The 144179-nt window shown below is 43.6% G+C and overlaps 2 protein-coding genes across 2 annotated transcripts in view; both read left to right on the top strand.

Moving 5' to 3' along the window:
* Positions 1 to 42760, top strand: part of WDFY1 (WD repeat and FYVE domain containing 1) — a 53488-nt gene extending 10728 nt beyond the window's left edge. Inside the window, exons 2-12 of the mRNA XM_034655268.1 lie at positions 4466 to 4533; positions 9339 to 9412; positions 15123 to 15177; positions 17194 to 17344; positions 18994 to 19106; positions 23739 to 23865; positions 29626 to 29731; positions 35161 to 35262; positions 36760 to 36890; positions 37951 to 38059; positions 38867 to 42760. Coding sequence (XP_034511159.1) covers positions 4466 to 4533; positions 9339 to 9412; positions 15123 to 15177; positions 17194 to 17344; positions 18994 to 19106; positions 23739 to 23865; positions 29626 to 29731; positions 35161 to 35262; positions 36760 to 36890; positions 37951 to 38059; positions 38867 to 38926 — 1096 coding nt within the window. The 3' untranslated portion in view covers positions 38927 to 42760. The remainder of the gene's footprint in view (positions 1 to 4465; positions 4534 to 9338; positions 9413 to 15122; positions 15178 to 17193; positions 17345 to 18993; positions 19107 to 23738; positions 23866 to 29625; positions 29732 to 35160; positions 35263 to 36759; positions 36891 to 37950; positions 38060 to 38866) is intronic.
* A 22978-nt stretch (positions 42761 to 65738) lies between these two features.
* AP1S3 (adaptor related protein complex 1 subunit sigma 3) lies at positions 65739 to 118315 on the top strand. The gene is made up of 5 exons (XM_034655267.1): positions 65739 to 65926; positions 101202 to 101380; positions 103450 to 103558; positions 110607 to 110744; positions 116258 to 118315. The coding sequence occupies exons 1-5, from the start codon at positions 65924 to 65926 to the stop codon at positions 116291 to 116293; spliced, it is 465 nt and encodes a 154-aa protein (XP_034511158.1). The 5' UTR covers positions 65739 to 65923; the 3' UTR covers positions 116294 to 118315.
* The last annotated feature ends 25864 nt before the right edge of the window (positions 118316 to 144179 follow it).

The following is a 144179-nucleotide window of genomic DNA, read 5'->3' as shown; positions in this document are numbered from 1 at the left end:
TGAGTGGGGTGAGGGGCAGAGGGAGAAGTAAACTCCCTGCTGAGCAGGGAGCCCAATGCAGGGCTCGATCCGATCCCAGAACCTGGAGGTCATGACCTGAGCCGAAGGAAGCCACTTAATGAGCCACCCAGGTGCCCCCAGTCTTGACATTTAGATAGCTGCCTTGAAGTTGAACACATACATCCTTGAGTGCCTCAGGGCTCGGGAGGAGTTGTTTAATTGTTGGCTTGTTCTGCTTACTGAGTGGAGGTTGGGGACCCTGCGGTTCTCTGAGTCTCAGGGCTCCAGGACCCCCCGCCCCAAAGGAGCTGAAGGCCTCGACTGCTTTACGGGTGTGTTCCTTCACTCCTATGTGCCCTATCCAGCCTGGCTCAGCCCAATTACAGTAGTTAGATATACCATTTTACATTATGCTTTTTATTTTTTACAAAAAAATTAACATTTCATAGACATTTTCTCATGGGTTCATGGTCTTCGCAACTATTTTTAATGACCGCGTAAGCATACGACCTCAATAGCTTATCTGAACCCATGATTTTCAGAACTATTTGTAATGACTACATAAGCTATTGAATTAATATGCCTTTAGCCCATTTCATTATTTAACATTTCCCCCCAGTTTTTACTCCTTTGAATAATGCTCATAGGAACTTTTTTGTAATGTGTAATTCTTTTTTCCTATGAAATAATTTCTGCAGAATCAGTTGCCAAGCATGGAATTCCTAAATCATTTGTTGTTGTCATTACTATTAGTAGTAGTGGCAGCGGCAGTATTAGGCAGGAAACATTTTTCTCAGTATTTGGAACAAATCCCCACCGGAGTTAGTTCTGATTTACAGTGCTGGTCGAAAATTGCGAGAACCCTAGAAATGACATTTTATTGTTGCTTTCAGTTGTTCGTTTGCTTAGCCCTGCACAGCGATATATTTTAAACACATTTCAGTCTGAGATATTTAAAATAAAAAAATACAGTCCAGCTTTGGCTTCTCCTTTATCCGGAAAATAAACGGATCATCCACCTAGCTGAAGAACGATAGACAAATAAAGTGATGGTGGTGGGCACCCAGCGTGGTGATGCATATAGAACATTACCATCTAATATAGAAATACCTTTTCTCACCTACCCGTGGAAAATACCGCAGCTATATGTAAGCCCAAGCTTCTCTAACTAGGAGGGCAAAGGAGATTGGCATGGGTAATAGTAGCATGGAGAACTCTGAAAAAATGTTATGTAGGCTCTGAAAGAAATGACACATTTCCTTTCTAAGTACCTTTTGGAAAAATATCAGACTATTGTTTTAAAATACTTAAAAATAGAGCCTGGCAAAGGTAAACATGTTTCTAAGGTTTTGGTTTTAAGGGAAGACTTTTTTTTTCAGATTGGCATGATCTTGGAATCTCAAAGAAAACCAATCCACTAAAAAAATGGCTAGAATAAGCAGCAAGCAAAGCATGAAATGAGTTTAGGTGAGTGGGTGTAAACTTGTCAAAATATTAAAGGAAAAGTTAAGCTGTTATATTTTAATTTAACTCAGAGAGAGTGGCTTCAGCATTCAGCTAGGCAGAATATATCGTGGTTTTTGTAGAAATGAAACAATCTGATCTTGACACTCGGTGATTTTATGGTCTATTAATAACATGCTAGAGTTTTTAGTTTTGTCCTGTAAATGTTACTAAACTGTATTATTGTGTTGCTTTCAACTTAAATAGATTTTACTTCCAGTTTACTGAATAGTAAATTCTTTTGGTCTCTCGAGTTTGTTGATTTTTTTTTAATAAGCAGCCCAACTTAAGCCTATTTTTACAACCATTTATTACCCAGTCGAGACATATTCTAAACACAATACACAACAAATTCTTATATTACTTAGTAGAAATTATACGGCTTTGTTTAATACATAGGTTCTTGGTAGTAGTGGAATGTTTGGAGTTAAAATTAACATTGTTTTGATTTAATCTTGGATATGGGAGATTTTAGCATTGTTGTGGAAGGAAGGGAAAGGGCATGGCTTGAAAAGAGATGGGACAGAATTCCAGATAGAAGATGGGAATACAGAGAGAGAGAGCTGACTATCAAGGTCAAGTGCATATTTGGAACTTGATTCTCAAGCAAGGATGGTCTTCTCTCAGCCTGGGTGTAATCGATTTTCAAACGAAACATCATGTGAGGTAATTTAAGTCTTGCCAGTTTCAGCTGGTATGTCAGCTAGTGTGCGGTATGTCAGCTGGGTGCAGACCAAATTGTAATACTCACGTTGGTGGTCCAAAGGAAATAATACTGTGTTCCCAGAATGCTGAGGTCTGGGTAGTTTCCATGTTGACCTTGGGCTATTTTAAATATCATTCTGAACTTAATGAAATAAAAATTAGGCTTTTCTAGGTTAGATTTCTGGATGGCAGAGGTAACCTTTAGGGTTTCCCACTCACGGCCAATTGCTCTTCTTCCACGAGGGAAGAGCGTGTGCCACTGAGTCCTTCTTTGAGCTGCCTGTGCGTCCATGAGGATGTGGAATTGCAGACTATAAAAATTAAAGGTCCCTTCCTACACGCTTTATTCTGATCTCCCTCTCTTAATTTTGGATGTGAACTTAGACTTCTAGAATTTACTGGTATACTACAGGTACCTGGAAAGAAAATCTGCCTGATTATCTTGCCTGGTGACCCTCGTCATGTGGGAGGTAGTTTAATAGGGCTCAACAGAAGAAACCGTGTTTGGTATTCTTGGTGTCATCAGACGTCCTGTATTAGTACCGGCTTGATTGCCAACAACAGAAATAGCTCAGGCTGACTTAAGCTACTGAGACTGTTTCTGGTAAGGATGCTGGGGTGTCTGCCTTGCGGGACCCAGACTAGGGAAACAGCTCGGTCTTGGTCACGGGGGACCCTCTTCAACTTGCTTCTGCTTCTTTTAATAGGTTGACTTCATTCTTTCCCTTTTTTTGATGTGCAACATTCTGCAGTCCAAATTGGAAAACATGACCAGAAACAGCCTTTTCAACTATTGGAGATACTGATCTATTTTTCTCTCTCCCTGTTTCTGTTTTCCCAAGGGAGGAGCTGATTGATCCATCTAGGATCAGACGCCCATTTCTGGTCTAGCCAGTTGTGATCAGGGCTGGGATGTGGAGAAAGTTGGCAAAGGTTCCACTGTGACCAATGAGCAGTGGCTGGAAGATGGCGTGTTGTACACATGGCTTCTCCTACGCTGAGGCCTGTGTCCAGTTCATAAACAAAGTAGTAACTTGCCCACTGTGCTGCTAGGTCCTCTTATTTATTTGGATGAATGAGGGTCAACATCTAGTCTTTCTTTCTTGCGATCTGGTTATATACAGTAATCTGTATAGATCTGAATTGTAGTTGGGCAAGTCCTGACAAATGCATGTACTCATGAAACCAACTCCCCAGAGCCTTGCCATTACCCCGAAAGTTCCTGCCTATCCCTTTACATTCTGTCTTCCTCCCCCAGGAGCAACACCATTCTGATTTTTATCCTCATAGACTAGTCACACTTGTCTTGAATGTCAAACAAAATGGAAACATGTAGTGTCAACACTTAGTCTTACGTGTTTCAGTTTAAGGTGCAGACATTTAATCAGTGCCAACTGTGTGCCAGAATCTGCGTGGCTGTTCGAAATCCTAGCGCGATGGTGACAGAGCTAACAGTAAGGGGCAGTGGGACCAGTGAGACTCAGCACAGAAGGAGAGTGGGTCTGTGCGGGGAGAGGCCGTGAGGGTCCTAGGCATTGTGCGGAGGAAGGGACCTGGAGCTTTGAGGAGCTTCTGCGAGTGGAGGGGGAAGAGCCCTAGTGTTCCTTATTGTTCTCCTGACATGATAAGCCGGAATATTAAACTTTGGCTATTTTGGTCATTTGTAATTTTCCTGCCTGTGTGCAGGATTTCCTCATCTCCCCGTGAGGGTTCTGATGAAAGGAGAGGCCCAGAGACCTGGCGTGGGATGATTTCCTCCCGGGGGGCAGGAAGACCGGGAATTATCGGGAACGAGCAGCGGTGTGGGCACAGCTCTACCGGTTCTCCAGAAGCATTGTCTTTCCGTTTATGTCTTCTGTTCCCCTCATTTGGCTCAGATGGCAGGCGGCCAAGTTTGCATAGTTTGTTTTTTACTAAGAAAAGCAGCAGTTTTCTTGGTGTATTCTTATAAGATTTTCCATATTATTAAAATTATTTGAAATCCTGACTCGTAGCTACCACATAACTTGCCATATATGGTCATAGATATGTAGCTGGATATGGAGTGCGTGTGGATGCACGTGCACACGTGCAAACTCTGTATAACGTACTATGTGCTGTACTTATGGGCGCTGCTATATTTCTCCAATTTGTCCAATTGATTAATGTTGTAAGGTCAATTGGTATAGGATTGAAAATAAATCATTACATTTCCCGGGAGCACAAATAAGATGAAAGTGCTGAAGACTCCTCTCCCATTCTTTTCTTCTCTCCGCAGAACCATCCGAGTATGGCTGAAAAGAGACAGTGGTCAGTATTGGCCCAGCATTTACCACACCATGGCCTGTGAGTAGCTGGACTGTTCCACTTGAGGGGAGTATGTCTAATGCCTTTGGAGATTCAAATTTCAAAATGCCCGGTTAAAAAGGACTACTGGAGGGTGACTGTCAGTTGAGCGTCTGACTCTTGATTTCTGCCCAGGTCATGATCTCAGGGTCGTGAGACCCAGCCCCCCATGGGGCTTCGTGCTCAGCAGGGAGTCTGCTTGAGGTTCTCCCTCCCTCTCCCTCTGCCCTCCACCACCTCAAATAAATAAATTAATAAAATCTTTCTTTAAAAAAGTGCTACTAGATTTCAAAATGGATTTCTTAGTTGCCTAGTACTCCAACAGGCTGTGCTAAACTGCAGGAAAACTCTTTTTCTCTTGCAAAGGAAGTCAGATCTGCTGGCTTAACTGAAGCTGACTTGAGCAAAACTGAAAAAAAAAGGAGAGGCAGGAGGAGGGGTATGCCTCACAGCCCCCAGGTTTTCCTTCCTTTTATTTTGCCAACCTGTATTCATAATGACTGTGTACTTGGCAGTGGCTGACGTAAGAAAGAGCCGTGTACTTCCGTGCTCCCATAACCGGCCTTGTGCCCAACCTTTTCACAAACTTCCTCATACTACTGAGAGATTGGGTCCAAAGTATGACCCATTCTACATAGAGAATTTTCTCAATGGTTAAATATGCTCACAAAATAAATCTAGAAGATAAAGCTTTTGCAATGAGATTTTAAAAGAGCCCCGAGAGGCAGTGACATGAAATTACACCTAAATTCCAGGCTTTCATGTGGATGTGAGCAACCCTGCCATCCGTCCCTGCCACTCCTTTTCTTCCTCCTTTCTTGAAAAGAAAGCCCTGGGCGGAGGTCTGGATGCCACCCGGGCCCATGCTGGGGTTAGGTCCTGCTATCCCGAAGGCCACACAGAGGGCATCCGTAGCTGCTCACTCCAGTATTCAGAGGACCCCCGAGGAAGAGAAAAAAGGTTTTGTGGCCTGCCTGATGCTTTGTTCCTTCTGAAGACTATGGTCAGTCCTCTGAGGAAGAGCTCTCGCCAGTCGTTGCAGGCACTGTTGATAGTGTTCCCAGCTTTCTCAAGAGTATTCCAGAAGCAGTGGAGTGTGTTACAAACAGAGCAGCCAGTTTTTCAGCAAATCCCCGCTAATCAGTCTGGGTCATCCTTCTGAGTGCCTCCTTTCTCAGCTGGCGCTTTCTCCTTCGTACATCTGTTCCGGTGTGCGTGCACTGTTTGGCTCCTGTAATCACGTTCAGAGAAAATCAGAAGTCCATCAGGAGTGGGATTTTTCCTGCCTTCCCTGGACAGCTTGGGCAGGCTGCTCACCTCTGTCTTGGTAATTAAGCAATGAACATGAAGACTTTGTGGAACGCTGGTGTTAAGATAACTATTACAAAAGGAGCCAGAAAATCCTATAGTATGTACCCTCTGAGAAGACTGCCTGACAGCCTAATCGTAATTTATTGTGCCAAGCAGTAGCAGCTCCTGCCCACGTCCGCACGGACTGTGGGTGTGTAACCTTGCTTACTCACTCTCGATGACGGCGACCCCGTGTCTTAGTACGTGTACTCACAGAGCCCGTTGGATAAATTTTCAAATCAGATTTTGATTGTTTTGGAGCAGGGCAGAGGCATCTCTCAGACTGATACCTCCTTACTTCCGGTGGCCCAGGGGTGGGTCTCACAGCTGGAAATAGCAACGGCCCGAGGAAGTCCTGCCAGTGCTGGGGAATGTTCTGTCATCTTTGTGGACAGGCTTGTTAACGCTACTGCTCCTGTTTCTCCTTCCCCCCCATGCCTCCACACTTCACATTTTCGCCATAGCTTCATGTCCTTGCGCCCTCAACCTTGGAGTTCATGCTCCCTGGAATAGAGACTGAGGCGGATTTTGTCCTACATTCAGTTCACTTCCTCCTCCGTTTGTATTTATCCCATAAAGTTAGTACAGCTTTGTATTTTCTCTCCCCAAATTTAGCGGTAGACGTGTACACACTTCCTGGGCTTTTAGATCTTGGGCTCATGGCTTTGGCTCTCTCAGTTGCCGTCCCTTGCTAACTTGGGTTAAACGTACCCCCCAGAAGCAGCTCCCAGAATGCTGTGTCTGGAAGGACTGGCAACAACTGGAAAGAACAGGCATAGTGTCGTGTTGGGTGGCTGACACCCACGTTTGCACCTAAATATATTCAGCTTGTTGCTTCCAGATGCTTCCTTACTGTGCTTTACAGTTCCATCTGGAACCGCATCACTGATGAGACTGTAAGAACCACTGCCAGCAGAGAACAGAATGAACGAATGATGAGAAATGACTGCTTTACAGTGACTTTTAATTGACGACTCAATTCAAAATATGAGAAGTGCCATGTTGGCTCTGAAAACTGTCTGCAGATTATCCAGTTGAGGACATTTTAGTGACCGTCCAGTTTGAACTTTTTCTCGTGACCTAGCAGAGTGATCAGTAACCCAGACCTTAGTGTATTTCTGTATGAGATCCAGTTTCATAACTTTGCCTCACATAACAAAAATAACTTTCAGAATCTGTTTTAGCTGAAGAAAAATAGTAACTCCTACTTTCTATACCCACTGTGTGACTCATGCCTATTTTTTTGTAATACCATTTTATGAAATCACACAGCTGTACAAGATAGATGATTTTTTTCACCATTTGGTAAGTGAGGAAACTGACGCCAGAGGGGTCGAGTCAGTTGCTTGTGGTTGGAATTCAGTCCACACCCATCGGACTCCAGAACTGTGCTGCCCACCGCAGTTATGGGTGGGCACTAACTTTTTCTGCAAAGGGCCAGGCTGTAAATATCTAGACGTTGTGGGCCAAACAGTCTCTGTGGCAACCACTCAACTCTGCCCTCAGTAGCATGAAAGCAACCATAAACAGTACGTAAATGAAGGGGCCTGGCTGTATCCCAAAAAAACAAAAATGCTTTTATTTACAAAACTCGAGTTTCAAGCGTATGATTTTGGATCTTGATGATGGCTTTTTAAAAGGCCACAGATTTGAAAGATGATTTGTGTTTTACGTGTTTATAAAACTATGAATATCCATTTTTTTTTTCATCAATACTGCTTATCTCATTAGAGGCTTCCCTTCTAGGAAAAAAGCCAGGACATCTTTAGATACCGAACAAATAAATTAGGGAAGCTTTTCTTTTTTCTTTTTTAAATATGAGAATTCTCTAGCCTCATAAAACTACTCAGCACATTGTAAACTTTACACAAGAGGATGTTACATATTTCTATATAGTTTGTTACAGGGTTGGACATAAAAAGAATTGAAAAGAAGCTTAAAACTAAAGCATTAAGATTTTTGTACCAACTTAAAAGTAAGCAAAAACGGTGACAATGAATCAGAAATCACCAACACATGTTTGATTTGCCAAAGATAATTTTATGATGGTTATTGAAGAGTGCTTTATATGAAGAAGATACATCTATCTTTGTGGTTATATTCTTAAACTCGGTCATTCATTTTTAGAGAGAGAGAGAGAGAGGCAGAGGGAGAGGGAGAATCTTAAGCAGGCTCCACACTCAGTGCAGAGCGTGACACGGGGCTCAGGCTCACGACCCTGAGATCACGACCTGAGCCGACATCGAGAGTTGGATGCTTCACCGACTGAGCCACCCAGACGCCCCTCAATCATCCTTCATAGTCTCCCACTTCAGTGCGGTGGGTGAGGGGTACCGGCGTCAGTCAGGTGTAATTGTTCTGGGAGCAGACAGCTGCAGCACCTACCACCGCCGGGTAGTGCTCTGAATGCACCTGAAAAAACCCTCTTTCCATGATCTGATCATGCGGCTCGCTGTGTCTTTAACTCCAGGTGCAGTCCAGTGTTAGTAGTTTACTTTCATCCTTCAGTGGAAAATATCAGCCCTTTGTAGAGAGAAAACTTTAAACTGTTTTCAAATGGTAACATCATTTGTAAGTTTTTTTTTTCTTTTACTTTTTTTTATAAGAAGTGTTACCTCAAAGTAAACTCAAGTTTGTTTGTTTCACGGTATGTATTCCCTCACTGTGGTTCTCCCATGGTCAGTTAAACTTCTTTAGGCTGAAATGCACCCAAACATTTTTTTTCCCTACATGTTCCATTTCCCAAATCACTTTAATTCTCATTTTTAGCAGAAGGAGATGATTTAGAGTTTCTCCTTTCTGAAACTCTGGCCCAAGAGAGACAGGTAGAACCTGGAAGGGGATATGGACCTGAGAAGAAGCAGGTGCCATCCCAGGCACGTAACACTGCTGTGGACAAACAAACATGTAGACACCTCACAGCTCCCGTTACTACAAACTGAGGTTGTGGGTGTCACGGGAAAGGGAGCCTTTCTTGACCATTGGAAGAGAACACGTAATCCCAAAGTGGCTTTCCTAGCTTGCTCACATGTGCAGTGGGGAAGGGGAATTCTGGTGCGAGGAACCCCTTTTCCACAGATTCTAGCTATTCTGTTACCGGTGACAGGGAAGGGGTTGGGGCAGGCTGGCCTGCTGAGTTTGGGGAACAGATGACTCTAAGCACTGGCCCCCACGCTCTGCAGCCTACAGGTAGGGGTCTCAACCAGATGAAACTTCATGCTGGCTGGCTTCCCTCAAAGTCATAAAAGCAATGTAGAAGATGTTTTGAATTGGAATTTTAAACTTAAACAACAGAAAGACCGTCAATAACATATTCCATTTACATCGTTATTACCCATAAAACATTCTTGCCCTCTTTTTTAAACCTAAATTGTATAACTTTTTAATAATGTATTTTGAACAATGACGTAGAATGCTTAGCTTTGCTTGTAATATGGTCTTTGTCTTTCTGGCAGCTCCTTGCTCTGCTATGGCTTACCATCATGACAGCAGACGAATATTTGTGGGCCAGGATAACGGAGCCGTGATGGTAGGTAGCTTTCAGAGTGTGCTCGTTATATTGACCACCATGTGTTTGTGTCTGTTGGACAGTTTAAATAAGGAACAATGAATGACTGATTGGCATAAAAAATGTTTAATTCAGTATAGATAGTAGGCCTAAAAATGGATTAATTTTAACTTGTGCTTATTCAATTAATTAATTTTAATTTCTGCTTATTTTTAAACCAGTCATAGAGCTCAGAATGCTTTCATGATTGCTGGTTTGGTGCTCAGCCTTCATACAGTGAACATATGGTCTGCAGCAGCCCTGTCCTTGAACCGTGGCGGGGGGTAGCTGGGGCAGAGAGGGCACGGTGAAGAGCTGTGGGTGCTCGCATACGTGCGTGCACGTGTGTGTGTGTGTGTGTAAGTTAGTGTAAGGAACTGTGGAGGGAGAAGGAGAGCAAGGTCAGTGACTAGTCATTCAGCCAACAACTCCTGTAACTGTTGAAGGCAGTGCTTCTTACCCTAACTCTGGGGAAGGACCGGATATTTAAAAGTTAAGTTTATTATAGATTGGTAGGTATTTTTGTGGGTCTAATTGTGTGTGTGTGTGTATATGTATATTTTCTTAATGGAGATGTAATTCACATAAAATTCACCGTTTTAAGATAATGCAATTCACTGGTTTTGCAATATATTCACAAGGTTATACAACCATTAACATTCTCTAATTCCAGAACATTATCATCACCACCAGCCCCCCCCGCCAAGAAACCTATACTCATTAGCAATCAGCCCTCACTCCCCCTTCTCCCAACTCCTGGCAATCACGAGTCTACTTTCCGAGTCCACAGATTTGCCTATTTTAGACATTTTGGGTGAACAGAATCACGTAATATGTGTTGCCTTTTCTGCCTGCCTGCTTTCACTTGGCATGACGTTTCCAAGGTTCATCTACGTTGTAGCTTGAATTAGCACCTCGTTCCTTTCTGCGGTGGAAGGTATTAGCCCTTCACAGCCCTTTGTGTTTCTGTAAGGTCATTGCTGAAGTTAGTGGTTTGACTTCTCTCTCTGTTTCTTCGTCACTCCAGCTAAACGTATGTCCATTTTATCATCTTTTCAAAAAACCAGTTTTGGTTTCATTGATTTTTTTTCCTTTGTTTTTCCTATTCTGTGCTTATTTATTTCAACTCTAGTTTTATTATTTTCTTCCTTCTGTTTGCTTTGGGTTTAGCTTGCTGGATTGGTATTTTCGATATTACATTGTTGAACGAGAAAGTCCACGGACTTCATCCTCCGGTATCATAACGATATGAAATTGCTGTCAGGGTTTCTGAACACTCACTGCTCGTTTCTCCACTTCTCATCAGGACCAGCCATCTGCAGACCACACCGCGTAGCACGGCTTTATAGAATAGAAACTGTAAGAATGAGACCCAGCTAGTAGGGGTCCAGGAAGTGTAGAATGACATGGTAGGGACTGCCATACAGAGTGCAGAAACTGCTGTGAGTGTGCCCACCGTCCTCCAGGCAGAGAGAGCATCTGGAGAGGGTTAACGCAGGCTTACTAACGTGCCAAGACCTAGAGGATGGCGAGGAGCTCCCTGGGCGGGGCGGGGCAGGTGGAGAAGGACCCCCAGACGCCGAGGAGGCGGGGGGAGGGTGTGTGTGCAGGAAACAGCAGTGAGGTGCGTGACGGCATCACAGACCTACAGCTGAAGAGGAGTTGGAGCGGGCCGCGGACGCCTCGCATTTGAGTCTGTCTTCAGCACTCGCTGTTGAGCAGAGTGCTAATGACGGAGAACATACACGCGATCCCGCTGGGCTGGTGCTTATGGTCTAGTGAGAGGTTCAGATAATGCACAAGTAAATAAGCATCAAGTGGCAGGTTGTAAGTGCCGTGGAGACGTGAGCAGGTGCAGTGAGCAAGAGGACGCAGAGCGGTGTGCGGCCCCACTGAACAGGATGATTGGGAAGGTGGCTCCAAGGACGTGACATTTCAGCTAGGACCTGAAGGGTGGGAAGGCGCCAGCCAAGCAGAGCCCGAGTACGTTTTCCAGGAATGAATGTCCATGTGAAGACTCGAGGTGGGAAGATCTCTGTGTGTTTGAGGCCTTGATGGAGGTTGTGCTAGATGGTGCTGAAGGCCAGGGAGGGGCTGAGGGGCGGTGGGAGAAGTGGGCTGAGGCCAGGTCATGCTGGGCCTGGAAGGTCTGGGTAATGTTTTAGGGTTAGTTGTAGATGCTGTGGGAACCTCTTATGGGCTTTTCAACAGGCGAGTGACATGCTAGAATTTACAGCTTTAAAAGATCCTTCTGGCCAGTGCTCGGTGGAGAATGGATCATTAGGGGGGTGGGGGCAGCAGGAGCAGAAACTGGATGATCAGGCTGTTGTGGCGGCCTGGATGGAAGGGTGGTGACAGGGAGAGTGGACAAAAGCCGATCGATTTGAGGTGCATCGGGGAAAGGTTGGGCGTGAGGAGGGGAGGAAGAAGAGGAAATTGGGGATGGCCAGGTTTCTGGCTCGAGTGACGGGGTCACCACTGGGTGCGCAGTGGTGTCATTTCCTGAGAGGAGAGGACTTGGGGATGTGTGGGGGAGGGGCGTTTGGAGGAAAAAGGGACAAGAAACCAAACAACCAACCGTTCAGTTGAGAGACCGGGGGCTAACCAGTGGCCGTGGGAAGTCAGCATTGGATACACAAGTCCAGAGCCCAGTAGGAGCCTGGGCAGGGGGATCATGCATGTGGAGCGTTTGTTAAGCTGTAAGAATGGCTGTGTTCACCTGAGGAGAGAATGGGAGGAGACAGGGCCCAGGCCTGTGTCGTGAATAATAGCATTTAGGAGTGGGGTTGGTGGGGAAGCCCACCAGGGCAGAAGGGGAAATCATGATCCTTCAGTGTGTGTTAAGGACCTCACACTGTATCCTGTAAACAAGTTACCCCAACTTACATAGTCCTACGCATCATTTAGAGAACTAAATGGGATACATGTTCTCTGGTTCCACACCAGACCTACAGCTTCAGAATCCCTCACTGGGGGAGTCTGGGAGTCAGTATTTGAGCAAGTCCTCCAGGTGAATGTTGGCTCACAACCTTGGGAACTTCCCAGGTGAAATCTGAAACCAGCCCCCCTACTAGGAGGGCAGGGAGAGACTAAAGAAAGAGGCGGGCCACTCCAGATGGCTGGGTGGCAGCTTTAATGAGCAAGGGAGCTTACATACAAGGCTTGTGTTGAGTGGCTGCAAGATGAGTAAATCTCTGCCCCCATCCACCAGAGTCTTAAAAGTTTATGTAGAGAACTCAGCTGGGTTCAGTCATGTATATCGTCCAGATGGCCCCAACACCACATCACTATCAAGGCTGTGTGCTTGGGACAGCCTCTGCAATGGGGAAGGCAAGTGGGACACACATACCAAAGACAGGGAAGGAGTGACGAGCCCCTGACGGCTGACTGCCAGGGTCCAGCTCATGGGTCAGCTGGTGGTCATGTCCTCTCAGTGCTCTTTCAGCAGTGAACCTTAGGGTCAAATGCATTAGGGAATCACTGCACGAAGGGGAGCCATTGAAGAGCATTAATCGGGGGAGGATAGAATGGTCGGGTTTCTGTTTTTGTGAGCTTAGTGTGCCAGTGTGTGGAGTTTGGGGAGACAGGGCTGAAACTGAGGCATCCCAGTTAAGAGTCCGTTTCAGGACCCCAGCATGGCACTGTGAAAAGCTGGGTTAGTGCTGGAGAAGAGATGTGGGCTTTGAGAGCTCTCTGGGTAGCAGACGTGATGGGTGTTTTATAGAGAACAGTGTTAAGATGGCTTCCAGATTTTTAGCCAGGATAGTGGTGGGGAGTGGTCAGCTACCCTCTAAGACAGAAAAGATGTAGAGGGGAAGGTGACGAGGTCAGTATTACAGTTGGGTACATGGGCCTCAACCTCAGGGTGTGGTCTGGAATCGGGGTTGGGAGTTCTTGAACATAGGTCTCAGTGGAAACCACAGCAGTGGCTGAAGGGAGAGCAGGTAGACAGAAGAGCAGAGAGCCAAGGTCACATTCCCTGGGAATACCAGTATTTAAAGGAAAGTCAGAGGACTGGGAGCCCAAGGGGGAGACAGAGGCAGAACGGGCAAAGTGGGAGGAGAGCCAGCCAGGACACTGTGGCTGTGGAAGCCAGAGAGGCAGTGAGTTTCATGCGGGGGTGAGTCACAGTGTCAGGTGCAGAGAGGGAGGGTGAGGTCAGGCCTGGAAAACGACCTTGGGAGCGGCAGTTAGCAGCTGGTGCTCAGCAAGGGAAGCCCTTTCCGGGCCATGGTGGTGGTGGCAGGCGTGTGGTGGGTCACCAGTGTGGGCTGATCTTTAGAGAAGGCGCTGAAGAAAGTCGTAGAACTGCTAAAAGAGTTTTATTGTTTTCTTCTTGTTTTGTTTCTGAAATTAAAGGCTAAGAAGCCTTGAGTGTGTTGAAGGGCCAGGAAGGAAAAAGCCGGTGGAAAGGACAGGCTCTGCGCCCAAGCAGTTCACTCAGCAGTAGGCGGATGGGGAGGGCTGCAGGGTTGGGCTCGCCCAGCTCTTTGCCATCAGCCCGGGACTGCTATAAATACCCCAGTAGTAGTAGACGCAAGTGTGCTCGTTTCTCTCCTTCTGAAAATTTAATGGGAATATCATGGTGATGTGCGTACACATCTATAAACAGAAGCCATGAAGCACTAACGGCTTCTCCAATGGTTGCACATTTTATTTCTCTAGGGACCCTTCTTGTGGCTCCCAGTTCAAGGGTAGACTCTGTGGTTATAGGACATTGTATAAAAACTCATGGCTCTTCAGTGCACAGGGGCAATGTAAATCCAGTTTATCATTCTTTAGCAGTTCTGATTTTACATACAATGATACATATACTAATACATTTATTATACTGTCCCCAGTGTGTATATGTATATATATGTACACACAGCATACTATGTATATTAATACATATATATATATACACATACTAATATATACTGGTACATTTTTGTACTTTGCAATACTAAGATGGAGAGCAAGGCATCAGTATTCCTGTGTGTGTGTGTGTGTGTGTGTGTAACAATTCATAATGTCCATGTTACTTAGAGCCTTAAGAACTTCTCAGTTAGCATTGATCAATAGAATTCTTAGTGCTTTTTCTTCAGAGTTTTGTCTTGGTTTTATGCTGAAGCTGATTTTTTCATTAAAAAGCATATACTTTTATTTTTTCCGACTTATAAAGTATTACATAGTCTATAAAAAATTTGGAAAATACAAGAATATTAAAAGAAGCAAACCACTCACAATCTCTAAATTTCCCTTTTGTGTCTGTGTCCTATATGACGTATGTCTAATCTCCCCCTACATTGCTGAGATTCCCAGTGCCTTATTTTCACTGTAGCTGAGAACTGTTTGTAACGGGTCTTCGCAGTTCTGCTGTATGTGTATCATCTTGAGGAATATTCAGTGTAGCCAAGAGAGCACATTAACAACATGTCTCCTTTGCAGTAGCTTCAAAGCTTGCACTTGGGGAGGAAGAATGAACAAAAGTGCTGTGTTGGTCAGCAGCACCTTTATTCAGTCTGGTCCCCAAAAGAAATAGTGGCCTCAGGACAAGCCTGATGAAAGAAGCAATTCCGTATTATTCTTTTACAGCTAATCTCGAGTCCCTAGTCTGGTGGTAGCTAGTCTGGGATTTTACTTTGTTTTGATAGTTAAGTTCCTGTTTTTAAAACCGTAACTGTTTTCTTATTTCATGTGTTTACTTTAGGAATTTCACGTTTCTGAAGATTTTAATAAGATGAACTTTATCAAGACCTACCCAGGTAATTATAATACACACACATACTTGCATGCACATGCACGTAGATAGACACACACAAAACGCCAGCACTCTTAATGATCAAAATTAGGTTTTCACGGTAACTTCGTAAATGTGTTGCCCCCAGTTATATAGGATGCTGTCAACTCTTCAGAGTTATTTACCATCCTTTTCCTGCTTATCAGTGTTTAAATTTTTGTGTACTATTCCATTGGGTGCATAATCAGATTTAACTTAACCATTTTTCTATTTTTGAGCATATGTACTGCTTCCATGTTTTGATAACACACTAACATACATGACAACATATATATGTATGTGTGCATATGTATCTGTATTTATATTTTGTATACATATACATATGTGCGTGCACATCCTTGATTCTTATCCTGACTCTAATCCTGTAACCCTGGATGCTTCTATTTAAGACAAATTCCTAAAAATGGAGTAACTGGGTCAAACATTAAAAAGTTTTTCAGTGCTCTAGATTCATTTTGCAAACTTCTCCTCAGCATTAGTGTAAATTTTTACAGTCCCAAGAGTGGTGGTTAAGAGTATTTGCTCATCTAGTCTGTCCAGCATTGCTCTTACAAATGTTTTTTGCCAGTTTGATAGTCAAAATAGTTCACAATTTATAAATTATTTAAGCTTTACTTACGGCCAGTCATTTGTTATCTTTGATGAATGTCTGTTCCTGATTTTACCCATGTACCTACAGAGTTGTAGTATTTTCTGATTAATTTATAAGAAAATGTCCCTCAGGGGCGCCTGGGTGGCTCAGTCATTAAGCGTCTGCCTTCGGCTCAGAGCCTGATCCCGGGGTCCTGGGATCAAGCCCTGCATCAAGCTCCCTGCTCTGCTGGGAGCCTGCTTCTTCCTCTCCCGCTCCCCCTGCTTGTGTTCCCTCTCTAGCTGGCTGTCTCTCTCTCTCTGTCAAATAAATATATAAAATCTTTAAAAAAAAAAAAAAGTGCCCCTCAGTTCTTCCGAAGCAACCTATACAGCTGAGAGCAAGGTCAGAAGCTTCTCTGCCTAGCTTCTGACTTAATTCATCAGACGGGGCATTTATTAAGCACCTGCTGCATGCCAGGTCCTGTACTAGATGAAGTAGACTAGACAGGTCACTGTCCCAGTGTGGCTTACAGTCAACCCGGGAATGCAGACATTTCAGGAGTTAGGTAATAGAATAGCTTCCTCATTCTCAGCTATTATGTTGGAGTACGGAACTGTACAGATACTTTGTCTTTATAAATAGTAGAAAGTTATACACAAACAGAAATTATTCCAGAAACAGAATGCTTACATTATTTTTTTTAATTTCAGAAAATTGAAGTTCTCTTGTTTACAATGCCAGTGTTTTCTTTTTCTTTCTTTCTTTTTTTTTTTTTTAAGATTTATTTATTTATTTTAGAGAGAGTGATGTGCAAGTGGGGTGGGAGGAGGCAGAGGGAAAGAAGCAGACTTCTCACTTCCCCAACCCGGGCTCCATCTCATGACCCTGAGATCATGACCTGAGCCAAGACCAAGAGTCAGTTGCTTAACCGACTGAGCCACCCGAGCACCTCTGCAATGCCGGTGTTTTCTAAAAGGTCAAAGTACTAAAGTGATAGACTATTAAAACACAAAACAAAACATTGCTCCTTTAAGAAAAGACTACCACTTTCCATATGGAACTTATTGATAGTAAGAGCAAAGTAATAATGTTCTCTTGAGTATAGCAAAAAAAAAAAGAAAGAAAGGTCTGGATCAGTTATTGGCATCCCTCTTGAGCATCAGTCTTTGCAGCTTCTGGTCGCCTGCCAGGGAGGGAGACAGGACGGCTGGGCCGTGGGAAGCCCGTGGTGGTGACTGGGGTTAGGGCAGGTCATCTGAAAGCTGCTCACAGCACAGGCGTTTCCGTGGTTCGACTGTTCAGACCGTGACTCTCCAGGCCAAGCAGCTGGAGAAGGTGAGCCTGGTTCTGATCCGGAAGGTCCCATTTCTTCGTGAAGGGCGCAGACTTCCCTTTCTGTCCCCGCAGCTCATCAGAACCGGGTGTCTGCGATCATCTTCAGCCTGGCCGCAGAGTGGGTGATCAGTACCGGCCACGACAAGTGTGTGAGCTGGATGTGCACCCGCAGCGGGAACATGCTGGGGAGGCACTTCTTCACTGCCTGGGCTTCGTGTTTACAGTATCCTTCCAAGGGCTGGGCCTCCTCCTGCCCGGCACCNCGCCCGGCACCCCCTCGGCGCACTCGTTGGCTTTGAGTATGATCCGAAATGCCTACTGAGATCCAAAGACTGAGTGATTCCTGTGTATTTCATGTGAAATGCAAGACTGCCTGTATCCGCTTTTCTTTGGTATAAAATTGGTGGATATTAAAAATCATAATTAGATGAATTACTGTTCTTGTTGGGAGGTACTGTCCATTTTTTAATACTTAATACAAAATCTCAGAAACCTAAACCTCATTAACGCAAACCCCCACCCCCTCATTCCTTTGCATTTTAAGGTGAAAGAAAAGACTCTTTGTTGAATAAAGATAGAAAGGAATTGATCTTTTATTTGGTTATTGGCAGACCCTGACAGAGAGTATAATAAGGATTTGTGACCCTGGAGTTCATAAATGGGCTTACAGGAGTTTTATAGTTTGTGTGAATGTGTATGGAGACGGTTCATCGTCCTTTCCATTTTCTCAAAGGTGCCTCAGGATCCCCAGAATGTTAATAAATTGCTGCTTTCACAACTTTCTGCCACTGCATGGAATTTGTTTCATGTAGAATTTGCCCTTGCTTAGGGCCGCCCGCGGTAGCTGCGTGCCTTGGTGACAGCAAGATCAAGGCTGTCAGCAACAGGCAAATACCCTGCAGTAGTTTCTTTTTCAGAGTTGGGTGTTTGGCGGAGTAAATTCTTTTTTTTTTTTTTCCATTGAAAGCCTCTATAAACAAATGTTTGCCACAAATGAATGCACGGCATGAGATACTTAAAATGAGCATTAAAGCAGTACCATACGTTTCAGAATCAAATAAGGGGGAAATACTCAGATATATCACTTGCTAAATAAGTGTTTCTGTTACGTGTTGGGCTTCTCATGTGGATTGATGGAAAATGGCACAGAATCAGAGTCGCGGCCCAGCCGGTGATGCTTCTTTTGACCTGTGTTTTGGAATTAAAGCAATGGTTATCCTGACGTATTTAAACTGTGGGTTGGCCACAATTGTCTGTGGCCATTAAGTGACTAAGGAAGTAATGAGTTGTTATCAACAGTATATTTTTAAAATTTACATTTACTCCTACCCCAGATAATGGCCTTTTGGGTGATTTAACTCCCCACGGCAATTTAAAATAAACCACGTTTTTCACTTAAAGCTGCAGCATCCAGGCCAAAGAAAGATGGGTGTTCACGTCTGTATTTGCTATCAGTTTTACATTATTTCCAGAGATAGTTCGTAAATAGTCATTTTGTCCCAGTTCTTGCTGTTATCATTATCGAGTATTTTTCTCTTCTGTGCTTTATTATAACTTGATTATAACGACTTGTTTACATGTCCGACTTCTCTGTCAGCTCTTACCCGTTTTTACTGCTAATCCCTAGGGCGTTGATTAGAATAGTCCTACGTACTCCATGAATTCTTGTTGAATGAATGAATGTTCATTTTCCCAAGAAAATTTCCAGCTTGAATGCTTGTTTTCTTAAATATTTACCTGTTGCCCAAATTTCAGTTGGGTGCTTCCTGTCTCATAGTTTTAGGTTTGTGCTTATGTCTTTAAAATGCACATCTTTCTGTTTTATAACTTTAAGCTGGATTGTGTTATGTATCCTTGACTGCTTCTCCACAGATATGATTTTGACACTCAGTATGCTTTTGTTGGTGATTACTCTGGACAGATCACCCTGCTGAAGCTGGGACAGAACTCCTGTTCAGTCATTACCACCCTCAAAGGCCATGAAGGTAGGCTGTGTGATCACCCACAGGTTTCTCACCTAATTTGGGCATCTAGACTCAGTTCTCAGCTCTGCGGCTTCATGAATGATCAGCTCCTCTGACCTGTCAGTTTCAGGTTGATTGGCCGGACGTGGGATTGAGATCTAAAGACTGACAGAGAGCTGAAGATAGGGTGTTGGGCTGGGTTTCATGTCGTCAAAATCCCTTCCAGATTGCTCATATGGATACTACTTTCTATTTTGTTTGCCTGTTTAAATTAAATTATTTTCAGAAGATCTTTGAAAATTTCTTGTAAATGGTGAGACTTTTAGAAGAATTTTTTCTTTTTTTTAAATTTGTCAGTTTCTAGGATACTGAACAAGACCTGCATTACAATTAGGAGAAATGTCTGGGCTGGTTCTGCCTCTCCTCGGTTGGGGATGGAGGGGGAAGAATGAGTGGAATTGGATTATTTTTACAGTGCAGTGAGCTGGCTAAGTTCCATGGAAGGGTTTTATTTTATTTTTATTTTTTAAAGATTTTATTTATTTATTTGACAGAAAGAGACAGCCAGCGAGAGAGGGAGCACAAGCAGGGGGAGTGGGAGAGGAAGAAGCAGGCTCCCAGCAGAGCAGGGAGCCCGATGCGGGGCTTGATCCCAGGACCCTGGGCCGAAGGCAGACGCTTAACGACTGAGCCATCCAGGCGCCCCCATGGAAGGGTTTTAAAACTCAGTTGGCTGTGTTGGGTAACAAATTGAAGCTTTGACACCGTTTGGCTTAGATTGAAGAATTGGGGATCTGTTCGAAGAATGCATGACGCTCTTGTTTATGAAAACAGTGTTTTAAGTATAACAAGTGAAATGTACTCTGCGCTTCCCAGATGATCTATTTGGGTGAAATCAAGGGTGTCAGATCACGGACCTCGTAGAGCAAAGGGGAGAGAGGAGAAGAACAGTAAGTCAGAATGTATCTGGGCAGGAAAGCACAGCCCCCAAGGAAACCACTTGTGTTTATGACTAATGGTCTCATGATCCCCAGGCTCCCAAGTATTCTGTGTGTTGCTAAGGACAGACCGGCTTCTGGTAACTGCTTCATAGTGTTTCTAGCGAAGGCCCGTGTTTATCTGCTGTCAGGCCTCTCGCTGAAGCGTATGGGGCAAGCGTATGGGATTAAATTTATGCAGAGTCGTTCCCTGAGGCCAGTTTTGCAGAACACTTCTTTTTTCACTTATGTGAAGTTTCTGTGAGAAACTAGTTTCTGTTGTTTGCTTTTGAATATGATTTCATCAGTTTTCTCTATAACCACCAAAAAATATTACTGACTTGTGTGACTGGTTCTGTTTTATTAAGTTTATTAATAATTTTTTCTAGGCAAGCAGTAGTCGATAGGACAATGAAGAGAGAAATCTGTTGAGAGAGAAATCTGTAGAAAATCTCAAAGGCTATTGAATTTGATAAGTTCAGCCAATAGACAATGTGAAATGTGAGGTTTGGATTTTTTACCTAAATTCTCTGGCATAATTGTGTGGTACGCCTACAGACCATTTTTTTTTTTTTTCTGAGACCCTTAATTTACTTTTCTTAAACATGCATCTTGAGGTAAAATCACCTGCAAGGTCCCAGAGACCTGGAATAATCTAGATTTTTAGATTACCTAAATTGGCCACGATAATCTTCACTGCCTTTTCTCATTAAATAGTGTTAGCTTTTTTTTTTTTTCCCTCAAAAGCTTTTTCTGAACTAACCCCGTCATATATAGCTATTGTGTCATTTTTGGATACAGAATGAAGAAGAATTTCTTTAAGCATCCTCGTATCCAAAGTAGTTTGATGTGCAGCCGACGATGATTGTCTTACAAGTCTGGGGCATAGACGCACCCTGTCTCCTCAGTGACTCGTGATAAAGTGTTGAATGACCTTTTGCACAACAAAGATACGTTTTTACTTCGGGGCTCAGCTGGTCCTCGTTCAGTCCAGCTGTCCAGGCGTAGGGCTGTACCTAACCTCGCCCTCTCTCTGCCCTGTAGGGAGCATCGCCTGCCTCTGGTGGGATCCTATTCAGCGGTTACTCTTCTCAGGAGCCTCTGACAGCAGCATCATCATGTGGGACATCGGTGGACGGAAAGGCCGNCTTATTTCCAGAGATAGTTCGTAAGTAGTCATTTTGTCCCAGTTCTTGCTGTTATCATTATCGAGTATTTTTCTCTTCTGTGCTTTATCATAACTTGATTATAACGACTTGTTTACATGTCCGACTTCTCTGTCAGCTCTTATCCGTTTTTACTGCTAATCCCTAGGGCGTTGATTAGAATAGTCCTACGTACTCCATGAATTCTTGTTGAATGAATGAATGTTCATTTTCCCAAGAAAATTTCCAGCTTGAATGCTTGTTTTCTTAAATATTTACCTGTTGCCCAAATTTCAGTTGGGTGCTTCCTGTCTCATAGTTTTAGGTTTGTGCTTATGTCTTTAAAATGCACATCTTTCTGTTTTATAACTTTAAGCTGGATTGTGTTACGTATCCTTGACTGCTTCTCCACAGATATGATTTTGACACTCAGTATGCTTTTGTTGGTGATTACTCTGGACAGATCACCCTGCTGAAGCTGGGACAGAACTCCTGTTCAGTCATTACCACCCTCAAAGGCCATGAAGGTAGGCTGTGTGATCACCCACAGGTTTCTCACCTAATTTGGGCATCTAGACTCAGTTCTCAGCTCTGCGGCTTCATGAATGATCAGCTCCTCTGACCTGTCAGTTTCAGGTTGATTGGCCGGACGTGGGATTGAGATCTAAAGACTGACAGAGAGCTGAAGATAGGGTGTTGGGCTGGGTTTCATGTCGTCAAAATCCCTTCCAGATTGCTCATATGGATACTACTTTCTATTTTGTTTGCCTGTTTAAATTAAATTATTTTCAGAAGATCTTTGAAAATTTCTTGTAAATGGTGAGACTTTTAGAAGAATTTTTTCTTTTTTTTAAATTTGTCAGTTTCTAGGATACTGAACAAGACCTGGTAGAGCATTACAATTAGGAGAAATGTCTGGGCTGGTTCTGCCTCTCCTCGGTTGGGGATGGAGGGGGAAGAATGAGTGGAATTGGATTATTTTTACAGTGCAGTGAGCTGGCTAAGTTCCATGGAAGGGTTTTATTTTATTTTTATTTTTTAAAGATTTTATTTATTTATTTGACAGAAAGAGACAGCCAGCGAGAGAGGGAGCACAAGCAGGGGGAGTGGGAGAGGAAGAAGCAGGCTCCCAGCAGAGCAGGGAGCCCGATGCGGGGCTTGATCCCAGGACCCTGGGCCGAAGGCAGACGCTTAACGACTGAGCCATCCAGGCGCCCCCATGGAAGGGTTTTAAAACTCAGTTGGCTGTGTTGGGTAACAAATTGAAGCTTTGACACCGTTTGGCTTAGATTGAAGAATTGGGGATCTGTTCGAAGAATTCATGACGCTCTTGTTTATGAAAACAGTGTTTTAAGTATAACAAGTGAAATGTACTCTGCGCTTCCCAGATGATCTATTTGGGTGAAATCAAGGGTGTCAGATCACGGACCTCGTAGAGCAAAGGGGAGAGAGGAGAAGAACAGTAAGTCAGAATGTATCTGGGCAGGAAAGCACAGCCCCCAAGGAAACCACTTGTGTTTATGACTAATGGTCTCATGATCCCCAGGCTCCCAAGTATTCTGTGTGTTGCTAAGGACAGACCGGCTTCTGGTAACTGCTTCATAGTGTTTCTAGCGAAGGCCCGTGTTTATCTGCTGTCAGGCCTCTCGCTGAAGCCTATGGGGCAAGCGTATGGGATTAAATTTATGCAGAGTCGTTCCCTGAGGCCAGTTTTGCAGAACACTTCTTTTTTCACTTATGTGAAGTTTCTGTGAGAAACTAGTTTCTGTTGTTTGCTTTTGAATATGATTTCATCAGTTTTCTCTATAACCACCAAAAAATATTACTGACTTGTGTGACTGGTTCTGTTTTATTAAGTTTATTAATAATTTTTTCTAGGCAAGCAGTAGTCGATAGGACAATGAAGAGAGAAATCTGTTGAGAGAGAAATCTGTAGAAAATCTCAAAGGCTATTGAATTTGATAAGTTCAGCCAATAGACAATGTGAAATGTGAGGTTTGGATTTTTTACCTAAATTCTCTGGCATAATTGTGTGGTACGCCTACAGACCATTTTTTTTTTTTTTCTGAGACCCTTAATTTACTTTTCTTAAACATGCATCTTGAGGTAAAATCACCTGCAAGGTCCCAGAGACCTGGAATAATCTAGATTTTTAGATTACCTAAATTGGCCACGATAATCTTCACTGCCTTTTCTCATTAAATAGTGTTAGCTTTTTTTTTTTCCCTCAAAAGCTTTTTCTGAACTAACCCCGTCATATATAGCTATTGTGTCATTTTTGGATACAGAATGAAGAAGAATTTCTTTAAGCATCCTCGTATCCAAAGTAGTTTGATGTGCAGCCGACGATGATTGTCTTACAAGTCTGGGGCATAGACGCACCCTGTCTCCTCAGTGACTCGTGATAAAGTGTTGAATGACCTTTTGCACAACAAAGATACGTTTTTACTTCGGGGCTCAGCTGGTCCTCGTTCAGTCCAGCTGTCCAGGCGTAGGGCTGTACCTAACCTCGCCCTCTCTCTGCCCTGTAGGGAGCATCGCCTGCCTCTGGTGGGATCCTATTCAGCGGTTACTCTTCTCAGGAGCCTCTGACAGCAGCATCATCATGTGGGACATCGGTGGACGGAAAGGCCGCACGCTCTTGCTGCAGGGCCATCAGTGCGTGACCGTTTGTGAGGGTGGGGACAGGATCGGAGTCGGGACGGGGCAGCATTCATAGTCTGCTACTGCTTTCTCAAACCCCATCTCAAACCCCATCGGCTGGGGCTCACTCAGTCCCTATTAACTGCTCTTCTGTGAGTCCCGAGTATCTGATGTTGTAGGGCAAAAACAGAGGGCAGATGAGGACTTTGACCGGGGAAGAGTATGTGGAATGCCATGCAGAACCATCTCGAACTGGATGCCTGACTTGTACTTTTATTCTGCAGTGTAGCTTGTGGGTGTGGTTTGACACAGTCACCTAAGCTAAGACCGTGTAATACCCAGGCTCTTGCCTTCTGGTTTTGAGAGGGAAAGGACATTGGCCTTGCCTTTCCTCCCCGTTGGTTAGGCTGTTGCTGTTTACTGTAAGCACTATCAGGTTGAAAAGTAGCCAAGTAAAGATTCCTTTTTTTTTCTTTTAAGATTTTATTTATTTATTTGACAGAGAGCACAGGCATGGGGAGCGGCAGGCAGAGGGGGAAGCAGGCTCCCCACTGGGCAGGGAGCCCTATGTGGGACTTGATCCCAGGACCCTGAAATCATGACCTGAGCCAAAGGCAGACGCATAATGACTGAGCCACCCAGGCGCCCAAGGAAAGATTCTTCACACAAGTCTGCAGGGCAGAAGATTGTTTCCTAGGGCGTCCGGAGGAGGAGTCTGACAGGCACACAGGAAGGGGGCAGATTTCGCCCCACCGTTGTGTGTGCGTGTGTGTGCGCACGTGTGCATANATCTTCAGCCTGGCCGCAGAGTGGGTGATCAGTACCGGCCACGACAAGTGTGTGAGCTGGATGTGCACCCGCAGCGGGAACATGCTGGGGAGGCACTTCTTCACTGCCTGGGCTTCGTGTTTACAGTATCCTTCCAAGGGCTGGGCCTCCTCCTGCCCGGCACCCCCTCGGCGCACTCATTGGCTTTGAGTATTATCCGAAATGCCTACTGAGATCCAAAGACTGAGTGATTCCTGTGTATTTCATGTGAAATGCAAGACTGCCTGTATCCGCTTTTCTTTGGTATAAAATTGGTGGATATTAAAAATCATAATTAGATGAATTACTGTTCTTGTTGGGAGGTACTGTCCATTTTTTAATACTTAATACAAAATCTCAGAAACCTAAACCTCATTAACGCAAACCCCCACCCCCTCATTCCTTTGCATTTTAAGGTGAAAGAAAAGACTCTTTGTTGAATAAAGATAGAAAGGAATTGATCTTTTATTTGGTTATTGGCAGACCCTGACAGAGAGTATAATAAGGATTTGTGACCCTGGAGTTCATAAATGGGCTTACAGGAGTTTTATAGTTTGTGTGAATGTGTATGGAGACGGTTCATCATCCTTTCCATTTTCTCAAAGGTGCCTCAGGATCCCCAGAATGTTAATAAATTGCTGCTTTCACAACTTTCTGCCACTGCATGGAATTTGTTTCATGTAGAATTTGCCCTTGCTTAGGGCCGCCCATGGTAGCTGCGTGCCTTGGTGACAGCAAGATCAAGGCTGTCAGCAACAGGCAAATACCCTGCAGTAGTTTCTTTTTCAGAGTTGGGTGTTTGGCGGAGTAAATTCTTTTTTTTTTTTTTCCATTGAAAGCCTCTATAAACAAATGTTTGCCACAAATGAATGCACGGCATGAGATACTTAAAATGAGCATTAAAGCAGTACCATACGTTTCAGAATCAAATAAGGGGGAAATACTCAGATATATCACTTGCTAAATAAGTGTTTCTGTTACGTGTTGGGCTTCTCATGTGGATTGATGGAAAATGGCACAGAATCAGAGTCGCGGCCCAGCCGGTGATGCTTCTTTTGACCTGTGTTTTGGAATTAAAGCAATGGTTATCCTGACGTATTTAAACTGTGGGTTGGCCACAATTGTCTGTGGCCATTAAGTGACTAAGGAAGTAATGAGTTGTTATCAACAGTATATTTTTAAAATTTACATTTACTCCTACCCCAGATAATGGCCTTTTGGGTGATTTAACTCCCCACGGCAATTTAAAATAAACCACGTTTTTCACTTAAAGCTGCAGCATCCAGGCCAAAGAAAGATGGGTGTTCACGTCTGTATTTGCTATCAGTTTTACCTTATTTCCAGAGATAGTTCGTAAATAGTCATTTTGTCCCAGTTCTTGCTGTTATCATTATCGAGTATTTTTCTCTTCTGTGCTTTATTATAACTTGATTATAACGACTTGTTTACATGTCCGACTTCTCTGTCAGCTCTTACCCGTTTTTACTGCTAATCCCTAGGGCGTTGATTAGAATAGTCCTACGTACTCCATGAATTCTTGTTGAATGAATGAATGTTCATTTTCCCAAGAAAATTTCCAGCTTGAATGCTTGTTTTCTTAAATATTTACCTGTTGCCCAAATTTCAGTTGGGTGCTTCCTGTCTCATAGTTTTAGGTTTGTGCTTATGTCTTTAAAATGCACATCTTTCTGTTTTATAACTTTAAGCTGGATTGTGTTATGTATCCTTGACTGCTTCTCCACAGATATGATTTTGACACTCAGTATGCTTTTGTTGGTGATTACTCTGGACAGATCACCCTGCTGAAGCTGGGACAGAACTCCTGTTCAGTCATTACCACCCTCAAAGGCCATGAAGGTAGGCTGTGTGATCACCCACAGGTTTCTCACCTAATTTGGGCATCTAGACTCAGTTCTCAGCTCTGCGGCTTCATGAATGATCAGCTCCTCTGACCTGTCAGTTTCAGGTTGATTGGCCGGACGTGGGATTGAGATCTAAAGACTGACAGAGAGCTGAAGATAGGGTGTTGGGCTGGGTTTCATGTCGTCAAAATCCCTTCCAGATTGCTCATATGGATACTACTTTCTATTTTGTTTGCCTGTTTAAATTAAATTATTTTCAGAAGATCTTTGAAAATTTCTTGTAAATGGTGAGACCTTTAGAAGAATTTTTTCTTTTTTTTAAATTTGTCAGTTTCTAGGATACTGAACAAGACCTGGTAGAGCATTACAATTAGGAGAAATGTCTGGGCTGGTTCTGCCTCTCCTCGGTTGGGGATGGAGGGGGAAGAATGAGTGGAATTGGATTATTTTTACAGTGCAGTGAGCTGGCTAAGTTCCATGGAAGGGTTTTATTTTATTTTTATTTTTTAAAGATTTTATTTATTTATTTGACAGAAAGAGACAGCCAGCGAGAGAGGGAGCACAAGCAGGGGGAGTGGGAGAGGNCAGAGAGCTGAAGATAGGGTGTTGGGCTGGGTTTCATGTCGTCAAAATCCCTTCCAGATTGCTCATATGGATACTACTTTCTATTTTGTTTGCCTGTTTAAATTAAATTATTTTCAGAAGATCTTTGAAAATTTCTTGTAAATGGTGAGACTTTTAGAAGAATTTTTTCTTTTTTTTAAATTTGTCAGTTTCTAGGATACTGAACAAGACCTGCATTACAATTAGGAGAAATGTCTGGGCTGGTTCTGCCTCTCCTCGGTTGGGGATGGAGGGGGAAGAATGAGTGGAATTGGATTATTTTTACAGTGCAGTGAGCTGGCTAAGTTCCATGGAAGGGTTTTATTTTATTTTTATTTTTTNTCGTTCCCTGAGGCCAGTTTTGCAGAACACTTCTTTTTTCACTTATGTGAAGTTTCTGTGAGAAACTAGTTTCTGTTGTTTGCTTTTGAATATGATTTCATCAGTTTTCTCTATAACCACCAAAAAATATTACTGACTTGTGTGACTGGTTCTGTTTTATTAAGTTTATTAATAATTTTTTCTAGGCAAGCAGTAGTCGATAGGACAATGAAGAGAGAAATCTGTTGAGAGAGAAATCTGTAGAAAATCTCAAAGGCTATTGAATTTGATAAGTTCAGCCAATAGACAATGTGAAATGTGAGGTTTGGATTTTTTACCTAAATTCTCTGGCATAATTGTGTGGTACGCCTACAGACCTTTTTTTTTTTTTTTCTGAGACCCTTAATTTACTTTTCTTAAACATGCATCTTGAGGTAAAACCACCTGCAAGGTCCCAGAGACCTGGAATAATCTAGATTTTTAGATTACCTAAATTGGCCACGATAATCTTCACTGCCTTTTCTCATTAAATAGTGTTAGCTTTTTTTTTTTCCCTCAAAAGCTTTTTCTGAACTAACCCCGTCATATATAGCTATTGTGTCATTTTTGGATACAGAATGAAGAAGAATTTCTTTAAGCATCCTCGTATCCAAAGTAGTTTGATGTGCAGCTGACGATGATTGTCTTACAAGTCTGGGGCATAGACGCACCCTGTCTCCTCAGTGACTCGTGATAAAGTGTTGAATGACCTTTTGCACAACAAAGATACGTTTTTACTTCGGGGCTCAGCTGGTCCTCGTTCAGTCCAGCTGTCCAGGCGTAGGGCTGTACCTAACCTCGCCCTCTCTCTGCCCTGTAGGGAGCATCGCCTGCCTCTGGTGGGATCCTATTCAGCGGTTACTCTTCTCAGGAGCCTCTGACAGCAGCATCATCATGTGGGACATCGGTGGACGGAAAGGCCGCACGCTCTTGCTGCAGGGCCATCAGTGCGTGACCGTTTGTGAGGGTGGGGACAGGATCGGAGTCGGGACGGGGCAGCATTCATAGTCTGCTACTGCTTTCTCAAACCCCATCGGCTGGGGCTCACTCAGTCCCTATTAACTGCTCTTCTGTGAGTCCCGAGTATCTGATGTTGTAGGGCAAAAACAGAGGGCAGATGAGGACTTTGACCGGGGAAGAGTATGTGGAATGCCATGCAGAGCCATCTCGAACTGGATGCCTGACTTGTACTTTTATTCTGCAGTGTAGCTTGTGGGTGTGGTTTGACACAGTCACCTAAGCTAAGACCGTGTAATACCCAGGCTCTTGCCTTCTGGTTTTGAGAGGGAAAGGACATTGGCCTTGCCTTTCCTCCCCGTTGGTTAGGCTGTTGCTGTTTACTGTAAGCACTATCAGGTTGAAAAGTAGCCAAGTAAAGATTCCTTTTTTTTTCTTTTAAGATTTTATTTATTTATTTGACAGAGAGCACAGGCATGGGGAGCTGCAGGCAGAGGGGGAAGCAGGCTCCCCACTGGGCAGGGAGCCCTATGTGGGACTTGATCCCAGGACCCTGAAATCATGACCTGAGCCAAAGGCAGACGCATAATGACTGAGCCACCCAGGCGCCCAAGGAAAGATTCTTCACACAAGTCTGCAGGGCAGAAGATTGTTTCCTAGGGTGTCCGGAGGAGGAGTCTGACAGGCACACAGGAAGGGGGCAGATTTCGCCCCATCGTTGTGTGTGCGTGTGTGTGCGCGCGTGTGCATACGAGTGAGCTCATGGGCACGTGTGGGTGTATCAGTCGTCTCTGTAGCGTCACATCACGTGTTCTTAGGCATTGTGTTGCAGTGAGGAGTCACCCCTCCTTTGCTCTTAGTTACAAACAGGTAGGTGAGTCTTGAGTGCCTAGAAAGGAGTGGACCACAGCGATTGGTCCTGAAAACCATAGCCATCGTCCTATCTGTGGCCTGCAATTCTGCATGACTGACTTGAAAGTAGTGTTTATTTCATAGAAACTCTTATGCTGTGTACTAAGTCACAGAGCGCTGATTCACGTTTAAACTAGAAGCCACAATACCATGCCAAATCGTCAGTGATAAAATGCCAGCCACTGGTTCCAGCCAGGGGAGAGAGTGGAGCCTCCGTGAAGACAGTGTCTCTTTCTCCACATTGAGACAAGTGACCGATGTGTGTTGTTTGCAGTGACAGAGTGCAGTCCCTGTGTTACCTTCAGCTCACCAGGCAGCTGGTCTCCTGTTCCTCGGACGGTGGGATTGCAGTGTGGAACATGGACGTCAGCAGAGAGGAGGTAAGAGGGAGTAGGGCAAGGCCGAGCCCCTGGCTTCTCGGCTTCCCACCCTGCTGGCCTCGATGCCGACCGGGTCTCAGCCCCAGCCCCTCTCCCTTGGGCTTACTGGTCATTGTCTAACAAGGTCCTGCGTGCCGCTTTGCACCGCGTCCTCTCCCCATGTGAGAGTTTCCGCAGCAACAGGCGTTGCCCACAGACTGAGCCTGTGGGCTATTTTCAGTCTGGAGACATACACCGAGAACACGCTGGAGACAGTCCCCCCTATCACCGGGGCACGCGCTGTGCACTGCCCTGGGAAGCACTGTGGTGGTCCCACGGCATCCCTGTACCCCGTTGCTCTCGGAGGCCTGCTGTGACTAGTGCCAGGGACCTCACCAGGTTCCTCACGTTTACCTGGGGAAGTGTATCTCTGTTCTCTGCTTTTATTTTCCACTGAGCGCATGTCAACATCGTGTTCTTTTCAGGAGACCTGAGTTCTAATTTGCTGGGGCCACTAACTAGTTGTGAGACCTCGTTCAGAGGAGTGTCTCTCTGAGTGTCTGTTCCCTCCCTCCATAAAGTGGAATCGTTCAGTGACATAACTTCCAAAACCTCTTCTAGTTCTTGAGACAGATACACTGATTGTCTCAACAACCTCGCCGTCGTCTTTTAAATTGAGAAATGACACAACGTTACATGAACTTCAGGTGTAAACGTAGTGATACAGCATCGTATATATTGGGATGTGATCCCCCCCGTGAGCCCAGTTAGTGTCCAGCACCACCCATCGTTACAAAACTTTTCATCCTTGTGATGAAGAAGGTAAACTCCATAATCGTAACCATGAAGGTGGGAATCTTGCTTTTATTTTGTAACTTTTTTCCTAAGAATTTATCAAGGCTAGAAATAGTGGATTGAAGTCTAAGTAGGTAAGCCCTTAGGAGACCCCCAAATTCTTCACCTTTTGACCCCCTTCACCCGTTTCCCCCACCTCCAGCCTTCTCCTCCATCAACCACCAGTCTGTTCTCTTATCCATGGGCAACTTGGTCTTTTTTTCTATTTTAAATAATGCTGCAGTGAGTGTTCTTGACCTTGTCATTATGTGATTGTTCAATTATTTATTTCAGACAGATCTCTGAAAATAGACCTTCTGGGACAAGGAGATGCACATTCTTAAGGCTTTTTATAGATGTTGTCAGATGACTTCCAGGCAGGATTTCCATTCTCATGTCCGCCAGCACGGCTATTATCTGTTTTTTCCAACCTGTGATGTAAATAGCAGACAAGTTGACTTTTTGTTGACTCAGAAGAGATTTTAGAGTGTGAGGGACTAAGGACTTACGGTTTAACTTCAGACGTTTCCTGAGCCCCTACAGGGTGGCCAGCAAGTCTGGAGGCAGAGGCGTGTGCATCATAAAGGGCTTATGACGCTGCATGGCACTATGCACGTGCTGTGCGACATCATGGGAGTGGTGCCGGGGGCAGAGGCCAGGGTGCTGTGCCCATCGGAGCAGACGCCTGGCGTGGGTGCGCCATTCCCACCACACTCCGCACACATCTGTTTCGTGTCGCCTCTGATTACTTGGGAGTCTCATTTTCACTGAATACACCTGCATCTTCAGCATACCACAGAAGACGTAATCAGGGCGACATGACTCATTCCAGGCTTTCTGGCTACCATGCTCTCTGTGCAGAGATTCTTGCCTGTTTTTAGTAGGCTCATCATCTCATGAAGGAAATAGACTACCCTGTAAATAATAAAATAAAGTCCATAACGTGGAGAAGTTGTGACTGCTAGCTTTACTACTAACCTCGTGAGATGAGTTAAGTAGAGGAAATCTTGATTACCTGTGTGCTGGCAAAATATTTGGTAAGGCCTAAGGTAACTCATTATTAAATACATATAACATTGGCTTAATATTAATTATGGACACTTTCCTTACAAAGATTTATTTTAACTGTGTCTTACAGTAGCTGCTGGTTACAGCAATCGAGAACAACTAGTATACTGTTTGGTTTCCTGGACTCTTGGCCTGTTTGTTTTGTTGTTGTTGAGAGCACAGAAAACTCGGAGGCTGTGTTCCCAGCTCATGTGGGAAGGCGACTCCTGGGCCAGTGCTGCTGGTGCTTCTCCTAAGGGCTTACCCACTTGGATTTCTGTCCACTATTATCCTTGGTAAATTTTTTTAGGGAAAAAAAGTAACAAAATAAAAGCAAGCTTCCCACCTTCAAGGTTACACGATTGTGGAGTTTATCTGTACGTCTAGGGAAAGAAAAGACAGCCCCATCACTCACGCTGCTTGCCATGTAGACGGTTCTGTTTTTAATCGTTTGTGCAAGATTCTCCCAGATCACTGACATGCTGGTTGGTAACACATCGCACTCTACTAGCTTCTCTCTTTCAGTAGTTGACAGTTTTGGTGGGGAAGCCAATTATGTCAAAAAGATATATTATTGGGGCACCTGGGTTTCAGCTCAGGTTGTGATCTCGGGGTCCTCGAGCCCCACATTAGGCTTCACGCTCAGTGCAGAGTCTGCTGGAGATTTTCTCTGTCTCCCTCTGCTCCCCCAGTGCACACTCTCTCTAAAATAAATAAATAAATCTTTGTAAAAATGCATTATTTTTAATAGTCTTATTATTTTTTTTTAAACCGGCTTAGTATAGTGCAAAGGGAAATGTCCTATGATCTATAAGGTTCTGGCCCTGGGTTAGGATTTGTGTAATTGTGGGACTTCCTTAGGCAAAGGCATACAGAACTAGTCCCAGATTCTCTAGCCCCACGCTGCTTGCTTGAAATTTCTTTCTGAGTCACCTAGAAGTACGGATTGGAGCAGTTGCCTCCCTGCCAGATCATAATTAGAGGGGCTGCTTTCTGGAGGTAGGCATGAAATGTAAATGAGCAGTAATAACTAGAACAACTCCCCTTTAAAGGAGAACTTTAACCTAGCAGGTCGCAGGGTGTGTCATGGCACACAGTAGTGGATGCGGTCTACGTTAGTACAGCGTGGGTTATTGCAGGGGTTGGTACTAGTGTGGCCGGGGAATTGTTCTTGTGACGTCACCTCTGTGCAGATGTGGAGATGGAGCAGAATGTAGGAAAGAGTGAAGGAGAATACTTGATTAATGTTCTCTTTTGCTTTTCTTAGAAAAGAGAATTTTTTTCTGTGTAGGGAGTAAGCATATAACATGATGGTTCGTGACAGCATAGAAAGTGACGGGTATTTCTTACAATAAACTGTTCCGGAAAGCCTGTTTATTTCTGATGGTTTTTGTTATCTCAGATTACTGCATGCATCCCTTTCTTCCTTTGAGCCCGTCTCCCCTCCAGCTCAGCCAAGTAATAGTCTTTCCTAAACCCCTAGACAGAATGATGCTCCTGAGGTAAGGACCAGGTTCTGTTGGTGGTCACGCCGCAAGCCACGTGTGGAGACGCTCACGTGTTCAGACCCGGGAGACCGCCGTGCAGCTGCTGTGTGGATGCGGCAGACGGGCTCGGGGGCTCGGGCTGTGCTGCCACATCGCCTGGGGTCGCCCCCGCGCGCTCCGCACGTACCGGGCAGGGTCAGAGCCGCGGTCTCTCTGCCTGCAAAGTGGGGCTAACGTGGCTCTGGAGCTCCGGGGGTTGGGTAGAAACTCCCATGAAATAAGGTGTCGCAGATCCTCAGAACATTGCCTGGACTTAGATGACGTGTTGTGTACCAGGCACCGTGCAGAGCACTTCACCTGTATTTGCTCATTCCCTCCTCACACCCTTACAAGGGGGTTACCCCTCCTTGAGTCTTGCTGCCATGAACACATCCTGTGCTTTGTCCTGAGTGCGTGTGGTGCTGTGGGAGTCCAGCCGGCATGGGTCTCAGACGTGAGACCACCTGTGTCCCCTCCCCTGTGCTGCTGGCGGCAAGACCCACCGTGGGGGGCGTTGTGCACAAGCGCTGTTCCCAATCGCCCTTCCCTGTGCTGTGGAGCACGGAAACAAAGAGATGATTCTGCAACTAGATGGTAGTCTTTCTCATGGAGGTGCACGTCTCTGTCGTTCTTTCCATCCTCCTTTCCAGTATGTCCCTGGTAAAAGAACCTCTGTTCTGTCTCAGCCCAGTTCATGCGATTGGGGAGTACTCCTCCCGCCCCCCACCAAGAAATACCTTTGTCATGACTGTCATGTGTAGAAATATTTCCAGTAACATATCTAAAATAAGAAATAGGAAAGTCAAAAGTTCTGATGCAATAGGAAGCAAAATAAGGAAGTGGGGCACCGGTCCTGGAAGCCCCCAGAAGGCCCGGTCTGAGTGTTGAAAGCCCTCTGTCTTGACTGCCTGTGTTTGAAGGGTCGGTGTGGTGCGGTGTCTGTGACTCTCCCAGCATCGTCTCCTCTTACCACAGATATTTTTCTTGAGCATCCCAATTTCAAGATCAAAAAAGGATTATTTTGTCATAATCTTTGGTTTAATTGGTAGAAATGCATGTTTTCTGTTGTTACTGCATATATATAGTGATAAGTGATCGAGGTTAAATAATAGCTTTGAACTGTTTCATCTTGTAATAGGGTACAATTTGTGGGGTTTTTTTTTTTTTTAATTGAGGGAGAGAGAGTGTAGGCATGAGTGGGGGGAGGGGCAAGGGGAGAAGCAGGCTCCCCGAGGAGCAGGAAGCCAGATGTGGGACTGATCCCAGGACCCTGGGATCATGACCTGAGCCAAAGGCAGACACTTAACCGACTGAGCCACCCACAGGTGCCCCTAATTGGATACAATTTTTAATGGTTTGTTTAGAGAAATATTTTCTATAAATATTCAATATTTATAAATAAAAATTTTTTTCAATAAAAATTCATCGAGAACCTAGTTTGTGACAGGCTATCCATACACAGAGATGGGCAAGCCTGGTGAATAATAGGTTAGTGGCAGAAAGGAAAATGTGCATAAAGGATGATAGCCGAGAGCGGCCCGTGCTGGAGTGGAGGTCTGGGGGTGGTGTGTGCACACAGGAGACGGTGCCAAGCTGGGGCGGTGGGGTGGCAAATCTCTGTGTGACATGAGACCCACCTGGAAGAACTCCCCTGTTGGTCACCCTGTGACCTCACAAGACTTCCCACGTGGTAGTTCACCAGATTCTGTAAGAAACGGGCTGTCACTCAACTAGATATAGATATTAAACAATATCCGGCACAGAAAAGAAATACATGAAGACAGCCCTGAGGAGTTCACAGTGAAAACTGAATTACTCCTTCCTATCTATAGATTAAAAATCGAGCAATCCTGTCAACATTGCTAAAATGAGAGAGATTACTGAAAACACATAAGAGTGAATATGGCAACAGCTGTAATATATTGAGAAGTTTTTTTAAAAATGCTAACAACCAGCAAGGTCTGAAACTGTTGTATTAACCCTGAGAAATCCTAGTAAAAAATGAGACGCTCCAGTGGCAGCTTTGACTTTCTCCTCCCCCAGGCTCCTCAGTGGTTAGAGAGTGATTCTTGCCAGAAATGCGAGCAGCCCTTTTTCTGGAATATAAAACAGATGTGGGACACAAAGACGCTGGGGTTGAGACAGGTGAGTAGCCAACGTTGAACTGTCACTGGCTTAATCAATTCTCTTGTTCTTTGTGGTGTTAATCTATCGTTTTGCTTGGAATCATACTTTTTCCTGTAAGTGCTATGAACTCTTGCATTCTTGATATCACCATCTGTGTAACAAACCATGAGTGGGACCTTTCCTGGGGCCAGCGAGATCTTACCTAAGTGTTCCATCACTTGTCCAGCGCTGGAAAAGCATGGATGCACGGAAAACACCGAGAGCCTATTTGTAAATACATGAAAGATCCTTCGGTTAGGAGTATTGCTTGTCCAAGCCAGTGTTCGTGCTAACCACGCACAGAATGAGAATGAAGCAGGTCATATGGTTGTAAAACTTACGCTTTTACTCTGTGAAAAACGTATCAATTTGGCCCTCACTGGACTACTGTGACACTAAGAATTTTATATTATTCACAGATTGTTCCGTTTAAGTGTACCTGGAACATTTTTATTAAGCATGTTTCTGGTACTCTTTTTTTTTTTTTTAAAGAAACATGTCCCAAATAGCCTATAGATTTCAGAGACGCCCTTATCACTAGGAATTCATGTAATTCTAAAGTTCTACAAAAAACGTATTTCTACAGCAACCTTGAAGGTAGCCCACTCAGATTGAATATGAATTGGTGCAGGTAAGTAAAAAAGAATGCTGATTTTATTTCTTTGCACCTCTATGAGGGATTGGCCTAAAGTTTGTGTGTGTTAATAAACTTTCTTTAATGTTACTTACAAAGCTACTCTCCACAAGGTCTGCTGTGAGACTAGCAGGCAGTGCAGGGGTGATCTTAGCATTCCTCTAACATTCTGATGCTCGGAGATGGAACCCGAGTTCCATGGTCAGCCTGCTTCCCGCAGTGCATGCCTGCTGGTAACTGATGGGCGAGATAATCCCTACTTCCGCAGGAAACATGAAGAAATTAATTTCCATCTTATGAATTAACTACTAGAAGAGAGAGGAAAATTATGGGTCACTTTTAGTGGTAAATGAATATGACAGAATTAATAACCAGACTATTTTGAATGTTCTTGAAGCTTATTTCTAGGATCACAATTTGAAAGATTAAAAGAAATAGTAAAACATGATTATGGATATTTATTTCTTCATAAGGTCATATTACATTATTTCGAAACTTTTCTTTGATACAGGAATAGACTTTTTTCCTGAAACCTCTAGTCATTTGAGCTCCTAAATGAACTTGAAGTTGGTTTTAATGTAATTTGTGGACATCTAGTCAGATAATATGAATGAATAAAAAGCAGTATTTGACCAATAAAACAGGGATCTTTGGAAATCCTTGACAAGTGTAGACACTGTCTGCCTTTTGTGTAAATGGGTACACTGAACGGGGTGATAATAATTCAGGGCGAATCTTCCCCACGCCCATCCCCCTACGCTGACGGGACACCGCTGACGGGACACCGGGAGGCACCAGCAAAAGTTACACTCCTCCTTTCCCTCCTTCCGGTCCTGCTGAAGCATCACTGCCGGAAGTGCGGGCAGGCCGTGTGTGGCAAGTGCAGCAGCAAGCGCTCCAGCTACCCCGTCATGGGCTTCGAGTTCCAGGTCCGGGTGTGCGACTCCTGCTATGACTCCATCAAAGACGAGGAGTGAGTGCTTGCGGGTCTTTGTCTTCCCGGGCGCCTGCAGGGGGAGGAGCCTGAGAAATGACACGAATGTGTTTCTGCGCACCTGTTCGTCTCTGCCCAGCTGCATAACCCACTCCTGGGGAAGGCCTCTGTCCTGGCTGCATGACCTTAGACCTCTCCCGAACACTGTGAGGAGTGCTGTTGCTAAGACAGTGCGGCCATTGAGCAGTGGGCCGTGCCTGAGCCCCCGCAGGGTCAAGGCCAGCGCACACAGAGGCAGTGCAGAGCCGGTGCATGCAGGGCCCCAAGCTTGGCTCACACGTGCCTGGGAATTTCCTTTTCTTTGCCTTTCCTTTGAATCATCGTAGAAAGTGCTCGACTGGCAAAGCTTGGCCGAGGCCCAAGTTGAAAGCCAGTGCGGCACGGCTGGTGTCGGTCCATGCGCGCTGCTCAGGAGGCTGAGGCTGCGGGCGCAGGAGCAGAGCGAGAGCTGGGGCCCTGCGAGCCGCTCCTGCAGGGCCCAGAGCTTGGGGAAGCCTCAGCCTCCTCGTGGGGGACTGGCCCTCGGGGCAGGCTCGCCTGCAGTGCCGTTCCTCTGCACTACGAAAGGCCCTCGCTCTATGTCTAGGAACACACCAGCCTTTCCACTAAAAAAATAAAAATCAGTTATTTAGTTTTAGAGGGGAGGGGGGTGGGGGAATGGAATAGGCCAGTGATGGGTATTAAGGAGGGCACGTATTGCATGGAGCCCTGGGTGTTATACGCAAACAAGGAATCATGGCACACTACATCAGACACTAAGGATGTACTGTATGGTGACTAACAGCAAAAAAAATTATTTTTAATTTTTTAAAAATCAGTTATTTAGAGAGTTTTGTCCAACCTTATATAAAACAGTCTTGCAGTTTATCCTGCTTTCTGTCCTCTAATTCTAAACAGTTTTCCAAACTGTAGCCACATTTTTAGGAGTTAATTTTAACACTATCATTGTGCTTCTTTTATGTTGCAAGAAAACTCTTCCGTCAACTGTGGCAACAGGTGAGCTTTCAGCGGTCTCTCTTCTCTCTTCTCTCTCCGTTAGTCGGACTTCTCTGGCAACCTTTCATGAAGGAAAACATAACATTTCCCACATGTCCATGGACGTTGCTCGGGGACTGATGGTGACCTGTGGGACCGACCGCATCGTAAAGGTAACCTCGCGTGTCCCGACAAGCGTGTGTGTGTGTGTGCGTGTGTGTGTGTGTGTGTGTAGTGTTCCGTGACTGTACCGTGAACAGACGGCTATTAGTCCAGTCTCACTTTCTCATCGGCAGGCTTGCCTTCCCTTTTTATAAGCAGCCATGCAGCCTGTAGCAGCATGAAAACCCTGCGTTTGCGAGTTTCCGTGCGTGGTGGCCACTCCTTCCAGGGGTTTCCTGCGCCACCTCTGTCTCTCAGAGTAGCTGCTGGGGCCTGGCAGCCCGGGGTCGCCGTCTGCCCCCCCCCCGCCCCGGGGTCCTGCCTCCCCAGAGGGTCGGGGCGTTAGCCGGCCCCTGTCCCTGGTCATCCTTCCCCGCCTGGTGTTCCTCTCCGCCTGGACAGGTTTCCTCGTTGTAAGAAATTACCAGATGCTTTCTCATTAAGTTCCTCGGGTCACTGACACAGAAACTAAAAGCAAGTGTTTTGTACTGAGTTGTGAAACCATGACACACTTTATTTCATAACTTTTTTTTTTAAATAGCGCTTTTCCCAGTAGGCTTTTTATTTAAAATGAAATTAAATTTACAGTAAAACATTACTATGTAATTTTCAGGTGTCAAGATACCACTTAGAAGCTTTTTTCACATTTTGGTGTCCTAAGGGGCTTTGTCTCTAGATCTTGAGAAGGTTTTGAGGTGAAAGAATGAAAGAATGAGTTCTTCTGTCCCCTTTTCAAGTTTAACAGCTGTTTGGTGTGAACTCTGCGTCTGGACCCCGTGATGAGCGCTGCCTTCTCTGGCGTGTTCTTTCTCTTGCAGATCTGGGACATGACGCCCGTGGTGGGCTGCAGTCTGGCAACCGGGTTTGCCGCACGTTGATCCGGGAGCCGGGCGAGGCCTGCGCCTTCCCCGCGGCCCCTTCACCAACGCAGCCCTTCCCCGTGGCCCCGCGGTCACGGTCCCGTGAGTGGACAGTAGCCACTAAAAAACAAAGCAACATTTTTAAAAAGAAAAACCATGTCAGGTGTGTTTGGGGCCATTTGTGGAACTACCTGTGGGGACGAATATGGAAAAAAAGTTCATCTGTCGTGGTTCCCTGAGGAAAGGAGTGACTTCAGTGAGACTCCCTCGCGGACAGTGAGCTCACGCGTGCTGAAGGAGTCATTTGGCAAAGGAGAGTTTTAGAGGAAAAACTTGAGCAAAAGCGTTAAAGCTTAGAACGTTCTCAAAGCAGTTCCAAGTGCAAACACTCTTCCCCTCAGACTTGCTGGCCCTGCGCGGGCTCCTGTGGCTCTGTTGTTAGAGCAGGGAGGAAGGGAGGAGGACTTGCTGTCTCTTTCCCGAGGGGTGCAGGAGGACCCCAGGAACCCAGAGCTTTGGAGCGCTCAGTCGCTCCCTCCCCGGCCAGCCAGGGTGCCAGGGGCCGGCCTTCACACTGTTCCTAAGCGAGCTGTAAGATCTCTTTATTAGCCTGGATGGCCCACATCCTTCCCTTTCCCCCAAATGTGCTCTGAGGACAAAACGTTTCTATGGTGCTGTTAACATGGGAGTCACACAAGCCGCCTGACTTTATCTCACTGCTGTCAGTAAGGACTCGTGGAAAATGGAAAACCAGCCCAGGCAGCAGCATGACGGTGAAGGGAGGTGATCCGTCTGCTCCGTGGAACAGCCCAGTCCTCCTAAAAAGACGCATTCTGTGTGTAGTTCCGAGATGGGCCCCTGCAATATTGTGGCAGTTTAATAATAATACGCCTCAGAAAAGAACTCCAAAGCTTTTTAAACTATGTTGACTTTTCGCTGTAAGGAACATTATTACCATCTCATAGAAGGGAATTAGTAACCCAGAGCTATAATTGTTAACCAGGTCTTGCACAGTAATTCCTAATTCGTAAATTGCTTTCATAGCAACTGGTGAATTCTCTTGTATCAAATGGCATTTTGAAAGTTTTTGGCCACGTAGTACGGATGGGGAAGAGATGGGGAATGGGGGAGCCCGTCTTTTAATATTCCAATATTTATTTCTTTGATTGTCTGTTTTCAACAATAGTACACATACCTATTACTTTAGGGCTATGCAAGTGAGTGGAGAGAGGCCTGCTTTTCTTAAAGACAGATTTTAAGGTAGATAGCAACAGTGTTTTTGTTAGTCTTACTAGTGGACATTGATAAAAACCCACTACTGCGTCACTGTGTTGGGATCATATGAAGACATCATGGTTGTTCTATGTGATACCATGAAGGGATTAAGTCTTTTTTTTAAACAACAACTGAGAGGAACTATAATGTTTAAGATAGGTAATTAAGATGTTTTACTGGCCAAGTAACACAAATAATAAGGAAAGGAGGTCAGGCACCTCATATTCTAGAATGATCTGCATTAAAAATTGACTTGCTTTCAGAAATAAGACTGAAGGGTTTTGTTGCTCTGTATAATTTTTGTGTTCTATCACCTGGCAAAGGTGTTTCCTTGAAAAAGTTTTCGTAAGCTGTTTGCAAAACGTATAATAATACAGCTTGGAAGGAAACTGGAGGGATGGGATCTCACAGAACAGTGTTGAATGTTAGCTCTTGTTCAGTTAATGGTCCAGCTCATACAAAGGTGCTATCCTGAGGATTTCGTGAAGTCCTGAAAGGAAAATTAAGATATGATCTGTTTCTTGCCATGTGGATGAGTACTGAACTGTGGTTTTTGTTTGCCTTTAACTTCTGTAAAATGTGATTTTATAAAGCCTGTGGTAGACTGAGCACAATATCACGCTGTAGCTTTCAACCTTCTTTTATTTTAAAAAATTCTGAATGAAAAACCCAGTGTTCTGTAGGGAATATAAGGTTGTGAAAGCACCTCTGAAGGGGTTAAGCTAATATAAGTCAAAGAGGAAAGGCATTATGTGAGGAAGAATTGGAGAGGGGTATCCGGAAAAAGAAAGAATTTTTCATTAACTTTCTCTCCACCAGAGCCTATTAGCACTTTTCTTTTTAAGAACACACATAGCAGGCTTGTCTTGTCTCTACTACACGCTAGGGAGCAAATGGGGTAATATTTTTTATAGAGGTGGGCAAAAATTATTTTCTCAGTTCTGCTGACTGGACATACAAGGAAGATCCAGCTAGGCTTCTAGTTATTGCCTTATTTTGACCGTGTTACTCTTAAACGGGTCATTTAAAATAGCTCTTCAAGTAACAGTTCATGGTTTTTCCATTCCTGAATACTCACGCTAATTTCTACAACTGGGGATTCAGAAGTACAGAATGCTAGAGAAGATCCTTACGTTTTAGACCTAGTATGTCTGCGGTAAGGAAATGTCAAACCTTCATTCGAGACATGTTCTCAAATTGCCCCCCTTTTTTTTTTAGTGCAAATGATAGAAAACTCCCATGGCATTTGCTGGAAATAGGTTATTCAGTATACTGTAAATCTCTGTTTATGATGTCCTACTTCTGTCCTGCTGCCTGGAGGAAATGAACAAAAAATAGCGTTCTAGCACGTGTCACTTGATTCTCCCCTTAAGAATTCAGTTTGCCACTACCTACATTTTTAAACTGTTGAAACTGGCCTAAATATGTAATAAATTCCGTGGTGACCCAGACCCAAGGAACTGTTTTCCAAAATGAGATTTCATTCGGTTACGTCTACTTCCGCTCCTGGATCTGGGGTCTTCTAAACTGTAAGAAACCAGTTACTATTACTGATGAACCATCTGCTCATTATAAATGTGAGGTTTAACAACTAAGTAATACATGCTCTATGTATTCAAGTGTCTATTGCTTAATTGTTCATTGTGAACAGATGACTGAATGCCTACTCTTTTCTGCAATTTACAGTAACTGTAACTCTTTGAGTAAATCGTTTCATTGTGCAACAAATTTATATTAGGATACAATTTAAAGTGTTTTACTCTATAGTCTATTGCAAAGGGCAATGTTGATTAGTACATTTTGTCTTGTACTAGCTATGTTTCTATAAGATATGGCGCCCTGTGTATCCCAGAGAGTTAGAAAACTTTGTTCTTTGCTCCTGTTTGTGGGTTCTGTTTTTGTGGGGCTTTTTTTTTTTTTTTTTTTTTTTTTAGAATATACACACACAATAAAATGTTCCTTGCTTGTTACTCTGTTGCTTAATGTAGCTTTTGTTTCATTTGATGTGGACATAGGGCAGTGATACTAGCCACCGTGTGTTCAGCACACTCTGCCTGCTTTGTGCTCTGCCTGCATTCTGCTGTTCAGTCCTGGCAACGCTTCTGCAGGGTGTTACTGTCCCTGTTCCACAGATGAGAAAGCTAAGAAGATCCTGTCCGTCGGTCCGTCTGTCTGACTAGAAAGCACTTGCCCTCTCCATACCACCTGCCTTCACGTGCTAGCGTGTAATGAGGGTTTCCTGTGAGGGTTAGGGGCTAGGTATTCTGTCTCTTGAAGTTTGCAAAGCCCCGAAGTCTGATTGCTCTGGATGTCCAGACTCCCCAGATTGCACGGGCACACCAGTATCTGTGCCCCAGTTCTCCACATCAGCAGCTCAGTCTTGTGAATAAACACAGGGTGGTTCACAGGAGAACTGATAGGAAGCGGATTTCTTAGAAACCAGCATGGCAGTTCACTGTGTTTCCTCAAAGCAATATAGCTTTATTTAAGAAATAATATGTAATAGAATAATACATAATAAAAAAGAATAAAAAGAAAACAAAAATAAAAAGATAATACCAAAATGTATTGAAAAGATTTGTTTTAAACCCTCTCTCCCACCACCTGGAGAAAACACTGTTAAACCTGGGCTGTATGTCTTTCTAGTGTTTCTCTTAAATGCACGCATGCATCTATAACAGACACATATGGGTACAGTTTCCAGGGGCCGTACTTTTTCCCGCCACCTGATGTATTATGGATCCTTTGCCCATATCAAAAAATAGAGCTCCACAGGAGCGTTCTCAGCGGTGGCGGACGCGAGCTCTGGGCTGGCAGACTCGCGCTTAGGTTGCTGGGCTCCAGCGCTTTGGGGGCCTGGTGAGGCCACATGACTTGCTTTAGCCAATGACGTGTGGGCAGAAGCGTGTAATGGTAGGTGAGAGGCTTACCCTCCGTGAGTTTCCTACAGGGGTCACAGAAGTGCGTGTTGATGGAGAAGATCCTGATTGCCCTGGACCAGTAGTGGACTTTGCATGGGGAAGCAATTAATCTTTGTTATTTCAATCCACTGGGTAGGGTAAGTGTGTGTGTACAGTGTGTGTGTGTGTGTGTGTGTGCATGCACGTGCACGCACTGCCGCATCACCTAGCCTGGACTGCAGCATCCCATTGTTCCATAATATGGCTAAACTGTCGATTATTTTACCAATTCCATGTTTGAAACTAGACCGTATATTTTTAGAATATTTATAACTTTAATTAAAACATTATTTAAAAATATTAAACTCAGCATGCTTGTATGTTCATCTTTCCCACTTTTCCAATTATTTTTTTAGGATAAATGCTTAAAAGTGGGAATTACTAGGACAAACAATGTGCATATTTTAAGTTTATTCTTACTGCTAATATCTTCACACCATTGCCAACACTTGAATTTTCTTCCCTTGAATAGGGGATAAAAAGGCACATCTTAATGTCTTAATATATGGAATTCCAGTTTATTAATTTACAATAAGAATTCTATCTGCCAGACTACATATATTTTTTCAAGATTTATTAGTTTATTTATTAGAGAGAGCGCCATGGGCAGGAAGGGCAGAGGGAGAGGAGGAGAGAATCTTAAGCAGGCTCTGCACCGAGCGCAGAGCGTGATGTGGGGCTGGCTGACCCAGGGATCACGGCCTGAGCTGAAACCAAGGGTTGGAAGCTTAACCAACTGCGCCACTGAGGTGCCCCAGACCACATATCTTTAGGACAGTCTAGCTAGAACCCAAATCATCACTGGAAGGCTGCTTAGCAGCAAAGGACACAGAGGGAGAAAGGTTGGCTGGATGACTGATGCCATCGTTGACAGCCTGATATGCTCATTGCCAAGGTTGCTGGACCATGGAAACACCTGAGCAAGTCCTTGTTTCTGGCCTTCCCTTTCTAGATTTCACCTGGCTTACCATTCATTCGTAAAACACATGCTCAGGTGAGTAGTTCAAGTATTGGCGTTCCAGCCTTCCTTCCCTTCACTCTTCAGTTCCTGAGTCTCCCTGGCTATACCTTAGACCTCTCTCTAAATCTTTGCACCGTGCGTGCAAACTAGCCCTCAGGGAGCCCATTACATATTGGTACATACAGTTTCTCATGAAAGCAGGGAAACGCATTCTGGGACCACCTTCAGAGTTGTCATCTGTAGTGTAGAAGGGAGTCCTGAGATAACTTCCCAGGTCAAACCCACCTGGGAGACTGAGGGTTCAAGCTTGGTCTGTCTGACCTCAAAGCCCATGCTCCTTGTTCCCTTTCCCCATCCAGCTCATTCCTATTTGAAGACATTTTAGATCCTGAGTTTGACATTCTGGAGAAAGATACAGTAATAGACATTTCTTTACAGCATTAATAAGGCAATGTAGTGTATTTTCCCACACCCTAGAGTTCCAGTGGAACACTGTGACAGATGTGATGTGTAATATCTTGCTGCAGGAGTCCTAGCAGCTGTTGATCTATCAAATAGATCCCAAGTTGCCCAGGTGTGCTGAAAACATAGGCAAGCTTGCAAACACAAACCTCCATTCAAGACTATGGGCTCTACCTTCCAAATGTATCCCAACAAGGCCCCTTTGCACCATTGAGCTGCTATTACCATGGTCCAGTCCAGTGTTATCTGGATGATTTCACTAGCCTTTTTTTTTTTTAAGATTTTATTTATTTATTTGAGAGACAGCATGAGCAGGGAGGAGGGGCAGGGGGAGAGGGAGAAGCAGACTCCCCGCTGAACAGGGAGCCCAATGCGGGGCTCCATCCCAGGACCCCAGGATCATGACCTGAGCCAAAGGCAGACACTTAACCAACTGAGCCACCCAGGCACCCCAGATTCTACTAGCCTCCTAACCAGTCTCCCTGCTCCTGCCCTTCTCGTCCTGTTCCCAACACACCTGTTAAAACATGACTCAGATCATTCCATTCCTGTGCACAAAACCCTCACAGCTCATCCCACTCAGTAGAAGGCCAAGTTCTAAAATGGCCCATCGTTCCTTCCCCAATGCCTATGTTCTCCTGGCTTACTCCTTGGACATCCGGCCCAGTTGAGCTTTCAGATAAGCTGCAGATCCAGCCCTCAACTGGGAGAGCACAAGAGGCCCCAAGTCCCAGGTGAGACCCCAAGCTGCCCAGGTGAATCCTTCCTGAATTTCTGACCCACCAAATTATGAATGAAATAAAATGGCTGTTATAAGCTGCTAAGCTGTGGAGTGATTTGTTTCACAGCAATAGTAACCTGAGTAGTGGGTCACTGGACTCAGTTCCCCATCTGGGAGCCAAAGGGCAAAGCACTGCCCCCTCCCCACCACCTCCAAGCAGGAGAAGCGATGTGAATGCGATGCAATTGCGTAGCTGGGAACTTCTTCAGAAGCAAGTTACTTTCCCCTAATGGTACTCAAAGGGCCCGAAGCCATGAGTCATAGTCCTCATTATTTTCTTTAGAATTTCTCCATGTTTCTGTCTACCACGGCCATCCCGCTCCCTCCACTCCAAATTGTTATTTGTGCTTTTGACCACTTCGAATTTGGTTTGAACTAACCCAGCCTGAACTAAGCATGTTAGATTCTTATATTTGTTGTATTTAAGGGTGCTCAAATTTTTCCATGATTTTGCTCATTATGTAAACGTAGATGCATCCTATACTGCATTTGATATGTATTATTTCATATGTAATGTTTTACTGACAGAACACCATTCGCGGGGAAAATGCTGAGTACTTATATATAGGTACTATTCTAGATTCTTAACATCAGTGAATAAAATGGAGGTCCCCACTCTTGTGGAGTTCAAGTTCTTGCAGAGTGTGACAGACAATAAACTGTAAGCCTAATAAAGGACAAAATCTGCAGTATGCTAGAAGCTGATGAGTACCATGGAGAAAAGAAAAAGTTTCCTGGAAATGGAGAATGCACACGGGCAGGGGGCAGTTTGCCAGCTAGAGTGATCGGGGTGACACATGCTCAAAGAATCTGAAGGCGGTGAGGAAGATAGCTGAGTGAAAATCAAGGAAGGAGGTCCCAGGCAGAGAAAATAGCTAGACAAAACGCTCCAAGACAGGAGTGAGCCAAATGTGTCCAAGGAAAAGCAAGCAGCCTAGAGCGGCTGCAGCAGAGTGAGGGAGGTGAGAGTTTCAGCACAGAAGGTGTGAGAGCTTAGTAGGGGCTGGGTCATGTAGGGCGGGCAGTCCTTCGCAAGGACATTGACTTTTACTAAGAGTGAGGTGGGAGCCATCAGAAGGCTGTGAGAATAGAACTGACGTTATCTAACTTGCACATTAGGAGGGTCACTCCGGCGGCTCTGCTGTGCATACCCTGTGGAGGCAAGAGTAGAAGCATGGAGGCTGCTGGAGAGGCTGTGGGGTGACCCAGGACACACGTCAGCAGCTCCTCCAGGAGCGGTGATGTCGACGGGATGAGGGGTCGTATTCTGGACATACTTTGATGAAGGAGCCAGCATGACTTCCTCATGCCCTGGTTGGGTGGTACAAAGGAAATTGGCAGGTCAACACGGACTCCAAGGTTTGCCCTAAGCACATGGAAGGGTGGAGCTGCTATAGAGCTCACAATGATTCCACGGATCACTTGTGGAACTGAGAAGTAGATGCCCTGGAACTCTGGTCTGAATTTGCACGAGATAAAGAACCCAGTATATTCAGAACTGACCAAATGCCAATACTCCGATACTCTATTTCCTTTTTTTTTTTTTCCTTTATTTCACACCATAGCCATAAATGAAGCTGGATCTGCGTTTTGCAGTGAAGGAAACTGAAGTTCAGTGAGGTTCGGAGAAGGTTATGTTCAGAGAACTTGCCCAGCCTGGTAAATAGAGGAGCGGGGGGACAGGACACATTCCCATCTTGCCCCCGGCACCTGTTATTTTTTCTTGTTACTATTTGCTTGTTTGTTTTCATAATGTGTTCCTTAACTGCCCAGCTGTATAAGACAAAATTAACTATTGATCAAAGGGTGTCACTGCTTTCTAAACCTCCCCTCTCCTCAGTTGGTAGATACTTTAGTATCTTTTACCTACGAATCCATTTGACTCCTTTACCCTATTTATTCAATCTGAATGGCCTCTGTTCTTTTGTTTATTATCTGATACAGAACACATTGTTGCCAAAGATGTTTATGGCAGGTTGCTTTTTGTCCTACCTATAGTTTTCTAATTATTGATTCATAATTTCTAATTATTGGTAAGTATTTATGGCTTCCAAGCATAAGTATGTGAGTTACCTGTAGTTTCTCAGTATCTTTGTTTTGCTGACTTGGGAACCATTTTATTTTTGTTATATTATGGATTCACTCAGGTGCCAAATGATCTGTTCATTAGGAATGCTTGCTACAACTACATTTTGACATCTGGCTTGACTTCTGCTAGACTTCTATTATATGCAGATATTCCGTAGAAGGAGGAAATTGGTGAAATGTGGAAATGCCAGCATCACTGTTACTGCTGTGGAAATGCCTGTGCCTGTTGGAATGTCCAGCCCTAGGCAAGGAGTGGGGGTGGGGACTTCTCCGGACTAACTTGTTAGATGCCTAGGTCCTAGGTCTAAGAAGAGGGGCTGCAGGTGTTTTATTGTCCCATTGTGGACTGGCCATTCCAAATATACCATTTTAGATCCACAAAGGGTCCATGGTTCCTTTCTCATTACCAACAGGTAGTGTAAGCACTCTGGTTTGTGGGGTGCCTGACAAAAGCTCAGCTCTTCGGATGCTGCCTCAAGGCTTTTTAATCTTGGTTCCCTGTTTCCAATGATAATTTAAATTAAAATTGATCATAATTTAATTAAATTGATACTTGCATGGCCTGACTCCTTAAATTTTCTGCCCTCAGAGACTCACAGGCTGCACCCGAATCCCGTCCTGAGTCACATTACCCTGATTATCTTGGTGTTATCATAACCGGAAACTATCTTCTTCATTTATTGACTGAGGTGAATAACGTGAAATGCTTCTCCCTCCCATCAGACTATAAAGCTTCACAAAAATATAAACTCTTATCACAAACAGGGCTTGCTAATCCAGTAGGTTTAGGAAGCGCAGTGCCTATGGCCCATGAAACTGGCAGGGGCTCCCGCAAACGTCTGAATTTTAATTTCTTCTAAAAATCAGAAATGCTATTTTCGTACTGTTTAATTTTTGTTATACGGTTTGTTATGCTGTTTAATTTTTGTTGTCATGCTGCTTAATTCTTGTTAACCAGAAAAAGTGAGAGAGAAATGGTATCTCTGTAGTTTTAATTTGCATTTCTCACATTAGGAGTGAAGTTGAACATCTCTTCATATGTTTAAAGGTCATTTAAAACATTTGTGTGCATGCGCACTCAACGTGTGTGTGCACGTGTGTGTGTGTGTCTTTACACTTTTGCTCATCTTTCTATCAGGTATTTTGACCTCTTCCTCCTTAATTCTGAGTTCTTTGTATGTTAGAGAACTAGCCCTTTATCTAGGGCCAATGTTGCAAATATTTTGTCCCGTTTTTCATTTGTCTTCTGAGTTTGACTTACAGTGTTTGTTCGCTTTCCTGTTGCGACATTTAAAAAAAAATTATGGAGTCAAGTTTATCAATCTTTGATTGATTCTAGCTGTTTTTAGAAATCCTTCCCCTATATACAGTTGAAGAGGAACTTACATATGTTTTCTTCTAGTACTTGCATGATTTTCTTCCACCCCCTGCCTCTTCTTTTCTTTCTTTCTTTTTTTTTTTTTAACATTTATGGCAAGCTGAGGACAAAGCAGAAGCTGACTCCTGGCATCCCACCTCCCCACTCCCAGGTGGGAGGTGTGTGGCATTCCCCAGGCACTCAGGGGAAACTGAGGGAAGGGAAAACAAATGGTTAGCTAATAGAGATCACAGTCCTACAAGATAGGAGTCTCCAGCACTTTACAAACGTCTTCTTGAGTCACGAGTTAAAAGCATTCTTATCAATTGCCTAACTTACAGAGACCCAAAGACTCAATTTCCTGGAGCCCGGACATCACCCACCCAACCACAGTGTTGTGGGAAACAAAGGTAGAAGGAAATGTAGTTAAAATTTAATTTCCTTATAACCTGTAGCCCATTAACAAATACTTGAGGCAGGTAGAGTATAACGTTACTCCCGGACACTCCCAACTGTCTTAATGTTAATGCTTTGCTAGAAGGAAAACAACTAAGCTTGACAATAGCCAGGCCTCCAGTATCCTGGGAGTCTTGAGCATATCAAAGTCCTTTTGGACACCTCCCTTTTCCTTTACCTTCTCCAACTCCCAAGCATATAATCAGCCACCCCTCACAACCCTGGTCAGCAGATGTCTGCCCACCAGTCCAGACCTCGCCAGCATTCCAAAAACTACATCATTTAGAGTCCTGATTCATGTGGAGTTGAATTCCATTTATGGTGTGAGGTATAGATCTAATTTTATCTTTTTCCAAATAGTAAATCAATGTCCCAGCGTCATTTATTAAAAAGTCCGCCCTTGGGGAGCCTGGGTGGCACAGCGGTTAAGCGTCTGCCTTTGGCTCAGGGCGTGATCCCGGCGTTATGGGATCGAGCCCCACATCAGGCTCCTCTGCTGTGAGCCTGCTTCTTCCTCTCCCACTCCCCCTGCTTGTGTTCCCTCTCTCGCTGGCTGTCTCTATCTCTGTCAAATAAATAAATAAAATCTTTAAAAAAGAAATAAAATAAAAAGTCCGCCCTTGCCTTGTCCATATTTGAGATAACCAGCTTTGTCATGAAGGTGCCAATCCACTTGGTTCTATTTCTAGACTTCATGGACCCTTCTGCTGGTCTGTTCACTTCTGGATCTGCTAAGCTGCAACCCTTGTAAAGACTTTATATACCTGGCTGGTGTCTAGGAGGCCTGGTCCCATGCTGCAGCTCTAATTTTTAAATGTTTCCAGACTGTTCTTGCATGTTTATTTTTCCATAAACAATGTCTTGGTATTTTTATTGGAACTGATGCTTTTTACAATGTTGAGTAATCCTACGCAAAACAGAGAATGTGTGCCCTTTTGTTCAAATCTACTCGTGTCTTTCAAGAAAATTTTGGTTTTTCTCAAATAAGGTTTCAAACATTTCATGTTACATTTATTCCCAAGTAATTTTTTTTTCTATTTTTGTTGCTGTGGTAAATAGAGGTCTGCCTATTATTTTCTCTAACCGGTAATCGTGCAGAGGAGGGTTATTGGGGCTTGTTTGTGGTTTGTCTTTTGTCTTTTGAAATGATATCCTACTTCTTGGTTAAATTCTTTTATTGTTTGTGTGCTGAATGCTTTTACAATTCTGTGTCTCCCTCTCTTCCTGAAAAACTATACTTTTCATAAAACCTGGACATCAGTGACTCAGTTATGTTATTTGAAGACTTTTTCGGCCACATTTCAGCCACAATTGGTGAAAGTGCATAAATGGAAATGAAGAAGTGTACATTTTAACAGCGTGTTATCTCAAATCTTCACACTTAATTTTGATAAACAATTTCAAAGTCCTAATTATATGTAGGGAAGTCAAATTTGTGGCTGGTCTCTGGGAATGTGAAGTCTGCTTTTTCACATGGCTCCTTACAAATTCTTAGAAAAACGTAAATAATGATCTACAAATACTAAGCAAATTATACAAGCAAATTATACTTGTGTGAATTGGAAACATTGAAAACTTTAGTAACATATTGGGTAGAGGGTAAGAAGGGGCCTTCATACATTATTTTTTCAGATTTCCCAAAGCAATAAGTTAGACAAAAGTAGCTTTAAAAAAAAATCTAATGTTTTATTTGTTAAAATGTATTAACTAAGGATAGTACACAATTAAGCACCTGTTTATGTTGAAAACACAATCGCACATTTAGGGAAATTCTCCCTAGTTGCAAAGTTGTTTCTGTGCTCCCATAATCATTTCAATTGCTCTTTGATCTCCTATTTAAACTATTTATCTGCCTCCTAATGAATGCAGTGGAAGCTTCTAATTAAGTGCATAGTGCTGGATTTATTTACATCCATGGCCTAAGTCTCCGAACCAAGTCACAGCAGGACCCAGAGGGGCGTATACATCTCAGAACATAAAATACCATTAGAGACTGAATGTCGGTATTTGCACTTAGTGTCTGAAAATCAGATACTGAAAGGAACATAAAAGGAAGTGCGTGTGCCTTGCATAAGGTTTGCAGCCTTTGCCTGGCTTCTGGCATCAGGGGCTTTATTAGAGTTAATTCAATGAAATAATACGTCTCATTGTGTTTTTCTAGGTATCTCTGATGAAATTTACGAAAATTGGCTTATGACTTAGAGACAATTGGTTATTTCAACAAAGTCAAATTAAAAGGTAGAGCATTGAAGAACCATTTCAAAGAGGATAAATATTCATTTATTCGTTCATTTTTGTATTCATTTGAATATCTTCTAGAACATTTCTCGGTTCTGGCCTTGGTTAACGAGGATTGCTTACACGCACTGAGTGCTTCTGCTTTTCTAACCGCGGTGCTAAATTCTTCCCCTGGGTTATTTGATGTAATCTTTTTATGAATGCTCTGTAGAAATGGTCCTCAAATTCCAGATTTTCTGCTTCTAAAACACACCCTCTCTCTCCCTCCCCAGACAGTGATTATAGAACCCGGGAAGATGCCAACAGGAAGTGCTAATGAACACCTTCAGGACAGCGTCTGGTAGAAAGAGCACAGGCTTTGGCTCCAGACTTATCTGGGTTTGAATTCTAGGGTTGCTACTCACTGGCCAAGTTAACACTTGCAAGTTATGCAAACATTCCGGGCGCTCATTGCTTTCATTACCTGTCAGATGAGTACAATTATATCGTGGGTATAAACATTTACGGGCGCCTGGGTGGCTCAGTCGGTTAAGTGCCCGACTCTTGATTTCAGCTCAGGTCATGACCTCAGGGTCATGAAATGGACCCCTGCTTCAGGCTCCAGGCTGGGGCATAGAACGTGCTTAAGATTCTCTCTCTCCCTCTCCTCTGCCCCTCCCCACCATGCTCACGCTCTCTTTAAAAAAAAAAAAAAAAGCTTAAGGCATTTAAAGTCAGTAGCCTAGTATCCATAGCAGCTAATAAATATTAATACGTTTCTTCTGCCTCACGTCAATTAGAAGTAATAGGGATGAAGCAGGGATTGAACCTGCTTTGGGGAAGTTGATGGAGAAGAGAGTGCTGTGTGGGATGTGCCCCTTGAGGTGAAGCTCAGTTTGGGGTGCAATTGGAATGTGTGGCCTGATCTTACTGGGGTTCCTGGTTCACAGCTTTTAAGAAAGGCTGATACTGGGCAGTGCCATGCAAATGTTCTCTGGCCCAGCCCCTTGGGTGCTTGTTACCAGTTAAAAAAGGAATTTATAAGGCTTGAATGAGCAGGACTGGGGCTGTGGGCAAGGCCCACTTTCCAAAGGTGGCCAAGAGTGCTCTGTAGTCATGGAGGGGAAAATCCCTCCAAGGGCCAGGGATAGAGCTGCTGGTGGAGAATCCCCAAAGGTCTTGAAAGGAAAGGAAGGTGCTAGGAGAATCTGGTGCCTAGAACATTTCTCACTGGGATCTTGAAGTGAGTTCCATTGTGATGCATTCAAACCTTCGTTGGACATTGGTTCACTTGGCATGCATTCATTGAGCACCCACCATGCAGCAGCAGCTATGGGGGGTGGGGTGTTGGGGAGGGCCAAGAGCATGGGCTGTGGTAATGACCACCTGGACTGGAATCCCCCCTAGGAGCTGTGTGGTCCCAGACCAGTTATTTAACCTCTGGATTCAGATTTCTTTACCTGTAAGGTGGGGAGAGTAATTACCTCTAGACAGTGTTGTAGTGAATATTAAATGAGTTAATACATACAGAGTGTTTTTTAAAAAAGATATATCTATTTATTTTAGAGAGAGAGTGCACGAGCAGGAGAGGGGCAGAAGGAGAGAGGGGGGAAGCAGACTCCTTGCTGAGCGGGGACCCCAGTGTGGGGGCTCGATCTCAGGACCCTGAGATCATGACCTGAACAGAAACTAAGAGTCAGATGCTTAACTGACTGAGCTTCCCCACCCCCAGTTGCCCCCGTACAAAGCATTTTGAACACTGCCTGCCATGTACTCAATGCCTAGTAAAGTTTAGCTGTTTTCATATGTCAAGCTGGGCCAGAAGATCAGAATTTCAAAGACTAATTAGGTCTCAGAGGGCTGCAAGGCACTTAGAGGCCCCTCATCCCAGCACGCGGAGTCTGGGTATCCTTGTCGAGGCAAAGACGGTGTTGGGCAGCTTCCAGACCCAGTTCCCAGCCCGGCTTGATGCGGTGCTGTTGAAAAAGCCTGCATGCAATGGTTTCAGATCAGAATCTTTCTTCTCTGGTTCCTGACTGGTCTTTCTTACTCATGTTCTTTCTTCTGGGGGCAGAGACCGCAGTGTAAGGGGAGCTGTGGCAGTCTGAGAGCCAAGCTTGTGGGAGGCCACAGGCTTGGACAAGCTGCAATGGTGACCCCTCAAGCCTGTGAGGTTGGGTGGAAGTTTTGAAAGTTACAAGTTTAAAGTGGCCAAAAAGAGTAGAGAGCACTGAAGCCTATCCCACACCTCTTTTGTGACCTTGGAACTGACCACCCAAGCCAAAGGCAAGGCGAAGGCAAGGCTAGAACCCGGGTCCCCGGTTCTCATCACAGACTCCTGGGACTTTAGAACTGAAAAGGCCCTTGGACCGTGTATGGTCCAAATTTTCTCCTTTTACAGATGATAGCACTAAGGCTCAGTGACGTTAAAAGACACTGCTTGCTGACTCTACTGAATTTAAGCTGACTTCTTGTTGATTAAGTTGTATTTGGAAAGGTGGCAACTGATCATAGAATAAATAAGTTCCTAAGAATGGCCCTGGTGCATAAAGGACATTTCCCCACTGAATACCTTTAATTTTCTTTGGCTGGGAGAAAAAGGGTTCACACTGGTAGCTGTTACTCAGAATGAACACAGGGGGTCTCCACTGCCATGTCTTGGCCTTCGATTAGCTCAGTTTCCTGGTCTTCCTTGAAAGCCTTACTACATCGCCCAGAAAACGGTTAGAATCTAGCCTGGCAGGGATAGAAAGGGTTACTTACTGCCCTGGGAGCTTCATTTTATCAGAAATCCTGCTCTGAGCTCATACTCAGACTTTCCTTTTGCCTGGAAGTGTAGGTTTGATGTGAGAGGACTGTCTAGACAAATGTTGAGGGTTACTCAGTGGGAGAAATGAAAAATGCGGCACGCTCTCCATCACCACATTCCAAGACAAATGATTTCTTATGTGGCATGGGGGGCTTGGGTAAGCGGATACCATGCTGTCATGACCTGAGAAGGACACTGTAGAACATAGGATTCAGAGAGGGGAAGCGGGGGGCGTGGAACAAGTGTTCTGTTCATGAATTCTTTAATCATGGGAACTAATGAGTGCCATTTTGCTCAGAAAGCTCAAAGAAGAAGGTTCTTTTCCCAATAAAATTCTAAGTCCTCACCAGAGCTGACAAGGCCTGCCCCATCTAGAACCAAGCACTTCTTGAGTGCTCTGCTCCCCGCTCTGCTCCTGCCTCACCTGCCTTCATTCCGCTCTGCCAAACCCTCACCTGTCCTCTCCCGTCCTCTTCATCTGGCTGAATCCAGTCCAGTTCTCCCAATCCGCTTCAGCCTTCAGATTAAATGTCCCTTCCTTTATTCCCCCTCTAAACAGATTCCCCACTATTCTCCATCCCTGGTCCCTGGTTCTATCCACCATGGAATTCATCCCAGTTTCCGATGATGCTTTATTACTGCTTTTGTTGGTGTACTGGTTTACTGCTGGTTAATTCTCACCACAAAACTATGAGTTGTGTACTAATATTATCTGCATTTACTACTCTTCTACTGGTCTTGGAGGAGACATAGTCTGAGTGAGATCTTTGTGTTTGTCCCTGCTCCCTGTCCCAGGTAGAGGTTCACGAACTTTGGTATCAACAAAAACAGTTAACCTTTATCAAGCACTTACAATGTACAGGTACCATATAGTGAACACTCTTTAGGGATTATCACCGTGGTTAATTCTCACAACAGCACTATGCATTGCATGCTGATATCATCACCATTTACAGTTGAGGAAACTGAGGCACAATCAGTCCAAGGTTGCAGAGTTAAGAAGTGGTGAGGTCACGTATTAAATCAAAGGCTTGTAGGGCATCTGAGCTTGCAACTACCTCATGAGAAGTCCTTGAAGAGATCTTCTGAATCAGGATTTCTCTGGGTAGGGCTGGGTGTGTATATCGCTAGCATGTTCTGGGTGATTCTATGCGCACCAAAGTTTAAGGTCCATTGGCTGTAGTGAGAGGAGTCTAGAGCTCTGAGTGTGTCCATGGTCTCAGCAGGACTTTTCTCATAGGTGCATGAGTTTGCCCTTCTAATCAGGGGGACCCTACCCCGTGTTGAGAAGTGTAAACACAGCTGTGTGCAGGAAAGAGAACCATCTTTAGAATCTTACAAACGCTGAGAGAGTTGGCTAGAATAAATGCAGCCAAGAGCTGGGAAAGAAGAGGGCGAGATAAAGGAAAGGTCAAAGTCTAACTAAAACATGCTGGGGGCTGATATATAACCATAGTGGAAAGACAGCAGACTCTGGAGTTAAGGTTGCCTATCTAAATCCCAGCTCCACACCTTACAGGTGAGGTGACTTTTGCAAGCTTAACCACTGTGAGCCTCGGTTTCCGTATCGATACAAGAGGGATAATGACTTACACGGCACACCTGGAGCATCTCTTTCCAAAATGTATGACCAGAGAGGAAACAAGAGAAAAGAGAGGAAAAGAATGTGGTTTAAAATAAAGAGGGGGATGAACTGCTCAGAAAACCCCCTCTGTGGAATGGACTCCTAGCAATGGTTTGCTTCACCCAACTCTTAGAACACTAGATCCAAAGGGCAGAATGCTTGTCTTAGAGATAAGATTAATGGCTACAATCGATTACCAATGAACATCATTTTTAGAATACTGACCCATACTAGAGAAAAGCCAATATGTAAGTGGAGATTTATGATGGTGCAATATTGTAAGGACAGAAATAGGAGGTCGACGTTCTTGATCTCTCTCAACAGAAGAGGAAGTACTCTCTCCTACAAATTTCTGGATGTAGGAGATTTGCTGATGTTTTCTCAGGTGACAGTCTCTGCCTTTGCAGATCCAGCCAACACCCACGTGCATTCACGTTACTCACCGTAAAGAACATCAAGACTGTGAGGTCACCCACGCCCTGGCTGTGCGTGCAATTCACTATTCTGCTTATTTCTTGAGTCTCGTGCCCCTCGCCTGGCATGTGGCTTGCACTGCAAGGAACAGCCTTGCTGGGGCCATGAAGCTACCTTGCCATCCCGCTCAGCTCTCCATTGCTTTGAAACATGCTCAAGAAGGCCCATTTTAATACACTTTGGAAAAAAGCATTTTGGTCCATGAGTATATGAGGCTGTTTTCAATAAAGTTAACACAAATGAAAACTTACTACTAGTCGTAAGACCAGCTTGAATTATTGAGTACTGACTTTTAAATCCTGGCAGCGTCTTCAGGCGGCGTAAGAATTATCATCTCCACTTTACAGATGAGGACACAGAGGCACAATGAGGTTAAGCATCTTGCCCGAATTCACATGGCTGATAGGAGGAGAGACCCAATCGGCACTCAGAACTTGTGATTGCAGAATCCGCTCCTCTTAGGAGGCAATCCCAGCACTCAGCCAGGTCTGTGGCCACGTGTCCCTGGGCAGGGGTGAATTCTCCACTTTTCCCCATCCCAACTCACTTGAGGGCTAGGGGATTCTGTTCTCCATCACCCTCCCTGCTCCCTGTCCCAGATTTTGAATCACTGGCCTAGAGGTTCAGTTCCTTGCCCAACATCTACATTTATCCAGGGACCCTGTACTTATTATGTTCAGCCCACGCACGGCCACAGGACCACAAGGGGAGTTCACAACTAAAAGCTACAGAACCAGGGACGGCTGTTCATCAGAAACCAGGGCCAACAGTTCTCTGGTTGATGGTGAAATTCAAATATCAACCAGGGATTTCAGCATATTCTGTAAGAGGCTGGCAATGTATGATACCAGTATGGCATCAAGTTTCAGACCAAACGGAAGGCCTCTCAAATAGGAAAGTGTCTCCTACCCAGCTATAAATCGGGCCCCTCAACGTCACCTCTGTGTCTTGGGGAATTTATCTGTATCACTCCTGGATATGCTGAGGAGCCTGGGGTGTGGCTATTGTTTGAGTCTGCAGAATTCCAAAGGTGGGTGGATATGAGTAGTGAGGAAATGGTAGCAAAAATCAGACAGAAGTGGAATGCAGCCCTCAGGAATGATGCCAACCCCTTTAAACCAGGACCCAGAGTGGGGAAGGCGAGCTTAAGAATATGGACTGGTCAAATCAAAGCCCAGTCCTCACACAGGGAATGTTCTGGTTGCTTCCGAGGTACTTGGTTTTACCCATGACACCGACGTATTCTGCGTTTTTATTTTTAATTTGTTTTATGTTAATTAATTAATTAACTAACCAGCGTGGATTCCAACACGGGGCTTGAACTCATGACCACGAGATCTCGACCTGAGCTGAGGTTGAGTCAGACACTTAACCCACTGATCCACCCAAGTGCCCCCACTCTCTTTTTTTTCTTTTTTTTTTTTTAAAGATTTTATTTATTTATTTGACAGAGAGAGAGACAGCCAGCGAGAGAGGGAACAAGCAGGGGGAGTGGGAGAGGAAGAAGCAGGCTCCTAGCGGAGGAGCCTGATGTGGGGCTCGATCCCAGAATGCGGGCATCACGCCCTGAACCTAAGGCAGATGCTTAACGACTGCTCCACCCAGGCACCCCCCCACTCTACGTTTTTAATGGTGATCGTAACTGCCAGCCAACATCAGGGTGCCTCTGCTTTCCACTTTCTTTTTGGTGCATCAGCCTGCTTTGTTGAAGTATCTCGTATTTGATAAGACAAATCAAATGAGAAACCAGGAGCTGCTCTTCCCTGTCCTGTTTATCTTTAGTTTAGTTAGCCTTTAACCAGACTGCCATTATGGTTGGAAAGAAAGACCTTGTTCATTTCCTGACACATGTTGTTGGCTATCAGTAAATTTTATTTATTCACAGAGATTTATGGTTCAGAATTTAATAACCATCAGGAAGCATTTTGCACAATCACACAGAAAACGGCATACTTTGCACCTTTGCCTTTTCTAAAGAAAATCTGGCATCTGCTGTGTGATAAAATAACGTTTGAATCATGCTCACTGGTCATATGTCATCTGGGGAAATGATTGAAACTCTAAGGCAGAGATGCAGGTCACTGCAGGGATATCTGTCTCATTCTGGAATCATTTCACATTCCTGAGGTTTTGACATGCGTACGTGAATCCTTTAATATGTCCCGAAGAGAGGACAGAAGAGACCTGTCTTGGTACTATGCATGTGGTGATGCTTTTTTTTTTTTTTTTAAGATTTTATTTATTTGACAGAGAGACACAGCGAGAGAGGGACCACAAGCAGGGGGAGTGGGAGAGGGAGAAGCAGGCTTCCCACTAAGCAAGGAGCCTGATGCGGGGCTGGATCCCAGGGTCCTGGAATCATGACCTGAGCCGAAGGCAGATGCTTAACGACTGAGCCACCCAGGCGCCCCAATGATGTTTTTATTTTATTTTTTTGTAAATATTTTTTTATTATATTATGTTAGTCACCATACAGTACATCCCTGGTTTTTGATGTAAAGTTCGATGATTCATTAGCTGCATATAACCCACCCACCTGGTGATGCTTTTAAAGCCAGCGTGTGGTCTCTAGAGGTCATGAACATAATCAGCTTAAGGGTGGACCAAATGGGCTTGGCATTCCAGAACGTACCTGAAGAGGCAGGGACCTACTCAAGGTATCCGCCCGGAAGAACAAGCAGGGGTGATGGTGAATCTGCAGCATCTGATTCCCCCCTGCTCAAGGATCTGTCCCGATCCCACCACAGCTCTGGCTCTGGGGTTCGCATCCCTCTTTCCATAAATCCCCACTGCATGAAAAACATGCTGGAAACATGTTCATGTAGGAAGGGAAACAATTTGATAGTTGTGGACTGCCTTCCCTGGTGATTGATTTTAAGAAATGATAAAACTCATAACCCGAAGGAGCTGAGTGCTGTGCAGGAGTGTGTGGGCGTGTCTCTGTACATGGGTGTGCATGTGTGCACACGTGCATGCCTGTGAATTAAGTTACACATACACTCTGAATTTCTTGGCCAGGATTACTCGTTTCTTCTCAAGTCTCCGAAAGCACATCTAAGGTCCCACCTGATGGAGCTCGTAGCTGTTGGAACAGTTCTTCGGACAGCCTGCCCCTAAGCCCTGCAGCCAAACGCTTTCTCAAGTTAATCTCCTTCAAGCACAGCTGTGTTCCAGCCACATACTAACCCCTCCCACTGCGCTTCCCCGCCCCCAACATTCTCACCCTGCCTGAAAAAGGCCAATAGCTCCTCATTGTCTAACAGTAAGGCAAAAAGGAGCTGCCTGGCACTAGTGCCCTTCAAAACTTGGTCCCTTAGCAGCTTTAAAACACACACTGTCCGAACTCACGCCGCACCTCAGCGAAACCGGGGAGTGAGTGTGAAGACAAGAGCGATCCAAACACTGAAGAGGGGTAGGCCAACGCCTAGAGGACTGGAAGGTGGGGGGAATTTAGTGAAGACAAAAAAGGACACGGCCAATGAGGTAGGAGAGCTGAGAAAGTGATGTCCTGGAGGCCGAGGGCACAGTTTCCGGGAGGAGGTCATGAGCAGTTTGAGCCAACGATGCTAATGGAGGGAGCTGGAGGCAGATCAGAGCTCCCCCGCTGGGCTGGGCCTGAGGTGCTCATGGGTGATCTGGATCCACGTGGCTTAGCAGGACCGGAAACCTCGCAGGAGTAGCTTCAAAAGAATGTGGGACACATGGATATGAAGACGAGTAACAGCGAACTGTTGACGGCATGACTAGCAGGGGAGCCGAGACACAGAGGGCGGCTTGAAGGGAATGTGAGGCCCAGTAAGTTTGGGATTGTTTTTCAAGGATGGAGGGAATTACTGCACGTGTACACGTGGCTTGGCAGTGCTCCCGTGGAAGGGGTGGAGCTGGGACGCAGACAAGGCTGGCCTTTGCAGAAGAAGGTGTTGGCTCTGTGGGGCAGGAGACCTTGTGCCCGAGGGGACCAGCTGGGCTGGCTGTCAGGGTGGTCACAGGAGGGATGAGCGAGTGACAGAGGTGGGGGAACGCCCAAAGCCATTTGGTGTTTTAAGGAGGAGGAAGTTCTGTTCTGATTGCTTCCACTTTCTCAGCACAATAGAAGCTGAGAGGGAGGCAAGGGGAGGAGTCGCTGAAGAAGAGGCAAGAAGGGAAGGTGGAAAATATTTCCTCCAGGAGAGAGCGGCCCGGGGACTGGTGAGCCTGCCCGTGGGCCCAAAGGTCTATGTACATCTGTGGGCACGAAGTAAAGTGAGACCGGACAGCCAAGTTGTGCGTTTTCTCCCCCTAAATTCAGCTGGAACTCTGTTTATATTGAAATGTATTCATAATTCATGAGTTAACCCGGGTCGTTTTTCACTGCTGTGAATGCATATCAGCGTGTTGGCACAATCTTCCTAGATGGCTGTGTATACACGGAGAGAGGCCTGAAAACCGTTTACTCTTTTAACCAGTCATTTGAATGTTGTGGATTGATCCTGATGTAATCAGAAGCTTGGACCAAAACTTTGTGTACTAGATTTCCATTGTGATATTTATCAAATAAAAACCAGAAGCAATCTCAGTATTTGGTTGTAAGGACTTAGATTCCAAGAATTCCATTATGTATCAGTTATAAGGAAATAGAATATGAATATCCCAAGAATGGGCTATTTCTATGTTCTCTGAGTATCACTTTTTTTTTTAATTAGAAATTGATATTGAGAAATTCTCATGAAGTAATATGAAGTGAAAAATCCATTATAGGGGTGCCTGGGTGGCTCAGCTGGTTAAGCATCTCAGGTCATGATCCTAGGGTCCTGGGATCCCAGGGTCCTTGGGCTCCTTGCTCAGCGGAGAGCCTGCTTCTCTCTCTCCCTCTGCCTGCAGCTCCCCCTGCTTGTGCTCTCTCTCTCTCTCTCACTCTCTCTCTCTCTGTCAAATAAGTAAATAAAATCTTTTAAAAAATCCATTGTAACCATCCTGGTCAAAGTCACAATATCACCTCTCACTTCAAATATTGCAAGGCTCTCAAAAAAGTCTCCCTATGTCCTCTCTTGTCTGCTTCCAGAGCTGTTCTCCACACTGCAGCAAATGGGATTATTCATAAACATCTTTAAAACATAACCTGGACAATTCTCTGCATGTAAGCCTTCAATGGTCTCTCATCTCTAGGTCTCATATTACAAACCCCTAAAGTGACCGCCAAGGCTCTATGTGATCTGCTCCTCCCCACATTCAAGCTGTCTTGTTCTAATATTCTGCAGCTTCTCCTGCTCCAGGCCCCTTGGCCAGGTGCATGCTATTCCCTCTGCTTCAGTTATGCTCCTCACCTCCCTCCTGGTCCAAGCCAGCTTCACTCCTGATTCAGTCCTCAGATCTCACCTTACACCTCCTGTCCTCAGGAAAATCTTTCCATCCCCAACCACCTTAATTACCCAAACTGTGACAACCCAAACTAGTTCAGATAGCTGCAAAACCCAAGGTTAGTGTCAGGCTCAATTCCGGACAGAAAAAGTCACCGGACCTGATTATTTCTCCACTTCTAGGCCCCATTTCCTTGACCTTGGCTCCACGGAAATGTTCAATCTTCTTGGTGTTCAGATGGCTGCAGCTGCTCCAGCTACCTCATTTACCTTCAAACCCAGTAGGAAGAGGGGATAGATTTCTCCAAGAGGATTCCAAACAATGTCCCAGAAATTCAGTCTTATTGGCTTGGTTACTTGACGCCAGGCAATTGCCTATTTTAAAACCAGTCATTGTCACTGTGACAATGCAATGCTCTGATTGGCTAGGAGCAGGTCAGGTGCCACCCCTTAGACTAAGAGTTCACCTGTGGGTTTGGTCTCAAAGCTAACCTGGGAGTACAGGAAGCAGGGGGAATGGATCCTGAAGAGGTAAACAATACATGTCCCACAGGGATTTTTTTTTACTACATGTTTGCATAGCACCTTATCCTCCCCTTTGGCAGCATTTGTGACAAACTGTATGTTTATGTATGGTATTATTTATTTAGTATTTGCCTTTCCCATGACACTCCGCACTTAACTTTGAGAGAGACCGTGTCTCCTTTTTTTCACTGTTCTATGCCCGGTAGCCAGCATAGTTCATGGCACACAGCAAATGCTCAATTAACATTTGTTTAATAACTATGTTACTAAAAACAAAAAACAAACAAAAAAACCCATAGCAGACTATAAGAGGATTCCAACTTTGCTTTAAAAACTACCTCTCTCCCCTCCTCTCTCTCTATAGATTACAAATCTGAAAGGACCTACACCAAATATAACAGTGGTTCTTTCTTGATGGCAAAATGAAGAATGGGATTTTACAACAACACTTTTCTTGGTTTTCCTAATCTACAGTGAACCTCTATTATTTCTAACCGAAAATGTTTCTGGAAACATTCTTTAGAAGTAGAATGGGTAAGGTTTTTCCACTTGGAGTTAAAATGCCCTGTTTTGACAAGAAAAAGGATTTTCTAAAGAGCATATGGCCTTAAACCAAAAGCTTCCCCGTGACAAGATGAATTCCTGTGCACTGCAGAAGGGATTACTGGAGATGCTGATTAGTTAGGACGTGAAGAGGAGGGCACTGGGGAAGCAGAGGGCCAGGTTTCGGTCACGGATGTGTGCTGCCGTGGGGGCATTACGTAAGATGGCTTCGAAGTGGGCCTCTCTTTTTGCTTCTGTTATTTTTAAAATGTGTGGCTTGACCTCTCCCAATTTCTAGAAAGGTAGTATTTTGGTTTATGGACTATCATAGTGTTACTTTATTTTCGGGTCCCTAATTTCTCCCCCTCCCCCACCTCCATGGCTGGTGGTGGCTTTCACCGCGTACTCTCTATCTTCTGTTACTATGTCCTTCTGGAGCGATCTGAGAAGTGAAACTCATAACTTGAGTGGCTCTATTACCGGCATTGTGTGGTGAGTAAATGTACACACACATAGAATCGCGTACGCCAGCTCACGACCTCATCTGAAACATGTAGCACACGGAGCACCTTGGTCTCTGCCTAGGACAACAGATTCTGACTCTAAAGACCCTGTCAGGATTGGACCAGGGAGCCCCCTTTTAGAGGGCCTCTGATTGCCCCCTGGGGTCAGCCTCATTGTTGATAGACCTGCTGCGGGGTTCCAAAGGGAGTGAAGATGGGAGAGGGGAATGCAGACTCAAAAGGGCAAGTTATTCCTCTGAGACACGTGGGCATTCTGAATAAACAGGGCTCACCACCCACTGATGTGAACTGAGTGGGTCTGTCCCGTGTGAGGCCTCAGGGGGAATCGGCTTGAGACTTGGTGCCCTGATACCAGAGGAGCTCTGTCTATTCGCTGTCTGTGACTGCTTTGGCCTCACTTCCTCTGGTCTCAGGCTCTCGTCTGGATGACCGGCACAGCACCCCCCTCTCTAGAGGCTGTCTCTACAGCCAGATAAGATAACCTCTGTGAAGTGTCCAGCCCTGGTGAGTGGGTGGGGGAGAGATCTGGGTGCAATGGGAGAATCTGAAGGGAAGAGCATTAGGGGCACAAGGCCAGGAAAGCTTCCAGTGCTCCGCTCAGCAAGGCTGTGAGGGAAGGCAAAGGATACTAATAATTTTTAAGTTAAACTCCCCTCATTTTTGAATCAAACGTTCCCTACCATGGGCCACACTATAAGGGAACTTTCACCTGCTTTAATCTTTTATGGAACTGTCATGGCAACAGCGCTGAGATTTCTTTAGTTTTCGAGCACAACTTTAGTCCCCCAGCTCTTTGCACTAGCGATAAAACCCTTAAAGCAGAGGGTTCTGGGTGCTTTTCATAGGCCTGGCAAGACAAGGTGGGGCAGGGGGGGGGGCCCTGCCCTGAAGTTAGAAAGAAAAAGACACACAAAGGTTAGAGTTGAACTAGGTAAAGTCAAAAGGCCAGAGATAGGGAGAAAATGCACCCTGGGGTGACAATTAGAAGTTTAGAAAGCAGCTCTCCTAACTTCACAGTAAATTGTGGGTCATCTGTCAAGAGTCAAACTCACCCCATTGACTAGGCTATAATTGTTAAGTATCCTCTTCCAGAGCCCTCTGGAAGATGCCCCAACACTGGGGAGGAGGCCAATAGGAGGTGCATAGCAACATGGAGGTGAGCTCTTAGAGAGCTTCAAGGCTGTCTTGGGGGCTGTCCATGCACATGACGCCACAATGTAGGGAAGACCCACCAGCTTCTGGCTCCAGCCACCACTCTGACCTCCTATCACTTACGTCCAGACACAGAGGCCTACTTTAGGGTCTTTTGAAAATGACAACTCTCCTCTTTTCCTTCTGAGCACTGGCTTCTCACCTCCAGGCTTTGGTCACTGCCTCAGGGGCAGCCTTCCCTGACCCTCATCTCCCAGCTCAATGAATGTGGCTTTCCCTGAGCCCATCCCAGCCACCTGCACTTACCCTCCTTATAATCTTTTTACCTACTTAACACTCATCTTACTTTATAATTATTTCAAATTATTATTATTTATTTACCTATTTATTATTTGTTGTCCCGCAAGAGCCTGTAAGCTTCAGAAGAAAGGCAGCTTGTTTGTTTCCAGCTGGACCCCATCTCCTTTTGTAGGACTTGGCACAGAGTAAGCACTGATAAATGTGGCAGGGATGCATGGATGGACGGAAAATCCCTTGTTTCCCATCACCTCAGCTGGCCCACACCCCTCGGAAATTACACAGTAAATCCTGGGAAGGACTTCCACCAATTTTGGCTTCCAGGGACAGATCTCTTTAGGTATTTGATGACACCAACGGACTCTCCCAAAAGAACATTATGTAGACACTCAAAACTCTGCTTACAACCTGGGGGTCTGGAGACTTCTACCGTCCCAGGTAAAAACTCTAGACTTAAGAAAAATCAGGTGGAGAAGGAGAGAGACTGGAGACTCGACGGCACAAAGTCTTAGGAAAGACATTTTAAAACCAGACCTGTAGAAAACGATCTATGTCCTCGGACTGCAGGGTTAAAAGAGATTAAGAAAGAAATCGGGGAAAGTAACTGCTTCTAGTTCCGGATCTGCCAACCGCTCCTTCCCTTCGCGGTTTAGGTCGAGCCCGCCTCTTGCCACTTTCCCTAAGTGTATTCGCAAGTGCCGGGGCAGATACACGTTTCTCAATTAAATGAGTGACACGTTCCGCGGGCAGAATCAGGAAAGCAGTCCCCTCGGGGCTCCCTGCTCAGCGCTTCCCAGCGCCCGGGGTGCGGAGGCGCACGCAGGTGCCAGTGCACCTGCTGCCGCCTGCGGCGCGCTGGGCGGGGAGAGCGGCGGAGAGGCGGAGGTGGAGGAGGCCGAGGAGAAGATGGAGGAGGGAGGGAAGGGAGGGAGAAAGCAGGGGAGGAGGGCGAGGAGCCGGAGGCAGAGGGGTAGGAGGGAGAGGGGAGGAGCGCGGGGAGGAGTCTGCAAACTTTCAGTTCGAGGGCATTGTGGGAAGCAGCCATGGTCTGAGGCGGGCACCTCACCTGTCAGCCGCGCCGGCTCCTGCGCTCGCCTCGCCGCCCTCGTGACCACCGCGCTCGCCACTCGCCGCTCGCTCCTCGGCGGGCGGGGGCGGCGGAGGCCCGGCCACCATGGTGAGTGACCCGGGAGCGCGCGCCGCGGCGCCGGGGGTGGGGTGGGGGGAGCCGCCGCCGGGTCCCGGTCTGCGCGCGTCTGCGGTCCCGCTGCGGGACGCCGGCCCGGGACTCCCGCGGCCACCGGCGCAGCTCCTTCATTCATTCGCTCGTTCGCTGTGCGCGTCGTCTGTGTTGGGCATGGGGCCAGGCTCTGGGTGTCGCGGGGTACCCGGCGGACCTGTGCTGGCGGGGGGCTTACACTCTTGGGGGAGGCTGCGGACGCGGGGAGACGGGTCGTCCACCGGGAAAGTAAAGGTTACCTCCTCGAGTGAGTGCTCCGAAGTCACCGCTACCACCGGATGGGGGGGGGGGAGAGACACCTCAAGGGAGGATTGCGGGGAAGGCCTCTTGGGGGAGGTGACATCTGAGCTGTTGGAGGTCCTGAAGGGGCGCTGCCCTAGTGGGCGCGGACGGAGCAAAGGCCCAGAGAAGAAACCCTTGCTTGTAGCAGAAAGACGGACAGAGCCCTTTGAAGCAGGTCCTAGAAGCCAAGTTAAGGAGTTCCGGTTTCATTCCAACAGAGTTGAGCCTTGGGAGCCTTTTAGCAAGGTAACAGACCTCATACACTGAAAAAAAATGCCTCTGGCTGTTGGTGGAGAGTGGACTGGGGTGTGTGTGAGGAGGGGTGCCAACGCAGACACAAGGCGACCAGTTTCAGTGCCCCAGCTGGGAGATCCTGGCATGCACTTGGGTAAAGACTGTAGCAGGCGCCCCTTCCAGTGCCTTCAGTCCAGGGCTACTGTTTTGAGAGTGTGAGGGCTCCACTTCCCCCAAGTGAGCTCACCTCCCAAATGTAAGCAGGAACAGAAATGATCTGCACTGTGAGGGCTTGAGGGCCCTCCTCAGGCAGGAGCAGGAGGGACTGTGGGTTCAGAACGTTGGTGGGCAAGGACAGCAGTGGGGTGCCGAGCCCCTGGACGGAAAGGCCACAGATGTGGGTTCCCAGAGGAGGTTTGGTTGCACAGACTTGGGGTGCCCTGGTAGTTTGTTGAGGGTTCCTTCCTTGTAAGTACAGCACCATGCAAAAAGGAGTCTGTAAATAATGGAGCAGTTCTGTTGGCTTGCTCAGGTTTCCCAAGGAACATGGTGACAGTGTGCCTAGCTCACTGTTATCATTTACCTAACGGAGGGTGGAATAAGGCCCTGGAAATTCTGAGTAGCAAAATGCTACATCCATCCCGAGAGCTGAGGCAGGATCCTTGCTCTAGACAGCGCTCGCTGTGGAGTTTTCTTTTTCCTTGTGATGTCATATAAACAGGTAATCAGAAATGTGTGAAGTTTCCCTAGCTTTTCCACCAGGCCTTGCCTAACAGAAGTGTTCATGTTATTACTGAGCACTTCTGATGGGCCACATGGGATGCTCAGCCCTTTCCATTCACCGTCTCAGGCAATCCTTGTAGCAACCAGATGAAGGTATTATGCTCCTTCCATTTTACCTGCTCTGATCTGTTCAGCAGTGTGTCCGTGGACAGTCCCCTTGACCGCTTTGTGCCTGTTTGCTCTTTTGTGAAATGGGGATAATAAGAAGGGGTTCTTCAAGTGCAGTCTGAGGAACCTAAGGAGTCCCTAAAACTTGTCAGAGGTCCACAAGACCCAAGTATTTTCATAATAGTTCATAATAGCACTATGATATTATTTGCCGTTTTCACACTCATTCCTACATGACTCTATGTGGAGTTTGCTTGAAGCTGACATGAGCTGGGATAGCATGACAGTTTGAATGCAGAAGCCCCTCAGAGAGTCCAGCCACCTCCTCCTATTGAGTCGGATGTCAAAGAGATTTGAAGAATTGTAAACCTGCGCCACTCTTCTCACAAATTTTCTTTCTTTTTTTGCGTTGGAAAATATTGTGACTTTGTGAAAAAGTTATTTCTGTTAATGTGTAATACTACTTAAAAATGAATTAGTAGGGGCTTCTGGGTGGCTCAGTTGTGAAGCGTCTGCCTTTGGCTCAGGGCGTGATCCCAATGTTCTGGGATTGAGCTCCACATCAGGCTCCTCCGCTATGAGCCTGCTTCTTCCTCTCCCACTTCCCCTGCTTGTGTTCCCTCTCTCGCTGGCTGTCTCTCTCTGTCAAATAAATAAATAAATAAATAAATGAATAAATAATCTTTAAAAAAAATGAATTAGTAAATATCTAAAAATTTTTTCCCCTTAAATGTATATTACAGTACCTACCAATGGAGACAACCTACATACATAAAAGGTCTTGGGGGCTATCTATTTTTAAGAGTGTAAGGGAGTCAGAGACAGGCTCTGTGAGTTAATGCAAGTGAATGCATTTAGAGCAGCTTTGCATTTAGAGCTCAGGGACTAGGGCATCTCATCTGTTCTTCCTGCCACGAGGTGACACCACCCCACCCCGTTGCCTGGCAGCTTTGGCTTTTTGGCGAGGGCCACTTGGTGACTCCCTGTCTTTCTCCTGCTCCATTCCTGACTCTTGCCAGCTCTTACTCTAGGAACCTGGAAGATGCTTACAGCATCCCACCTGCTGCCTCCCCACCAGAAATGGTTCTTCATTCCCTTGTGCCGGTGGTCCACATGTCTAGCACTGAGACTTCATACCTCCTGAATCTCGGGACTGTGTTTGTATCTGGATTATCTTGTTTGAATCAACTTTGTACTTCTGCACCCTGTCTTTGTTTTTGAAACCTCTGCCATGGAAAACAATGTAGGGTTACTGTGTTTCAGGGTTTCCCGCAGTTTCTGAGCCCAGTGTATTTAAACATCTTAGTGGGAAGAATTTAGTACTGAATGGTTGACAGTGTTGATGGAAGGAGGAGGATTTTCTTTCTTTCTTTCTTTCTTTCTTTCTTTCTTTCTTTCTTTCTTTCTTTTGTTTATTCTGTTTTCTTGTAAGAAGATAGCAGTGGGGACTTAGAGGGTGACATTTGAAAAGCTTTGGGGACACCTTTTGTAAAAATGCAAGTCGACTTTGCTTTATGTAGTCTTCATGCTTCTGGAAAGTTGAAGTGACTTTCAAAACCACATAGTCAACAAAATAGAGGAATCACTCAGTGAAAGAAACTCAAACGGTGACTGGTTTTTTGAAATAGGAGCCATCATCTTGTGCTGCAGAACCAATTCTCATCACGTATGCTGTTTATCTAAAGTGAGAGAGACTTCCACTAAAAAAAAAAAGAAAAAATCACAGATTTATTTGTTATGATTTTAAATCTTCCTTGAGAGAGAGACCTTCCCAAGCTGAGCTGTGAAGCCGTTTCTTTATGAGCATTGATGTTAGCGTGAAACAGCGTGAATGCTTCTTCTCCTAAATCGGGTCATTCGCAGTTGCCCGTGTTCATCCTCACCTCACTGTGTTACGTGGAAACAGGAAGGGTGAAGAGGAGCTGCGGAGGGTGAGGGGTAGAAGTCTGACCCGGAACCTGTAGGTTCTGCTATGATCCCCCCTCCTCACCCAGTAGATCAGTGTAATTGTCCCAGGCTTAAGTGAATTGTAATAAGCGTGTAGTTATTCTGGCAGTTTAAGGTCTAGTTTGAGCGTGAAGTAGGCTGTTAGAGCAATGAGCGCCTGCCTGCTCCGGGGCCCGGCTTGGGCTGCTGGCCGGGGGTGAGTGTAGAGTAGAGGGGGTTGGGAATACGGGAGGGAAATGTCCCTCTGTGGTGTTCAGTTGTCCCCAGAGGGTAAACCACGACAGCCCTTCCCCAAGGTTTCCCAACAACACCAGTGAGACTTGTATTTACCCCTCGCCGGGATTGTTACTTCTGAGTTCCCATTACCGGCTTCTGCGGCAAATACCATCAACAGGTTACAGGTCTTACATGGCATTTTAGGAACAGCAGCTGGAAGGAAATGGTCAGCTGATTTGTAGTTGCCACAGGGCATTTGCAGTGTGTGTCCTTTTGTGTCCCTTGAATGATTTCATTATCGACTAAGACAGAATAGATAAGGCTACGCCTCCTCCCCACTCCACCCCCCAACACAACGGAAAACTCCTTGAAGAGTCCCCAGAGATAAGCAGTTTTGGTTATCTTCATGACTCATTCCTTCGATATTATTTTGTAGTTACAATGGCCAGAGGTTCTCCCAGTGGTCCGAGATTTCACTGGGGTAACTTCTTTCCTGGGACCCTTACTTGCCTCTCAGAAAGTCTCCTTTCTGGCCTGTCTTGTTCTTCTCTGATGGAATTCTTTGTTTTCCCTAGAGTATCCTAGCCATTTACCCAGGACAGGCTCCCTTTTGACCACCCGGATCCCCCAGATTCTGTGATATGAGAGAGAATGCACACAGAAACCAGAGGCAAAGCCCCTTGAATCTTCTCAGGGCTGCCCTGACCTGTCTCACCAGCATCCTGACCAGCTGGAGAAAATGTGCTCATACGTGGCTCCTGATAGCAGGATAAATTGTGAATTTTAACTATGGTAAAGGAGCACTGCAAATGATTTATGTTAGAAATGAAATGCCATTGACTATTATGAGGAAGCTGGCCTTTGAAAAATCTCTGACAGAGTCCCAAGTCTGAGACCTCAGATCTGAAATGACTCTCTCTAACGAGTTTCTGGAAAGTGCCTGGGGGAAAAGAATACAAGTGTTCACTAGTCTCTCCGTGTGATGGGGCATAGACCTACGTACGTTCAGTCAAGAAGGGCACTCAAGAGTCCATATTTTAATGTCCTTGTTGGATCTTTTCTAGCAAGACCTCAGGGCTGGTAAGAAATGATGGCTGTGTGGTGGGGTTCAGTGGATACATAAATGCTACAGGAACCTTCTTTCCACACTGGGCCATTAAAGAGGGGGAAACTAAGGCCATGGCTTGCAAGCTGCCATGCTTCTACTCATTCTTGTAGAGAGACAGTAAGGAATGAACGTGACTTCTGCAGATCATTTCAGATTAAAGAACTTCTCTACACAAAAACGCAAATGCATTTGGGTCCAAGATAAAAAATTCATACAAACTTGCAAGATAAAAACCTAGGAAATAGCTTGTTTATGGCTAGCTGCTTAAGATTAGCATGCTTCATCTCACAAAGCTACCTGCCTTTTCTGCTGTTTCAGTTATTTGGGTAGAAAAAGTTGCGCTGGTGCTCTAAAGCAGGGATCAGAAAAATTTTTTTGTAAAGTGCTGGGTTAGAAGTATTTTAGGCTTTACTGGTCCTATAGTCTCTATCATTGTCACTTAACTCTTCTATTATAGAATGAAAGAAGTCATGGACAAGATGCTAATGGGTGTGGGTATGTTTTAATAAAGCTTTATTTATAAAAGCAAGCAGAGGGCCAGAATTGAGCTGTCGGCTGTGGTTTGTTGACCTGTGTTCTAAGGTAACTTCCATTAATTCACTATATTCAACAAATGAATTGGACACCTGCCCTATGACAGGCAGTGCTCCAGGTAGGACTGGCTATATAATTTGTGGCACCCAATAGAAAATGAAAATGTAGGATTCCTTGTTCGAAAATTATTGAGAATTTCTAGATGACTGCAGAGCATTAAACCAAGTCTAGGATCCTTCCAAACTCAGGGACCCAGGTAAGGACTCTGGGTTCATGGAAACTAGCTGTGAGGTTAGTTCATGGAAACAACCCAGAGGTTGCTCATGCTGTTTGGGAATCCATGTTCTTGGTGGGAAGTTGTCTAAACTTTCTAAATATTTTGTATCAATTACACAGAAGAAGATATTGCAAAGCATTGGTAAATCATCATCTCATTTTTACTTCATGGAATTTTTAGACATTTCTGAGGTGGGTGATGTGGGGACCTGTCGGGGCATGTGGAATTGGGAGCAGTCCTGGGCTTGGTGGCTACGTCAGGCCCTGCCATTTCAGCCCTTTGTGGCCAGAGGAGGAGGGTCCCTTCATCCAGCAACTCAGCTGGCCCTTGGTCACTTCCTGAACCAGTTCTGGCTGGACAAAGATTTCAGGATCCATATCCTTCTCCCAGGCATTGCCTTTGTCCACGTCCCCATGGAGCCTTGGGTGCCAGACATCATGGCTTCCCCAGCCCCTCCCGGGTTTGCCCTAAAAATCTGGGTGTGGTATCCTTTGTCAATGTAAATCCTGTACATTAGCTCCCCATTTGTGTAAAATAAGGCAGATATGCCCATATAGAAACTGGGAACTTCTAGCAGGATATGCAAGAAACGGTGATTCTGGGAAGGGCTCTAAGCATCTGGTGTGATGAAGTTTCACTTTTTATTGTATGTTCTATTAGACCATTCAATTTCCTCTACTTGATTGTCATATCTTCTAAATTATATGAAAAATGACTTTTTAAAAACTGTGTCATTTATATTACTTTCCCAGCAAAACTCTGTTTTGTTTTCCCCTATTTTTGTAACTTCTTAAGGTTAGATGTGTCTGGAATTGGAATGGAAGCAGAAATTCCCTGAAAATACACACACACACACACACACACACACACACACACACACACACAGAGGCTTTCTCTAACTTGGACTCTTGGCCAGACTTCTGAGATTCCTGTTTGTACCTTGCTTTCATATGAGACTTGAGAATAACCGAGGGGGAAAATGTGATTCATCTTTCTCATTTCAGAGACTCCGAAAACCTTTGGTAACAATGTAGAGTGTTTTCTACTCACTTCCTAGGACTCAACGATTAAAGTACAGAGATGGCTGTCAGATCACCTGGGGTTGGCCTCTCTGCATTCAATATAGAGCCAAACATTCCAGTGAGATTAAGAAGTCATGTCCCTGAAAAAGTCCAGAAGGCCCTATCAAATGTGGCATCAGATTCTGATTATCACTGAACTGTTCTGCCCCCAATTTCAGTGTCTGCTGCACACCCCCGGCTCCCCTTGCCGTCCTTAAAGAAAAGAAAAAAGAAAAAACAATCAACTTTTCATTATGCAGGTGAAGCTAGAAAAGACTTGGGAAAAATGTTGCTTTTAAGAGAAGTGTCAGAATTTCATCGGGGGACAGGACATGCTGTTGGAAGACACATCTTTGTTGTGTAAATATTTAGCGACTGGTTCCCTGTGGAAGTGACACACAGGGCGTTTTGCCTAGCCCCCCCCCCCCCCCGGGCAGTGTCAGATGTCAGGGCAGTGTGTCCGGGAAGAGAATAAGATGAGGCAGCCCCAGGCCCTGCATGTAAGCTCTGTGATCTTGAGCACTTCGCTTATCCTTCTCACACTGGGCCTACTTCCTCAATTTACCTGAAGATCAAACAAGATAATCCCGTTCAAGCCCTTTGTGCGAGGCCTAGAAAGCATTCCATCAACGTTAGCTAGGTTATTTTTAAGAGAAACTGGAAAAAAACTCACAAAATGTTTAAAAATGGTTCATAAGTTGTTGTTTTTTTCTCCCCCTAGGGAACTTATTTGAACCAATGAACTAAAGAAACAAAGTATCCTAGACTATAAACACTGGGGAGGTGGGAGAAGGTAAGGGTTATTGTAAGATCACAGTGTTTTTCCATTGTGGTTCAAAACCCAGTGTATGTCTAGGACATTTTTCTTTTATTTCTTAGACAAGTACTTTCAGTTTCTTTACTAAGAAGCCAAGTCCTCCATTCTGGTACATGGCATATGATTCCTACCTTTCAAAGTTTATTCGGCCTCATGACTTCCATACTTTAAGGATTCAGATAATCTACACCAACAGTCTTGGTAAAATACAAGGGGGAAGGGGAGAGTTGACTGTATAACAAGGCAGATCCATCTTTCAGATTGAACCTGAACTTTGAAAGATGATGTGATGGATGTGCCATCTCCCGCCCCCTAACAAGTTTTGTTCAGGCTGTAGACATCGTTGTCGTCGTTGTCAAGGTATAAAGGCCCCGGGGAAAGGTTTTTAATGAGTGCTGGGTAGGCTGCAGTAGGAAGACAATGAAAGTTCTTAACATTTAAGTGATCATTACCAGGCAGGGTACTGAGGTTAGCCTAGTAAGCGTAGCCTCTCAAACTAAGTTGTTCTCAATCACACACACACAAAAAATTCACATTAAGAAAGATTAGATAAGCATCACTATGAAACATGAATAGGGTCCCAAGTTATTAATGTTTTGTTCGACTTCAAAGTCATAGTGAAAGTTGCCTGGAATGTCTACTATTTTCAGTATCTCTTTGCTTCTCAAATGATTTGAAACAGAACCAAAGTCCAGTCTGCCTCTCAGAAGACTCCAGGAGAAAAACCTAATTAGAGGAGTATTTACTATGAGACAAAAATTCAATGATTAACCGGTTGTTGGTATATTCCAAATTGATTACTCTGTCCAGATGAAGTGATAAATGAAGAAATAATATGTGAATCACTTCTCAGGTTTTTTTTTTTCCTCACTTGTTTTCGTCTTTGAGTTCTTAACTGGGGAGGTTATTAGAAAAGAAAAACCCACAAGTGGAAGATCTGTTTCTTGATTATAAGAAACTTGTGTTGTCTGGAAGAAATTTCTCACATGCACCGTAAATCCAGATGAGTGCGGGAGTGGATCATTAAGCACCAATGTTTGTTGTTCAGATTATGACATTGCTGCAGGAATTCCGTGGAGCAGGACTTTGGAGGGGCTCATGGGAGAGAGAGAGAGGCATGGGACTGAGTCCAGAAGGGCAGGGCAATCCTGCCTTCAGCTTTTCAGAAGAGAGCATACCGTGCGTGTCTGGATGCGTGTGGGTGGACGGAGTTGATAAGCAGACCATAAAGACAGGCAGTTATAAGGAAATGCAAATGCTGGAGGAGAGCCTGGTTTCTCATTGAGGCCCCCTTGTCTAACTTTGCTCTCCCATCAACCCCACTAGGACAGGATTCATCGGGTATCATCCGGGAATGAGACTTCTCACAAGTGGATCTTCCAGAGAACTCAGAGGGAGAAACTTTTTTGTTTTTGTTTTTGTTTTTAATTTTAGAGGTGAAAAGATGTTAATACCCTTCTCAAGCACTTGGGCAAATGGGTCAAAAGTAGCTTGAGACTTGTCCGAGGTCAGGAGCGGCCTCACTTCACTCCTTCACTCCCCTGCTTGGTTTTGGAGATGAGTTGCCTTCGTACAGTGTTACTGAAATTGCAGGTGGATTTAAGAGAGGGTGTGTGTGTGTTTTGTCCCAAATGGGTTAGTTCCCTTGTGTACCCCCAAAATACCCTTGGCTGTTCTTTCCCTCACTACCCTGCACGTCTGTCCCCAAACTCTCTTCTACCACTTTCATGTATGTTTCGAGAAGGAAAGGTCATTTTAATGGCAGCGTAAGACAGACATCACTAGAAAGACAGAAAAGGGTAACGCTTGGAAGGATGGCTGCCCTGGAAATAAGGGGACTCAGGGCCGTCACCCGGCTATGCCAATAGCCGTGACGTTCACCACTCCGCTACCTCCCCAGGCCTGTTTTTGCTGTCCCATGAAGCAAGCACAGACCTGAGGCATACTCCTAAAAATCCTTTCTGGCTCTCCCAGTCTGTCCTGAGCCACCAGGAAATCCTCTGCCTCTCCAAACCCAAAATACACTATTTTCTGAATGTCTCAGAATCAGAGGCAGGGCTGGCCTGATACTCAGTTGTTGATCCGTGTGTCCTTGTGTTGCTGTTGATGAGAGTTGGGCTTGTCCTCGCTGCAGCCCGCAGGTGGAATTTTCACGTCCACAGCTGGCCGGAAGGAATGATGGCCACACCAGCACACAGTACGCATAAGTAGACAGTCATTGCGCTGCTCACACGTCTGTTTGTTTACAGAGTCTAGGCATGGTAGCGAGTGCAGTTTTGGCCTTGGTCAGGTCAAGTGTGAAGAAAGCATAGTGTTATCGTTTTGCTTTAGGTACACATATACTGAATACCTGCTGTGGTCTGAACCCGGAATGGGAGCTTATGAAGAGCTATAAAGGAAACAGAATTGATAATGCTTCTGATCCCATTGGTGGGGGGGCATATAAATAGAGCAGCTTGTATATTTCCCTGAACTGTGGGCTTCTTCAAAGAATGTTGAAAATGAAGACGTGGCCAGCAGGGGCTGGGGTTCATAGGGAAGTGGAGATTTTGAGAGGGGTCCTGAAAGGATGTTACGGACCTGCTTCCACGAGGAGCATATTTCAGACATGGGCAGAGAGGAGGAGACAGTGGTAAGGTGGGTCCCAGCAGGAGGTGCCTCAGGGCCCACAAGCCCATTGGCATGGGTGCGTGGGGGAAGGAGTTTGGAAAACACACACACATACACACACCCAAAATACCCAGATATCTAGTGTGCAAGAAGAAGTGGAGTACTTTGGCGGAGGATGTTGAAAGACAGGAGATTTTCTCCGTGTCATTCATCTGGAGGACGGTCCAGGAAGGTCTGGCTTTTTTGTCTTCTGTCCAAGACCGTCATTTCATAGATGTGGACTATGAGCGGTGTGACAGGCCCTGCTTGGGACAAGCACCTAAACTAAATCCCTGTCCCTCTGCGTATTTTTGGATGGTGGAGGGTAGTATGTACCCATACGAATATTACTGATTTGAGGTGTTAAATGAAATGTAAAGTTTTATGTTCATCTTCTTTGTATTAGGTAAGTTGAACAACTACACCCATTTCTCAGAAGAACTTGAACCTATCTTTGCCTATGATCATTTTATTTTTTTAAAGATTTTATTTATTTATTTGTCAGAGAGAAAATGAGAGCATGCACAAGCAGGGGAAGCAGCAAGCAGAGGGAGAAGCAGTCTTCCCTGCTGAGCAGGGAGCCAGACACAGGACTGGATCCCAGAACTCTGGGATCATGACCTCAGCTGAAGGCAGACACTTAACGATTGAGTCACCCAGGCATCCCACCTATGATCATTTTAAAACAAAATTCAGTCAGTAAATATTTATTGAGCAGCTATATGTCAATACTTATTAAAATTCAAACATTACGCTTACTTAAAAATAAAACATTTTGAAACATACGAGACTGGATGTGAAAACTTCAGCTTTGGTGCCTTGTGTAGAGCTTGTGTGACTTCTCCTTTTGTCAGTTGCAAAATAAATAACTTTTGTTCTGAGAAAAAAAAAGTTTTTCAAAGTGACCTTCTTTGAAATAATGGGCTTGTCTGATTAAGTGATGTTTATCCATATTTATGAGTAAAATCAATATCAAAAGTGTCTTTTAAATCATGGTAGAAAGTAATTTTTGGAGGAATGAGATTAGCAAACATTATCCCAATAAAATTTGCATTGGCGCCATCTCTGCCCCATGTAAATCAATTTCAGGGTCAAAATGCTGATATTTTAAAGACCACACTAAATCTTGTTAACACAGAGACATTAAGAATTTTTAATAAAACCAGCCTTTAAATCTGATTTTCCTGAGCTCCTTCGTATAGCTAGTTAATGTAAATGTATTTTATCAGTAAGAGTTCAAAGAATAGAATAGCTTTGCAATAATCATTATATTTTTAGCAAATATCTACTTCCAATTTAGAATTATATTCTGTACTAGAGTCTTGACTGTGAAAGCTAAAAATTTTAGACCTTGAGCCAAAGTGACCCAGAAAAGGTGTAAAGTTCTTTTTTATTAACTGCGAAATAAGACATTCATAAACAGACTAAGACTTCCTTTTCTTTACAAAGCATCTTTTTTCTCTCCAGTTTTATTGAGATAGAATTGACCAATGCATCTTGGGGTGGTATTTTTTTAATAACATCATTGAAAGATTTATAATTAAATATCAGTTTTACTGCCAAGTCACACATTTATGGGTGCCAATGACTTTGTTTTTTCTGTAGCTACACATTGCCAAAATTAGATTTGATTTCTGAATTTTAAAATAACTATTTAAAACGTTGTGCAAGGAAGAGAAGTGAGAAAATAGAATGCTTTTTTCTAACATTGCCAGTTTCTCTACTGGGTGATGTAAAGAATGGTTATTTCCAGCGAAAGTGATCCCAAAACATCTGTTGTATTCTCCCTTAAAAACAAACAAACAAACAAACAAACAAAAAACAGTTCATGCTGTTTGGAAGGTCTAATCAAAGAAAAACAGGTATTCAAAAGTGAAGATGTCAAGTCCATCTTCAGCCCTGTGGACACGTGGTGGACTGTGATGGCCCCCCAGGGGGCCAGGCCAGTGCAGGGCGTGGTCTGCTGCTCCTTGTGCTGCTTTTGCTCGGGAGTTGGAATCACCAGGTAGAGAGTAGAAGCCCTTCGGCCAATGCATGTTTATTTCATCATCCACCCTTCATCACTCACACTGAGAGTAGAAGGGGCCCGGCAAGGAATCGTATAATGAGATTTGAGCGGGAGGTCAGGTTCACGATCAAGTAATAAGCCTTGGAGTTACTTTAATGGCAATTACAATAGCATTAAACTGTGGACCTATGGCTGAAGCTTAAATCTGTGACAATGAAATAAAGACACCTTAATGAATATAGCATGTATAAAATACCATGCTGGCGGTTAAGTTTTCTGGGGTAAGAACCCTTTTGAAAATCTGCTAAAATTTCTGAACCTACTCCCTATAGCAAGTGCTCATAAATCTAAAATTTTGCATAGAATTTTAAGAAGTCTACCAACACCCCTCTCCCTTTTAAATTATCTTAAACCTTGGGCATTTATTGTAAAGGTATGGAATCCTAATCTGAAAGCAATACCTAGCCCTGCCACCTATATCTTGATGATTCCAGAAAAGTCTTTTAAGTGTCAACAACTTAATTTCTTTTATCTTCAATATGATACATCACCTAAGTATGTGGACTCAACATATAATATGTGTAAATGTGCCCCAAACCGTGCCCGCCATGCAATGGGTCGTTTTTGTTGATAAATGTCATTGTCATGTGGAATACTTTGTTCATATTGGTCAATAGACTGGAGTCTTCCTGGAGGAAAGGTCCCTGAGAAGTTATAGAGCCCAGACAGGGCACTTCTTCCCCTGGAGCTGTGTTCACAAATTTTTCCAAATTGTCCTTGTTTTTCAAGGACTCTGAGCAGAACACTGCTGCTAACACGGCTATCTTCAGACAAGCTACTGTTGAGTAGATCGTGAAGCCTCTTTCTGGTTGTCGTTCCAGCCGTGGAATGACCACACCATGGTTGACTGGACTGTGTCTTCTATAGAGAGCTAATCTTGCCACTGTGGGCTATTTTAATTGCCAGGTTATGAGGATTACCTGTAGTCTTCTGTGAACAGCCTACAGTGCTGTGGACGGTAGTGTTATGCATCTAGTGAGCACAGACTCAGAAGGCTCAAAAGCTGTAATTAGCAGTCTCGTGTATGCAGTGCACATTTGAAGACTGCCTTTGATTGGTAGGAAGGATTGATGTGTGGATGGTGGGTGGAGGTTAGGCTTTAAAGCCAGACGTATCTGTTTTGGAATCACTCCCTGCCATTGACCAGCCTTTGAGCTTAGGCACTGACTTGGGTATTCTAGGACATCTTTCTGGGGTCTGGTATCAGCGTTCACTATCTGTTCCTTGCTGGTGGTTATCAAGATTGTGATGGCTTGTGGTTACTCACACTTCCTGCTTCTCTTAGCAACGCAACATGTTCATGGCCTGGAGTCCTGACTTTGCTCAGAAAGGGGCCCTAGGATCTCTTGATTTGTTTTTGACAAGTGACCAACTGAAGTAGTTTTTTTCAAACGTATGGAGATGAAAGGAATAATCATCCACTCTCTGTCATAGAGGTTTGTCATCACCTATGTTACACTGCATTCCTAAGTTAGCCAGTTAACCTGGATGATAAAGTTCCTTCTGGTAGTATCGTGTTCTTTGGACTGCAAAGTAATGTACACATAAGAAGGGTTTATGTGCTGGAATTCTTTGCTGTGGAATTAAAGCCTTTTTAGATTTCTTAGGAAACTAGGACCCATTGCTTTAGTTTTTCTGACAAGGTTCACATGTCAGGTTGGTTTTACAAATCTGTGCATCATTCATTTTAGGTTAGTTAGTACCAAGGTCTGAAGTTGGTTCATAAACCTTTAACGAAAATGATTGTTATCTGAAGGTTAAATCAGAACCTAAAAGAATTGTTACATGGGTCTTTCTGAAATTAATTAACCCAGTCTCTCTGCTTTCCCTGGATTGAATCCAAAATCAACTGTAGACAGTTTCTCCCAGACTTACCTCCTCCAGACTCTTCCTCACAAAGAATATGTGTCCTACACTGGAGCCCACTACTCAAACTAACCACGCAAGGAGAATCAACGTCTGTCCAGTTTTATAGCAGAAGATTCTCAAACGTTCTCCAGTGTGGTTTATAGAACATTTACCAAATCAATGGTATTGTTTTACTAACTCTATCAATCCTCTTGGTAAAATGAATTAAAAGTCCAAGTCAAAAATTTAAATCATGCTCATTTAAAATAAAGTCGGGTCTTTGTTATTACTGTCAGCCTGCACAGTCTTAGAATTCTTGCACACTCTTAGAATTCTTGCTGTAGTCTTAGAATTGCACAGTCTTAGAATTCTTGCACAGTCTTAGAATTCTTGCTGTATTTTTTAGTTGAATGTGCAAACCTAGTTTGGATTGAAGTACAAATACGAGTTTCTATATTTGCAGTATGCGGCTGTTTTGCAAATGACGGATAGTCCCATGATCAGTGAGAATTTTGTTCATGCAGTTTGTTAAGGTCTTTGGAAAGTAGTCCTAGGAACATGCCCCTGATTATTTCGGCCTGGAGTGGTGACCAGAGATGGTTTAAATGTTACTTTTCAAGTATATTTGGTTTCAGAATGTGGTTATGCCTGATAAACAGAAAGGTCAACGCTTTGTCATTTTTGCCTCTTTATTAATAAAAACTCCATTCTGATGGGTGTGGTCTCTGTTCCTAGGCTGTAGGCTCTGAACGAGACAGCAGAACAAAGAACACAAGGCAGAGAATAGCCATTTCCCATTGTTATCAGAGCAGAGTGTGAGATACCCAATGATGCGAGTTATGCCCACGGCAGCGTCTTCTCTATGATTTTGCTCACACTTACTTGGCACATTCTTCCTTCCAGTGACAGTCACAGGGGGTCAGGGGTCTGGGGTACAAAACGCAGGCCACTTCCATATTCTGAAGTCACTGGCATGTGAAAAAAACGAAGTGACTAAGCCAGGCTATAAATACTGCGGCACTTTTTCAAGCCTTGTGCTTAACCAGTGAATGTGTGTAGCATACATAAAATACTGTGCACTTTCTTTTTCCCTTTTGCAGAATGTTTTAGGGATTTATAAAACACATATCGATTCACTGTGTAGGCCCGGAGCTTGGACTGGAAATGGGCACAAGCTTATGTCCCGTATGAAGAACGTCCCTGTCTTTTGGCCTCACTGGGGTTTCCCTGTGACCTCCTGGATAATACACAATTCTAAGTTTGATATCCTTTGTGGATGTGAGGCTGGCCCCTTCCTTCTCACCCTTTGCACTCAGAGGGGTACCGCTGCTTCTGAGGATGAATTGTCTGGCTTTACGGGAGGTCAGAATGGCATACATGAGGCAATCATGGAAGAAAAGTCCATTTTGTCATTGGCTTCATTACTGGGTTTGATTCCAGTTTACTTGTTTTTGTGACTTTATGGCACGTTCCTGGTTTTACCCCTCCCTCTCCCTCCATTATTTGAACAGTAAGACAGCGGTGTTCTAGCAAAACTCCATGGAGATCCCCAAAGCCCCCCAACATCTCCAACCAGAGCTGTGCAGATTTCACTTTCTGCTCTTTGTCATTGACTTTTATTTAGATCTAGACATTCCATGTTTAAAAAAAAAAAATCCCTCAAACTTGAAAAACACTTCTCTAAGGGCAAAGAGTAGAAGAGAACCAAGTTTTATTGCACTTGCCTTACGTCAGGTAAGCAATGGCTCACAGATCTGGGGGGAAGACTTTGCTCAGTCAACGTGATCCTTGTGTTTTTCTAGAATATTTAGTTTCTGAGAAGTATGAAAAAGTGCTTTATGACTGCCCATCTGAGAAGCGCTCTCTGCATCCCATTATTTGAAAGAGTCTATGGTTATTGTTGCCTCGTGTGATGGGTATCTAGTGTCAGACAGTTGGGGTTGAAAGGAACCATGGAAATGATTTCAGGTCCAGCACCCCAGAGATGCTGGTCAAGTTGCCTAATCACATGGAACTGATTCTTGGTAAAATCCGGGATTGTAACCACAGTTGATACTGCTAGGCCGTGTTGTTTTCCTAGGGCAATTATTTCACTGACTCAGTAATAAATAGGTCGAGAATAAGCAAGTTTTAAACTACTCACAGAGCACCTAGAAACTACCAAATCACATATTCTAATTTCTACAGCTTATGTCCAAGAGGCCCTAAGACATAAGCAAAACTCCCAAATTCCAAATAGGCTTCAAACCAGAATGCCCCCAGCATCTACAGTTGTATATAGATGGAATTGTTAAAAATGGAGCCAAAACAGCTCAACGAGAAAAATGGACAAAGGCCTTGAAGAGACATTTCTCCAAAGAAGATATCAAAACAACCAACAGGCACATTAAAAAAATGCTCAGCATCACGATTCATTAGGGAAATGCAAATCAGGATGATAATCTGCCTTCGGCTCAGGTTATGATCTCAGGGTCCTGAGATCGAGTCCTGCATTGGGCTCCCTGCTGAGCAGGGAACCTGCTTCTCCTTCTGCCTCTGCCTTTCCCCCTCTACCCACCCCGGCTTGTGCTCTCTCTGTCTCTCTCTCAAATAAATAAATAAAAATCTTTTTTTTTTTTTTAAAGAGAAGATTGTGCATCCATGTTTTAAACAGCATGATTCATCAAAAAGTGAAAGCAACCCAAATGTCCATTGATGGATGAATGGATACAGTGTGTAATATATACATGCAATGGAATACTATTGAGACTTACGAAGGAAGGAAATTCTGACACAGGCTACACTGTGGGTGAGCCTTGAAGACATTATGCTAAGTGAAATAAGCCAGTCACAAAAGGACAAATACTGTGTAATTTCACTTCTGTGACATATCTAGAGTAGTCAAATTCGTAGAGACAGAGTAGAATGGTAGTTGCCAGGGGCTGGGGGGAGGGAGGAGTGGGAAGCTGTTGTTCAGTTCAATGGGGTACGGAGTTTCAGTTTGGGGAAATGACAAAGTTCTAGAGACGGGTGGTGGTAGTGATTGTACAACATTAGGAATGTGTTTAATGTCACCGCACTATGCATTTAAAAATGTTTAAAACAGCAGATTTTATGTTACATATATTTTACTACAATAAAAAACTTAAATCCTTAAAAATGGAGCCAAAATTTAAACCATAATAAAAGGATAAGGCACTTCTTAAAAGAATATTGTAGTGAATGGATCAGTAAGAGAGGGACCTTAATGGTTTATTAAAAATAATGGCTGTCTAATTTATTGGGAGTTTTCTATCCATCACACAGTATTTGTTGAGCCTTTTCTGCATAGTATTTCTTGGTAAGTGGAACAGCAGATCTTTGCATTTTGGTAAGTAGACATTACTTCATGTGTTATTTCAAGAAAGGAAATAACAATGCTTCTTTGGGCCAGCTGCAAACTTAAGAGTCGTGTATTTCAAAAACTGCAAAAGAAAGAAGGGGGTCAGGTATCATTTATTTTCCCTCTGTCATGTATTAAGCCACTTAGTCTAAATTTTCACTGGCCCAGCTGCATTTTACTTTGGTCAAAAGACAGCTGTAACCTGGAATTTAAAATAAACACACACACACAGACACACGCACATGACAACAGTATTTGACGTCAGTATCCCCAGGCAATCATCCCGACTCAACTGCTTGCTTCTGATAGAACTTTGGGCAGCATCTCTCCTCTAGAACTGAGTTTCTATCAGATCATATCCAGTAGACTATTCAGCTTTAGCATTTTGCGAACTTTCTGGTCATACATTGGGATTTTTAGTGCATATACAGATTTAAAACAGCTTGCTCTTGGCTCGTGATCCATATAGCTCTTTTTTCATTGCTCAGTCAAAAAAGTCCTTGAAGATTGCTTTTGAAGAAAATACAGGAAACCCAGTAGACTCAGTAAATAGCCTAGACTTGGGAAGAGCCATGGTCAAAGATGTCAAATCATCTTGATGTTAGATGGTGTTCTGTTACGTCATTCTCAGTGTTGTTATGGAAACATTTTTGTGAAAACCGCCATTAAGCCCCCACATGCTAGCGAGATGGACTCTGTTATCAACTCCCTCTGGAGTCCTGCAGCTGGTGGGCCCTGCCGCTTCTCTGCCCTGTGAACAGTACCTGGAAAAAGCACGAGAACAGAAAGGGATGGATGCTGACAGAGACTTGGATCCCCATTCTGAAAATATTGGCTTGGAAATTAAAACAAAGTTTTCCCAGGAGAACAAAAAAGTGAAATGGCTATGTCTAATGAATGGTTTTAAGAAAATTCTTTTATTTCCTACCTACATGTTTCACATGTCCTTAGAGGCTTGCTTTCTATTTGCTGTACCGTAGTAATTCATGTCATCTAGGTACATGCTAGGCAACAAGCCTGGTCTACTTTGTGTTGTCAAGATTTTTCCTTTGGCTGTAACTTTTTTCTGATAGTTGGTTGTCTCGCTTTCTGGGAGGAGTAATATCGAATATGCTGGAAGAACAGACACTTGTATCCAGTTGAAAAGTTAAATGTTCATCAACTAAACATCACATCCCCATTGCAATGACTTCATGATTGTTAGTCTTGGCAGTAAATGGGCTAAGGGAGATTTTCTTTGACTATAGCTGATGGATTATTCCTTTTTTTCTTTTACTATAAAATTTATAGGAAGAAAAATTCATAGTGTTCTCATGTTGCTTTTTCATCTGTTGTCCTGGATTTATCCACCAAAGATTGGCACTGAACATACACTTGCTTGCTGATAGTATATCAGCATTGCCCAGAAGAGATTCATTTATCTTCTCTCCCACAGGCAAAGTCCTGCCATTAAGATGGGAAGCAGTGGTTGATTTAGACATAATTCAAAAGCTATCAATATTATTCTAAACATTAATCTTCTAAATTCTCACAGCTCTATTGTGAGTTAACTAAATAATTCCATTTTACACATTAGCTTTTCTTTTTCGTATTATGGGACTACTATTGAGTAAATTACTGCTTCATTGTCTTCTTACAAGAGCAGATCTGCCATAATCATTCATTCATTCATTCATTCAAAAAGCATTTATTGAGGGCCTACTATGTGCCAGGCACTGTTTTGGAAGCTTGGGATACATCAGTACACAAAAGGCTACATGACTGCCTCATGGAGCATATGTTGTATACTGTGGAATAATGATAATAAAATAATAAAGTGGGACTCCTGGGTGGCTCAGTCGGTTAAGCGTCTGCCTTAGCCTTAGGTCATGATCCTAGAGTCCAAGATCGAGCCCTGTGTCAGGCTCCCTGCTCAGCGGGGAGTCTGCTTCTCCTTCTGCCCCTCACCCCACTTGTGCTCTCTCATTCTCTATCAAATAAATAAATAAAATATTAAAAAAATACAATAATATAATAAAATGTTAAGTCACAAATACTTTGAAAAATACTGGAGTAGGGTTGGAGGTTGAGTGTTGGGGCAGGCCAGTGATGGTAGCACATCATATGTAAGTGGTCAGGGTAGGCCTTACTGAGAAGCGGATTTTTGAACAGATTTGATGGAAGTGAAGAAGTGACTCATGCAGATATATGGGGGCAGAGTGTGCTGAGCAGGGGGTACAGCTGGTGCAAAGGCCCTGAGGTAGGGCATGCTAGTATGGCTAGGAGAGGGCGAGTAAGGGGAAGAGTGTTTGGTGACGTCAGAGGTAGGGAGGGGCACATTGAGTAGGGCCATGTAGGTCATGGTAAGGACTTGGGTTTTTCTTAGAGCATTTTGAGCAGGGAAGTGACCTCTCCTCTGTTCAATCTGGCTGCTTTATTAAGAACAGATGGTAAGGGAGCAATGGATGAAGTCATTGTTATGACCTGTCTAATTAAGTCTCTTTCTCTTAAAACTTCACCAGGCTGATAAAATTTGTTGAAGGGAAAATGTTGAGTGTTCTAAGGAAATTAAGTTGCATTCTTTTCTAGTGCTAATATCAGTCTAGTGCATCCAGGTTGATTTACCATCAGAGTATTAAAATTTAAGGGTCTTTTTAGGTCTGCCTTAAAGAAAAAGATGAGCTATTTAAAAGTGGAAGTTATGTACCATGCAACTTTCTAATGTAAATGTGCTTAAAAAGAAGCCTTTCTTCTGTTGTGTTTCTGGTGGCCTATGGAATAACCAAAGGAGAAGCAACCCCCACCCCCCCATGTAGTCTTAGATTAAATTCTCAGTAATAGGGGTGCCTGGGTGGCTCAGTCGGTTAAGCCTCTACCTTCGGCTCAGGTCATGATCTCAGGGTCCTGAAATTGAGCCCCACATCGGTGGGCAGGGAGCCTGCTTCTCCCTCTCCCTCTGCCTGCTGCTCTCCCTGTTTGTGCACTCTGTCTGTCAAATAAATAAAATCTTTAAAAAAAAAAATCTCAGCAATGGCCTAGAATTTAAAATGTATCCAAAGGAAGGAGGTTGCACAGGGAGGAGTAGAGGCAGCACTTCCCAGCCTGGCTCCCTGGGGCCTCAGGGACAGTGTTGGCTTGAAGCTGCCAGTGATGCCGTCAGAGCAAGATGGCAGTCTCCAAACCCTCAAGGCTCGGTTCTAGCGATGTTACCGCCCTGTGTTTTGGCTCTTACTTGCCCTTTGAGAAGAATTTATGTTAACTGTTTTTTCACTTTTGATGAAGGGAATGCCTACTTTTGATGAAGGGAATGCCTACAAATACTGGGCTATTTCTTGACCTAAAGCTCACAACAGCAAAGCCATATTTTCTCTGGCAGGGTGTGTTGGTGTGGGGTTGGGGTGTGGCAGAGTCCTTGGTCTGGCGCCCCTGAGTAACAGCTCTGCCTCCAGCTTCCCAGCATCCCAGAAAACCCAGTTCTTGCCTTCCTATGTTACGGTAGCTACTGTATTCTGTAGTTCCCTAGCAATCTTCGCTTAAAATTTTTAAAACTATGACTAATACATAATTATTGCAGAAAATTTGGAAAAAAACGAATGTAAAGAGGAAAATACAAACCACCTGAAATGATGCTTGAGCAAACCTTGTGATGTTGTTTATACAATGACTTTTTTCTGCAAATATTGTAAAAAACAAACATGAACAATATCTGAAATTATTGAGAGACCGAACATATACAATTTCAATCACGTGTATAAAGAATATATAGATATTCTAAATACTGGAAGTATGAAGTCAACTTTCAAAAGTAAGAGAAGTAAAAGGGAGACTCTAAAATGATATAAAATGGGGGTGCCTGGGCGGCTCAGTTGGTTAAGCATCTGACCCTTGATTTTGGCTCAGGTAATGATCTCAGGGTGGTGAGATCAAGCCCCGTGTTGGGCTTCATGCTGGGAGTGGAGCCTGCTTGAGGTTCTCTCTCTTTCTCTGCCCCTCCCACTCTAAAAAAAAAAAAGAAAAAAATGATATAAAATGATAGGTGGCAAAAATGATCTAAAACACAACTAAATGATATGATATAAAAATAATCAGCTAAATGATATAAAAATATATAAATAAAATGATATAAAATAATCCTTTGTTTATATCAAAAACTGAAATGTGACTATGAATTTTACAAGGCATGCATTTTACTTTACTGGAGTGATTCCCGGGAGGGCTGATTTGGGTTTGGCACATTGAGTAATGAAAGCATGTGGTCATTCCGAACCTGTCTGGTTTCTTTTTAACTTGGCAAGCATGCCTGCTGGAGAGCTATGTTGTTTTTCTAGTGTTTGTAATTGAGTCTGTCTGCATTTTTATTTTTCTAGAAGTTAGAAGTTTGACATTGTTTCTCTCTCTCTAACCTTAACTTAGTACAGCACCAGTTCTCCTATAACAAATTTGATTCTGTACTTGATCAGTCAGCGTTAGAAATGGGGGTTTCTGGTACACTTGGACTAGTGAAGGCACAAGGTATCAGATTTAATCTTAGAATCAGCATTGTTTGCAAAAGTTCTGAAAACCATTATAACTAAATTGTGTGTATTGCTTGGGTAAAAAGCATAAAGCAACAGGAAAAGAAGACCTCAACTCATTGAAACTTCAAAGCAAAATAGATTAAGGATCAGCTTACGAGAAACTAAACTACATTAAAAAATTTTTTTTATTGTTTCAAGTTTTTACTTATATTCTAGTTAGTTAATATATATATTAACTATATATAACTATATATATTAACTATATAACTATATATATTAACTAACTAGAATATATATATAGTGTATATACTATAGGTATATATATAGTGTGTGTGTGTATATATATATAGTGTATTATTAGTTTCAGGAGTAGAATTTAGTGATTCATCACTTACATACAATACCCAGGGCTCATCACAACTGCCCTCCTTACAACCCATCACTCATTTAGCCCCTCCTCCACCCACCTCCCCTCCAGGAGCCCCCAGTCTGTTCTCTATAGTTAAGAGTCTCTCTTATGGGGGCACCTGGGTGGCTCAGTCGGCTAAGTTTCTGCCTTAAGCTCAGGTTATGATCCCAGGGTCCTGGGATCGAGCCCTGCACCGGGCTCATTGCTCGTTGGAGAGCCTCTTTCTCTCTCTCCCTCTGCTGCTACCCCTGCTTGCGTGCACTCTCTCTCTCTCTGTCAAATAAATAAATAAAATCTTTTAAAAAAAGAGAGAGAGTCTCTCTTATGGTTTGTCTCCCTCTCTTTTTTTTTCTTCCCCCTATGTTCATCTGTTTTGTTTCTTAAATTCTACATATGAGTGAAATCATGTGATATTTGTCTTTCTCGGACTGACTTATTTCACTTAGCATAATACCCTCTAGTTCCATCCACGTCGTTGCAAATGGCAACATTTCATTCTTTTTTATGGCTGAGTAATATTCCAAACTACATTTTTTTTAGATGTATATGAGAAGGAAGATGGAATTCTGAACTACAATAAGGTATTAGCATGTACTTGACCATCCACTGTTACCCTAAAGTAATTTAGAATAGTATTGGATACATGTCTGAAGTATCTAATGGATCACTTACGCGGCAGAATAAACTGAGACTAAATGCTTTTGTCTTGACTTTAGAAGCGTAGCACTGTATGCTGTGAACTTAATGGTAGAAAACACAATCTCCAAACTATTTCAGGAAATTGCGCATAAACCTGTAAAGTCACAATAGTCATTATTTCTTTCTTCCTAAGCCCACTGGCAAGTTGTCAAGGCTTCTGTTCAATGCTGGCCTTTTCTTCGCTGGGCTACGCAGAGGCAAGTTCTTTCTAGGGTGGTTTCTCCATGAATATTTTCTCACAGACTCTTTTTACTTGACTTACAGTTGTACACATTTCAAGGCTGTATAATTTCAGGTGCTGGCTGAAGGTGATTTTCAACTTATCAGCACCAAATGCCCATGGCCTACAACACGGCTGCAGAATTAAGTCTTTTCCTAAGATTTGGTATTTGAGATGGACATACAAACACATTTTACCACGAATATCCTTACTTAAAAACTTTCCTTCCTTCCATGTGACCCAGAAGATCCTGGTCTTTTCTGTCATCCCGTAGTTTGGAGTCAGTGAGCTGGAAAACTGGGAGAAAGGGAATGACGGCATTGGCAAAGCGGGCGTGTTCACTTGAGCGTGCATTGTGACGTTAATTAGCGGTTACACCTCCATGTTGGCAGCACGGATCCACAGCCACTAATTAGAGCATTCGGGACATGTGCTCAGCCACTGCCTGATGGCTGTCCTGTCATACCTGAGCCATGGGTGGGACCTAAATTTAGGAGTGTGAACCTAGGCATTGCTTGGGAGGCTCTGCATGTCTGACTTTACCTGGCTCTCATCATAAGAGTTTTTGGGTCTTTTGTTGGGTTCGTTTCGTTTTTCAAGGGCTGTTGTTTAGCCTCTGGGAAGGGGAGATGCGGGATAGGGTAGGACACAGTTCAGCCTTCTGCTTGAATTTGAATCGTGACAGCCTTGCATTCCAAATTTCTGCTGTCCGTTCTACCTTGCAAAGGCCAGGAAAATTAAACTTGTTATTTAATATGTTCTGAAGCTAATACTTCCATCATCCTGGCTCTTTCTTTCTTGTCTTAGTTACATCAGGTTTCCCACATGTGTCCTGAACTCAGGCATACAGTTTTCGCCCCGATGGCAATACGTGACCTGCCGTCCTGGGACTTAAAAAAGCACTTTTCTTTGAGTTCACAATATGGCTGGACACATCACCTCCACCCGCATGCTAGGTGTCATGCTGTTAGGATAAAGCCAATTAATTGTTGCATGAAGCGAAAAGCACCTACAGATGGAATTCTGAGAGGTAATATTTAGTACCACTAAAACCGCCTCACGAAATTGGGGTATTATACACAGAACAGCCCCTAACTTTTGTGTGCCCTTTTGGCTCCTCTTGACTCATCTTAGATACAAATTAAAAAATCAACTGGCTGCATTTGACTTTGAATAAAGCTTTAGCTTTCTGAAAGAAGAAGACCTATAAGTTCATTTATGATCTATTTGAGGATAGAAGATCTGAGACCTGGGGAGGATTGTCTTCATTGAGCATCAGTGATTTACAAAAAGCAAAAGAAACTTGGCTGCTGGGGTGCCTGGGATCGAGCCCCGCGTCCGGCTCCTCCACTGAGAGCCTGCTTCTTCCTCTCCCGCTCCCCCTGCTTGTGTTCCCTCTCTCGCTGGCTGTCTCTCTCTCTGTCAAATAAATAAGTAAAATATTTAAAAAAGAAAAAAAAAAGAAAAACTTGGCTGCTGGTAGACCTATTTGTTCACAATTGATAACATCTTTGCAGTTTAAAGTTGCTTTAAACAGGGTTCAAGCAGCCATGGAAAAATGTTGCCTTCTAGTTACAAAGGGTAGTTCAATATCATGATGACTTTAAAAGTGGTGAAGCCGGCCCGGTTGGTGCCAATGTAGGGACTTGTTTTCTCTACAAGGAGCCGATGCCACATAACCACTTAACCGGTGGGCTCTAGAGCCAGCCCAGCTCTGGAGTCTTCTAGCTGATTGACCTGGAGCAAGTACTTCACTTTTTGGGGGCCCCAGTTTCCTTGTCAATGAAATGGGGCAATAATAACATTTTGTTGAGGATTAAATGCGGTGCTGCGTGTAACGTGCTTAGCGTGGTGACTAGCACATGCAAAGCATTCAACCATTTTTAGTAGGTCGCTGGTGTGAGCATAAAACTCACTTGGTTATAATTATTTGCATACACAGAGAAAATGAGGAAGAGTTGTAATTTTAGCTTTGCTGGAAAACAAAAAGTGGTTGAAGGCACGAGTGCGAAGAGCCTTGGTCTGGGAGGCGGGAGCTCGTTTTAACTCTGCTGCTTACTAGTGACGCATCGGAGGGGCCAGCCATGAGCCCTGTGGGTCTGCAGTTCCTCCTCTTCAGAGGAGAGGGTTTGCACCAAAGCTGCTCTGTTGTCCTTTCTAATGTCAGCATTTTGTGAGTCCAGGAATGAGGGATTATTTCATTTTAAATACCTCCCTGTGGTAGATGGAGAATAAATATTTGCAAAGTCGAATGGCATCTGCCCACCTTATCTTTGGAATGTAGATGCTTTGGTTTTATGATGTGCATTGTAATGGCATAGAAAACAGCAGCGATGCTTTTTGAGATTTAAAAAAAAAAAAAAAGACAAAATCCAAAGCCACGGGCACGTTGCTGTAATAAAGGACCACAAATGGTTTGGCTTAACCAACAGAAATTTATCGAAATCCTGGAGGCTAGAAGCCCCAAATCAAGGTTTCAGCAGGGCTGGTTCCTTCAGGGGGCCTGGAGAGACTCTGTTCATGCCTTTCTCCTAGCTGCTGGGGGTTTGCTGGCCGTCTTTGGTGTTCCTTGGCTTCTGCTGCATCACCCCCACCTCTGCCTTTATCCTCCCCTAGCACCCTGTCTGTGTGCGTGCCTGTGTCCAAACTCCCCTTCTGAGAATGGTACCTGCCATTGGAGTAGGGGCTCACCCTACTCTAGGATGAGCTCATCCTAACTGATGACGTCTGCAGTAACCAAGGTCACATTCTGAGCTACTGGGGGGCAGGACCTCAACATATGAATTTTGGGGTGATGCATTCCAACCCACAATAGGCTGCTTGTCCTGTCCTCTAGTACTGCTGCCCGGAGGCCCGCCCTTCCTCCCTCCCTCCCTCCCTCCCTCCCTCCCTTCCTTCCTTCCTCCCTNCTAGGATGAGCTCATCCTAACTGATGACGTCTGCAGTAACCAAGGTCACATTCTGAGCTACTGGGGGGCAGGACCTCAACATATGAATTTTGGGGTGATGCATTCCAACCCACAATAGGCTGCTTGTCCTGTCCTCTAGTACTGCTGCCCGGAGGCCCTCCCTTCCTTTCTCCCTCCCTCCCTCCCTTCCAGTAAACACTACTGTACCCTACAGTATAGGTAGATGGGTACAGATGGTTTTATAAGAAATTTTGTTTATAAAAGGAGCTTTAAAGTTGTACATAGGTGGTCACAGGCTAATTCTCAGCAGTTAATCCTTTAATTTGTGGATTACCTATGACTTCTGTTTCTGATCTCCTTCCTTTCTTCCTTTGCTCTTGCTGTCCCTCTGATGCGCTTCCTCTCTCCTGCTCACCTCGTTGGCCTGGCACTGTGCCTTCTTCCGTGGGCATTTCACTTGTTCTAAGCAGACTGTTCTGCCACCAGATGGTGTGCAAGGATCAGGAAAAGAATGGAAAGATGTTGGCTGATGGAGCTGCTTTTCAGTATATTTTCAGGAAAAAGGCTGACACAATGAGCCAAAAATGAGATTCTGAGATGGCGTGGATTTTACTTTCCATTTAATATTATCTTCTTTTATTGTAGAAACAGAAACCACAGCTGGAAACCTTGAGGAAAAGAAACCTATACAATTTGATGAATTAAGTGAATAGGAGACTCTGACTGACAATGGATTTGACAGTAATATGGGGCTGAGATGTGGAAGCAAGGTTCTCAGGTCAGGGCTGCTTCCTCAAACAGATAGATTGAGAAATCACAAGAAGAGGAAAGCCACTGCGTGCCCAAATGCTACAAAATGACGTTAATACAATAGGGGGCTTCAGCTGTCCCCCTAACTCAGCAGTGTCACGTGAGGCCTGCAGCCCAAATGCACTTCGAGACCACAGCCATCACAGCGTGCTTTGCTTAGCTTGAATACTATTTTGTTAGTATTATTGTTAATATTAATTGCCAACCTTAAAATCACCCCAATATTTTACATAATCATCCAGATTTTAGGCTTCTTTTGGAAAAAAAAACAATCTGAAGACCCAGCAATACTGGCTGATATTTTTTTTCCTGGCAGTACCTTAGTGTGGCTGAGTTGTGCCTGTTCCTTTAGTCAGGACCTGCGATTTCCAGTTTCTCCGTGTTTCTTTTACCTCCTATTATATTACCCTGAACTTTTACCTTGATTTGAAAGGTTTACCTGCCTCTGTGCCCAGCCCGTGAAAGGTATTTGAGTATGGGACCCCGCTCTCCTGGTTTCATAGGGGAGGACACAGGGCCTGGAGGGGGGAGCCGATGGCTGGTTGAGGGCCACACCTGCCCCATGGTTCCTGCTAACTCTTGCCACCCTGGTGGGGAGAGAGAGAAGGCAAACGCTAAGAGTTAATGCATGAACTGCCGTTACTCAGTTGTGGAAAAGGAAACTGGAGGCTCAGACACACATAGGTGAAAAAAACAGGGAAGCCTGAAGTAAACGCCTGATCGAGCACTTGGAGAGAATTAATAGATACACAACCAGAAGCCTCAGGTCAGCAGTCAAAAGAAAGGAAGGGGCTCTGAATGACTTATCAGCAAGTTTGGACTTGCCTTTGGGGCAAACTCATTATTTGAGGGTTGGGATGGTAACCGAGGAGAGTAGGTAGCAAGTAAGGAGAGTAGGTAGCAAGTAAGTCGGCCAGAAACTGGATGGTTTATGATTACCCAAAGAATCAACAGAATGCCTCTCTGTGTCCCTGCGGAATGCTTGTCAGAGACTCTTTCCGTCCCAGTGTGGGAAGCGGTGAGGGAAAATAGATGGAGTGCCGGAGGTTCCAAAGGAGGAAGCAGAGAATGTGTAGCTCAGGGAAGATGATCGGCAATGTAAGCGGGCGGACTCCCGGGTGACGGATTCGCAACTGCAGACATTTATTGAGCGCTTACTCTGTGCTGGGCTCTGTGTGGGATGTCGCATCCCCCCAAGGCCCGGCCTGGTGATACCTTCCCTTAACCAAATTGGGGTTCGCCGATGGTGAGGGCATAGCATACCCTGGACGTAATCTGAAACAGTGGTTGAGATACACAGCTCTGGTTGGGTGGCGTGTAACAAGTTTTGAAGAAGTATAATTCTAATGTCTGGCGTGTGACAGGTTTGTTTCAAAGGGTCACTAAGCTAGAGGACTGACAGATTGTCAGTGAACCTTCATCCTAAAAAGTTATGTAAATGACTTTTGTGAAAGTATCATCCAGCAAATCTTATTTCCACTCAGGGCAGGCTGGTAAAAATCTATAAATAGAGAATCTCCCTAAAGACTTAAGCAAATGGCCTTTGTAGAGGGAAGATAGCTTGGCTTGTGGAAGAGCGAGCTCTCTATGGCTGTAGCCCCATAAGCAGGGAAATACATCGGGCTGGTAAAGAAGCGGTGGCTACCCCTCTTCACCTTCCAGAAGCCTCTCAGATGCTGGAGAGGCAGCAGCCATGGAGGGATGGTCTTGCAGGTTTGAAAGCAGGCTTAGAGGGAGGAGGAAAACTGTGATTGTTTAAGTGTTCATCCCTACCTACAAGTACAAACTGTGTAGCCCTGAAGGAATGAGTGCCCAGACCAGTTGTATGTAACACTTTTGTAATTGATTCTAGAACAGTAGCTGCATCTCACCGTTTGTGGGCCAGAGGACTGTTAAACCAGTCAGGGTAAGCTGCCGGAAGATCTGGGATCCAAGTGCTGAACTCATCTATTGCATCTAGAGAAATGTAATTCCACTTGTAAACTTATGATGCCCAATAAAACCCCAGGTTTTTAAAAGGTCATCTCAAGAAAAACCATGATGTTCTCTGAGCCTTATAGAAAACCCAGTTCTCTGCTGGATTGTTATTACAGGGCTCGGTGCCATTTCTCAAAATTCAACAGTCCCGCCAATATTTATTGAGTCCCTGTTATAAGCAAAGAATAGAACTGGACATGATTCTGGAGAAACGTGTGGATTGAGAAGGGTGTTTGGGAGTTTCTTTTGTCCTTGCTTTCTGAACTGCATCCAGCGGTGTATTTTCCCCCTATTTGTTCTAAGGGCATTGTCACACCCATGACAGAGTGAGGCATTTTCCTCCATTTCACTTGCTTCTTTAGTTTGTCTGCATAGAGAAGAAGAAGTGTGAGCTCATTCCTACTCCGAAGAGAGAATCTTTCTATTTTTCACAAGCAGACTTAGTTATTTGGCCTGATGTCGCCCTTCCTAAAAGTTGGCTTTCTCCCTGTTGACGATGTCATGGTTTGCTACACCTGGAGATCATTCCAAGTGGTGGCTTCTCATACTGGGGAAACAGTTATGTTAATGGGAGTAGTCTTTCTGGTCCCTGGCATTCTCTAAAAGCTTCAATATTAATACTGGATAAAGAGCTGCTTTTTTCTGTTAACATTTCCCTACAGACTAGCTTTGCATAAACGTATTTTTTCCCTGCTTCTTTACCTCGTTGTGGATGACCTCTTCACTAGGCTCAGTATCGTTGTCCTTGACTTCTTTCCCATATCCTCATCTCCCTCCTCTCCTTCTTGTAGCCACAACCAATAGCAAGAAATGCACTTTATGCTACTGCCCAGTGTAAGTATGTGCTATAGGAACAAGTTTCTTGAAACACACACCCTTAATATACATGATAGCTCTGCTATATTCTGTTCTGTCCTTTTTTATTAAAAATATGCTGATTGTGATGCACTGAGTTTGTCAGCCTGTTATAAAAACAATGCTCTGGTTAATGTGAATAAAGCCTAAACTATTAGTTCATGCTTTTGCTCATTCTCCCTGTCTTTACTTCGTTGCCAGAATTAAATAGCATTATTTTGAAATTACAGAAAAATAACTACCAGGGCCCCATCTTAGCAGGGCAACAATGACCATTTTTGCATATTCTTTCCCTACCCTCCTTGTCCTTATGCAGGCATAGTCCCATGGCCAGGACACCTGCTATGAGCTCCTGAGGGGTAAGGGGGCCTTTGTCTGTCTGCAGGATCTCTTGAGTAGCGAGTAGTGGGCAATCTCCTTGAGGTATAGTTTTATTTGTTGAAAGCACTTTGACATTTACTTAGTATTTGATCTTCGGATAGAATGCTGACCGATTTTTATTGAACTTGCTAACATTCTTTTCATTTAGCATTTTTTTCTAATTATAAAATCATGCATATGAATTTGGGAAATTCCAGGCGAGTACAAAGAAGAAAATAACATTTATAATTCCACTCTTCCAAGATAAACACTATGAACAATTTCATGTCTTTCCTTTATATAATGTCTATGTAGGTATAGTTTTAAATTGTTGCTGTAATACTCCATGTACCTTTTTATATATTTTTTAATGTAACGTTATACTGTAGGCCTTCTCACTTATTGAAATCATTTAATAAATAGCATTTAAAAATTTCTCTATTGGTAATTTAGGTAGTTTACAGTTTTATTGTTTGTTACTATAAAGAACTACAGTAAGCATTAACGCCTGTTTATCTGCATTTTAAGGCACATCTTTCATACAGATTTAAACAGTAGTCTTGTTGGATCAAAAGGTATGGCGCTTTTTGGACTCTTGACACTGATGGCAGAGTCAAAGTTGGGATTCTAGAGAGGACTGTTGTTTTTTAAACATGGGAGAGACTTAGAGTTACCCAGTATCTACATGTAAGGAGTCTCAGAAGGGGGGGGGCAGTGTCAAAATGCTGAAACTACATTCCCGAAGACAAGTGAGGGTGGACAGCCAGGAGAGACGATGGTAGTGTGTTCTCTGACATAGGGAGAAAGTACGTTGGTGGGGGTGGGGATGGGTGACAGTTTGTGCACATGGGTGTGTACAGGTGTGGGAGGAGCTAAGGAAATCCTGTGTAATGATTTTTATCCTCTTGACTTTTATCTTCCCAGGGTCAGGGAGTAAGGGATGGAGGTAAGGAATAGGAGGGCTTGGCAGTGACTTGCAATAAGCCCTGTGGGGAATAGAAGGGGGAGTTGCTTAGCAACCTTTTACGTGGAGAGGTAGATGGAGAGTTTCCTAGTAACACTGGAGATTTCACTGAGCTGGACCTCACACCCCTAAAGCAGTACCAATCTGTGAAGGCCTCTGCGATTTTTCTCAGGGGTGCTGATGCGTCAATAGAGAATCAGAGATGAGAGTGGCTGGGCTGATCTGGGTTGGGATCTGGGTTGGGAGTTTGTAGAGTGGCTGCTGAAGTTGGAAAAGGGGCTAAGGAGGTGAGGACTCTAGGAATAGTGTTGTTTAAGTGATGTTTCATGGGTTACAGGGTGCCAGAGGAAGGGCCTGTCAAGTGGATGGAATTGGAGGAAAGGAACATATTCTGTGGGTTTATATTTGCAGCTCAGATCCTGAAATACAAGCCAGGCCTGAATAGGTGGGGTTCGTGAGGCGGAAAAGGTTCCTGGATACCTCTCTTCTTGGAAGCTAGTTGTGGGTCGACTACTCCCGACTCGGGGCAGAGAGATTTGCAAACATTAAGAACCAAAGCTGCTCCTGGATGTTTTCACCTTTTATCTTTAATGAGAAGGAGGATGCTAACATTGGTTCAAAGCAGCAGGCTAAGTAGATTGGCATTGGTCTGCTTTGTGCTTTCTGCAAAGGCCTAAGGGTACCTCCCTGGACATGCTTCAGAAATAAAATTTACGAAAATGACCAGAGTGGTTTGCATTCTGGGTGAAAGTGGCAAATCTGGGCTATACCCAATTAGGTCAAGGATTACACTAGTGGACACTGTGAGATCAAAGAATGCTTGGATTAACCGGATGTGTTTAGGTTTAAAGGATCATCTGGTACAGAACCAGACCCCTCAGAAGGGCTTCTGGAATAGGAATGAGAGATCTTGGTGAAGCTAAGTGTCCACCTGAAGCCAAAGCATTTGGGCTAAATAAGAAGTCAGCCTTGCTCAACACACTACTTTGGATTTTATGGTTATTTTTGGAGTTAGCATTTTCCAGAAGGCTATTATCAGTTCGCCTCTCCACAACTCCTCTTGTCTTAGCAGTACTATGGAAGGGGAAGGTCTGGGTGTTATTTTCTGAAGTCAGATGAAGTTTGTTTATGACATCACTTGAATGTAAGTTGGCTCTTTGTAAATATTGAAAAAACCCTTCCAATTGCTTTTCTCCTACTCTCAAGCTAATGCTAATCAATAAGGGTGTTTGATTAACCTCTTGAAACACATTATTCAAATATGCCTTGAATGACTAAACTGATACATTGGATACAATTAATTGCCGGAGGTGATGAACTCTTGTGAGTCACTACGATTCATTCTGCTGGCTCTCTCAAGCCACACCGTTAACTCTGAAGGCGTGACAGACACCAGACTCCACAAACACAAGCCATGTTCTGTCTCAGAGCGAACTTGAGAGGGCTAGATCTCTCAACACTGTCTTATGCAAGGCAATTATGGGATAAATGTGAATCAATTTGGTGCTTCTTTTGAATTTAGAACATATTTCTCTATTTTATGTGGGCTTTACAGATGTGTGTATCATGTTCCCGATCATCCTTTCTCTTTGAACTCATTGTTAGAATAAAGAGTTGCTGTTTGTTCATGGTCCTACATTGTTGATCCACATTTAAGAAGGGAGGCGCCTGATCTCGAGAGAATGTGGCAAGGTAGAAGGACTAGAAAGTAATCTACGATGAAACTTACCCCCAGTTCCAGCCTCTCACTGGAACTTTGGGTATTGATCGGAATGCCCTCAATTAAAAGTAACACTTAGCCTGTGGAGAAATCTGGGAGGAATCACAAGGATGATTTTGAGATCTGGAAATAGAACCAATAAGAAGGCAACATGAAACCAGGGTTATTTCTCTTGGAAAGAAAACGATTCATGGTAGCCTAAAAGGCTGTCTTCATATATGTGTAGAGTTATCACTCCGGGGGTGGTGATAGCCTGTCTTTTAACATACTCTGTAGATAAAATCAAGGAAAACTGGTTTAGACTATAACAGAAGAGTTTTAGGTTAGATGGGAAGAAAAACATTTTCTGAGAGGAAATGCAAAGTGAACACTAAGAAAATGGGTGGATTTCATTTCTCTAACGAAAGTCTGACCATGTGCTAGACATTGGACTGAATAGACTTATCCATTGGTGACGATCTAAAGCTGAGCCTTGTTCTCAAGATCCTGAGGTTTTATGGTTCTATCACCATTCCACCTTATACTTTTATTTTCTTTTATTTTTCCACCTTGAACTTTTAGCATGTCACTTTTAGGATGATCTCTTCTTGGAAGTAGAAATACCTTTCTCAATTTAATTCTTAGAAAGCAGTGACGGTGTTCCCTTACTGAATTATTTATACCTGTGCTGAGAGTGAAATGGGTATATTAGAAAATGCTGTGTTCTCAGCAGATATTTAAAATTCCAGACTGAGGGTGATGTTTCTTAAAGTTGCTGGATGAGCTTTCACGCTTGCTTTCTCCTCACTTGTGATGTCTTGGTCCTCAAGTCCTTGTTCTAAGAGATGTTTTCTTTCTAAAACAGAACATAACCTTATTAAGAAGACCTCAAATTCTATAGGTTGGAGGTAGGAGGAGCTCTGAGGAAAGAGCCTGGTTGCTTTTGGTCCTCAGATGTCACCACCTAGTGAGTTTTTATGACTTATGCCCTGATATTCAGAGCCAAACCTCTTCAGTAAAGGGAGGTGAATATTTTATTTAAAAATGTTTTTAAAGGGGTGCCTGGGTGGCTCAGTTGGTTAAACATCTGCCTTCAGCTCAGGTCATGATTCCGGAGTCCTGGAATCCAGTCCTGTGTTCTGGGGCTCCCTGCTCAGTGGGGAGTCTGCGTCTCCCTCTTCCTCTCCACTCCCCCTTGTGCTCTCTCTCTCTCTCTTTCTCAAACAAATAAATAAAATCTTTAAAAAAAAGTATTTTAGAGTTTTAATTATTTTGGCTTCTAGTGTATATCATTCTCCCCTCCATGACACACTTAACCCCTACTGAATTTGGAAGAGATGTCTGCACTTGCAAGTTCATTGCAGCATTATGCATAATAACCAAGATACAAAATTAACCTAAGTGTCCATTGATAGATGAATGAATAAAGAAAAGGTGGTATATATGTGTGTGTTTTGTGTGTGTGTGTGTGTAATGTAATACTTTCAGTTATAAAAAAGAAAGAAATCCTGTCATTGGTGATATCATGGATAAACCTAGACGACATCACGCTTGATGAAATAAGCCAGGCACAGAAAGACAAATACTGCATGATCTCACTTATATGTGGAATCTAAAAAGCTAAAAGTCATAGAGGCATATAGAGTAGAACCATGATTATCAGGAGTGGGGAGGTGGGAGAAATGAGAAGATACTTGTTGAAGAGCTCAAAGTTGCGGTTACAAGATGAGTAAGTCTAGAGTTCTGCTGTTCATGATGATGACTATAGTTAATAATAGTGGATTGAATACTGGAAATTTACTAAGGGAGTAGATTTCAAGGGCTGTCATCACACACACACACAATGGTAACCGTGTGAGGAGATGAGATGTTAATTAGCTTGATTACAGTAATCTCTCCACTAGAGAGATGTATATCAGATCACTCTGTTGTATGCCTTCAATATATACAATTTTCATTTAAAAAAAGACTGAGAATGTAGTCCCTTTCTTGCTTTCTCACCCTTTCCTAGTGTTTTATCTTCCTTTCCTTCCCTTCTCTCCTTTCTTCCCCCTCTATTATCATTATGTTGCCATAGTTTTGATATGGAACTGGGATGTAATTTTTACCATAGTTTTGATATGGAACTGGGATGTAATTTTTAAAGTGAACTCTTCCACTCTTATTTCCACACTTTATTTTTGCCTTGTGAAGGAAGATTTTACTGTTTTCTCAAAAGAGTTACGTACTTCCTGTCTATATTTTTCTGCCTATATAAATTTGTGACTCCAAAAAGGAATAATGTTTTCAACTCTTATCTTTCCCTCTAATATCAATAAGCCCTGTTTGTGATGCACACATTTCTTCATTCTCGGATGGGTTAAATGTAATTTTCAGATAAGATAGTTTTCATGCTGGTGAGAATTTTTTCATTTGTTCAGAATTATTATCATTTGTAAACCCTGCCATTTAATTTCCAGTGTCAATGTAGAATGATTTAGCTGATCAAGTTCTATTTTTCTCTGTCCTTTATTTGTTCTAGATACATTTCATATTGCTTTTCAGTCGACAGGGGAAATTACGGCTGCAGAAATGGTACACAACTCTCCCTGACAAAGAGAGGAAAAAGATCACCCGGGAAATTGTTCAGATTATTCTCTCTCGTGGTCAGAGGACAAGCAGTTTTGTTGACTGGAAGGAGCTAAAACTTGTTTATAAAAGGTGTGAGTAACTTTATGAGAACTGCCTTTCTCATTATTGCTTTGGATTGTTCAATCTGGAACATTTTCGATTACACACTAATTGCATCACTTACTGAAATGTTTGGAGTCTGGAGCCCAAATATTTGTACCAATAGATTAACAAAAAAGAACTGTCATTTATTGAAAGGCTTTCCATGTGCCGGGATGGATTCTAGGGGTGTAATCTACGTGTGGGTAATGTACAGATGCATTCAAGAAATAGCTTCTGGGCACCTATTACCTTTCCAGCGCTTCTAATGGCCGTGGATGCTGTAACAAACAAGACAGAAGAGTGCTCTTACCAAGTGTACTCATTGGTTAGGCAAGCAAAACCTTACCCATTAGTAATAAATGCTATGGGGAGAAAAATGCAGGTTAAGATGCTAGAGAGAAGGGCAGCTTTTATTTTTGCCATTATTACTCATATTTGCAGAGGAAACTGAGCCACAGAGAATCTCCAAGTAATTAGTCTTCAGTCACAGGAACTAAATGGCAGTTGGGAGAGCCAGGATTCAAAGGCATATCCTTCTGGCTTTATATTTTTTTAAAGATTTTATTTATTTATTTGAGAAAGAGCACGTGAGCGGGGGTGGGGAGGGGAAGAGGGAGAGGGAGAGGGAGAAGCAGACTCCATGTGGAGCCGGGAGCCCGACTTGGGACTTGATCCCAGGACCCTGGGATCATGACCTGAGCTGAAGGCAGACGCTTAACCAATTGAGCCACCCAGGCGCCCCTTCTTCTGGCTTTAAAACCTATATATCCTCTTGTTATTGCACCTGCTTGCCATAGTAAGACCATACTGGCAAGCAACCTCAGTTTATGGATAAGGAAACTGAGGCCCTAAGAGGTAAAGCAATTTTGCCCGTGAAGGCTCAAATAATTGATGTCTAAGCCAGGACCAGAACCCAGTTGACCTGACCCTGCATTCACCATCCTCCTGCCACTCCCAGAAGGAAAATGCACATTAGGAAGGCTCTTGCAAAGGGTGTTTATAAAACCTGAAAGACAAAAACAGGCAACTTGGCAGGCTATATTTAATGGAGTAAATTACCAGGAAGTGCCCGGGCAAAGCTGTTTCTGCCGGGTCCAAGGTTAAAGCTTTCAGTACTAACATCCGGAGAGATGTCAGTGAAGGCCGCTTTTTAATAAGCATCCCAGGGACAGTGAGGCAAAGTCCCAGGAAGCTCTTGTCAACAAGAAGCTTGTCCCTACTCTCTGCCTGCTGGCTTTTTAAAACTTTGAGTTCATTTGTGATTTAAACCACTGTATACAGTATAGGCTTTAGCGGTTCTCTCAACAGATATTTGCAGCGCCTGGGTACATGATGGTGAGCAAGGCAGACTCAGCACCTGCCTTTGGGAAGCCAGTGACCTCGTGGGGCAGACAGAGCCCATGAAATGGGCAATGAAGAGCACTAACCGCTCTGATGGCGGGGGCACAGGCGTGCAGAGCAGGGTGTCCAGTCCAGTCTGCGAGGCTAGAGATTTCCCAGAGGAAATGACATCCAAGCTCAGAGCTAAGGGGGAAGTCGGCGTTAACCACACAGATGGGGGTGGGGAAGAGGATTTGAGGCAAAAGAAAGACACAGGAGGATGGACTGGATGGGCTGAGGGTGGGTCACGTATAGAAGGAGTGCAGCACCGTGTGAGGTGAGAGCCTGGGTGGGGGGTTTGAAGTTTCGAAAGGATGGTTCATAAGCGGGGGAGGGGCATGAGCAGACACCGCCATTACTGTGTGCCAAGGACTCTGTCTCCCTGATTATCGTTCCTCAGGGTAAAATGATGTTGAGAATCTTTCATATAATTGACAGAAATAACCCAATGGCCACCCTACTTTTATATATTCTCTTTCACATACTGGGAAGCTATTGGATGTGATGAATGATGACTACTTTCTTGGATTTGGGTGGGGACTGGGACTTGGTTGGGACTCCAGAGAGTCTCTGGAGAAGAGGGAACTTCGCATATTCACCGCAGAAAACACCAACTTGAGGTTATTGGATGTGTCATCGTATTTTACTTTTCTTTCTTTGTTTTTTTTCCTTTCAAGGTATGCTAGTTTATATTTTTGCTGTGCAGTAGAAAATCAGGACAATGAGCTCTTGACACTGGAGGTCGTACATCGTTATGTGGAGTTGCTGGACAAATACTTTGGAAATGTAAGTGCTGTTCTGGTCTATTTGGAATTAGTCCCTGTTTCAGCTCTTAGGTCAGTTCTGTCTTTATCACATGCCTTATCTCTCTCAAGTTTAACATATGAACTTCATTTGCATAAGAATCAAAATACAAGGCATTCTCCCACTTCCCGTGGTTCTTTGTAAACAAAGGATCCAAAGCTTTCAAGAGGCAGGCGGTGTCTCTCTGTCTTCAGACCGCAAACCCCCTAGAGACCTCATTCAACCAACAAGAATTTAATTGTGAAGGGTTCCTTGATGTTTTCTTCCTCATTCTTCATCGCCTGTCATTTCTCTTCTATTGTGACTTTTTAATCCCCTCTCTGGCTTCTTTTACTAAGCTCCAAGTGTTCTCTAATATTATTTATATGTAAAAAAATGCCAAGCGCATGAACAAGGAAACCCCAATCCTTTCTCCTTTCCTATTTCTGTTTAACCTCCATGCATTTACTGCCAAGTAATATCCTGTCTGAGGTGCCCCCCTCCTTAGAATTCATTCACTCTTACAGCTTGGGTTCTACCTTTATGGCTCCCAGGAAATCATAAAGTTACCACTGGCCCCTTCCTAACGGCCAACACCAGTGATGCTTCTTCAGTCTTCCCCTGCCTCTCCTCTCTGCAACACCCGATCCTTGCTCATCACTGTTCCCCGTTCTTTTTTTGCCACAACCCTGAGTTCTGCTGATTGTCATCCTGTTTCTAAAGACCCCTGCTTGGTTTCTGCCCTGAGCTCTCTTCCTTCCCCTGCCCTTTCTACTCTCCTTGTGTGTCTTGCTGCCTTCATGTCCTGGAATCCATGACCAGATGCCTCTCTTTCCCTCTGCTGAGGACTGTCTTCTCTGGGCTTCTCCCAGCCGTCTCCATCATAACATGTCAAGAACTAAAATATGTTCTGCAAACCTGTTCTGTCTTGTGATTGAGCTTATTATGTCCCAGGATCCTTCAATGCATCGTTCTTTCTTCTTCCCCCATCCTTTGCTAAAGGCTGCCTTTGTCTATTCAGGTGGGACTGCAATCCTTCTCTTTCCTTCCACTCCCACTAGTACAGGTTTACTTGGGATTGCAGTTTTGCTTTTCTTTGAAACCTCACCTCTGGCCCTTTGTGCCTCTGGGCTCGTCTCTGCTTCCCTTTCCTGGCTTGGTAGTTACGGTTGGTTGTCCTTGTAATGCGTGGATCCAGGTGACAGCCATCCTCAGTCACTTTCCACCATCTATAATGTATAAAAGCCCAACCTCTTAGCCTGGCATTTAAGCTTTCTAAACATCAGCCCCAGACCACTTCTCCAACCTTCTCGCTGTTCTCTCTTTTTATCCCTGACGTGCTCAGTGCTCCAACCACATGGAACAGCCTGGTACTATCCTGAACTTGTGCAAGGTTTGTATGACCACCAAACTGCAAGTCTCCTGAGGTCATGACCTGGGAAAAGTCATGTTTGATTTTTCAGCACTTGTGAGCAACTCTGGGCCAGATTTTAGGAAGTGTTCCAGAAACATGCCATCCAGTTCACAGTCTTAAGAAATAAACCATTGGATTTGGGATATATTTTCTCTCAGTAATGCTCCCTTCCCTGTTCCCTGGCTCACTGAGGATTTCTATTAAGTGTTCTTGGGAGAGTTTGCTTCTGCAAGACTTTCTGTGCTCTGGTCAATGGAATGAGTAGCATTTGCTGTATTGGCCAGGGTTTTATCAGATTACTTGCAACAATTTTCACAAGGGTGAGTACATGAAAGGTTTTTGAAAGAATTTTCTCTCCCTCCCTCCCTTCATCCTTTTTATTCCCCTTCATTTCCCTTCATAAATGATGTTAGAAGATGACCTTAAATGTTGCTTTAGAGATTTAGGTCGTTGGTCAGTATACAGAGTAAGACAGCCAGACCATTTTTCTTTCTCTTTCTCTTAGCTCCCCATGTTTATTTTCATTTTTTAAAGAGAGATTTGCAAGTATATAATTGCATGTTTTTGAACGTGAGATTATTTAATTTTATACTTTCTATTATTCAAAGGAAGCCTGATATTTTGAAATCCACTGCAAACTTGGCCTTTTGTAAAGAAAGGACTGAGGTGTTTTCCTGAGGCCCAGGCTCTCCCCGGACCTGCCTTCTGCCCCTAATTTCTGCACTCTGGTTTGACCTGTTGTGTTTTCCTAGATTTCCCTGACTGTGATAATGTGAATGGGGGTTAAATTTTGATCTCAATCTTATCTGACCAAATTTTAAGTATTTCAGAACACATTGCTTTCTTAAGAGAATCCGAATCACCTTCACCAATGCTGAGCCCAGTTAAGATACAAGGAGAATCAGAATGAATTCCTATTTCTCTAACATTAATTTTTCATCCTATTTTGGCATACCTTGAGAAGCTCTGTCTTTGCCATGGACCAAAATTTAATTCACTAAAAAATTCAATGAATCTTTTATTAAGCTAAGAGCAGCTAAGAGCAATTCAAGGCTATCTGCCCAGTAGGTGTTCAGTTCTAATTAATTAACTGTGATGAGCAAAGCCTACCGGTACTGATTCTCATTGACATCATCTCAGGAATAATATATTTCTCTTTGGCTTTCTTTTCCTCTTGTGTTAATCCTGAAGGTTTCCTGGAATTCTGCCCTTAATATTATCGAAGAGAAAACTTTGTACCGAGCTTCTCTTATAACACTGGAAAAATATTACCTTCCTATGACAGATAAATAAAAATCTCTGGCTACTAATTTATGTATTTTTGAGCATTTTTTTTAATTCCAGGGAGATTTACAAGGATTAACTAGGTAATCTTTCTATCTTCAGTAAACAGCATTAACCCCAATTTATGGAGGCTAAGAGGAAATGCCCCAGAGTCTCCCAGTAGATAAAATTCTGAGGATTTAGCCACCTGCCATATTTTCCCATTACAGCCTGTAGTGTGAGTTTTTACAGATGTGCTCAGAGGGTATGGGTGTTGCTGTCCCAGAGACATTTGGTCTTGATTTAGGGAGATTTCTGGGAGAAGGACTCTGAGTTCTGCTGGGTCCTGGTGCCCACTCACTCACTTAACCACACCCATGATTTTGGCTCAGGATAGATCTCTAATTTACATATAAGAAAAATAACACTCAAAAAGGTTAATAGAAATATTTACTTTGCTGATCTCATGGGACTGTTGTGAGGATCGAAGAGACAGTGTAATTAACAATACTTTACAAGCTGCCAGTTGCTGTATCATTGTACCTTAAATTGCAATTATTGTGTGTATGGTTTTATACATTTACGGCATATAATTTAAACTTTTTGTATTTACTTTAGAACAGCATTTAGTAAGAGAAGGTTCTTAGACTCTATCCAAAAGTCTTTAGTTATTGAAATGCCAGAAATAATCTTCTGCCTCGTGTTGTGCTGTAAGAGTAGACCCTCAGGCCAAATTATGGTAAAGCATAGGCTAAGAGATCAAGGGTACAATTAAATTATTACCGTTTCTGCCTTTTATAAGCTTTCTTCCAGAATACAGATACACAAGAAATGAGAAAAAAAAATTAACAGGCTCATGTGTTTATAAACATGGAAACCATTCGTTTTTGCATAATTAGATGAAATGCGGTCATTTGAGCATCAAGGGCATATTCCTGATAGACTGGGACAGTACCCTGGAGGTGGACTCACAAGTTTTTGAGTAATTGGTCTGCATTTGGTCTAAGGTGCTTTGAGAGATGTTTCCTGCTCTTACTTGCAGATACAGTAGCCCCGTGGGGTTACCCTCCAAGAATAACCATAGAAGTAGCCTTTTGGAGTTGCTATATATGAAAGAGTTGTTTATTTGTAACACTCTCTATAATTCCAATAAATTTGCGTGTCTGTTTCCTTATGCTCTAGAGATAGTAATTGTATATCCAAGTTGCCTCTGTGTGTGTGTGTGTGTGTGTGTGTGTGTGTGTGTGTGTATGTATCTGGCTTTGCATGCCATGTTACTTTATTCCCATCCCTTGAAACTAGATGCGGTAAATTACTTGCCCCATGGCTGCTGGCCAGCCCTGCAGGTTGCCACTCTGAAAGTGAGGTTTCAGATAGTCCTAGAGAATAGAGAACTTGCACTAGTATCTGCCAGGTTCACCTTGCAGGATTCTGATTGCTGGTTTCTCCCAATGAGGCTCCTGTCTCTCTCGGATTCCTGGTCTACGCCTGCCTTGAACCCTGAGGTTCCTCAGCTCTTGCTACTGTAACTCCTGACTTCCCGCCTCTTCTGACCTCTGGTAACTGCTTGCTTCTCATACCTTCTCTAATGAGCATGGATGTCTGATCTATTGTGCTTTCTTTTTGTTTATCCGTATTATTTAAAATTGCATATTTTTTTACATGTCCTTCTAGATGTATAGTTTTATTATTAAATGGGATCGCATTAAGCATATTATTCTGCAACTTTTTTTTTTTTTCCCCTTTACAAATGTATCTTGGAGTTCTTTCCACAGCTGTCCATGGAAATCTATCTCATTCTTTCCAACTTCTACATGGAATTTCCATGTCATCACAACAGGCAGAGATGGACAGGCTGTTGAGGGAGGAAGGAGGTAGCTGCAGATATATACACCCACTTGTTGATTTACCCACTCGATGCTGCTTTCTAACGAATGAGGAGACCATGATCTTTGCAGATGAGTTAGATGAGTTTTTCTAAGCTGGCCATTTATGATAGCGGTATTTACCTAACCGTTTACCTTGTGGAGTCTGTAAGTTCATTGACCTAAATCCTAAATATATGGAACAGTTTGCTAAAATGTTGACATCCATTCTACGTAAAGTTATAGCACTCAGTAGCATCAGAGAATTGTTGATCTGGGAAGCCATTAATTCCCAGCACTATAGAGACAAGGCCTAAGCGGTGACCGACTCATTTATCCTGCAGACATGTATGCGTCCTGTTATGTGCTAAATACCACGGATAGCAAGATGACTGATAGGTTAAGGTCTGTGCCTGAGCTCACAGTGCTGGGGGAGAGACTGGTAAGTCAGCGTGTACTAGTGCCTACAAGATGTGGCAGAGAACACAGAGCAAGTGGTGTGAAATCTGAGTGGGGGGAAAAGAGGCTTTGGTGGAATCATTGTGCCCCTAACTTTTGAATTTGGCCTTGAGCAATGAGCTTCATTTTGTCAGCAGAATAAGGAAAAGGACATCTGGGGTCATCCCAGGAATTGCTGGAATGGGCAAAGGGTAAAGGCATAGAAGGACTGGGTGAGTTAGTGGAGTGTGAGTGTAGCGTGGGGTGAGTGCTGAGACAGGCAGCAGAGAGCCCGCCCAGACTGGGTGGTCAGGAGTCCTATATGCCAGGTGGAGGAGTGGAAGCTTCGTCCTGAACCTGACACAGGAGAGCAACAAGATCGGCATGGTAGCAGAGCGTTAGCGGGCGTTGGCCTCGGGTGCGGACGGACAGCACCGGGACGGTCACTGCAGTGGCCTTAATGAGAGAGCCTGCAGGCCTGTGCAGCGGCGGTGGACAGGGAGAAGACAGGAAGGGTTGGGATTTTTTTACACGATAGAATCAATAAGAATTGGTGACCAGACTGAGAGGGATGAGACTGAAAGAGGGAGGGGAGATGAGAGGGAGGGGGAAAGAAATGGACTCGTGGGATGAATTTGATTGAGTCACAGGTAAAGGTTGCAGCTACGGAGAAGGAAAACAGGGTCTACAGGGAAAAGAATATGCTTAACCTCAGTTTGGCACCTGGTGACTCGCTCGGACAGAGGAATGTCCAGGCCGAGTTGTCTAAAGAGCTGGTGAACATATCGGACTCACTCCAGAAGGAGATCAAGGCTACAGTCTAGGTTTGTTAAGACATCTGCCTGCCAGACACAGCTGTAGAGCATCTGTGGGATTGTCTAGAATATACATGGGGTGAAGAGAAGAGGCTTTCATGAGAAACACCAGCATTTAAGCAGAAGGTGGGTCACTGGCATGGAAGCAACACACCACAGTGATGCTGACTGAGGTCCCAAGCACTCCATAAATACTTCCTAACCGAATGCCAAGGAGTGGGGAGAGAAATCATCCAACAAGTCTGAGAAGGATTCAGCAGAGATGGAAGACAGGAACAGGCATTGAATGGCATTGCCAGAGTCCGGGAGTAAGGGAGAAGAGGATTTTCAGGAAAAAGATTGCTGTAGGGTATCCAGCGCTGCTGAGAGGTAATGGTGAGGAAGTGTTAAAAACTTGCAGGTGGAAACCTTCCAGAGCATGTGGAACAGGAAAGGGAAGTGTTGGGGAGTTGAGGAATCAGCGAGAAGGAAAACATCAGGAGAGTGCCTGAGTGGTGTCCGGTCCGGGAATTGGAAACAAGCTCCCTTTGGATTATGAGGGGCGGTGCTCTTGCTACTTGCTTCACCTACACAGCAAAATCTATCAGACTCTGCTTTGGTCTGTGGCAGTGGTTCTCCCTGTGTGGTCCCCAGACCTGCATCGTTAGCGTTGCCTGGGACCCTGTTAGAAGTTCAGACCCTCAGGCCTTACCCAGACCCACCGAATTGGAAACTCCAGGGCTGGGGCCCAAGCAGTGTGTCCCTTAAGGAGCCTTCTGGGTGATTCAGATACACTCTGAAGTTGAGAACCACTGGCTTGTGACATAATTTTGAGAAAAAATTAGCACAGCTGAGCGAATTTGCCTCTGAAGAGTGAGCTTCTGAGAGTCCTAAAGCTAGGAGCCAAGATTTCCAGACGGGAGAGCAGGAGGAAGGAGGCCCTGTCCTCATGCCTGACTTGCAGTGGGACCTGGCTTCCATTCGTGCAGATGGAAATAGGAGCCCCTGCTGCCTGATTCCTGTCCCAAGTCTCAAATTTCTTGTTGTGACATAAAGGAGTATTATGTAGGGATATGGTCTGCTTAATGGAATGTGGTTTTACTTTTGCTAGAGGCCTGGGATCCCCTTGTTCTGTTTCTCAGTCCTTTCGATACCATCTGATGGTTTTATCTTTGGGATGCCACATGGGTGCAACTGCTGGGGAAGCTCAAGACACTGACATATGTTTGCCCTGATATTCCTGCAAGTTTATCAAAACATTTGTTTTTGTCTCCCAGGTCTGTGAGCTGGATATTATCTTTAATTTCGAAAAGGCATATTTTATCCTTGATGAGTTTATAATGGGCGGAGAAATTCAGGAAACATCCAAAAAATCTGCTGTCAAAGCCATTGAAGATTCTGATATGTTGCAGGAGGTCAGTACCCAGTGTTGGTGCCAAGGGAAAGTTGATGATGATGGTAATGGTGATGATGATATATTGGTGGACATATACTGAGTGCCTCTTCCGTGCTGGGTGCCGTTTCTAAGCAACTTACCTCTATCAACTCGTTTAATTATCACAATAACATTAAGAGATGGGTTGCATTTTTGCCTTCATTCTGAAGCTGAGTAAACTGAGACACAGAGAGGTTAAACAACCTGCTTGATGTCACACAGTCAGTAAGTGGAATAGAGATCTGGGCGCAGGATGTTGGACTCCAGAATCTTTATTCTTTATGTTTGGCTGAGTTTTTTTAGTGAGGATACCTCACTGTCAAAAAAAGCATCAAAAGCTTGGTGCTGTTTTTTTTTTTCAAGAATTTTACAAGAGGTATAAAAAGATTTTCATTAAAATATCTGTGCTACCCTGGGAAAGGAGAATAGGAGTACGTCGTTATTTCATTTGCCAGGGATATTAGAACTTTATTATTGAAGATGGCATTTATCATTTTAATTAAAATTTCTCGAACCTCCCGGCGAGGCTGCATGTGTGCTCCTATTTGCATAAATAAATTGGGAAAACTGCGGCTTGCTTGCCAAGGTATAAATGGGCCCCGAAGCATCCATGTACTCCTGATTCTGTGGTATTTATATAAAATACAGCGGGTCTTTTAGAAGCAGTCTAGATTGGCATTGTACCCACTAAGGGGACTCACCTACATCACCCCCTTCCCTCCCCCCAAGGACACCGAGAAAGAGCATATCACCCCTCTGACCTTTGGCCTACCTAATGAGGTGACCCCACCAGCTCTGTCCCAGCTCTGCCACCTCTGGCGACTTCTTCCCACAGCATCCTTAGGTCTTTCCACCTGCCTGTTTTATAGTACCAGGTCAAGAGTTCCCAGAGGATCATAAACTCTCTCTTAAAAATTGGCATTTAAGCCATTCTTCCTGCCGTTTGAGAAAGAAGATACTGATTGTATTAATAAAACATCAAGCATGAGTTCCCAGCCACTTTTTTGGGCACATCTCTGAACCGATGACTTGCTCCTGCCCATCCAGGGGAACCGGTCCTCAGGGGAACGGACCCTGAGGAAGACCTCTGTTGGAGCGGTACCCCCAAGTGTCTACGTGTGCCTTTTAAGAGATGGTGCATTTCTTTCCAAAGGTGTTCTCACCTCCAGAAATGCATTTAAACTTTCTGCTGTTTACTTGGCTCTCTCCAAATGCCACAGGAAGGGAATTTTACAAGGTACTTGAAAACTCAGTGGTTTGGAAATTCCACAGAAAAACCTTTCTTAAAATATGCCAGGGGTTATTTATAATGCTATCCTCTGGGCCCTGACTATGGAGTCTAAGCCTTACAGGAGAAAGGGACTTTCAGCAGGGTCTTTGGCACTCACAGTAATTAAAGCTTTTTGAATTGGGGCCAAGACACACCTGGGTTATTCTGAATTCTTCCTCTGTAAGAAACAGTTTTAAAGAGCTCACAATGCATCTGGTGTTGTGTGTTCCACAGAACTCTGGGGAGCACGGATTTCAAGAGAGCCCTTTCACAAGTAAACGCTAACTGGTAGTTCACGTCCCTGGTGATCAAGTGGAAGGTCTGGATGTGTCGGCCTCGGGAGCCCCTCCATTTAGCCCCCGCATCCCCATAGTGAGCATGACTGCCCTCCAAATCTCTCTTGGTGAAATCACAGCACCTGCCAAATAGAGTGTTATCAGTGCTCTCTTGGGCTCTGGGTACTTCAGCTAAGTCAATGAATCAGTGACTGGGGAGCTAGTTGAAAAATGGACTGTGTCTATCTGATCAGAAATGTTTAGAATGAGGGGGCACAAGGAATATAATTACATAAAGAAAAAAAAATGACTGCTTTCTTTTTTCCCTGTCCTCTGAACCTAACCACTTACTTATAGCTACTAAAGGTTAAGGGAGGCCTTTGCAATATTGCTTGCGCTTGTAGCCTCTGGAGCTTTCCCCGACTCCTACCTAAGAAAGGTTTCTTAGAATAGAAAGGCTGTCCTCACGTATTTAGTAAGAAGATACATAGTTTTAAATTTCCAAATGCTCAAAGATTATTCTGAGTGTACTGGGGCTTGACGTTAGTAATACAGATTAAGAAAAGAACAGTTTCATTGGTTGGGGTGACTTTAGGAGATGCCTTATTTTGAGGGTGACAACCTGTGGACAGTGATGCAGAGTGAGAAGAAGGGAACAGAAGCTGAAAGGGGAAGATGGTGCTCCTTACCTCCGGGGGCTGCAATTCCTGGCATCACCAGCAGGGGCGACCGACGGAAGAGGTTTCACCACGGAGTGAGGAGCGAGGGTCCCAAATGGTACCTCATTAGCTCACGCAATAGGATACGTCGCCTGTGTATGTGTGGATGCATGAGAAATGTCTAGGTGCACCCCAACATTGTCACCCTTAAAAGGACAACCTATGTTGGCAGCTAAGCGAAGCCATAGTGCCGTAAAACGTTGTAGCGTGTGCAGTGCTGAGTCCACAAGAAACTTGGGGGTACAGGATGGAGAACAGAAGGGGTCCTGAGGGACAGATTTGGGTCCTCCGGTGAAGGGCCAGGGAGAGCTCTTTAGGGTGTGTCAGCCTGAAAAGTCTGTTCCAACATTGAAAGTGGCAAGCTCAGGAAAATATGAACCTTATTATGTAATCTGGGGAACAGCGTGGCTCAGAAAGGGCAGTCCGTGCAGTGTTTTAGCAGGCGGAGTTTGCCAGTGGTGTGAATCAGGGCCCATAACTAGAGGCCAATGAACCACGAAGCCAGTAAAGTGACAATTTCAGAGCCTTTTGCTGGCCCAAGCCCCTTCCAAGGCTGCAGGCTTACATGGTCAGATTTGCAAAGGTAGGTTAGCTAACTGCAAAGTGTATGTAGCCGTACAATGGATATATTATAAAGTGTGTCAGGTACTTAATGAATGAAAACCATATGCATTGTTCTAAATTTTGTGATATTTGTCCTCTTTGAAAAATTTATCACCTGAGGGATGCCTGTGTGGCTCGGTTGGTTAAGTGTCTGCCTTCAGCTCAGGTTGAGTCCTGCGTTGGGCTCCCTGCTCCCTGCTCGGTGGGGAACCTGTTTCTCCCTCTGCCCGCCACTCCCCTCGCTTGTGCACATGCTCTCTTTCTGTGACAAATAAATAAATAAAATCTTTTTTTTTTTTTTTTAATTTATCATCTGGGGGCACCTGGGTGGCTCAGTCAGTTAAGCGTCTGCCTTTGTTTGGCTCAGGTCTTGTTCTCAGGGTCCTGGGATTGAGCCCCACATCAGGCTCTCTGCTCAGCAGGGAGTCTGCTTCTCCCTCTCTCTCTGCACTCCCTCCTCCCTCTCTCTCTCTCTCAAATAAATAAATAAAATCTTTTTAAAAATTATGTTATTTCTGGGGTGCCTGGGTGGCGCAGTCCTTAAGCGTCTGCCTTCAGCTCAGGGCGTGATCCCAGCATTCTGGGATCGAGCCCCACATCAGGCTCTTCCGGTAGGAGCCTGCTTCTATCAAATAAATAAATCTTTTTAAAAAAATTATGTTATTTCTTTTCTCATTCTAAGTAAACTTTATGCCCAATTTTGTATTTGTATCTTTGTATTTTATTTATTTATTTATTTATTTATTTATTTATTTATTTATTTATTTATGAGAGAGAAAGAGTGCAAGCTGGGGTTGGGGGAGGAGCAGAGGGAATCTTAAGTAGGCTCTATGCCCAGCATGGAGATTCAGTGCAGGACTGAATCTCACAACCCTGTGGTCATGACCTGAGCCGAAATTAAGAGTCAGACACTTAACTGACTGAGCCACCCAGGTGCCCCTTTGTATTCCTTTTTTAATGGTATAAACTCTAGATGCCACAAAATAGGCATGGGCCCCAGGCCAATGTGATACCCGGCTAACTTTAAAGATGCCAGCAGCATCTGTAAGAGAAGACACAGGGCAAAGGTGTTAGGGTGTGGGCTCCTCTAGGCCAGTGCTCATCTAAGAGGTGTAAGAGCTTTAAAAGAAAGTGTGGATGACTGAGCACAAGTATTTCAACAGAGGCGCCCTGGAATTCTAAACAGAGCTGGTGAAAACCAGTTAGAACACCCGATTTCTCACTCTAGTACCCTCTGAGCAATGTTGCTTAGCCATGGCCTTGCTCTGTTTGGCCCGTGCTGATCAATGTCTTCCCTGCCAGGTGCAAGTGAGTCACGCACCCTGAGGTTCAAGCCTAATAACAGGTTGCACATTGCTGATTGAGCTGGCCGTGGCTCACACGGAAGAGACAGGGGCATTACCCAAGGCTGCACCCTTGAACTTCCTTATTGATTCAACCCAGGAGCCACGGTGTTACACAAATATATATGTTTACAATAGGAAAGAATGCAAGAGAAAGTCCATTTATCTTGCATGGTAAAGGGCTTGCAACATCACTGTATATTTTAACTCTGACTATAATTCCAAATCTGTCCAAACATTTTTTTAAAAAGTGCTGGAAGGGGCGCCTGGGTGGCTCAGTCATTAAGCGTCTGCATTCAGCTCGGGGTGATCCCGGCATTCTGGGATCGAGCCCCACATCAGGCTCCTCCGCTGGAAGCCTGCTTCTTCCTCTCCCACTCCCCCTGCTTGTGTTCCCTCTCTTGCTGGCTGTCTCTCTCTCTGTCAAATAAATAAAATCTTTAAAAAAATATTAAAATAAAAAAAAATTAGGGGCACCTGGGTGGCACAGTCATTAAGCATCTGCCTTCGGCTCAGGGCGTGATCCCGGTGTTCTGGGATCGAGCCCCACATCAGGCTTCTCCACTGGGAGCCTGCTTCTTCCTCTCCCACTCCCCCTGTGTTCCCTCTCTCGCTGGCTGTCTCTGTCAAATAAATGGATAAAATCTTTAAAAAAATAAAAGATAATAATAAAATAAAATAAAGTAAATTAAACGTGCTGGAAAAAATTATGGTCTTGTGTCGTGTTAGCAAACTTGCTAACTGTTGGGGATGCAGAAAGTTTGCATACTTCAGAGGAAAGCCATTTCGAGGTACATGGAAGAGATTCTTAAGAATCATAGTCTGTTCATCCTTTCTATTTTGCTAGTAAGTGTAAAAAGATGTTTTGCCAAGAATCTGTAGTGATACATATGTTACACAAATACAATTGAGATTTCTCTAATACATGTGCTTGGAAGTAGTTTTTATGATCATTTCAGTAGACACGTTTACCTGAAGTCAACAGTGATATACAGCCAGCTGTTGCTCTAGTGTTTTTCTTACCCATCATTCTTTTTATGATCAAGCTCAGCTTTTTCTCTGTTGAAAGTTATTTAGTTCCAGCCATATGGATACATATGCCATTTTTTCCTCAAACTTTGAACCACCGTTCTTGATCAGAATGGAAAGATTTATGTCCATGTATGTTTCGGAAATTTCTGTTCAGTCACCGCAAAAAAAAAAAAAAAAAAAAGTGAGGTTTCACATTCTGCTAATGGCTGTGACTTAAGGGGAAATCGTTCTAATTTATTGTTCTCTTTCAGACAATGGAAGAATATATGAACAAGCCTGCGTTTTAGCTGTGCGTCTACTTGAAGAGCCAAGTGCTACGCGCTGGGAGCTTGTAAATTAGCAATGCCTGGCGTCCAGTTCTTTGACAGAGCCCCGGCATCATGCCAAAAATAACCTAAAAGGGATTCTTTGTTAACTAGCAAAAAGTTGTTTAACATAATATATTTATCATTATTACAGATCTGTATTATATTGTATATACCTACTTATTGAAGCCTGGATATTAAAATAACTGCTTTGTGACTCAGTGGACTGAATATTTGTTTTGCAGTGTTTGAACTCCTTGTGATATTTTTAAGCTAATTTAAATAATGTGTTGCAATATGTTTTTTCTTGTATTTGATCCTCTACTGACAGCTGAAAACTGTATTGTAATAACCCATGATTTTGACTGTAAAATATATGTTCTATCAATAATTCTTTCCTAAATGTTTAGCTTTTTAAATTGTGTAATAATTCCAAATCACATTAAGAGTTCGGAGTTCCTACATAATGCTAAGCATTTTTAATATACTTAGTAAAATGTAATTTCAATCCAGATACAATGTATCTGATTTTAGTGGCCTGAAATCATTTTTTTTTTCAGGGTTGGAATTAAAGAAAATAACCAAAGACAATAAGGGACTTGAATGGTTTTGATGTCTTGGAAGCTGCTATCTAGTTGAGGTTTTAATTTTACCTTTTAGTTGAACATCAAGGGCATTCCGACAAGGCTGTGTTTCCTACAAACTTGAGGTATTTATTAAGGATTTGAGACTTCCGGAGACACAGTGCCTATGACTTCCCATTCTATAAAAATAGTATAATGAAGACTTATACCAATAGCAGTAATTATTATTACTACTACGATTTTAATAATTTTTGAGTTTCCAAACACTCGTTGCTTGAAAGATTTTGCTTCAAATATGTTTTAATGTGTGCCTACTATATTTGAAGACTTATTGTTTATTAGACTTACTTAGAGAATTGAATATTATTACAGCCTATATGGTAGGTGCTCTTTCTTCTTTTTTATTTCCTCATGCCCCAAATTTTGCTACTGACCATTATTATTGTGAATATGTTGCATTCGTGATTCCTGAAATGAAAGTTCTATATAACCAGGTAGTAAATGTGATCAGGCATTATAGGGAAATAGCTCATAATACTCTGTCTTGATGTCCCACTTCTGATGTCCTATCTGTGCATTTTCAATGTTAGTTTTGAGGTCTGGTATCATTCCTGTTGTAGTGGTTAGGAGCCCCTAGTGCTTTTCCTGTGAGAAGAGTGTGCTGGCTGTTGTATTCTTTCTCCAGAAGATCCTAAAAGGTAGATCTTTAGAGAACATGATGGAAAAATGTCTTCTTTGAGGGAAAAAAAGGTCCTCTTTGATTCATCTTGCCAGATAGAGTTAGGGGAAAATAACAAGAAAAGACCACTTCAAGAACGGAAGAAAAAATTGACCAATTCCTCAATAGAGCCATTACTAAAAAGAAATAACTAAGATTAGTACATGAAGGAATTAGTGGGCTTTTAATAGCTAATATTTACTCAGATTAACCATGTGATTACAATGATGGCATCGGCTTGAAGTTTAACTGTCTTTTTTGATCACTTATGTTTATTTTATGTCTTCAGATTTGTGGTTTCACTTTTTTGTTGTCGATGTGGTGGAACTCTTTATTTTTAAAAAGTTTTGTAAAGATGGACTTTATGTAAATCAGCACAGTTTTTCTGGTTCTTCTGAAGTTTTCCACCATTTTGGGGTGGAGGTATTTATTCATGTATTCTTTCAAATTGGATAATTCCACCTTAGACACTGTTGAGCTATACGTAGGGCTTTTTGACCCCATGTCAGCGTCTTATCTAGAAAATGAACATAGTGACATAGCACACTGCATAAATTTGAGGGATTTGGGGGACATTTTATGTGGGCCTTGGTGAAAATCATATTTTCTTTATATTATATAGTATGATAAAACTACCAAGTGAAAGATAATAAATACTAAATTTGTATAAAACTTACAAATAAAATATTTTTAAATTTTTAATGAGAAACTTGAGTGTGCTTTTATGAATATAATTATTTTTTAGTGCAATTTTATGCTTGAAATTGCTATGCATACTTCCTGGTGAAGTCCCTTTAATGTGCTCTCTTTATTTTCTTGGTATTTACTATCCAGAACAACTTCATAAGCAGGTGACAGCAAATGAGAGAAGAGTATTTACTGCTTTGCTCCTATTGGCTTCTTTCTCATCATTCACCCACATTTTTCTTTAAAGATTTTATTTATTTATTTGAGAGAGAGAGCACAAGCGGGGAGAGGGGCACTCAGAGGGAGAGGGAGAAGCAGGCTCCCCGCTGAGCAGGGAGCCTGACCTTAAGGCTCAACCCCAGGACCCTGGGGTCACGACCTGAGCTGAAGGCAGACACTTAACCGACTGAGCTACCTAGGAGCCCCCATTCACCCACATTTTGATAATCTGATCTCTTTGCATGTACTGAGTGATGCAATCGTTCTTTAAATCTAGTAATTTCTTTCATGAACAAATGTAAAGTTGGCATTTACTGTGACAAAGTAAGTGAATCTTCATTCAAACTTTTTTTCCAAATCAAGTCCCCTAAAATAATGATAATGCTTTTCATCAACCATTGTTCTTCTAGAAATTCCTCTCTAGGATTCATATTACTTGAAATATCACTATGAAACACCACTGAGGAACCGTGTTTAACTTTACTTTTCTAAGGTTTAATCAATGAACTTTGTTGGTAAATGTTAATGTATTCTTTCACACAGTCCCTGCCGTTTTGGATTAAGTCCAATCAGATGCTCTGGGATGTAAGTAAAATAAGCCAATGACTGTATTTCAGTAATTAACAAAGGGACGGCCATTAAAATTTTCTTAAATTCTTATTTTAGCTTTTGAAAGACAAATCTGAAAAAACTCTTTCCATAGACAATGTACTTTGGTACTCAACAGTGATGATCTGTTTTGTCACATAGAGCTAAAAACAGAAAGGACCATAACAGCTAGGGCTGTATTAGCTTCACTTTTTTTTTTTTTTTTTTTTTTGAAAGTAGGTTCACACCCAGCATGGAACCCAGCATGGGGCTTGAACTCACAACCCTGAGATCAAAACCTGAGCTGAAATCAAGAGTCCGATGCTTAACCAACTGAGCCACCCCGGTGCCCCAGCATCACCTTTTGCTAGTATATTTAATACGGAATTCAGACCTACAGACGTACTTTTACTTCTGATAAGTTCTTTGTGAATAAATTCACCTAGTAGCTGAGTCTCCGCCTTACCCCTTTCATCTCTGCCATCAGTATTTTAGGTAGTTTTCCTCATAACTTATTTGCTTCAAAGTGTTCATTTACTATATTGTTAACTAGTTTATTTTGCTACTTTATAGAACAATGTCCTAAGCATTTCTCTTCCAGAGTTAACAGCATTGTTGCTAACAAAGGTAGATTGAGATGATATACTAATGATTTAACCATCTTCTAGATTTGAATTATTTCCATGTGTTTGACACATCCTCTTATCTGTTTACTGATAGTATTATTCAAAAGCACTTTTGTCTTTCCTTTGGAAGATGTTGAGAGTTTCCAGGAGGCTGGTAAAATGAGCAATTCTGCAATTGTGTGAGTCTGTGAGCTTTTGCTATGGTTAGCGTAGCCTTCTGACTGACTCTGAGCTATACCTGATACTGTTACAACTTACACACCTGATACTGTTATAACTTGTAAGAGAGTGTTACTTCTTGATACTTGCACATGTTTAAAATGCTAATCTTGTGTGTAAGATGAACACTTAGTAAAAGGATGCCAGAATAATTTACTTGATATCATTTTGAAGTAAATAAGACATTTAGGCTGAAGAAAAGGAAGCATGAGGTTGCTTGGTTTCAAATGTGAGATAATCCTCATTCTGCTTCAGTCGTAATTTAAACTTTTTTTTCTTTTTTTCTTTCTTTTACTGTTTTTTGGAGGGGGAAAATCTGTTGAATTTGGGAAGACTCCAGTTTTAATAAATTTTTTTTCACTGTGGTAAGAAAATATCTGCAAAATCTAATACTATATAAATGTGAAGAATAAAGAACTAGTGGACTTGAAAGGGTTTGTGACCCAAAAATTAAATCTCAAAAAAATTTAGTCATTTGCAGTTTTTAGAATGATATAAAACTAAATTAAAAATGAAAGTGTGATAATATAATTTTGCAAATTAATGCAAAACTGGAAGTATTAAAATATTAGTTTTCCTTTAATAAAATAATCAAACTTCTAAAGACATCTTAAAATATACATATTTACTTTTACTTGTGTAGGAGTAAATATATTTTGGAGAAACTAATGAATTGATTAAATTATGTTCTTCTGGCTTTAGAAATAGGCATCTTTTTACTCCTGGAAAAACGTTTTTAATGATACTTTATCAACAATCACACTTTGGCTAAGTACAACAATTGCATTACTGGATATTTACCCAAAGGATACAAAAATATTAATTTGTAGGGATGCATGAACACTGATGTTTATAGCAACATTATCTACAATAGGCAAATTATGGAAAGAACCCAAGTGTCCATGGACTGATGAATGAATAAAGAAGATGTGGTGTATACATACAATGGAATATTACTCAGCCATAAATAAGAATGAAAGCTTGCCATTTGCAACGACATGGATGGAACTAGAGAGTATTAGGCTAAGTGAAATAAGTCAGAGAAAGAAAATACCATATGATTTCATTCATATATGGAACATAAGAAACAAAATAAATGATCATAGGGGGAAAAGGAGAGGCAAACCAAAAAAAACCAGACTCTTAACTCTAGAGAACAAACTGCTGGTTACCAGAGGGGAGGTGGGTGGGGGATGGAGGAAATAGGTGAAGCGTACGAGGAGGGCAGTCGTCTTGATGAGCACGGGGGGTTGGGTGGAAGTATTGCATCGCTAAATTTTACACCCGAAACTAATATTATACTGTATGCTAATCGACTGGAATTTAAATAAAAACTAAGGAAAAAAGAAAGCCCAAACTGACACAATGGATGGATGAATGATTAAACCAAGGCACATAATAAGAAAAATGAATAAAATCAATTATGTTCTACTTGGAATACCTAATCTCATCTGATAATAGTAACAGTTGCAAAGAAAGCAATTTGTACAGACTTTGTGTATTCGTTGAAAACTTTATTTAAAAAGAAATTAACAGCATAGAACAGATTAAGTTGGAAGAAAATTTAAATCTTTATCAGACACAACCTCAAGAATGATAAATCATAAAGTAAAAATGAGACGAACTCATTAGTTTAGAAAGTGCTACATGTGCAGACACTTACTTATTCCAGCCCTCTGCCTTTTGTCAGTGTGTTCTATATTCAAAATTATAGGAGCCAAAATACACAATTGCTAAATATTTCTGAAGTTGATTTTTCTGAGGCAGCCATCCAAATACTATTCAGATATAATTCCAACTGTTGTGAGCTTTTGAACTAGTGGGAAATAATGGCTTGTTTTTTTCTTTTTTTTTTAAATCTCTAATATGATTTTCAGCCATCAGTCTCTCTGAGCAATCAAGTGGACCATTACACACTGGTTGGGACCATAACTTATTGTTGGGATTTTTTGAGCCATCAGATGAAGTATCATATTTGTGCCAGAGCATCAAAATGGACTAGAAGTTGGGACCTTTGTACTGGTGCTGGATATTCCGCTGAGAAGGCTCACGAACTTGCCCTTTGCAATGGATGGAAAGTTAGAGTCAGATAGGGTTTTGGAAGTGAGCTAGTCCCTACTACTCATTATACAAAGAAAAGAGAGTAGTCAGGTCATTACCATTTATGCCTTGATCAGGTCTCAGTGCTAATCTTTTGCTTAATGAAACCTCGTCTTTTTCAAAGGTGTTTCCTCATGAAAGTATTTGATGAGCTTGTTTTCCTGGCATGAAATACAAGCCTAATGACATTTAAACATGTTTTTCACCCTTTTAAATGATACAAAGTATATTGAGTGCACTTTGAATGAGGGATGCCATTGTAGGAATAGAAAAAAAGCTGCTGCTGGAATATAGGAAAAGGGTGAATTGCCAAGTTTGTGTTTGCTGAATTTTGGAGGTGGAACTTCTTACATGTTTCAGAGCGAAGGGAGTCCAGAAGAGGAATGCTTTTTTTTTTTTTTTTTTTTTTTTTTTTTGGCTAGTCTTGAATAAAAGGAACTAATGATCTGGAAAAATCCTTGAATTCAGTGACTGCTTCCTGCATGTAGTTAAGGTTTATCATTTCAACCCTCTTTGTACCTAACTATTAAAAAAAAAAACCTTTGCCTTTGGTTCTGAGCTGAGGAGCCAGTGCGGGATGAAACCAAACACTGCTTGAAAAGGAGGCGGAAACCAGCTGCTCATTTATGGGATCATTTCCTGTTTCCTCCTGGGCGCACAGCTGGACCTCATCTCCCTGCCCCTCTTCAACTGTGGCTCCTCCATGGCGAACTGACGGCCAGTGGAACCTGGGTTGAACTACCCGACCCCCACACTGCAGGTCTGGCTCGTGAAACACTCCCCCATGTGACCCGGCATTTTCGGTCTTTCCCTGCTTAGAGCTGAAGCAAAACCCTCCAGCATCCAGAGAAGGCAGAGCCCTGATATGGAAGGAACCTAAAACGGCTGTCAGGAGGGCCAACCAGGTAGGAACAGCCACACTGGACCTTTCCATGCGACGAAAAGAAACAACTGGGTTAAGCCTACTGAACTCAGCCACCAGCCCACCCTAACACGTGGAACGATCATGGGCTACCTACATCGGTGGGATCAAGACAGGGGTAATCAAGTGTATTTGCAGATAGTGGAAAAACACAGCCCCCTTTAGTTAATGCAAGCAGCTAATTATCTAGACGAGGGTGGGTAATAAATTGATTGGGAGAGAAGGCTGCTGAGAAGTAGAAAGATTTTGATGTTACCACCCACACATTGCTCCCACTTTCTAGAGGGTCAGACGGGGTCCTTCCCAAAGAGTCCTTCCCTGAGCCTGCATACAAATTTTGTTTGGCTCTTACTGGGTAAGAAAATTGAATCAATTGAGTGATTTCACATAAAAATTAGGTGGGTTTTTTGGTTTTTGTTTTTGTTGTTTTTTTGTTTTGTTTTGTTTTTGTTTTTTGCTTTTCTTGGAAAATGGTAAGAACTGGGCACTTTGGCCTTGCAGCTCTGCATGGCAAGAATCAGAGGGAGTGGGAGGTCATGCGCTGCTGCTTTCTACAGTCCTCGCTGTTATACCTGCCCCCTTTACTGAGGTACAGACTCGTCTAGTGGGGGGGGGGGGGTTTTCATTTTGTCCCCTGCGCTACATTTTCACTCTGCTTCTGTGGTTGCTGGTGCAGCTCCTTAGTCTGCCTGTTGAGACCTTTTATGATCTGACCCCTTCTGAATCTTTAAGTCTCCTATGCCGCGCTCCTTCATGGGTCAGCGTATTACTCTCTTCTTTGCTGGTGCTTGTTCTATTTATTCCTGTACCTGAAGCATTCTTTGCTCCAATTGTATCCAGATTCTTCAATACGCTTTTTTCATGGCGCTCCTCTCATTCCATCCTTCCTCCCTTTCTCTGTAATCCCTTTGCATTACATACATGCATGCCAGGGCACTTGTCGCTTTAATATTATAGTATAGATATTTAAATACATGGCTAATCTCTTGCTGAAAAATACTTGAGAGCAGGATGTGTATGTGTGTGTGTGTGTGTGTGTGCGCGCGTGTGTATGTGTGTGAGAGAGAGAAAGAGAGATCGATCACTTTTTAGACTCTCCTAAAGGGCCTGTTAGTGTCTTGCATACACGAACACAATTATCAACATCTATCAGATCAGAATATGAAAACCTCCCCTTTAAAAAGGTACATTTTCCCTAACACTCCCTCACCGGAAGGTTTTTGAACCATAAGAAGTTTATGAGGCCAGCAAGCACTCTGCCCATTTCTAGAGTATGTCCCCACAATAGTGTATTTTTGGCCAAGAGCGTATGTACTATCTCTTGCATTGTCTTGAATTCTGAAATAATATTAAAATCTTACTTTTCTGATGTATGACTGGATCCGGGAAGCTCCAGGTGACTTGTTCGATTTCGTCTCCTGCTGGGTCCCCAGCGCCCTCCATCGTGCCTGAGACACAGTAAAATATCGAGAAATGTTGGCTGAATGGGAGCTGAGTGATGAAAGGCTGGGTGCAAAGTGCCAGTGAATTGGCCGCGGTTGTTTCTGGGATCGCAGCAAAGTGATTAAAATTAAAACCGATCCCTCAGCGGCGGTACCATATGGATATGTTTTGTTTCTTGTGAAAGAAGACACAAGAGAACCAGTGGGCTGGGACCAGAAGGGAAGCCACCACACTTCCGGGCCAGCCTTCATTCAGTGCCATTTCCGTGAGTGACACACCACACTTCTATGTTGGAGCCACTCATCTGGGGGGCACACCTGTCATCGACTCTCATTGGTGTGATGGAGGAGAACTGCGTGGCTTGCTGATGTGGTTGTACACAGAGGGATAGCCTCTTGAAACATGCGTGATCTACTCCTACCCAAAGACAAGTCTTTTTTGTATTCTTCATTGGATCACATGGGTTAGACTCTGCTGCATGATTATGAAAGGGCGTGGCTTTTTGTTAGAATGGAAGCTCCCCTTTTGAAGATTTTTTCTCTCTTTTTCTTAAGATTTTATTTATTTACTTGTTAGAGAGAGAGATTGCGAGCATGATCAGGGTGGGGGTGGGAAGGCAGGGGGAGACCATACTTCAGGTTGAGCAGAGAGCCTGATGAAGGACTCGATCCCAGGACCCTGAGATCATGACCTGAGTGGAAGACAGATGCTTAACCGACTAAGCCACCCAGGCGCCCCTGAGGATTTTGTTTTCTAACTCACGAAATAGAATGCAGTGATGTGCTCAGTCCTCTGTCTCTCATTCCCTTCGCCCTCCTGCTACAAAAATGAATTGACTTGCTTTTTGGATACCATATAAGATCTGTGTGAATTCAAGTGACATGAAAACAAAGCTATGAAGGCACACCTGTAAACAGAAATGAAAAAACACCTTTTAAAGAAGTGCACTGTAGCAGAAAGCGGTGTTTGCCACAGGAATGCTTGACCACCAGTTATATATCACACCAAACCTAGCTAAGATTTTGCTCATAAGGGACAAGAAAGGCAGTTTCTATTTTAAAAAGATTTTTAAAATCTAGGAACAGCTGAGGAGGTATGGAAGAACAGGCAGCAGTAAAAGAGAAAATGATTATTTTCTGCTGGCAAATGTAAAGAGTCCCCATTTATTGATTCTCTCATTTCGTGTTCCTGTTCATAGATGGAGAAGTCATAAAAGGAGAACTTAGAATGAACAGCAATGGTAAAGGAGGCCTGAGAGCCAAATTGGATGATTTTTCATGAGTGCCAGGACGTACAAAGGTTGGGAGCTCTGCCATAAACTACTTGGTAACAATTAGCCTTACAAACTTTACCTTACAGAGAGGACTTAGAAAAGGAACCTTCGCAATCTGACAGTCCAGAAACCCCAAATGCACTGAGAATTCCTGTCTCTAATGCATGTGCTGAAGCCTTGTCCTGAAATATTCTACCTTTCTCTTTCCTGCTCTGAGTGCCCTGCTCGCTGTTGACCTGACGATTCTTGGTCACCATCCAGGCCCCAGTTCCGGTGTCAGATCTGGTAGAAACTGCCCCGTTACCCCCTTCCCCAGCATCGATGGATCCCATGGGATGCTACGGGAGCAGAGACTGTTGTGTGTGGCTCATAGGTAGGTGACCACAGGCTGACAATGTGGGGCCTGTTCTGCAAGACTGGGAGCTTGTTCAGGCCAGAGGCTCTGAATTTCATGCTCACATAATAAATAAATACATCATACTTTCATATTTTAGGTGAAAAGATGCAGCTGAAAACCTGGGCCCTGGGGTACCCACCCACCACACCCCTCTGGACACAGTTGACTATAGACTCAGGGTCCCACTGTCCCTTTTTATTCCTTGATATTATGGATGGAATGATTTTGGGAGGTGTAACTTTTTCTCGGATCCTAATGCGGATAGGAAGGGGTTAACTCAGCAGGTCTGGTTTGCTCCCGCCCCGCACATTCGCACATTGGACCTAAAAACCTGCTCCCAGAATGGTCTGCTCTTGGGGGCATAACCTCTGAGTCCTTGGAATGTTCTGCTTGATGAGAGTGTTTTTGCATATCAGAGGGCTTGGGCCATGATCTACCAGCGTGACCAGACAAGTTTATCCTGACAGTGGGATTGATGGTGAACGCTTGTTTTTCCTGTGGGTTAGGGCCTGGAGCCCCAGTACCTGAGATCAGTCACATGGGCCCTGCATACCAGCAGGACTGATCCCCAGTGAAACCTCAGGACCCCAAGGCTTGGCATGTGTTTTTGCATATTGTTGCTGGAAAATTCAGTGTAGCTCCGTGTGACACCATTGAGAGGGCCATCCAGAAGCTGGCGCCTGGTTTCTCCTGGACTTCACCCCACGCACCTCTTCCCTTTGCTGTTTGGCGCCATGTCCCTTGACTGCAACAGTGGCTGGAAGACTTCTGAGCCCTGTGAGTCCTGGTAAATCCTAGGCAGTCCCAGCATGCAACCCACTGGGTAGGATGGTATGTGAAAACAAATAATTATGGAGACCAGAAAGGGGAGAGTCTGGAAAGTGTTTTGGGGGCTGAGTGCCTCCATGGGTTCTCTGACCAGGTGGGGTCTTTTCACTTTACTGGGATTATGTGCCAAGAGCCAGAATGGACATGGCGGAGGGGGGGTGGGGGTCGGGGAGGGGGCGGAGACTCTCAGCTTTGTTTCTTTTGACACAGAAGGTATCTCCATGTTCCCAAGGGAAGGAAATGAAGTGAACATAGGATGTGTGTATATAGAACTGGCAATTTTGCAGACTTGGGGGTTCTAACTCAGCCCAGGGCAGCCTGTCCATCTAGGACTGGTCCCTCTAGGGGGTGGGAAAGCAGACCTGCATGGGAATGAGGGGGGAGATGGGCCTCTCTCAGCCTTGTCTGCACTGTGTCAGCTCTCTAAGACCAAGGGAATCTCTTCACATAGGCCATTTTATGAACTCTTGAATTTAGCACCCAGAATCCCTGGGTTGGTTAACAAGGTGGGTTTTGCACCCAGAGTCTCAGAGTTGCTATCTTGAGGCTGTCATCTGCCTGCTGTGTGACTTTGGGCAGGAAACTTCTGCCTGCCTCAGTTTCTTCACCTGTGCTCAGGACAGGGTCTGGAACCTAGTAAGTGCTCATTACATGTCAATGGCCGCTCTTGCTTTCTCTTCTGGATTTATCTGAGGAGCCACAGGAGAGCTAGGCTGTATCATTGGGAAAAGGGTTTGTGTTGTTTAAAGGAGCTTTCTGGAGTTAAAACAAAGAAAAGGGACTGGAGCAGAGGTCGCCATTCTGTGAGTTGATTACAGAGATTGCTCTTGAATACCCTGTCTTAGATATTCTATTCAAGGAAGATGATTTCTTTACGGCAAATAGGTTAGGGTGTGTTCCCTTGGGGGGCTTCCTCCTCCCCTCGTCCCTGGGGCTCCTTTCCGACCCCTGCCAGCAGCTGGCCAGGATGAATTTCTTGTGTTCGAAGACAAAGCAAGTATGAGTCTAACATCACCCCTGAGGCCAAGAAGGGCAAACTGACAAAATAAGAATTTTAACCATAGACAAACTCTCGGTTTAAAATAGTCTTTTTCTTTGACATATTCAGCATAATCCCCAAATGATAAAGCTCATTTTTGCACACATTTGAAAGGCCCCAGGCCGGTGTTTTCTGGAGCATAATATTCTCAATGTGTGGAGGGTCTGATGTGACGTGATCTCTTATATGATTCAGAGAGGCTGTCCCTCCACAGAACAGTAAAAAAAAAAAGGGGGGGGGCATAATGAGGCATTTTAATTCTCTGCGGTTAGGTGCTCCATTTCCAAAATCTTAAAAGTTTCGGTAAGATTGTCATGTTTGAAGAAATGAATTAGAATTCCCAGCAAATTCTTTCACAAAAATGCAAATCATATTTAGCAGAAAAAGGAACAGCAGAAATAATACTCGATGTTGGATGACACAGGTGACTCGCGCAGACGGCTAAAGAGGAGTTTGTTACTGTGTGTAATTAACAGTCACGATCCTTTGACCTGGGGATTCTGAGAATCGAATGCAGAGGTTGGCAGGTTGGCCCCTGGGTCAGATCCAACCTGTGGCCTGTTTTTGTATGGCCAGCAAAGTAAGGACAGTCAGCAAGGTTTTAAACTGTTTTCAAAAAGGGGGAGGAGGAGGAGTGGGAGGAAGGAGAGGCAGACTGCCTGGCCCACAGAGCCCAACGTTTTTACCATCTGGCCCTTTTCACAGCCATCTGACCTAAGGAATAACTCAAAACATGGAAAATCTACATGAACAAGGGTGATCTTTGCCGTGGTTAATAGTTCAAAGGCCTGAGAACAATTTAAGTGCCCAGGATGGAAGACTAGGTCCATAACTCTTAAGTGATTCACATAAGAGGATATTTTGCCCTGAATAAAGCTGGGTCACGGATCTGTGTGCTGCATTTTGCCCATCTTAGAAAGCCTTTATGGACTGCCAGGATCACAGACCTTCTTCTCACTCCTAAATGCTCAATGCAGATATGGATAAACTGCACATTTGAAAATTTCGTGATATTCTGCCTTGAACAGGAAGGTCTTGACTTAAGGAATGGATCCTGACAGCCCCTGATACCTGTGTTCTGGCTCTCAGGATCCTTCGTAGCGGGAAAATTACATCCAGGGTCACACAACCTACATGTTCCCAACTGGGACTCTCTCTTATCCTCACTTCAAGTAGCTTCTCTTTTTCCTGGCAGCCCCCAGGACCCCTTCCTCTATATTCTGCAGGGTATGGCGTGGGTGGATGGGATTCTTATGCTCTTTAGTTGATTTCTGTGTCCTTCTGAACCTGGATACCATAGGGCAGGTTGTATATATCTCATTACATGGAAACTTTGTAGTTATTTTTGTAAAAGCCGGGCTGCAGAGCCTTGCCTGGAAATATGATCAGGGTCACGTTTTTGCTTTGTTGAAAGACATCAGATATCACTTACACTATTTGCTCTTTTCAGAGAAAGAGACCATGTCAATTGTTTTAGTCTTTCCAATGAAGACTTGAGAGGAATTCTCTAACCCAGGCTCTGGGCCAGTAATTTCTTTGTGATTGAACAAAGCACCACTGAGCTACAGGTCAGATCTATCCCCTGTGTTACCCTTAATCCTGCTGTAGATCCCTGGTGCCCGTAAGATAATGTCCAAGCTCCCTGGTGTGGAACTAGGTGTTGCCACAATCTCTCCAGCCTCACCCATCACTGTGCCCCCAACATGTGATATGCTCTTGTTTTGTTCTGCAATTTTGTATATTTAGAACCTACAGCTTATAGGTCACCTCCTCAGACAGTCCTTCATTGATCAATCCAGTGGTCACTTTCTCCTATGACCCCATTTTATTTTCTTTATAATACGTACATGATTTGAAATTATCCTATGGCTTTGTTTGGCTGTTGACCTATTTATTTCCTTGTATTTGCATGTATTTATGCATTTATTCTCCCCCTCTTCTCCCTCACTAGAATGTATGCTTTTTGAGGGCAGGGACCCACGTTCCCCACCCCTAGAACACAGCTTTAAAGAGAACCTGGCAGGCAGTGGGTTCCCCAAATTTCCATTTTCCATCATGTGCCAGAGGATACTTTTTCATCTGTAGGACCTCAGGGTCACCCTGCCAGACCTTCCGAGGTGGAGGGGAATGCCTCGTCCTCTGTGTTCTGCCAGCACAACTCCTAAGTAGCTGCCGTGGTCAGATTATGCATCAAATCCCCCACTGAACCGTGAGGAGCCCGGGAAGGCAGAGATCGGCCCTTTGTGTCCGCAGCTCACAGTCTGTGAGGGGCGGATTTTTATTTCCTGATTGAGCAATGAATAAATTCACAGTAATTTCCCGATTCATATTGGTTATTATGTTGAGTTGACTTGAGTCTACAATTTCTTGGTTCCTTCTTCTTAAAAAGAAACAAAAAATAAAACACACACATTGCTATATCTATGATCCTAATATCATGCTGTATTTATTAGCCTAATATTATTATTTTTACTCAAGTTTAAAAATATGTGTTTTTATGAAGAATGCTAACTTCATTTATATTTGGCTTAGCCTTTCTTTTCTTTTCTTTTCTTTTCTTTTCTTTTCTTTTCTTTTCTTTTCTTTTCTTTCTTTCCTTCCTTCCTTCCTTCCTTCCTTCCTTCCTTCCTTCCTTCCTTCCTTCCTTCCTTCCTTCCTTCCCTCTGTCTGTCCTAACTTGACAGACAACCAAAAACTCCAGAAATCATGTGGAGGCATAATACTTCTGGCTACTATTTTGCCATATTCACCACTTTCCCCCATTTATAGTGACAGAAAATAGAGTTTGTGAAGCAGCTTCAAAGAGTTCATTTCATGATTCCATCCAATGAGATGGTATTCATGCCAGACACCTCACACACAAAGAAATAGGAATTAATCATAATCAGGGCTGCATAGTGGTGATATAAGGTAAGGGCTCACGGCAGACACTGTTCAAATGTTTAAGATCCAGAAAATATAGGAAGATTTTCACTGATTCATTTCTTGGTTTGCTCATACACTTGCCCACCTTGTATTTAATAGTATCTCACTTCAATATAAAAAAAACCTTGGAGTGAATTATGCTCATGGACAAGAATCAAGGAGTTTGTAATAGAGCAACAAGCTTGAGCTCGTCTCCCCACAGGGGACTCCATTTCCGAGCAGAGGTGGTCCCAAAGAAACCACCACAGAGCCTTCTTCCCTCATGTGCGGGCCAGCTGGTGTGGCCCAGCCAGAAAGAAGCCAGCCCAGGGGAAAGGCTCAGCAGCAGAGCTGGGCTCAGTAGCCAGTCGGTGCACCTCTAGTTTCTGACTGTCTTTAAAGCTGAAATGCCAGAGCATAAGATCCAGATAAACACTGGCCAGAGGCCGGTAAGGTCTATGCTTAGATCTATGCTATGGTTCATGCCTATGTTGGAGTTCCTTTCTGGAACTCACCTCCAGAACGCCACCCTTAGCTACTTACTGACCAAATGAATATTGAGCTCCCATGACGTCTCAGCTGTCTGTGCCCTCTTTGGTTAACCAAGTCGGTGTTGTTGCCATTTTACAGCTAGGAAGACCAAGGCACAGAAAGTGATTGGCCTGAGCACTGTCACACAGGTGTTAAGAGGCAGCAAAGGGACCTCTTCCCAGATCTGATTTCAAATCACTGGCCAGCAATTTGATACTTGGAAGTCTTTGGGCGTCAGGTCTGGTGAATATGGTGGAGGGTTGACTTAGGTGCAAACCTTTGTTTAGGTGAAAATAAAGCTTGTGGATTTAATGAGACCAGTTTTCTTGTGGGAGTTATCAACCGAATTTGAAGGCAATTTCAAAAGATTCATTCATTCAGAAAGAAAAAAGAGAGAGAAAGGAATGGAAAGAAAAGTAATAGAACAGAAAGGGAGAAGAAAGAAAAGGAGAGGTGGGAGAATGGTTGGCTGACCATCGGAGAGCAGACTGTATTGCTGGGGAGTCCAGGAAACCAGCCTGGGGAAGGGCAGAACCCAACAGAGGGAAGCGGCTGCTTAGAATCACCCCACTGCCTGGGTTGTGCCCTGGGCCCCACATGGCAAAGTACGAGTTGCCTACAAGGAAGTGAGAGAGTTTGGGAGAAGGGGACAGATCCTGGGCACACAAGGGCAAGCATTCCAGAGGAAATGTCCAAGATGGCCTCAAAGTGCTGAATGGGAAAAAAAAAAAAATCCAAAACTTTTCATTGCAACTATATCCAGAAAGAAAAATACAATGGGTACCTTTTTACCTGTGTCTTAAATTTAGAAAAAACAAGCAGAAGGACTACAGACTCTTGTGGTTGACAGGGCTTTAAATATGATCATCTCATAATCCCTGGTCTTTATTATAAATGAGAAAGTTTTAAATAAATGTGAAATAAATTTATTTTCAGCAAGTAACTTTCCCACTTGGATAATGAATTGCAGAGTTGGAAATTGGAATCCGCGTCTCCAGATTCCTACTTTGGAATTAGACTAGAATTTCTGTTCACTGTCATATTCAGGGCTGTTGAATTGGGGCCAGTTTGAATCCCAGCACTGCCACTTACTCTCTGTGGGATCGTGGATTTTGCCCAACTTCTCCTTTTTTCCATCAGTAAATATTGGGGGGGGGGATCCCCTCCTCTTTGTTAAGATTCTTGCAGGAATTACATGAAGTAAAGCTTGTGGGAGCTTGGTTCAATGCCTGAAAATTAGGAAGTGCTCAATTAAGTTCAGCTAAACCCAGTTATGGTCCTTGGATGAGCAGGATGGAGCTGTTGCAGTGACATCGCTCGGAGACATCCATACCGCAGGCGAAAAATAAATTGATTTGCGATACTGGTGAGTGGGTGGACGATAAATGCTCTGAGGAACTTTGCCAAAGAAACAGCTGAGTGAAAGGCCAAATTCCTGGCTCATGATATTTTAAAAAATGGACTTCTGCGTGTTCCTAGATTGGCCAAGAATACGCTCAAAATGGAAGAATGGAACTTGGAACATAGGAGAAGGGCAAGAAAGGAATGTGGTTGTATCTTGCAGGTGCTTCAAAGTTCTGGCTGCTTTTGGAGACACCCAGGTCCTGCATGGGGTCCTTGGTGAACTCATGACCGAGGATGAGAGAAATCGTGGGGGGCTCCTGCTGGGCCTGTGCAACACAGAGAAGCAAGCTATTCACCCTTGGGGTCCATCTATGGCTCCTCTCCCCACACTCCTGCCTGGGGCCCTACCCCCACCCCCACCCTCTCCAAGGGATCTCTACATGTTCGCTGCTCCAAAGGAGGCACTTGTCTTGCATCTGCCTTGGTTGCCAAGCAACCCATTTCTGTCCATTGGCAAATCCATGCAAACGTTCTAATCATCTAGTCAGTCCTTGCCTCTGAAAGACCTTGCTTTTAGTCCAAATAGAAAATCCCAAACCAAAGATAGGGGGTGGGCCCCAGGGCCCCAGTTCCATGGTCACAGGGTTTGCCTTGAGGCAAGACTGAACTCCCCGTATTTCTGATGCCCTGTGTTCAACACTCCTCCATTTTCCCTCTTCTTCTAGCTTTGGGGCTCTTAGAGGTGGGGTTCCACCTCTGATCTCTGACCTCAGACTTCCTGCTTGCATTGTTTTCCCAGTTCCTTGTGGCTCTAGCACCTTCCCTGACATTTGACTTCGTGGCGTTGACCTCAGAGTCCATTCCTCTGCATCCCCACCCGCCCCCTCCCTCATGACACCCACTTCTCTCTGAAGAGGTGAGCGGGTTAATGGTTATTTCTGCTGAGTGTTGACCAGGGGTCCTTGGGATATGCTGCTTTTACCGCAGTACTTCCCAAGGTGTGACACATCCAAGTCATTGAAGGAGATACTCTAAAAATAAGGTCCCTGGGGCGCCTGGGTGGCACAGCGGGTTAAGCATCTGCCTTCGGCTCAGGGCGTGATCCCGGCGTTCTGGGATCAAGCCCCACAACAGGCTTCTCCGCTAGGAGCCTGCTTCTTCCTCTCCCACTCCCCCTGCTTGTGTTCCCTCTCTCGCTGGCTGTCTCTATCTCTGTCAAATAAATAAATAAAAATCTTTAAAAAAAATAAAAATAAAAATAAAAATAAGGTCCCGTGCTGAAAACGGCTTTAAAATTCAGAGTGTATCTGAGCCTGTTGCAGGCTCTGGAATCCCCAATTGTGAGGAGACCTTTTAACTTGGTGTTTTATAATTGTATTTGAATGTAGGACCATTTTCCCAGAAAGTACTTATTAACAACCCAGAGAACTAATATTTCATGGAAAATGCTGCCTTCACTCCATGTAAAGATGGTGCCCCAAGGGGAGAGTGTCGCCCATGGAAGGTGCTCGCTTAGTCTCGTAGCAACCCTATAAAGCAGATATTATTACCCTCATTTTTCTATTTGGTAAGAACTTATTTTATTAGAACATTTTTAGGTTTACAACAAAATCTAGAGGGAGGTATGGATATTTTCCATATACTCCCTACCTTGACATAGGCATAATCTCACTCACCAGAATGATACATTCCCTTTTTTTTTTATAAACCAAGGATGAACCTATATTAATACATCATAACCACCAGAGTCTGTAGTTTACCTTAGGTGCCACTCTTGGTGTTGTATACTCTATGAGTTTAGACAAATTTATAATGAGATGTATCCATCATTGTGATAACACAGACTATTTTCATTGTCCTAAAAATCCTNACAGACTATTTTCATTGTCCTAAAAATCCTCTGCTCTGCCTATTCATTTCTACCCCCCCCCACCCCTGGCGACCACTGATCTTTTCCTGTTTCCATAGTTTTGCCTTTTTCAAAATGTCATAGAGTTGGAATCATGCAGTACATAGCTTTTTCAGGTTGGCTTCTTTCACTTAGTAAATCACATTTGAATTTCTTCCATGACTTCATGGCTTGATAGCTCATTTAATTTTAGCACTGAATAATATTCTGTTGTTTGGATATATTGCAGTTTATTTATCCCTTTGTTTACTGAAGGACAGTATGCTTACTTTTTAAAGAAACTGCCAGACTGTCTTCCAAAGTGGTTGTACCATTTTGCATTCCCATCAGCAATGAATGGGAGATCCCCTTGCTCCATATCCTCGCCAGCATTGGCGCTGTCAGTGATTGCTCCCATCTTATTTTATAATTTTTTAAAAGATTTTATTGACTCATTTATTTGAGAGAAAGAGAGACGGAGAGAGAGTATGAGTGGGGAGGAACAGAGGGAAAGGGACAGGCAGATTCCATGCTGAATGCAGAGCCCCAATCGGGACTTGATCCCATGACCCAAAGATCATGACCTGAGCCAAAATCAAGAGTCAGATGCTTCACCGACTGAGCCACCCAGGTGCCTTCATTACTTCCATTTTAAAGAGGAAGTTAAGAATTAAAGAGGTGAAGTGGTTTTACAGAGCTCACACGTAATCTTCCCACTGGTAATCAGGGGTGAGGAACACACCATCTTCTGTTCAATATGCTGGTGCCATGAAAGTGGCAGAAGGGAGGCAGTGCTATCTCTATGGATGAGTGTCTGGGCCAACGAAAGGAACCCACTCTGTGTTGCTGTAGGGCTGAGTGGTGAGTCCAGCTTGCAGAACCCACTTTTGGGTTCTCTCTCTCTCTCATTGACCCACCTCTATCCAGTCCACCTATAAGACACATTGGATTATCTTCAAGAGATTCTTAAAAATCTCTTTTCATCACCTCAGCCTTTACTACCCTTGTTCAAGCCACTGGAATTTATTGCCAGAATATCATAAAGGCCCCTTACCCGATCACTTCCACTCTTGCTTCACTGCAGTCTACCCTGTAGTAATGAGTGATCTTTTTCAAATAATAATCACATCATGGTACTTTTCTCAAAAGTCTCTAAAAGCTGCCCATGACATCTTATATCAAATCTGCATGAGCCTGGCTCCTGCCAACATCTCTGTCTTCAGGTCACTCTCCTCTTGGTCTGTTTTGCTGTGGCCATGTTGGACTTCACCCCTGGTTCATGAGTCCAGCCAAGATCAGTGGAGCCACAGACGCACGCCCCCAGGCATGGGGACAGCACTAGCTGTATTGTATTCCAGATAACTGTGCATGATTTGTTATAAGCACCATTTGGTAAGAAAGAGCCAATGGTCTGGCTTTCTCACTTTTCTCATTTATATTTGAATGCCTGCTAATCAAAGGGGCTTTTCTTGACTATTCAATCACTTTCTATTTCTTTATTTTTTTATTATTTTGTTTTTTATTAAAATAAATTTAATTTTTATTATCAATTTATCCCTATTTCTTCACTTTTTTGGCTTTAGTTTCTTTTAGCTGTTATCACTACCTCAATTAAAAATAGGTACCTGTCTCAGTAAGCTCCTGGAGGGCAGGAGTTTTGTCTTCATCATTACCGTCTCCCCAGGGTCTATAACAATACTTGTGTTCAATAAATATTTGTCAAATAAAAGACTGACATCAAAGTCTTTATCTCAGTGTATATGTCACCCTCAGGAGGCCTCCTCTGATCCCTGCCCTGCCCCCACTCAGTGGGGATCCCCACCTTCCCCAACTCAGTGGTGATCCATGCCTACCCTTACTCAGTGGTGAGTACTCAGGCTTAGTACTTTTGTACTCTTTACTGCTTCCCTGTCTTACCATTTCATATTGCTTGCCTATTTATCTGTATTTCTCTCTAGATTCTAAGTTCCTGAGCACCTGGGGCTCTGTCTTGGTCACTTTATCCTGAGAGCTTAGTATGAAGGCATGATAAATGGCAATGGTCACTAAATAGTTTCTGAAGGTATGGGCATATATTCAGCCCATAGCCCATTCTGGGGTGAATGACTTTGTCTGTTGTGATGAGAGAGGAAGCAAATAGAATAAAAATACCCCAAAAGGAGAACAAAGTGTTTTTGGGCCCACTTGCTTTATTTCTACAGGATCTATTTTATGAAAATTTAACAATTTTACTTTTAGTTGGCTGAACTGTCTACCCACAGATAATTTAAGGTTGTCCCTGGAGAGGGAATGACGCAGAAAAATAAGAATAACTGGTGTTGACGTGTGAATTACACCCTGGAAGGCAGCCGCCAGTGTATCAGTTCCATCAGGCTCCTCTTAGTTACAGTATTTATGATGTGGACTTGAATTCAGAAGACCAAATATAGCAGCAAGAGCCCCAGGCAATTTATAGGAGCCAAAGCTAACAGTTTATCTCATGTTTTCCATCAAGCTCCTATTCGAGCTCATCCCTCTTGTATTGGCTTTTTATCTGGTTTTATCTGGATAGACCAGGAGCAAGGAACATTTTATTAAAGATATTATTATTTAAGGTTAAAAAGCACCCCTACCTGTGACCTACAGTACAGAAAATATTCAAATCAGGGTTGGTTTTTTTGTTTCTTGTCACTTTTTCTTTTTCTCTTTCTCTCTCTCTCCCTCCCTCCCNTTTTTATTATGTTCAGTTAGCCAGCCTATAGGACATCATAAGTTTTTGTTGTAGTGTTCTACGATTCATTAGTTGGGTATAACACCCAGTGCTCATCACAACACATCCTCAATACCCATCACCCGCTTACCCCATCCCCCCACCCCCCGCCCTTCTGTAACCCTCAGTTTGTTTCCCAGAGTCCAGAGTCTCTCATGGTTTGTCTCCCTCTCTGATTTCTTCCCATTCAGTTTTCCCTCCCTTTCACTGTGGTTCTCTGCGCTATTCCTTATGTTCCATATATGAGTGAAACCATATGACAATTGTCTTTCTCTGCTTGACTTACTTCACTTAGCCTAATCCCCTCCAGTTCCATCCATGTTGATGCAAATGGTGGGTATTCATCCTTTCTGATGGCTGAGTAATATTCCACTGCATATATGTACGCCATCTATCTTTCTTTCTTGGCTCAGGACTGTGTCAACTCTCTCACTGTCTGCCCCAGTGTGGTCTGCGGAGATGTTCATCATCTTGACCCTCCAAAGAATAATATGCTAGTCTATGACATTAGTGGAGTTGTGCCAGTCGGACTTCGGTGAGCAGGGGTACCAACTACTTTAGGTGCCTTACTAAGACACAGATGAGCCAGAGGGTGGAAAAGAGTCCAATGTCTGCTATCAATTATTGTATCATTACACAAGATGGAGGGTTGAAAACACTAAAAGGGAATACCAATGAATACCTGCAGGAAGTAGTTACCACTCTCAAAAAACAAAGGAAAGATATTGGAGTTATTAGAACTAATAACCTAGTTATTAGAACCTAGAACCTAGTTATTAGAACCTGGAGGAGGAATTTTCCAGAGCTAGGCCGGGTCCTCTGAGGAGTTTCAGGACTTGGAGGAGGGTCCTACAGAATTATAGACATTCAGAGCTCTGAGGAGAGAGGAATGAGAGAAAGAACAGTAGGAACTCTGTTGGATGGATTGTGGGGCCAGAAAATGAAGGTTCATTCAAGCCATAGGAACATTAGTTTATACTTATCATGTTGGGAAATGCATTTGTCTTGATCTATTTTAGGAAGGGGATAAGGAAGTCCATGTATAAGGTGAGATAACATTCAAGAAAATTTAGGATATATTTCATGCCGGTATTTCTCCGACTTTTATTATTCACTTTGAAATCAATATTGGCAGTGATGGAGAGCCTATGGAAATCCAGTAGAAAGTCGTTGGAATATGGTGGCTGAATCCTGGAGCTGACAGACAGCAGCCCTTGGGCTCAGCCTACAATGGGAAGTGCAGGGAAGCATGAATCACAGAGAACTTTGTTCAAATCTCACCTTTTTTCAAGTTGTGATGTTAGTCAAGTTATTTCCCCTCAGGTTATTGTTTTTAATAATTGAGATTCTTATCACACCATCATGCACTGACTTCTAAAGAATTAAAATCAAAGTGCCATTATGCCTTCTACTCTAATGCATGCTTTCTTCTAGGCCTCCTGCTGCCCTAAAGCTCTATGCATAATAACCATACACCGTTTGCCTGTTTCTGATCTCTGATAATTACTTATGATGCTCCCTTTTTTCTCCAGTAGATGACTGGAGCTTGGATCTCCTTAGCATGAACTTCCAGAACTGCCTCACTCTCTTGACATACCCCCAGATTTGGGAGATTCCAGACCGAACATAGAAAGAGAGCACTTATCAGTTACATGTCCTCCAGGTAGGAAGTAAGCAGAATCCTAGTGAGAGTGATAACAACCAGCACAGAAACGCTGCCCTGGGGACATGGGGAAAATGCAGAGAGTTTTGAAATAAGATGAAGACATAATATTCAGAAGATGCAGATTTATGTAAACTTCAGAAAAGAAAGTCAAAGAGTAAGAGTCATGGTGACTCTAGGCATTTCCCAAAGGATTGGGGTTCCAATTCCAAGTGACCACAACGTAATCCTTCTAGAGAAGCAAAGGACCATGCATGAGCTGTCCAAAGTCCTTTGGAAATATCTCAGTTTAACTCTTGCCCAGTATTCATCAGGCATCTACTTCTCATGTGAATTTGCTTTCCTTATCAGACTTCTGCCATAGGAAAGAATTACCCTCTGCCAGTGCCAAGTTCATAGGCCAGGTTCTTCTCACTATAATTTAGTGAATTAATAATTTGTTTCCTGTTACTAATCAGTCCTGTGTGGATTTGGGTGATGATGTCACACTGAGGCCTGAGCTGGGACAAAGTTGGCAGTAATTAGGGATAGTTTTCTGCATCAATAGCATATATGTGGATATTCTATAGGACCTCAAAATCCTCTAACCCCAAATTATCTTTCCTACCCACTTGCTAGAATATCTGAAATGCTTCTATTATATTTATGCAACTAGACTGTAGTTCCAGAAGTTACCATCATGTAAATTCAATTCAGCTTCACGAAGTCTTACCAGGTGAACCTTTAGCACAAAGCATTGTGAGGGTGGATTAAGAGATTAAAAACAATCAAGACAATGACAAAAATAAGTTTCTCTCTCTCAAAAGCCACAAAACAAATCATAAGATATGATGAAAAGTTAATATATGAAAAAATGATCAAAGGGTAATAACAATGCTTATGCAATAAAAATTCAAAGCACTAAGGGATCGGTGGGTACTGCAGTGGCCAGATACATGACTTGAATTGAAACTTGACAGGAAGACCAAGAAAACCATTAGTAGGCATCAACATTTGAGGTTAATTAGATACCCAGTCTCCTTGGAAAGAAGAGACAGCCCTGCCCAGGGGACCAAGCAATGAAACAAGCCTGGAAGAGAAGCCCAAGACAAATACCTGGGAGGCTGAACATAGCCAAAAAGTTTTCAAGAGCAAATTTGTTTGACTATTTGCACAGGGATGTCAGAGCTTTGTTGAATTGTGACCCGGGGGTTACTTGGCACACTTCAACCTCTGTTTGAGTAGGTATTAGAGTGAGTGGTGGCATCGCCCCATGTGTAAGCTGGTAAAGTCCTTGGAAATCTTGCAGTGAAAGGCAAACTGGAAGTAGTCACTGTTACTATGTTGTGAGCAAATTGTTACGGACCACATGTTTGGTCCTCTCTCCCCGAAATCATACGTTGATATGTGATGGTATTTGGAATGGGGCCATTGGAAGTTAATTAGGCTTAGATAAGGTCATGATGGTAGAGCCCCTATAATGCGATTAGTGTTCTTAGAAGAAAAAGAGGCCAGAGCTTTCTCTCTGCCTTGGGAAGACACAGCAGTAAGGCAGCCATTTGAGAACCAAGNCGAAATCATACGTTGATATGTGATGGTATTTGGAATGGGGCCATTGGAAGTTAATTAGGCTTAGATAAGGTCATGATGGTAGAGCCCCTATAATGCGATTAGTGTTCTTAGAAGAAAAAGAGGCCAGAGCTTTCTCTCTGCCTTGGGAAGACACAGCAGTAAGGCAGCCATTTGCGAACCAAGAAGGTCTTTGGTAGACATGAAATCTGCCGGCACCTTGATCTTGTCCTTGCCAGCCTCCAGAATCGTGAGAAATAGATGTTTGTTGTTTTTGTACGCTGTTTGTTAGAGCGGCCAGAACTGAAACACAAATCAGTACACAGCACTCTATGGCTTCAGCATTTTCCGAAGGAAAAGAACTCACAACAAAAATGTGCTATTGCTCGACAGGAAGCAAAACTCCTTTTGCCAGTTTTTCAGGCAGCCTGACAATGAAATTGGAGTTTTCCCAGTTTAAACTTTCTCTGGGTTGAAATCATCACTGCCGGGTGGGGGAGGAAGCCATTATGACCCGCATGGGACTCAGGAGGGCATCTGGGTCATTCTACCCAGGACATTACCATTCCCTTCCTGCGCCTCTGAAAGAAACCGAGGCTGGGCGTCAGGTGTGGGTGAGTCATCTTTCCTCTCAGGGGCTCTGGCTGGGATTTGCAGGCTGCCTTTGCAGCAGCAACTCTGTTAGTCATTCATAAAAATGCATATTGGAAAAGCTGAAGGGAAATGCTTGGATGAACAAGTGATTAAATTTCTATTTTCATGGCAGTGAATCCGCTTGCTTGCTCACAAAAGCAGCTTCATCCAGTACTGGGCACCCTGAGGGCACTCAGTAAATACTTGTTGATTGACTGACAAAAGGATCTCCTGGGTCCTGGTAAATCGGGGTGTTGAACTGAATTGTCAGATATGATTACGTGGTTGGTATACAGAAGTTTTTGCCTATTCACTTCACGTACCGTGGAATGTCAACTCGGATTGATCAGATTTACATAAAGAGGTTAGTAACACTGCTGGCCCCACTCTTAGGAACATCCTGAAAGGAAAATGAATAGGGCCCTCCCTGGACCTTTATCTGCAAGGGTACATGTGGGATTCAGCACAAGGAAGGTTCAATTGTGTTGTCAGAATTATGCTTTGTTTTGCTCTAGGAGGCCCTCCCCAATCTATCAACCTATTTCAGAACCTGTTAGGAAAAGAATAAAAATCTCTCCTTACTTGCCAGTAATGCAGATGAACAATCAAGAATGAAGGAATAGAAAGAGGGTTCATCTTGGCTTCCGTCAGCCTGAGGCCGGCAATATCTTCACTGCTTTGCTTCCATTTAGCTGATAGGGAATCTGAGACCCCAGGAGGGAGGATTAATTAGCCAGCCATGTCTAGGAACCACGGACCATGTCTTTTTGTTTCTTTGCTCTTAGGTGATCTCCATGGCTTTCCAGGCCATTTGCATGTCAATGACCCTTACATTCCCAACTCTGGCCCTAAGCTCCAAGCCTCACGTGTACAACTTTGGGCTTTACACCTTCACACGAAGGCGAGAGGTAGTTCAGGACTTCACATTCGAACTGGAGCTCGTGACTTTCCCCTCCGAACTTGCTCCTTCCTTCCCTCCCTGGGGACCGACCACCATTTGTAGTCATCTGAGCCCAAATGTCTAGGAGTCATCTTTGGTTCTTCTGTTCTTCTCATTCTCTACGTCTGATGCATTAGCAAGACTTTTCTTTTCTATTTCTATTCCCTTCTCTTCATGTCCAGTGCCCATACCCTACTATAAACCACGGTCATTTCTGCATTAATATCAATCAGTCTGAGTTAGTCTCTCTTCTTTTACTCTTGACTCCTATGATCTATTCTTCAAACTGAGGTTAATGTGAAATTCTAAAAATATTAATCAGATCCTTTCTATCGTGGTCCTTGCTTTGAAATATCCACTGGCTTCCTGCTGTCTTTCAGATGACTTTCAAACCTCTGACTGGGGCACAGGGTCTTCCATGATCTGGTTTATCTCACTCCACTTTCACCTCCTTGCTCTGGCTTCTCTTAGTTTCTTCCACACACCCATCTTGCCCTCCGATGCGATGCGGGGCTCAATCCCAGGACCCTGAGATCATGACCTGAGCTGAAGGCAGCCGATCGACTGACTGAGCCCCCCAGGTGCCCCAAGCCTTTGTCTGTCTTAAAAGAGACAAGATGGAATAGTAGTTAAACTCTCATACTCTAGAGATAATTTTTTTTTTAATTTACCTTTTCCCAGTTTTATTGAGAAATAATTGACATGTATCACTGTATGCTGAATTAAAAGCCCAGCTTGGCTATGCATGTGACCCAGGGGAAGTTGTTTAACCTCCCTGTCTTCATAGGTAAGATGATGGCAGTAAAGGTGCCTGCCTCATAAAATTGGTATGAAGAGCTCCCTTTGCATATGACACAGCTAGTACAACGGTATGTATGCAGCAACTGTTAGCTGTCAGTACTGTTCATTACAAACCTGCTTCACATGTGTTTATTTGTTGAATGGCCAATACATTAATTTTATGTATTCGAGGAACACTTCTGCTATGTCACAGGTCAGACTGTAGAACATTCATTGAAGGGGGCCCTGCCTGGGGGCCAACAGACGAGTTTGGAAGCTGGCTGGGTGAGCAGCCGCTGTGTAGAGAGGTGGGAGGTAGCATGTTAAATGGAAAATGATAGTAATAGAAGCCAGAGTTTATTTAGTACTTATTCTGTGTTAAGTACTGTGACCCATTTTTCCATTTTTTCTTTCTCAAAATTTTTGGTGCATTACTNCACGTCGATGCATTAGCAAGACTTTTCTTTTCTATCTCTATTCCCTTCTCTTCATGTCCAGTGTCAATACCCTACTATAAACCACGGTCATTTCTGCATTAATATCAATCAGTCTGAGTTAGTCTCTCTTCTTTTACTCTTGACTCCTATGATCTATTCTTCAAACTGAGGTTAATGNGATATGATTACGTGGTTGGTATACAGAAGTTTTTGCCTATTCACTTCACGTACCGTGGAATGTCAACTCGGATTGATCAGATTTACATAAAGAGGTTAGTAACACTGCTGGCCCCACTCTTAGGAACATCCTGAAAGGAAAATGAATAGGGCCCTCCCTGGACCTTTATCTGCAAGGGTACATGTGGGATTCAGCACAAGGAAGGTTCAATTGTGTTGTCAGAATTATGCTTTGTTTTGCTCTAGGAGGCCCTCCCCAATCTATCAACCTATTTCAGAACCTGTTAGGAAAAGAATAAAAATCTCTCCTTACTTGCCAGTAATGCAGATGAACAATCAAGAATGAAGGAATAGAAAGAGGGTTCATCTTGGCTTCCGTCAGCCTGAGGCCGGCAATATCTTCACTGCTTTGCTTCCATTTAGCTGATAGGGAATCTGAGACCCCAGGAGGGAGGATTAATTAGCCAGCCATGTCTAGGAACCACGGACCATGTCTTTTTGTTTCTTTGCTCTTAGGTGATCTCCATGGCTTTCCAGGCCATTTGCATGTCAATGACCCTTACATTCCCAACTCTGGCCCTAAGCTCCAAGCCTCACGTGTACAACTTCGGGCTTTACACCTTCACACGAA

Source organism: Ailuropoda melanoleuca, chromosome 2 (assembly GCF_002007445.2).
Source record: "Ailuropoda melanoleuca isolate Jingjing chromosome 2, ASM200744v2, whole genome shotgun sequence".
Taxonomy (NCBI): domain Eukaryota; kingdom Metazoa; phylum Chordata; class Mammalia; order Carnivora; family Ursidae; genus Ailuropoda; species Ailuropoda melanoleuca.
The sequence above is the reverse complement of the archived record's forward strand: the minus strand, read 5'-3'. Positions and strand labels throughout refer to the sequence as shown.

Coding starts and splice junctions, on each gene's coding strand:
- AP1S3 (XM_034655267.1), top strand. Junction 101,381..103,449: donor CTAAAACTTGTTTATAAAAG/GTGTGAGTAACT, acceptor TTTCCTTTCAAG/GTATGCTAGTTTATATTTTT. Junction 103,559..110,606: donor TGGACAAATACTTTGGAAAT/GTAAGTGCTGTT, acceptor TTTGTCTCCCAG/GTCTGTGAGCTGGATATTAT.